The following is a 142637-nucleotide window of genomic DNA, read 5'->3' as shown; positions in this document are numbered from 1 at the left end:
CTGAACAAGGTGAGGCATCACTAGCACAGGCAAGCAGAGGAGAAAACTCCTTGCAGAAGGAATCTTAAAGAAAAGAACATCCAACAGGAGCTGCACATCACTTTCCTCCTTGGAGCTGCTGGGAGATACAGACCACAGAGCCTGGCTGGTGCTTCGGGGACGTTACAACGGCAATCTGGTCCCGCATATTGTCAGCATCCTCCATATAGTGAAAACAACAGGCCCGCCACTGAAAACCTTCACCCCTTTGCCCATTCAGTGAGTTGATCCAATTGGGCCAAGGTGGACTCAAAAGAGAACGTTTCTCCCCAAGTTTTCTCCTCGTCCTACAGCAGGGCTCCATTTCATTCCACGTTTCTAAGCCCATTATTTCAGGGATTAGAGAGTGGGAGAAAGAGCACATGGCTCATCTGTATAGCTTGCAACTCCCAAGAGACCCAAAGATCTCACCAGCACCATTTCCATTTTCTTTATGGCTTCCAACTCCTACCTCAGGTATGAACAAAGCAGGGTAAAAACCAAACAAACATCACGATGTTGACCGGAAAAAAAAAAAAAAAAAAAACTTTACAATCCCTGGGGAAAAAAGGAATCAAACTATGGTATTTTGTGTACTTTTTTTGCTAGGTGGTAGGATTGTTGCACAGTTTGATCAGGAAAACAGATGCAGGCACTAAGAAGACCACAGACTCCTGCTCAATTTTTCTTAGTGAGAAAACGAATTGCTTTGGCAATATACCACCTTTTAAAATAAGGGTTCTGTGAAATACCCTAACATATTAGTGACTCAGTGTAAAAACTAAAACATGTTTAAAAGCCAAGTTTCACAGCCAGCATGTTAATTTAGTTAAAGTACAAAATAGTAAAAATGAAAACAAATCCCTAGGCATCTAGAATATCCACGAAGCAGAGGCTTTGCCCCTGAGAGGCTCTTGGAGATGCTCAGTAAAGGAATCCCAGCAAAAGCAAAGTGACAACTCAACAGAGGGCAACCACAGACAACTACAGGGGAACCAAAGGCCCCTGTCCTGTCGGCTAATCCTGCGAAGTCACACTAGGCTCTATCTTCTCCCAGCAGCTTCCAAAGAACACCTACAAATGGATGACTTGGCAAATGGAAAGTAAATCTGATTCCCGTCTACTGAGCTGAGCCCATTCTCTGAGTCTATTAGCAGAATCTCCAAATGCTACCCCAGGAACAGCAGTACCTGTCAGGTGTGCCTTTCTGTTGAACAGGAATATTTATGCAGGCTGGTGGTCTTCAGAAAGTCTTCATTGAAGTAATGAAGTTGAAGGATGTGTGCTAGCAGAAAAACAGCAGGCAACAGAATCTTAGCGAACAGTGACACCACGTCAAACTGCTCCAGGCCTGCATCACGGAATGTGGAATGGACTACAGGGGAGAGAGCCATGGCTGAGAACCAGGTCTCTGCCTGGGTCCTACCAACAAAGATGCCTGCCTTGACAGGTCCCACAGCCATTTCTTTTGATATCTAAATGGCATTTGGCTGTGAGCAGCTGAGGTGGGGCCCACCCATGGTCCTTTAAGTTCACGTGACCTGAGAAAGTGCAGCATTCTCAGAGAACCATCTAGGACACGTGCTTTTGGTGTAAACTTGGACTCAGCAGCCAAAGTTGGGGGGTGCAAGCTGAGGATGGGCTTTGGTGAGAGTCTGACGAAGCCCCTAGGAGGGAGTCAGAGCGCTGTGGGGCTTCCGTCTGTGGGATCCAGGCCCATATCACAACAGAGCAACGCAGCAGACCCCAGCAGAACAGGAGTACCCAGGCAGCAAGATGCTGATGGGTTCTCACCATGCCCTCCCCACCCTTGACGTTAGAGCTCCAACCTTGAAGCCTTGGAGCTGGAAAATGGAAAATGCACTTCGAAGACCTTGAGCAGCTGGGAGCTTTGCAGAGGCATCCCACATGGACAGAACTAACTAGGAGAGTCCCTCTCTATCACATTCTGTGCTTATGATGGCCCCATGGGGAACCTGTGAAGGCCACGGGGCTGCCATAAGCAGCTCGTTTGGCAGACGCAGGTTCTAGTAAATAACTGCTCTATTTCCTCTACAAGTTTCCACACAGGAAGCTGGGGGGCTGGCTTCAGTCTGCTACTACATCTGCTTCTGATCCCAGAAGCCTGTGAATTCTGGCAGAACTAAGGGTCTTTTAGCAAATTGAACTGCAGGAGCTATGACCCATGAGTTTGAGAAGCCAAATTCTTATCCCTTTTCAGATAGCCCCAGAGTTTGGTTGAAAAATCCACCAAGGCTTTGAAACTGCTAAGTGTAGACAGCCCTAAAGGCCACCATCGAACGAGACACCATGACCATCCAAAAGCACTTCAGGACGCTCCTCCAAGAATTGTGTGTCTGCAATTCAGGCAGAGCCCCTGATAAAACGCACTGCGGATTATTAGAGAAATGAAAAGAGCTGGAGCCAGCAGGGCGGGAGCCGGCTGCAACCTGGAAGGGCCAAGCATGAGTTTGGAAGTACAAACACCCCCGTGCAGAATCATATTTTCCATCGGAAATCTTTGCTGGAGAGAGCCCAAGCTCATTCTCATAGGAGGGTCTGCGCCAGTTTTTATGAGACTCCAAAATGAAGTTGGAGTTTGGGCCTTTAGCTAAGTTGCCTGCAGAAAAAACAAGCTCAGAGCTGGAGGAAGTGAACCACCTGGGAAGCCAGGAAGCCCTGGGGCTGGGAATTTTGTCTGTTTATTGAGCGATTTGGGTGGTATTGGAAATCAATCTCTCCCTCTCTCTGGGCCTCTCGCGCACACACACCCGCTCTCTCTACCTGCGTGTGGGAACTTCAGGGTTATCTGGAGGGAAGGATTGGAGTGTGTGGTATGGATGAGGCCATGTGACCTTATTGATAAATGCACATTGTCTCCCAGTGGTTTCTCCTGGGTCCTCTGCCATGGTCCTATGATGCTGGGAGCTGCCCACCCTGTGTGAGAGCAGGAACCAGAAGTCAGACGGGACAGAGGAGGGCTGGGGCCAGCCCTGCAAGTCCAGTTCCCCAGCCAGCGTGGGGCTATGTTTCCTAAGCCCTGTCCGCTGAGAATGCTGGAATGCCAACACGGAGGTGTTCAGGAAGGACCTGAAGTCACTGGACTTTGGCCTGGATCTCGCCTTCTGTCTGGTCCCTAGGGTCACCCAGATGTGCAGCCTCTGGACGTGGCTCACCTCTTCCCTTTTACAGAGCTGACCCCCACTTCTGCTCCTCTGTGGCTGCAGCCATCAGGAAATGTCTGTCAACCACGCCTAATGGGGGTCCTGTGACTTTTGCTTGAGCTGGGGTCAGATACTTAGCTGAGTGACTGCATGTAGGAGCCATGGGAGCAGCACGGCCTCCCCCCACCCATGAAGACAGCACCAGGCACAGTGCAGGCACCAAGGCTTCCCCACAGTATTTGATCCGCAGGTACTGAGCAGAGCCGGAGTTGGGAGTGCAGGAGACGGGGGCTCCAGGCTCAGCAGAGCGGCACAGCCGGAGCTCGGAGCTGTGTGTTCACCTGTACAAAGTCACTTAGGACAGAAACAGAAAGAGGTGTATGATCCTGTAGAGCACACCTGGCCACTGGAACTGTCAACCAAAGCAGGGCTCCGTGGCTGTGGATCCAGGAGAACCTGGAGGAAGGAGCCCAGAGCAGGACGCTGGTGGGCCTCGCCTGGGTGACGGGGGAGGAAGGCGGAGAGGAGGCTGTCAGGGTCGGCTCTGTTTGGCTGGGCCCCCAGTGTGAAGAGAGCACGCTTTCTCCTACCATCTTCACCCTCTCCCTAACTCCTCTCAGTTGGGTGGTGCGCCCAGGGGTACATTCTTAAAACCCCAGGAGGAAAAGATAAGAACAGACAAGAGAGTCAAAGCTAAGGGGACAGACAGGCCTCTGCCAAAGCCCTCTCATGGTCCCCACCACCCCGAGCAAGGGCTGTCTTCACGATAGGAGACGTGGCTCACATCCTATCTATGACCAGACAATTCCAGACCCAAAGAACAAAGGCCAGCACAGAAGAGCTCTGCCCCTGATGTGGGCATTTCCCTAGACCATGGCGGGCCCTGCCCTGAGCTTCTAGTTGTGTCCTGGGCCACCTAGGACCAACAGCTGTGTGTCCCCTGAGAGCCACCTGAAGAGAGCAAGCAAGAGAGAGACAGACAAAGAAGGAAAGAAAGAGAGGAGGGGAGGGGAGGGGAGGGGAGGGGAGGGGAGAGGGGAGAGAAAGGAGGGAAGGGGGAAGGGGGAGAGAGAGAAGGAAAGAGAGGAGGGAAGGGGAGAAGGGAAGGGAAAGAGAAAGGAGGGAAGGGAAAGAGAGAGAGAGAGGAAGGAAAATAAATTCTCTCTAAGTACTCCATGGCATTTGGTCTTTCAGGAAGTCATTATCAGGTGCCACCTGTATGCCCAGCTCATGCTAGGCATTGCAGAGGCCACTAAAGAGCTGGAGGCATGAGCTCTGTCCTCCAAGGAGTCAAAATGTAGTTGGACATAAATGATCCAAAGAAATTGCTGGAACCCAAAGAAGAGGGCATGTGATGTCGGATGTGTCTCCTGTCTTGTCCCCAGCAGGGATAAGGATGGGGATATGGGAACGTGGACCACCCTCACTTCCTTGGGCCGCTGCATGAAAAAGTCTAGCACAGTGACTCTCAGCCATGGGCAATCTTGCCCCCCTACCCCTCTGGGGACATTTGGCAAGCCTGGAAATATTTCTTTCGGATTGTTGATTACTAGGGATGTGTGGGATGCTACTGGCATCTAATGAGTAGAGAGTCCAGGGACGCTGATGATAAACATTCTACAATGCACAGGACAGGTCCACAACACAGAATTATCTAGTCCCAAATGCCAGTAGTGCTGAGATTGGAAAACCAGCTCTGGCACCACAGCTAAGAGCATGGGTTTGGCCGGGCGTGGTGGCTCACGCCTGTAATCCCAGCACTTTGGGAGGCCGAGGCAGGTGGATCACCTGAGGTCAGGACTTCGAGACCAGCCTGGAGCCTGGCCAACATGGCGAAACCCTGTCTCTACTAAAAAATACAAAAAATTAGCTGGGCATGGTGGCAGGCACCTGTAATCCCAGCTACTCGGGAGGCTGAGGTAGTAGAATTGCTTGAACCTGGGAGGTGGAGGTTGTAGTGAGCCAAGATTGTGCCACTGCACTCCAGCCTGGGCAACAAGAGATTCGGTCTCAAAACAAAACAAAACAAAACAAAAAACAAAGCACGAGTTTAAAGTCAGCCAGACATGATTGCATGTGGGCCCGGTACCTCACTGCTGGGATCTTCTGTCTCCTCATCAGTGAATTGAGGATGATGATAGCACCTGCGTATGAGGCTCATTTCATCTTGTAGGAACGGAATGAGATGGTTCACAGGGAAGGCTTGAGGGCAGCGCCTGGCTCATGCATTTAAAGTGTTTGTTCTCACCGTTATTAAAAACCTGAAAACTGCCAAACTAGGACAGAAACTCGTGAGGTTTTTGCTCCTCAACCCAGATTTTTCTTGCCCATGGAACACTCCCCAAGCAAGTGCAAGGCGTAGCTTGGCCTATCTTGGGATCTGCCTTGGTGCTGCTCCCAAACGTATGCAACCAGCTCTCGGGATCCCCATGACATGGCCAGCCAGCCCCACCTTTGCAGGGTGAGATGTGTGGACAGGGCTCCAAGCTGACTCATCCCCTCCAGAAGACAAGTGTCCATTCCCTCTCACTCCTATTGTTGTCTTAGGGATGAAGAGTTCTCATGTACAAGCCTAGGGTTTGGGACAGGGTGGGGTTTGGAGGCCTTCCTGGGGGTGCCAAGGGGCTCAAACCAGAGATGGTCTTTCTCTGTTCCAGCAGGGAAAAAGGCTGATGAGTCCAGCTCCAAGCTCTGCCCCTGCGGCTCCCTGCAGCGCAGAAGGGAGAGGTCCCACCAACTCCCATTAGGGGACATCGTCACCCGGCAGGGGAGGAGGGCTGCTCAGGGCTGGCCTGGCCAAGTGCTCTCTGCAGTGTCTTCCTTGTGGCATGACCAAGACACGGAGCTGGGACTCGGGGACTTGGACCTGCCAGCTGGAAGCCAGCAGGGAGGGCTGTTGTTGGTTAACTCTCTGGTGACAATTTATACAAATGCCACGAGGCCAGTGGGAGCCTTGCTCTCGTCAGCTGTGGTTCCCTAACAGCCTCTTGCAGATCCAGAGTCCTTTGCACATCTTTTCCTTTCCTTCCTTCCAGGAGCCTGGACTTGACCTCAGCGGCAGGGCTGTGGCGACCTTGGCTGCCCTTGTTGCCTCTCACCCGGCCTTCTGTCTGGCCTTTTCTTTGTTTAACTTTTCGGAGAATCATCCGGGGGCGTTTGCATTCTACTTTGCTTCTCCAACCCCAGCAGCCCCCACCTGCAGCAACAGCAGCCTCCACACTCAGCGGCACTCGGCGGCCTCTGTGGTCCAGACCGCGGTGTTTAAACACCCCAGCCATTTCAAGGTCTCCCACGTCCATCCGCTCAGTAACACGTGATGTATTGTGCATACAACTATGAACAAAACCAACCCCTGTGTACGCATCCACGCTGCGTGCAGCCTGGTAGCTGTATAATACCAGCTATAATAGAGACATTTGAGAATTGTGCACACAAACAAATATAAAATTACAGCTGTGATCAGAACCGTGACAAGAGGTACACAGTGGTGACAGAGCCTGAAACTGGGGGACTAGTCAGAGAGGCCAGGGGAGGCTTCCCAGAGAAGGTGAGGACTGGGCCTTGGGAAGGAATAATGAGGGCCACCTGAGTCAAGAAGGGAGCAAAAATGAGCCTGACATGTGCTTGACTCCCAGAGACAGGGATTGAGGAGGAAGCCAGGGGAGCTGGAGCCCAGAAAGTAAAGATTGTGATATGATTGAAGACAGGAGAAGGAGGCCATAGGGAGCACTGAATGCCATGTTGAGCATATTGGTCTTTATTTTAAGGGCAATAGTGAGCCATTGAAGGTTTTAGGCAGAGGAGGGACAAGGTTAGATTGACTGGAAAGGATGTTTCTAGCTGCAATGTAGAGAATAGACTACAGGGGACAAGCATATTTGGACAGATCGGTTGGGTGGCATTGCAGAGCTCCAGGGAAGATTGGGGACTCATGCACTGGGAGGGTGAGGTGGAGTAGAGAGGAAAATGGGAGATTCCAGAGAAATTTAGGACAATCAAAAGCACCCTTATTGTTGATTAGATAAGACTTGAGGGTGAGGAAGGAAACTTGCTTACAGATTTCAGATGGACGAGACCCCATTCACCAAGGCAGGAAACTGGGAGACTGGACTTGGAGGGAGAAGTCCTGGGCCTGGTTTGGAGCAGGTGAGGTCTGAGGACCTCTAGGCCATCCAGGGCCATTCTCCATGTGAGCCCATGCACCTTTCCAACCGAGAGCTGCTCACTCCACACTACAATGCAAGGGCTTCACCAGGGATAGTTCTCCAGCCAAGCGTGAACTTCCTGCCCCCTCTCCCTAGACCCAACCCTTCATTCAAGGCAAGCTGTTCCTCCAGGAAGTCCTGCCAGATAAACCAGCTTTGGTCCAGCACCCCTCACTGAAGCAGTGATGAAAGACCCAGGTACCCAGTTACCATCTTGCAAGACCACAGCCTGCAAGAAGCACTTCCCCACACAAAAAGAGGTTCCAACTCTGCTTCCCTTTGCCTTTTACCCTAGTTATTCACATGCCCTTCCTGGTGCCCTGCCTGGAGGACAGAAACCCTGGCTTGTAGACTTCGTAGCCTCCACAACCCCATGCCCAGGGTCTTGCATTGAGCCATCACCCAGCACCAGCATTGAACCACAGCCTCCCCTCCAAGCCCTGGTGCTGCACAGCCACATTTACATCCCAGTATATGCATTCCAAATAGGCTGCAGGAGGTGCTTGCTAAAACACCATTCCATCTTGTGCTCAGAGCCGAGGTCGAGCAAATGGATCTGTGCAGAAAACGCTCTTTAAAATGCATTATGCACATGAGTTTAAAGAGATGCCTGCTGCTCAGTGAATTTAAAAAAGGAGCAAGCCGGTGATGAACGACCTCAGGTTGTTACCAGGCTAAGAAACAAGGAGCTCTGTCTGTCTGCCTGTAAATAAAGTATGGACATATATTACCTACAGTGCTTTGCCGGAAGGAGACTCTTAAACCTGTTGGACAGGAAAACACAGTTCCCAGCTCATCAGAATATCATACGATAAGGTTCTTATCTGGATAAAATATGAAAACAGTCACAGCTGTGGGGAGGAGGGCCCCCATACCCGTTATGGAGGACAGGGTCTCAGGGATGGCATGACTCAGGGTCATTGTGCTACTTGGACTTGCTTGGGTGTGAAGATGGCTCCTATGTCGAGAGTAAACACCTGGGAAGTGACTGCAAGGAAGGAACAAACAGGTGTGATTGTTGTTGCGTTTTTTTTTTTTTTTTTAAACTGATCTAGCAGATTTTATTTTTTAACTTTTCTATGCTGGGTGACACTACGAAGACAGGTCCTAGCCTGGCTTAATGGGGGAGGAAATTGGTTGAGGTCATCTATATTAATTACATCCTTCTGTGCCCACTCCTCCTAGAGCTGGCTGTGAAATTAACAGTGGAACAAGCTGTTAGCAAGCCGTGATTAAATATGCCCCATGTCCAGTGCACTGTGGTAGGCACTGGCGGGGGGTGGGGAGGGGGGATTAAAGATCCACAGAAGCCCTTCTGCTGCTCCAGGGCTCTGCATACAGTGGCAAGACAGCTCTGGAGCAATTCTGGAGCTAAGTGCAAAGCAATGACTCCACTCTGAGCAGCTGAACTGGGAAGGTGAAGGCACCCCACTGTGATGGGCTAGAGGCGAGAGGTTTCACAGGTGAGCCATGTTTTCAGTTTACGCTCACTTTGGGGGGCAGAGTCGGCTGTCTGCAGCCTTCCTTTCTCTGTATTACAAATCATCCCAGGGTCCCTCGGGGCCTGGATGTTGGTGTTGTCATGGGGCTGTGCACAGAAACAGATACAAGATGAGGAATGGGCTCCACCCCACCGAGGAGAGCGGGTGTATAATCACTCTGGCGTGAGTGGTTTGGGCAATTACTCATACAGACTGTTTTTTTCCAAGATGGACAGCTTCCCCTCAAGGCTCAGGGAAGCTGGGTTTGTGACCTTAGGCAAATTATTTGCTTCTGGAAACCTCAGTCCCCCTATCTGCAGATGAGTAGTGCCTGCCAACCAGTCCCCAGGGTGCATTTGTGAGCCCGAGCCACCTCCACCACTTCCGCATGACGTTTATTGGGCAAAGCAATGAATGATGCATGGGTGCCAGATGCCCTGCGCTGGGAGGCAGGCTTCTTGCTCAGCTCCTCAGAGCAAGCCTCATTCATTGAGCAAGCATTTACTGAGCACTTGCTGAGTACTAGGAGTGTGCTGGCCACGGCGCAGAACTGTAGGTGCACTGCTGGCTGGCACCACCTTGGCTCGCTGAGCTTGGAATTTCCATGGTGGCTTAACTCAACCTGCACACATTTCACAGCAGGCTCCCCACCCTCCACTTGCTAAGGAGACAATGGAGCAAGTGGTGAAGGCAGAAACTCTGGTGTCGCACTGCCTGAGTTCAAATCCCAGTTTGCCACTGAATGCTGCAATGTGAGCAGGCGACGCTCCCTCGATGGAATGAAGGGCATGATCATGTCAAGCACTGATGCGGAGGACACTCTCAATAAACTGACCTCCTGTTGCTGTTACTATTATTATGCTATTTTTAAAAGTGTGAAACTATTTGTAAAAGAAAGAAACTACTATTACGCTATTTTTAAAAGAAAGGCTGGGCACGGTGGCTCACACCTGTAATCCCAGCACTTTGGGAGGCCAAGGCCGGCAGATCCCAAGGTCAGGAGATTGAGACCATCGTGGCTAACACGGTGAAACCCTGTCTCTACTGAAAATACAAAAAATTAGAGATCACGCCACTGCATTCCAGCCTGGGCGACAGAGAAAGACTCCATCTCAAAAAAAAAAAAAAAGGTGTGTGCTTGCCGTGGCACGTGGCTATGTGGAGCAATGTGAAGATGTCTCAGCTGGCCTTCCTCCCTGCCTGAGGCCCACAGCACAGAAGGCAGCTCGCGTTCTTCACTTTTGCTTTGTGACTTTAGGAGGTGCACCCCCATCTCTCCCTGTTCCTTGAGGACAACACAGATTTCAAATATTCTGCCTTCTCTACAGTCCCCTGTGAGACTGACTGGTATATAAAAAAGCCCTCCACAGAAAGAAGAGACCACAGAGTAGAATATTTTCAACTGAGGCTACTTGGCTCCAGAAGACCCTGCCTCTGGGTCTCTGGGCCATTGAGCAGGAAGTACTTCTCCAAAATCTCAGCTGTGTTCAATGATTCCCAGCAGAGAGGCTCACTGCCATAGAGGCGGGATCCTGAGCCACATTTAAAACATCCAAAACATGATTACTTCAACATGGAGACAAGATAAAAAATACTGCAATATTTACAGTCTTTTTTTTCTATATCATGTTTTCAAAATCTGGTGTGTATTTTGCTCTTACAGCATATCTCAATTCAGACACTGCATTTTCATCAGAAACACTTGATCCATATTTAGATTTCGTAAAACGTAAAGTGGAAGACAGATTCGTACATTCGGGTTGTTCCAAACAAGCATTAAAGTTTCCAATAATTGAATCAAGTGTTACTGTTTGTTTTTTTGTTTTGTTTTCCATTTTAATTAAGTAAAAGGACACGTCTGCCCCTCGGTCACGCTGGCTCCCACCACAGCGGTCCACACTCAAGCCCTGCCGTAAGCCGCCACTGGTAAAACCTCCCAGTGGCTCCTGAATTCATCACAAGACAACCTCCCAGAGAGGCCATCTCAGGCCTTGCAATGGGTCAAACACCCAGGGACCTATGCCTCTGTCAGTGAGCAGCTGTAATTTGTTTTTGCAGTTCTTTCCCATATTAAGCCAAAACCTGCCTTCTTGTAACTTATACCCTCCTACCTTCCTTTTGTTCCCCAGAGCCAAGTGAAGGCAAGTTGGCTGCCTCAGCTGTGCAACAGCTCTTCAAAATTCTAAGGCAACTCTCACACCTCCGTAGTCTTCCCCTCTCCCACTCTAAACCGTCACACACAATCTGTTTAGTACCACGGGAAGAGAAACCCAGTAAGCAAATATCAGTCCTTCACACTTTAGTAGAAATTGGCCCATCAACTTGCTTTCTTCTGTAGGGGTGGGAAGGTGAACAGATGCTCCCAGCTATCTGGGGCCCACTTACTCCAGGTTGTGGGGCCCACAGAGGCAGCAGGGGGACCAGTGTGTAATAGGACAGCAGCAGAATCAAAGGGTTTATCATCTGCGGCCAGCCAGAGCCTGGATGGCAGTGGAGCTTCCAGGAGACTGTGGTTGGTCCTGATGCGTGCGATCATCTCCTGTGTGCAGAAGGCCAACCAGGAAATCACAGATGCCACCATGAACACTTCAGGTCAGGCACCCATTCTGGTGGCAGCAGCATCACTTGAGCCTTCTGTGCCCTAGCCCACCAGTTGCCTGGGGAGGGGAGATGGCCAGGCACAGGGAAGGGGTATGGAGATGGGGCAAGGGCACACTGTGGATCCCCCTGGTTGTCTCAGATCAAAGCCCTCCTCGGATGGCCATTTCCCCCAACACACCCCAGGGCCAGCTTCAGGGGCTGCCCATGTGTGTCTGTGTGGCCTCTGCCCCTTCTCTGCTATGGAACTCATTGCATCATCCAGTTAACTCCTGTCTCCCCATCAGGCTACAAGCCCCGTCTTCTCTTCTCCCCCATCATCAGGCTGCAAGCCTTGTCTGTCCTGGTTATTGCTGCATCCTCAGTGCCTGGCACCCAACTGTTAGTTCCCTTTCCTTCTGAAAGGTGTCAGGTGCCAGCCTGGAGGAGAAAAAGTCCAAACCAAGCTGTGTGTTTCCTGTGCATTCTATGTCCCCAGTCACCTGGGCCTGGGCCTTAAAGACAGACTGTGTAGTGAATCGATGAATGAATGACAACAGGTGGCCAAGCATGGAGGTATATGCTGCCTTCTCTCCTTCTGGCAGAATGTGATGATGGGCACAGACCTGAGGTTTGTATGGGTTGAATTTTATCCCCAAAGCTAACCCTTCCTGAGCTCTCTACACCTTTGTCCTAGCTTTTGAGACATGGGAAGGGGTATACACCAGTCACCCACACCCATCCACTCAGGCGGTCAAGAACTATCAGGAGAAGAGGGCTTGGCCAACCCCTCTGGGGATATCCAATGCAGCCCTGGCCACCTAGTGAGCCGCAGACCACCAGGGGGCCGAGCCCAGCCCTGTCCATGGAGGTGATGACCAAGGGGACTTTGCAGGGCGTCAATGTCACTGCAAGGCACAAGGTCTGGAAAGAAGGGGAGCTGGTAGGGGAACAAGTGCGTCAGGCAGCCGGTGGTGAAGATGGTTATGAAGACCCAGAGCCTGCCAACAGCCACGGTGCTCAGAGACCAACAGCATGTCCACTAGGAGCCCAGGCTGAGGCCACAGAAGGGGAGACCATCGCTGGGGAGACAGCTCCCACCCATGTGACTGGCAGACCTGCCCACTGCGCACCCCGACCATGCATCCTGAGACCCAGCCAGGAAAAGCTGGCTCTGAAAACAGCTTTCATAGACTGGTGACCACGGACACACGCCCAAAAGCACTGCAGCTTTGGGACAGGGCGGACCCTGTAGGTCAGCGTGGGCTTCCTTGGATGGCCTGAGCCACTTCTAGGAGCTCCTTGTCCCTCCATCTGAAGAGCAACAAGACCTAATGGCAGGTGGCACCCCATCTCGGCGACACTCCATCTCAGCAGCACCCCATCATGGCGGCACACCATCTCCGCGCCACTGAGCAGAAGTGCACTCTCCCTCCCCTTCTCCTGTGACTCGGCATCACTGTTGTGCCCGGGGAATGGAGAACTCAGCCTGCAGGCCCTGGCTGGACTCGCTGCAGCTGCGGCCTCTTCCCCCGATGCCTCCCCGCAGTGCCCAGGCCTGCTCCAGCCGCTTGGGTGTCTGTCCCTCCCATCATGTAGCCCAACGCTAGCCCCACCACAGGAACCTTCTTGGCACCTGCCCAGCCCAGGAGAAGGGTCACCAGACCCTTCCCCGCAGTGGGAAGAAAGGCCCTACGATGGTTTCTAAGCCCAAAATGAAGGCAGTGACCTTTAGGACAAAGTTCTTGCCTCCTAGCCTTCTTCGAGGAAGAGCTGGTGACATCATCCTCAGAGTCACTGTCACCAACCTGGGAAAAGTCAGAAGTGAGAAACAGCCAGAAAGCGTCCCCATGCCTTTCCCCTGCCTGAAAAATGGGGGGGTCAGATCATTTTGGAATCTGGAGATGAACCCCGAAGCATCAACATTTCCCTGCTTAATGGGCAGTGAGTGTCTGCCCGGAGCCCGCCCAGCCTCAGCCTTGCAGGGGAGCAGACTGTGGCCCAGAGAGGGGAGCGGCTCGCTGAGGTCACAGAGCACTCTCTCGGCCTCCCTGGTCCTGTGGGCCCAGAGGAGAGTCTATACTTCCAGGGTGCAAATCTCAGCACTTGACAAATCAAACCAGATTGTCATTGTCCCTCTAACCCAGGCCGGGCCTCTGGACACTGTAAAGATACCCAAGGCTGTCGCTAGCATCCTGCCCACCCGTCGCGGCTGTCCTGCAGGAGCCTTCTTCCCCAGGGGCCCCTCCTGGGCCCAGGTAGCCGTCAAAGTGTTCAAGCAGAACCTCCCAGGCTGGGTCAGCTGCTGAGGGTTACAAGATTCTAAACTCAGGACAGCAGGTGACTGTGCAGTGAAACATTCATCTTGCCCAGAGAGAGCTGGCCTCTGCCCTTGGCTCCTGGGAGGTGACCACTAAGCCCTTGGGATGTCCTGCCTGATAAGAGTGTCTTTGTTTAACTGATGTCTTGGGCCATCCCAGATTGCTTATGCTGGAAGTATGCTTTATGGTGGGGGCCTTGGGCTCAACTCCCAGAGGGCTGGAGATGGAGGTCAGCCACGTGGGTGGGCAGCCATGTCTATGTGGCAGAGCCCCAGTGGATACTTCCAGTTCTGGCAGCACTTGTGTGCAGTCACACATCATGTGGTAAGTGGTGTTCGCGCCACTTCCCTGAGAGAGGAGAGCTGGAACTCACACCCAGAGCCCTCCTGGGCCTTGCCCCACGGGCCCTTACCCGGGCTGACTTCACTCTGCGTCCTTCGCTGGAGGAACTGCAGCTGTGAGCACAGCGGTGCTGCTGAGTTCTGAGAGGACTCCAGCAAAGTGCCGAACCAGAGGGAGGACTTGGGAACTCTGGAAAGATCTATCCTCTAGCTGGATCTCTATTTCCACCTCAAACTAAGGAAGACCAACAAAAATCTCCCCGGTCTTTTTATGGGTCTCTGCATTTAAATGGCCTATGTGCAGACGCATGTACGTTTCGGCTGAAGGTCTGCATCTCAACATGGAGCCTCAGGCACTGGTGTATGGAGAGTTTTGGGTGCCTCGGCAGCACAGGAACAGTCCCTTCCCTTGACCCTGGCTCTCAGGACTGTCGCCCAGTGCGTGGGCATGGCCAGCTGTGGCAGAGTCCCTGGAGCTCAATCCTCACCATGTACTGGAGAGCTGTATCCACACACTGGCCAGATTTTCTTTCTGTTACACATATCGAGTAGCTCCTACAGACCTGGCATGGCTCAGGTGCCCAGGACACAAACAGAAATAGACAAAACCACCACCTGCAGGGCAACATTCCCCTGCTGGCAGGGGGTGGAGGGAGTCTCATTGCCCGTCAACCCTGCAAAGGCACTGACAAGGCCTGCAAGAGAACTCTTAACTTTGAAGAACTTGACATTTCTCTCTCTCCCTTTTTTTTTCCACCTACAAACACCTCCCAGCACTCCGTGGAGTATGTAGTGCCCACACACCTCAGCAAACAAAGGCGGTCCCGCCACCCCACCTACCTGTGGCATCTCCACCTCTCCATCCACCTCTTGCTCCTCATGGCCCATGATGTTGGAAGAGAAAGACTCTGTGTTCCCAGAAGAACACAGTTTATGGCTCAGCCCGGAGATGATGAGGCCCACAAGAGCCATCCCAGGGCCTGGAGGCCGCAGGTGCACAGCGTTCCCTGCATCCACGCGGCTGAGCCTGATGGGACAGAGGCACACACCTGTGGGCTTCCTGAGAGAGGCTGCCTGCCTGTGTGGGGACTATGCAGCCTGGTGCTCTCCCTCCCACAATGGTTCGTTCTCTTTCCTCTTCTCTCCTCTCTCTCTTCCTGTCTCCTTCCCTCCTCTTCCCTCCTGTTCTCTCCTCTTCTCTTCTCTCTCTTCCTCTCTCCTCCTCTCTCACTCCCTCCCTCCTGTGGGTATGGTGAGAATTCTGTAGATAAATTAGCATTATCAATACTATTATTGTCAACGTGCCTATTATTATTTTCTCCTAATGACAGCAGAGCCACATGGTGTGCGGTTAGAAGAACATGGGTCCTGGAGCCCCCTGGCATGTTTGACTCCCAGCTCTGCTACTTACAAGCTGTGAGAGCACGGCCAGACATCTGCCCCTTCCTCGCCTCATGCTCCACATCAGGAGCACAGGCGTGAGATTAAGTGGGTAGATCTGTGAGGGCTGTGTGGCAGGCCACGGAGGATGCTGACTGTGTTTTCTGCATCATGGCGGTCACTTGCTGAGCCCCTTCTTGGCTTTTCTGTGACTCCTCTGGCACTTCCATGACACGGGCTGCGGCGCTGACCTGGTCTTTCCCATGTGGGTCCTGCGTCTTCACCCAGGTGTCAGGTTCCCTGCGGAAAGACCAGGTCTTGTTCTGCTCACTTGGGACTGGGCAACCCGGAGCTTCTCAAAAAATAGGAGCTGGGTGGGTCTGAATGCACCCAACACCCACCCACAGTAACCTGTCCGGGGCCCACCCTCATTCCCGAGGCTCCCTGCTTACCTAATGATTCCAAGATGTCCTAGAACCTTCTCCCAAACAGCACCTGCAGAAAAGATGGCGGCCTGGGCTCCAGCCTCACAGGTGTTTTCTGGGCCGTAGGGCGAGGCTGTGGGCAGGGTCTTTCTTGTCCCAGCCCCCAGCACTGTGCCTGGCTCTCAGCAGACACTGGCGGAATTATTTGAGCAAATTCAGGTTTTCCCAAGCAAGAGAAGCTGCACTATGTTTTCAGGTCTGTTCGGTCCACATTGAGAGGGGCAGAGGCCCACGGCTCTCTGCAGGAGGTGGGAAGGGCCTCTGTCCACCTGGCTGGCCATCTCCGACCTGGCAGGTCAGAGAGCCCCTGTGTCCGCACTCCGGGCTGCCCACTTGCCTTCCTCCTCAGCCTCCTTGGACACTCACTGAGGGCAGAGGCAGCCCCCACCCTCTGCAAGGATGGCCAGCCAAGAATAAGCCCTGCAGCAGCGCGAGTGTGACAGGGGCCTGGAAAGGGAGCCCCTGACGCGGGGGAGACCAGAGAGCAGCCTCTCAGCTGAGTCCCAAGGACAGCGGAGGACACGAGCTTCAGAGGGAAGCTCTTCGTGGGGTCTAAGGGGTCAAACGCCTCATTGCCAGGTAAGGAGCTCAGTGCAGAATGTCTGGGATGGATAAATCGAGGGACAGCCACCGAAGCACTTTCTTAGAAACACACTGGCAAATGACACAGGCGGCAGCTGGGAAGGCAGTGAGGAGGAGCCGCTGGAGACGGTGGGGCTGAGGACTGGATTTGTCATCCTCAACCTACAGAGGTCTTTGGCTTTTAAATTATGTACATGTCTTACTTGGATAAAAATAATGCAATACTAGATTGTCTTAATTCCTCTGATCAGAGTAAGAGGACCAGAGCCTCAATGATACGGAGATGAATCGTATCAAGTTCAGCTGCAGGTCAGCGATGGTGCGGCCGTCTATTGAGTAGGACACAGCAGTTAAGAATGAGGAGGAGCTCATGCTCTGCTCTGGAGAGAGGTCTACAATAAATCATTACACAGAGAAGACAATGAAGCCAGCGTGCTCAGAAAGACATCCCGTGCTGGGGAGACACGGGAGAGCCCATCCCCATCCCAAACAGGCTACGGCCATCAGGTGGCAGCCGGCAGCTCCTTCATGGAGTACTTTCCCTTCCTTAATTGTCCCTTTCGGCCAGAATTTCCATTTTCAGAATAAGCATGGATTTCAATTGCAATCAGAAAAGTGCTTATGCCATAAAAATATATAAAAATAAGTTTAGAGGAAATAAGTGTAACTTCATGTTCCTTACTAGACCACCAAATGGTTCAAGAAACATCGGAGGGAGCGGCCCAGTGAACCAGGAGGTTGGGGTCCTGAATTTGTATTTGCTCAGTCTAGCAGCCCTGTGCTTTAGGGGCTGGGGACCCTCTGAGAGCTTGATGGAAACTGTGGACTTTCTTCTGGAAAAGGCCCACTTTGTAAACAGTCCCAGAGAATTCAAGGAGCCGTCTGAAAGTGCATCAGTGAGTTTAGACCAGGACTTGGAAAACTTGTTCTGTAAAGCACCTGATAGTACACACTTGTTGTTGTTTTTGTTGTTGTTTGAGACAGAGTCTTGCTCTGTTGCCCAGGCTGGAGTGCAATGGCATGATCTCGGCTCACTGCAATCTCCACCTCCTAGGTTCAAACAATTCTCCTGCCTCAACCTCTCAAGTAGCTGGGATTACAAGTGCCTACCACCACGCCAGACTAATTTTTTTGTATTTTAGTAGAGATGGGGTTTCACCATGCTGGCCAGACTGGTCTGGAACTCCTGACCTTGGGTGATCCACCTGCCTCAGACTCCCAAAGTGTTGGGATTACAGGCATGAGCCACTGCACCCAGCTGATAGTACATATTTTCAGCAAAAGCAGCCGTAGATGAAAACCACACAAGTAGACATGGCTGGGTCCCAAGAAAATATTATGAGAAGGTCAAATCTGGGCTCCCAGAGTCATTTCTGTGTACTAAGAAATAGATTCTTGGCTGAGCGTGGTGGCTCACACCAATGCTTTGGGAGGCCAAGGAGGGAGGATGGCTTGAGGCCAGGAGTTAGGGACCAGTCTGGGTAACATAGAAAGATCCCATCTCTACAGAAAATTATAAAATTAGCCAGTCATGGTGGCACACACCATATAGTCCCAGCTACTCAAGGGGCTGAGGCAGGAGGATTGCTTGAGTCCAAACGCTTGAGGTTAAGGTGAGCTATGATTGCACCCCTGCAGTCCAGCCTGAGTGATGCAATGAGACCTCGTCTCAAAATATATATGTGTGTGTGTATGAAAAAGTATATATGGGGCGGGGCACAGTGGCTCAAGCCTGTAATCCCAGCACTTTGGGAGGCCGAGACGGGCGGATCACAAGGTCAGGAGATCGAGACCATCCTGGCTAACACGGTGAAACCCCGTCTCTACTACAAAATACAAAAAACTAACCAGGTGAGGTGGCGGGCGCCTGTAGTCCCAGCTACTCGGGAGGCTGAGGCCGGAGAATGGCATAAACCCGGGGGGCGGAGCTTGCAGTGAGCTGAGATCCGGGCACTGCACTCCAGCCCGGGTGACAGAGCTAGACTCCATCTCAAAAAAAAAAAAAAAAGAAAGAAAAAGTATATATGTATATTCTATATACACACATATATATGAGTATAAATATAAGAAAAAGAAATTATGAGAAAAGGCACATGTATTTTTTTTTCTTTCTTAGCAGACAGGCCAGATTTGTCCAGAAGCCTGAGTTTACCCCTCCCTGATCTAGAACATCTTTCTACAAAATCCTCGCTTCATGAATCCCTCTGCACCAGCCCAGAGACGTCCTTTCAAGTGAGTTTGTGTAAGCGCCTGAGGAATCCCTTAGGTCGGTGGTGGGGGTGGGGTGCTGTTTTTTAAGAAGACATTTTTCCTGGAAGGCACAGGGCTGGTGCTGGCACGGTCCCTTTCTGATGATTTAGTCAGATGAGCCCTCCGGCTCACCGGAGGTGCACCAAAGCTGTGGGAGAGGGCAGTGCAAGTGGTCATTGTGGACAAGGGCTCGGAGCCAAAGGCCCTCTGGGGAAGAGGATGCCAGGACGGCTTGCAGGAGGTGCTTGGTGCTTCCTGGAAAAAGAGGGGGAGTGAACGATCAGGAGATCCATGCAGCTTGAGAGGGGTTTCAGAGGCCAGGCCCTGCTGTGGGCACCAACTGGGTCATTGGGTCAGGATTTCCAGCTGGGTGGTGACTTTCTTGGGGTGCTTAGGAAGAAAAGTGGGCCTGGTTTTGCTTCCCATCACTCCCCTCTCCGTCCACTGTCTGCTCATTCGCCGCTCGTTTGCTGTGGTGGAACTCACTGCCTATTCACTGTCAGGTTCCGTGGTGGAAGTTGTGCACGGTCACGTCATTGCCCAGAGAATATGTGTGACTTCCTGACACAGGGAGGAACATGCACTTGGTTGCCAAAGCGCTATCAAGCAGAGCAAGACCTCCCCAGGCTAGGGCCCCCACGCCGGCGCAGGACAGGATTGGCCCTGGTCACTCATTCCACAGGGAAACCAGCCAAGTGGTAAGCAGAGAGCAAGCCTACTACAAGGCTACACTCAGTAGAAAGGCTGTCCCCTGGCAGGACCTTGCGCACCCACACACCTGGGATGCCACGGGCACAGGGAGGCACCCAGAAAACACTGGTGGAATAAATACGTTAGTTAATCACTCCTGAGATTCGTTCCTTCTTGCTTGTGTTGCTCTTAGGGAATTCAAATGCTCTTATTTTTATGATATGTGGTTGCTTTTTTATGCCCTTTCTTGATAAAAGGCAGCATCTGGGCGCAGTGGCTCATGCCTGTAATTCAGCACTTTGGGAGGCCAAGGCGGGTGGATCACCTGAGACCAGCCTGGCAAACATGGCAAAACCCCATCTCTACTAAAAATACAAAAATTAGCCGGGCATGGTGGCACATGCCTGTGCACCTACTCCAGAGGCTGAGGCAGGAGAATTTCTTGAACCCGGGAGGCAGAGGTTGCAGTGAGCCGAGATCATGTCACTGGAGTCTAGTCAGGGCAACAGAGTAAGACTCTGTCTCAAAAAAAAAGAGGCAATCTTCTGTTCTTTTTACTGGTCTACAAAATCCCAAGTCTGAGGCCCATTTCTATAAATGAATAGATTAGAACAATAGGTCAGGGTGTTCACTGAATGGAAAGGAATATCCCTGAAGTGCCCTCAAATCGTTCACGTTTATCCTCTTTCCTATTTACTACAAAGCGTTTTTTGTTTTTTTGTTTATTTTTTGTTTATTTAAATACAGAATGTTTCCATTCTCCTCCACAAGCTTTGTAAAACCAGACATTACCAAGTATTTACTACTGATCTCTGGGAAGATACTGAGGAAACTCTTACTGGCTCAAGCCAGCGACATAAAAAGGCTCTTTTGTAAAATCACTAGATAATGGAACCTAGACCGATTCCTTGTATGATTCTGTTCACCTGCAAGAGCCTTTCCACGTGGGGTTGGCCTGCGTGTCATGGAACTGGCCAAAGGTCTGGGGAGCAGAGGATTCAGAAGCAGAAAAGCCAGGTAGACAACTGATCATCCACCGTACCTGCATGAAACAGCTAAAGGAGTAAAAGAAAGGGCACTGAGTCTACGAGCCCATAGACAGCCCTGCAGTCCATGAACGAGGAACAGATATGCTGAGATTTCATTAAGATGGCCTTGAAAAATGAACCTGCAAGGATTAGATGCTTGTTATTTCCAAGTGGTTTTTGAATTTTCAGGGTTTTTTTGTTTTTGTTTTTGTTTTTGTTTTAACGAAAGAAGTAATTCTGTAGATTCTTTTCCCCAATCAGTTGCCTGCCTTTGAAATTAACCATTTCCCTGGCTTTCTCCCTGATTGGGACCGTGCCCCTCCTCAGTCTTTCTGAAGTGCTATTGTGTTGGGTGTTATTCGCTTAGCCACACATAATGTAACTTTGAAATGTGATGGGAAAAAAATTAGCATTTCCAGTGAACTGGAAAGAGTGCCTCTGATTTCAAAATGTGTACTTAAAAAAGGTGCACCCAAATTGATTGTACCAACTACAGGGCTCATTCTGCCAAGCCAAATCTGAAATGCATTTTTTGCAAAAGGACAACTTTATTATGATTTTTTAGAGGAAAGAAATATGTAGATCCAGGCACAGAGGAAAAACAAAAGCATCTTGAGGATTTAATACAGCTTGGATTAATCAAAGCGTCTGCTTTTAAGCTGTGTGCCTCCACAGAGGAGTGAATTAATGAGCAATTTATGCAATGAATATATTTTTTTCTTTCATTATCTAGGTATTTCAGAGGAACGTGCTTCTTCTGACTTGAATTCTCCAGATACTTCTCTGAAATGTTAGCTTCATTTTGCATGTATAATTACAGCCTCAAGTCGTTTGGAGAGCAAGTCTCAAGGTAGTCGAAAACTTCTCACCCCCCACCCTCATGCAAATCAACTCGGTTGCTCACCATTCAACCTCAAATCTCCCCTGAACCCTTTTGAATGAAGAATCCATTTGGGAATTATCCTTAAGCCAGCATTTCCAAGGCTGGTTTGGAGGAGGGAGAGTTTTAGCAAGAATACAGATGCCAGAACCCCATTCCTGGAGGCTCAAAACCAGCAAGTCTGGGACAGAGCCTGGCACCCTGTATTGTTCAAGTTCATGTAGCAGAGTGGCCATGCTTACACTCCCCGCTCTCCACCCTCCAACGAGAAGAAAATGCTAAATTAGGCATGTTAACTTAACTGCTGCCTTACAGGGGGCAATTTGTAGACCCAAGGCTGAACCTGAAGGCCGGAGCTAACAGTGAACAAGAAGATGGGTTTTCCTCTCTGGCAGCACAAATTCAGTTGCAATTTAGATCCCCGAGAAATGTACCTGGGGTCTTTGGAAATGACCTGAATTTGCAATCTGTGTTACTCCACCAGCCCTTAGAAATGCTGGGAGCGTCACCAGGGTATAGTTCTTCTATCCCATAATTGTCCTGGCTTCCAGGAAATGGGAAGGGGGCTGGGAGGGGGCGGGCCTATAGCCTTATCTTCCCCTGCAGCCTTATCAAAATGAACGAGAAACAATAGATGAACCCGCCAAGAAGGCTTGAGCTATTGAAATCTCTGGGCATAGATGGTGGTTTGGTTGACGGAATGTCCCTTTCTCTCGGAAAACAATCGAGTGGGAGCATGGCGGCAGGGCTCGTAAGAGGAACCCAGACGTCACCTTCAAGGCCATGGCCCCGGCTGCCTCCTGCCCGTCCTCCTCGGGCAATCTCCCTGACCAAGCCCTTTTCAGATTTTGAGAGCAGGGGGTTTCAACCTGATCCTAAAGTGCCTGGACAGTGGAAAGAATGGATCCCCCACGGGCCCTTCTCCCCTCTTTGTCCCCTTCAGCCCCTCTTTGTCCACTGAGTTCAGGAGGCACCAGTGTCGACCCCCAGGTTAACTTCTTTCCATTGGCTCCACTTAGTAGTAAAGGGAGTGGGGCTGGGGATGGGCCAGGCTAGGGTGAATTCCCGTGGCTGGCCCTCTACTCTCCGCCACTGGGGAACTTTCTGGGACCAGAAACTTCAAGTTCAGGGAAGCACAAGTGGCCGCTCCTTTTAGTCACTGCTCTCCTTGCCACATTTCCATTAGCACCAAAATCACAACATCCAGAGCCTTGATGGCTTCCCGGCTTGGATAATTATTTTCTCATTAGTTCCATTCACATTCACCTGCAACCTTCATTAGACACTGATGTATAAAACAGTCATCTTTGGGTTCAGGCAGCCAACTGGGCCCCTGCGCCACTGGCATCTGCCCCCAGCCCTTCACTCCACACCCACTCCCTCCAGCGTGGGCGGTGGGCAGGGGTTCCAGGCTCCCGCGCAGGTGCAAGAGGAAGCGTCCTGGGGGGCTGGGGCAGATGGCCTCGCACTCTTCCTAGGCTTCCGCCTCTGCTACCTGGACACCCACCATTAGCAGGGCAGTGAGAAGGCCTGACAATCGTCCCTTCCTGTGCCTGGGACTGTGTGTGGGTGGATCATGAGGAACCCTGCAGGACAGCTGGAGTACCTTAGAGTCTGCAGGCTTCCTGTCTTCCCAGAGTCATCTAGAATAGGTTCTGCCTCTGGGGCTGACAGCCCAGGAAGGTGACATTCCAAGCCCCCAAATGGCCAGTTGTATCCACTCGTCCCACAGCTTTTCTTGAAGGCCCACTCTGGGGCAGGCGCTGTGTGTGTCAGACTTCAGCAGGGCACCAAGGAGAGCCCCATCCTCGCAGAATGAAATACGGAAGAACACACACAATCACCAGTATGTGGCTGTCTTTGACCTGCAAGAGCAGCAGTTTCATTTAGTTCTACTTAACCCACTGCAGACAAAGAAAGAGATGATAAGCAAAGGCCAGGAATGTGTTATGGACTAAGTGCTGCCGTGGCAGGAGAGCAGGGCCAGGGACTTCTGCGCAGAGAAGCGGGAGAGGGCAGGAGTGTGTGGTGGATCCCAGCCACCTGCAGGAACAGGTGCTGGCCCAGCTGAGGAGGAAAAACCACAGCACCAGAAGACGAGCAGATTGCCTTTTCCAGAACACCTCCCTGGGAGACTCTGTCTGCACCTAGGAAAGCTTGGAGAAGTTCCCTGAATGGAGTCCAGCCCCTCCCTGGATGGATGCTTTTGTTTGCTTTGCAGTGGCTGTGTGCAGGCTTGGGCCAGAACTGAGTCGCTGGACAACAGAGGCAGGGCTCTATCTCCATGAGCCTCCTCTCCAGCTTCCTCCCACCACACTGCCCTCTCCTCTGATGAGACGTAAAATGACCCCCAGTTTGTACATGGCCAGGCCCCTCTCCAATGTGGCTGTGCATTCTGAACAAGCTGTCATGGGCAGTGTCTTCTGGAATCAGCTGTAGACAGTCCTCGCCCCCTCCTCAGGCACCCAGGGGCTGGTTCTGGCCCCTCTAGAGTTCCTCATGCCTCTCAGGGTGGCACCCTGCCTCTGGAGTCAGACCTGGGGCTGAGTCCCTATCTGCAACATCCCATGTCTGTGGAGCTGTGGGTGGGTTGCCCAAGCTCTCAGAGCCTCTCTCTGCCCACCTGTGAATGGGGATCACGCCAGCACTTGCCTCGTATGATCCAATGAGATGAGGTGTGCACAGTTATAGCATTCAAACCATGTCAAATAGTTTGAGTTTTTTTGTCTTCCATAGGATAGCTGCGGGTGGTTCCCTGAAGCAAAGTCTGCTCACATCTGTTCCACCTCTAGCAGTCTCCAGCACTATTTTCAGGATTGTCTTAAACCCTCAAAAAGATGGCCCACTCCTGACCTTCCAGAAACATCTCTACAGACAGAAACTCTGGTTCCCCAGGAGCTTGCCTTTCCCCAGCTCCAGGTTCACAGCCTCCATGAAAGTAGAAAGGAAAGACTAACAAGTTTTCTAGCAGAGGAAAATTAACAAATGGGAAGATGTCTTTCAAAGAGTGCATGCAAGGAGGGCCACGCTGTAGCCAGCTCCAAATAAACAGGCACTTTGGGTATTTCCAAGGGAGATGGGAGAGCTGGGGCCTTCTGAGATGCTGCTTCTCGGTGACAGTGACTCTGCAAATATCACCCTCAGCCCACGCGGCTGGAATTCTCTTTGCCCCAGTTAGGAGAAGCCATTATGTCCCGCTCCACTGGAACCCCTCCTGTGTTTTTCTGCAATGTAATTTGGAGATCACTTGCATTTACGTATCCCATAAAGCAACATCACCATCTCATCTATTAGCCAGTTCTCAGACCACAGCTCTTCAGAGGGAGAGCTTTCTCCCCTAACTCATCCATGGCACTGTTCACAATGTCTCTAAGAAAGGGCTGCAGGCAAGTGTTGATCCAGCCAAGCCCAGGACTCATTAGGGCTTCTCTTACCAGCTTAGGATTTGCAGCACTTAAGCCATAATAGACATCAGAGAATGGACAGAAAGTGGAATGGAAAATATGTTCTCAAATGCAGTAGAAAGTGAAGGTCGTCATTGCTATTCAGAGATGGACAGACTGAGCAAAAAGCGCCCTGTTCTTTGCGGAGACCATCTCCCCACTCCGCAGCTGAGGACTGGACACCTGGATCTGCTGCTCTGCAGAGTAATTGAAAGCTCGCGGCAAATGCTTAGTTCTTCTCTTCTCTTCATCATACTGATTCAGGGAATCCAAAAGCCTTGGTCGTTGAAAGTCAAGTAGATTTTCTGGGGAGATGGGGTGGTGTGTGCAGAGCCATGGACCCCAAATTTCAGCTAGCAGGGTCTCAGCTCTCTGAGTTTTTGCATCTGCAGGCCTAGCTGTGCTATGATTTGCTTAGTATCGTCTGAGATTTTGCATCTGCAGGCCTAGCTGTGCTATGATTTGCTTAGTATCGTCTGAGTTTTTGCATCTGCAGGCCTAGCTGTGCTATGATTTGCTTAGTATCGTCTGAGATTTTGCATCTGCAGGCCTAGCTGTGCTATGATTTGCTTAGTATCGTCTGAGTTTTTGCATCTGCAGGCCTAGCTGTGCTATGATTTGCTTAGTATCGTCTGAGTTTTTGCATCTGCAGGCCTAGCTGTGCTATGATTTGCTTAGTATCGTCTGAGTTTTTGCATCTGCAGGCCTAGCTGTGCTATGATTTGCTTAGTATCGTCTGAGTTTTTGCATCTGCAGGCCTAGCTGTGCTATGATTTGCTTAGTATCGTCTGAGTTTTTGCATCTGCAGGCCTAGCTGTGCTATGATTTGCTTAGTATCGTCTGAGTTTTTGCATCTGCAGGCCTAGCTGTGCTATGATTTGCTTAGTATCGTCTGAGTTTTTGCATCTGCAGGCCTAGCTGTGCTATGATTTGCTTAGTATCGTCTGAGTTTTTGCATCTGCAGGCCTAGCTGTGCTATGATTTGCTTAGTATCGTCTGAGTTTTTGCATCTGCAGGCCTAGCTGTGCTATGATTTGCTTAGTATCGTCTGAGATTTTGCATCTGCAGGCCTAGCTGTGCTATGATTTGCTTAGTATCGTCTGAGTTTTTGCATCTGCAGGCCTAGCTGTGCTATGATTTGCTTAGTATCGTCTGAGTTTTTGCATCTGCAGGCCTAGCTGTGCTATGATTTGCTTAGTATCGTCTGAGTTTTTGCATCTGCAGGCCTAGCTGTGCTATGATTTGCTTAGTATCGTCTGAGATTTTGCATCTGCAGGCCTAGCTGTGCTATGATTTGCTTAGTATCGTCTGAGATTTTGCATCTGCAGGCCTAGCTGTGCTATGATTTGCTTAGTATCGTCTGAGTTTTTGCATCTGCAGGCCTAGCTGTGCTATGATTTGCTTAGTATCGTCTGAGTTTTTGCATCTGCAGGCCTAGCTGTGCTATGATTTGCTTAGTATCGTCTGAGTTTTTGCATCTGCAGGCCTAGCTGTGCTATGATTTGCTTAGTATCGTCTGAGATTTTGCATCTGCAGGCCTAGCTGTGCTATGATTTGCTTAGTATCGTCTGAGTTTTTGCATCTGCAGGCCTAGCTGTGCTATGATTTGCTTAGTATCGTCTGAGTTTTTGCATCTGCAGGCCTAGCTGTGCTATGATTTGCTTAGTATCGTCTGAGTTTTTGCATCTGCAGGCCTAGCTGTGCTATGATTTGCTTAGTATCGTCTGAGTTTTTGCATCTGCAGGCCTAGCTGTGCTATGATTTGCTTAGTATCGTCTGAGTTTTTGCATCTGCAGGCCTAGCTGTGCTATGATTTGCTTAGTATCGTCTGAGTTTTTGCATCTGCAGGCCTAGCTGTGCTATGATTTTCTTAGTATCGTCTGAGTTTTTGCATCTGCAGGCCTAGCTGTGCTATGATTTGCTTAGTATCGTCTGAGTTTTTGCATCTGCAGGCCTAGCTGTGCTATGATTTGCTTAGTATCGTCTGAGTTTTTGCATCTGCAGGCCTAGCTGTGCTATGATTTGCTTAGTATCGTCTGAGTTTTTGCATCTGCAGGCCTAGCTGTGCTATGATTTGCTTAGTATCGTCTGAGTTTTTGCATCTGCAGGCCTAGCTGTGCTATGATTTGCTTAGTATCGTCTGAGTTTTTGCATCTGCAGGCCTAGCTGTGCTATGATTTGCTTAGTATCGTCTGAGTTTTTGCATCTGCAGGCCTAGCTGTGCTATGATTTGCTTAGTATCGTCTGAGTTTTTGCATCTGCAGGCCTAGCTGTGCTATGATTTGCTTAGTATCGTCTGAGTTTTTGCATCTGCAGGCCTAGCTGTGCTATGATTTGCTTAGTATCGTCTGAGTTTTTGCATCTGCAGGCCTAGCTGTGCTATGATTTGCTTAGTATCGTCTGAGTTTTTGCATCTGCAGGCCTAGCTGTGCTATGATTTGCTTAGTATCGTCTGAGTTTTTGCATCTGCAGGCCTAGCTGTGCTATGATTTGCTTAGTATCGTCTGAGATTTTGCATCTGCAGGCCTAGCTGTGCTATGATTTGCTTAGTATCGTCTGAGTTTTTGCATCTGCAGGCCTAGCTGTGCTATGATTTGCTTAGTATCGTCTGAGTTTTTGCATCTGCAGGCCTAGCTGTGCTATGATTTGCTTAGTATCGTCTGAGTTTTTGCATCTGCAGGCCTAGCTGTGCTATGATTTGCTTAGTATCGTCTGAGATTTTGCATCTGCAGGCCTAGCTGTGCTATGATTTGCTTAGTATCGTCTGAGTTTTTGCATCTGCAGGCCTAGCTGTGCTATGATTTGCTTAGTATCGTCTGAGTTTTTGCATCTGCAGGCCTAGCTGTGCTATGATTTGCTTAGTATCGTCTGAGTTTTTGCATCTGCAGGCCTAGCTGTGCTATGATTTGCTTAGTATCGTCTGAGATTTTGCATCTGCAGGCCTAGCTGTGCTATGATTTGCTTAGTATCGTCTGAGATTTTGCATCTGCAGGCCTAGCTGTGCTATGATTTGCTTAGTATCGTCTGAGATTTTGCATCTGCAGGTCTAGCTGTGCTATGATTTGCTTAGTATCGTCTGAGATTTTGCATCTGTAGGCCTAGCTGTGCTATGATTTGCTTAGTATCGTTTTGCTTTGTCATTATTTAAATGCATGATTTGACAAGGAAATTTTACTCTACCATAGTGAATGGAAAAATCTCTATCACTTGCCACAAATAGGAAATATCCATCATAATGAGCACAGGCATATTAGCATAATAATTGTCCATGTATCAACCAAAACCAGCTCTACTTTGCTTTGGGAAATGAAGGTTAAAGGGACAAGAGCTTTGGAAAAAGTTCTGGCCCATGACTAGAGGACGTGGATGGCTGTGTTGTTATTTGTGGAGGGGGGGTGGTTTGTGTTTTTTTGGGGGGTTTGTTTTTGAGACAGAGTCTCGCTCTGTCACCCAGGCTGGAGTGCAGTGATGTGATCTCAGCTCACTGCAACCTCCACCTCCTGGGTTCAAGCAATTCTCCTGCCTCAGCCTCCCGAGCAGCTGGGACTACAGGTGCGCATCACCACGCCCGGCTAATTTTTGTATTTTTAGTAGAGACAGGGTTTCAACATGTTAGCCATCTGGTCTCGAACTCCTGACCTTGTGACCTGCCCACCTTGGCCTCCCAAAGTGCTGGGATTACAGATGTGGGCCACTGTGCCTGGCCCCATGTGGTTATTTGGAAGACACCAAAGCGTCACAAAATACTAGAAAAGCAGGGGATCCTGAGAAAACGACTGCTGCATGGAGAATGTCAAGGTCCAGAGCACAGACCGGGTTTCCCTAAGGCAACACACTCAGGTTTGTTTCATAGGAATTCACTTTCCCTCCTCTACGATGTTGTTTTTTTACAACAAATTATCACAGTATGTTTTTGGTTTTGTTTTTACTTTTAAGGAAGTTTAATGTTATACATTGATTTCTGAGCACTTATTTCTGGTTCAAAAAGCAAAACCTACGAAAGTGTGGGGTGGGAAGTGTCTTTGTAGCCTCTCTCTTGCCACCCACTCCTCCTGGGAACCAGCTAGCCTGGGGATGCACAGAATATACACATGCCAGTGCACATGTGTATTTTTTTCGCCTTTTTAAAATAAACACAGATGGTAGCATACGACATTGTTCTGTACCTTGCTTCACTAATGCAATGACGTTTCTCTGATCACTATACAATGAGTCTCCTGCTTCTTTTCTTAGCACTACGTGGTAATTCCATCACAAGGGAGGAATGGGGTTTATTTAACCAATCCTGTGATGGTACCTACGTTGTTTCTAGTCTGTTGCTATTACCAACGGCTCCGCAGTGAATAAACCAATATATTCATCCTTTGGGCCCGTGTGAGGACAGCAGCAGGATAAATTGCTAGCTGTGTCATCAGCATGTGTTTTAGAATGTCATTTAGCATGTGTTTATAATGTTCCCATCCCTGTGGAATGAAGGTTCTGTAGCAAGGAAGTCAAGATCAGGGGACACGGGCTCAAAAGAGTTGCTTTTTATTTTCTCCATGTCAAGAAAATGTCTCTCTCAGCCTTAGCCTTTAGAAAAAAGGATAATTCAGTTTGGGCTGCACACCCCTGACTGGGTTCTCTATGAATTATGGATTTTTTAAAAGACAGGAAGTGAGGTGAGATATTGCATTCCCCAAACTGGTTTTATCTTGCTCAATTTGAAGTTCATCTTCTCATTCTGATGTCAGGCGCTGGTGCGCAGGGTGGCCGCAGAAGCCTCTCTGTGGGCCTTCTCACAATCAGTCCTTGGCTTTATGCAATCCCAGGAAGCGAGGGATTTGCTGTTTCAGTGTTCGTGGTCTCATTTCTGTGGTTCCTGTCGCCCCGGCTGCTGGAACACAGACTACCTGTCATGTCATTATGTGTAGGAAAACTGGAGCCCTAGTCCCACACCTCACACAGCCTCGTGAGACTTGTCCGGGGGACTTGGGGTGTCCAGACCACTGGGGGTCCTGTCTGGTCAGTGGGCTGTTTTGGAGGGGGGTGGACACAAATGGAAACTTTTTGAAGATGGAAAACATGAGCAGTGACTCAGAAATGCAGCAAACCAGTATCCTGATGCAGGAGCCTGTGTTATCGCAACAAAGTCCACTTGTCGGAACACCCAGGAGGCTGGAGCCAAGGGGTCTGTACCCGTGTGACTTTGTCACTCCCGCACTAGCACGTGCTCTCTTGTCTGTAGACACATTCAGTTGTTTGGATTTGGTGGTGGAGGTGCTCTGATCCCTATACAATGAGCCTTCTGCTTCTTTTTTAGCACTACACGGTAATTCCATTGCAAGGGAGGTATTGCATCTCACAGGCAGAGGCCAGGGATGCTGCTAAACATCCTACAATGTCCAGTCCACGGCCCTCACAGTACAGAATGATCCTGCCCCAAATGACAGTTATACCCTGGCTGGAAAAGCCAGACCTTACCCACCCTCAAGACAAAATTGAAATCACCCCAGGACTAAATGCTATCTTTGAAAGGTAGGAGTGCCCGTTCCACGCACCCTCAGCACAGGAGGTTCACCGGGCCTATCCGTGCTCCTCCTTTTCGGGCCAGGTACCTGGCAAATAGGCAGCCCTCACCGAAGCTGGGTCTCCTAAATCACTATGCTGCAAAAACCTACACAGCATCTTGGAGGGGAAATATATGAGAGAAGTAATATCTCAGGATTCTCAACGATTTTTCTCCTCTGAGCTCAGAGAGCTTTTCCAGGACAATGTTACTTTATATTCCCATAATATAATGCAAGAAGGATTGCTCTTCTCACTTCCAGATAGACATATTTCCCGGAGAGCTGCTCCTGACAGCTAGTTAGTGAGGGGGCTGGATCCGAATCGATAAGTTCTGAAGCCCTTTTTTGTTTTTACAAAATGAAAACAGCTTTTTTTTCCTGATTATAAAAATGATACATGCACATTGTTTCTTAAAAAATTCAAACAGTACAGAAAAACATAAGAAGGAAAAATAAAAAATCACCCAAATCCTTTCACCAAGAGATAAACAAATGTAGACATTTGGGTACATATCTTTCTAGCTCTTTCTCTGCGTGCGGGCATACACGTATTTTACTAACACCGTTTTACCTAAGTCAGGGTTCCAGGACCACTATTGACATTTGCAGCTGGATTGTTCTCTGTGGTGGGGGCCTTCTTGTGCATTGTGGGATGTTGCAGTACCCCAGCCTCTACCCACTAGACGCCGGTAGTAATCCCCCACCCCAGTCATGACAACTATAAATGCAGACATTGCCAAATGCTCCCCTGGGGGGCAAAATTGCCCCAGTTGAGAACCACCGAGATAAATGGAATCAGGTACCTACTGTTCTGTATAAACCCAATGTCTGCAGGAAGAAAAGAGGAAGGCTTTCTCTTAGGACTTTCGTGTCCTTTGGTTTTTGTTTGTTTGTTTGTTTTTGTTTTTGTTTTTGTTTTGCAGCAGAGTCCAGGGTCAAGGTCCACTGTGATATTTACAAGGGAAGAACTTTAGGTAAATGACCACCCTGAGCCTCAGTTTCCACATCTGCAAACAGGGACAGTGACAGGACAACGTCTGTGCCACAGGTCATTGAACCGCGTCCCAGAAACAATGTGTGAGAGGGGATTCCTGTGGGGCCCATCGAAAGCCTGCCTGGTGGATCCCACTGTGCCCCTGGCTTCCGGGGAAGGGCGCCCCAGGCTGAGCAATTCCAGGCACCCTGGCTGAGCAGCAGTGGTGGGGCTGGTGCAGGCGAAAGTCGTGTCGTTCTGTTTGTGGGCTTTGTTTTTTAATTGAATTATTTTGGAAAGCAGATAAGCACGAGTCTGCTTCAATCTAGTATGCTAGGTTTTTGGGGTGTTTTTTTTTTTCCATGTAAACTTTAGTTTCTTTTGAGTTTCAGATATTAAAAAAAAAAAAAGACAAATGTACAAGATCAGTGGGAGGCTTAAGTAAACTGGTTTATTCCACTGGGGTGGGGGGGCGTCGGGGTTGATGAGTCACAATCCTGGTTTTGTCGGAGTTTTACAAAGTGGCCTGTGGTTTTAAAACTGGTGAAAAGAAAGAAGATAGCAGCCTCTCTTGCTGCTGTCCCCTCTCCCAAGCCCTGCCTCCATTTCTGCGACACGCCCTCCGTGGCTGAGTCAGGCCCCCAGGCCCACCGTGGGCCAGGTCCTCATGTGGAAGGGACATCTGCAGAATGATGATGGTGCCCTGTTCCTCCTCAAGGATGACATCAGAGCCTCCTCGTGTTTCCCTCGTTTTTCCAACAAAGGAGCACAGTTCTGGGGCAGGAGCTGGCCCCACCCATGCTCCGTGCTTACCCCTCTCTCTTGGGCACCTGGTGTCCCCAGGTCCTCTCCCCATGGCCTTTGCACACTCTGTTCCCCACTGGCGCACGCTGCCCGCCCCTCAGCCTTGCGGCCACAGCAGGCGCCACTTCCTCTGGGAAAGGCCCAGCTCTTTCTACACACCTTGCTGTGTGCCGGCTTCAGAGATGACCTGATCAACCTGTCTCATCCCAAGCCTGAGAGCACTCTGGGGTTGGGACCTGACTCACTTTGCCCAGGACTGTGTGGATTCTGAGAATAGGCCATGATATTTGAAGGAAACAGGTAGGGAAGAAAGGAGATTCTTCCATTTTTAAAAGCGTGATTTTGTTGTTTTTTGCCTTCCACATCACCATCTTCCATATTCAGGTGGTTCAGGAAAACAGGAGTTCTCACTGCCTGCTCCCCTCTTCCTCTGCTGGGGGCCAAGGTGAGCCACTCCCATTAGCGGACTCGGGAGATGCATCCATTAGGCCACCTGCCCATGGCCCGGGTGGCCGCCTCTGCTGCCAGCCAGTGCGTGGGAGAAGCGGTGACTCAGCGCTTCCCCAGCATGAGTGACCAAATAGCCGCTCCAGCCTTTCCCAAGGAGCTGTCCTCTGTCCATAATGGAGAAATTATGTGAGGCGTAATTTATAGTAAAAATCAAATGAACATTAATTCTGGTGAGTCATCCATGCAGAAAGGGCATACGCTATGGACGTGGGCTGCCGTTGAGGACAGCTGAATGTTTAATCAAGGCAAGCCAAGACTGCGCCACAGGTTGTGGTTCCTGAAATTTGGAGCCCTCCCCATGGCTGCAGGATACACCTATGCCACCTTGGAGGGGTCCTGAGCTAGGAGGGGACTTGGCGAATAGTCCATCCACCTCCCATATTTTACAAAGGGGCACTGGAAGACCAGTGCGGAGACACCAAACTCATCAGCAAGCCTCTGCCTCCAGCTCCCCCATTCTTGTTCACATGGCGGCCCAGCCCACATCCTCCACCACTCTCCCTGCTCCTCACAGCTGCAGGCAGCCACCTTCCAGGCTGCTTAGACCCTGTTCCTCTTCTGTGTGCCCTTGGTCACCTCCTCCCTGGTTCAGGTACTGTGACCTTGTCCCAGGAAGACTCCAGTAGCACCCATTTCCATGTCTCCTGACTTCCACTCTGGCCTCCAATGGCATTCTAGAAGGAACTTTACAAAATGCAAAGTGGGGTGTGTCACTGTCTATGTGAAACAATGGCTCGCACCCCCAGGGAAAATCCAAGCTGGAGGGCAAGAAGAGGTCAAGGCCTTCTCATGCGCTGGTCATCCCCACATGGGCACCTTTCCCTTTTGCTTGGCTGTCTGGCTGCCTCCTTCTACTCCACTTACATGCCACTTCCTCCAGGAAGCCCTCCCTGTACCTCCCTGCTAAGCTCCTGCTGTTCACTTGGCCAGGGTCTGTCTCAGGCATGGGCTTTAAGCTCCACGAGGACAGGCTCATGTCCATCTTGCCCTCCTCTGTGTCCTTGGGCCCACATAAGGGTCTGGCATACAGTAGGTGTGCATTCTTCTTGTGGACTGTCTGCTTGGAGGCGTGGGTGATGACTTGCCACGGGGAGCTGGTGATGGTGCTAGGGACCCCTCTTTTCTTCCTCTTCCCCTGGTCTTTCTAGGACTGTCCAGAAGGAAGCTGTTCCTTGGGAAAGCTGAGGAGGGGGCACCCTCATTCCCACCCCCATCCCTGCCTTGGACTAGACACTGCAGCAGGGCTAGGTGTGTCCTTCCACCTGGCCTGGACTTGGGCGTCCCAATTTGGTGTGAAACAGCAGGTCACAGATGGCTGCATTCAAAGGGAGGTGCAAATGCCTGGTGCATGGGCACATTTTCTTTTTGAGAGGGTGGCATCAGCCCAGATTCACCTCTAATGACGAGAACATCTTGCCTTTTGAGAAAGTGAAGAATTTCAGGGGAGCGTAGGAAGATGTCTGCGGGCAGGCAGGCCTCCCCAGCTCTCCTTCTGCCAGGAGTGCACTCTGGGTTTCTCAGACTTGTGGAAACCACTGCCAACAGCCAGGAAGGCGGGGCTGACAGAGCCTCAGGCCCCAGGACATCTCTGCCAGGTGGCCCCAGCTGGCCAGTGAGTCTCTTGACCGTGGCCTTCATTTTGGAGGAGGCTTGGGTCTTCCCTAGCAGCATGTCCAACACTGTAAACAGGAGCACGCAGCGGCTTCCAGGCACCCCACCATGCTCTGCCTGTACCACCACTCAAACCCAGCACCCACCCCCTCCATCTCACCCACTGCACATCTGTGGCTCCAGCCAAAGCCCCAGGTGCTCCTGGACACTGACCCTTCCCTCACGCCTGCACTGCCCACCCACCTTCCCCACCTTCCTCATGTTGCCCGCCCCCCCACCGCCCCTGTAATTCTCTCTCACCTAAGCTGCCACAGCTGCCGGGAAAAGGAGTTTCTGCTCACCCATCACAGGCGTGGTCGTGTCACTCCCACATGCACACACACACACAGAGCACGAGTTCAGATGCCACAAGTGTACACACACACTATGTTATGTGCACTCGCACAAATACATGTGCACACAGATGCTGCACACGTGTGCATACACTCCACATGCAGCTATGTCCCCCCACATGCCTTCATCCCAGAATGTCCCCACCATGTGCGTGGACGGGCGTTATCTCTGTGTGCTTCCCATGGCCCACAGGGGACCTGCCCTCTCTGACCTTGCCTGCTGCTCTCCTCTTCCCCTGGCTCACACGTGAGAGATCAGGGCATCAGGTGTGTGGGTGTTGGGGGCAGGTTGCAATTTCACAGCCCTCTTTTTTCTGTAGCACTGACCTCTCCCAGAAGGTGTGATACCTCCGTTTCTCTGTTTATAGTCTGCCTGCACCACTCCTAGCTCATGTGCTGGGTCACAACTGTTTATCTCACACACACACACACACGCACACACACACACACTTTAAATAAACTTTTTATTTTAAACTTTGAGATTTACAGACAAGTTGAAAAGCTAGTGCGGAGCTTCTGTGTCCCCAACACCCAGGTTCTACCGCTTATATGCCATGTGATTTGTCACCACGAATGAATAGTATTGCCTGAACCCTGTGCGGTGTGCAGACGTCACTGGCTTCTCCCTAATGCCCTCTCTGTGCTCCAGGACTCCATCCAGAAGCCCACGTGACATTTCATCATCACATCTCCTGAGGCTCCTCCAGACTCCTCAGCTGAATGTCTCAGCTTTTCCTTGATTTCGATAACCTTGACCATTTGGGGAGTGCTAGTAGGGTATTTTGTAGATTGTGCCACAATTTGGGTGATCTGATGTTTGGTTCATGGGTACACTGGAGTGATGGGGTTGGGGAAGGAAGACCACGTGAAGTACCCCCTCATCCCGTGGTGTCCAGGGTATGTATTAGGTACAGGATGATCCCTGATGACACAGGCCTCCTGCTGGCTAAGGCACAGCTGCCCAGGTTTCTCCACAGTGAAGCCCGTTTCCCACCTTCGATACGTACTCTTTGGAAGCAAGTCACTAAGCACTGTGCATACTTCAGGGGTGGGAGCTATGTTCTATCTCCTTGAGCGGGAGTATCTACCGGAATTATTTGGAATTATTCTGTGCAAGAGATTTGTCTCTTCCATCTACTTATTGAATGATTTCTATCAGTCTGGACCCATGGATATTCTAAGAATTGGGTCACAGTCCAGCACTGCTTTGCTAGTCCCCTGTCCCAGCTGTGACCCTTGGGAGCTCCTTCTGTCAGCTCCTGTGTCCCTGGAACCTGCCGCCATTGCTGGGGCACTTCCTTCCTGACACCACATGATGCTTCGGGCTCACCTCGCAGCCCTTGCACCAGCCAAAGAATAAGCCTTTTTTTTTTTTTTTTTTTTTTTTGACACAGGGTCTCTGTCACCCCAGGTTGGAGTGCAGTGGTGCGATCCCAGCTCACTGCAACCTCCACCTCCTGGGTTCAAGCAATTCTTACGCCTCAGTCTCCCGAGTAGCTGGGACCACAGGCGTGCACTACCACACCCAGCTAACTTTTGAATTTTTAGTAGAGATGGGGGTTTCACCATGTTGGCCAGGCTGGTCTTGAACTCCTGGCTTCAAGTGATCTGCCCGTCTCAGCCTCCCTACGTGCTGGGATTACAGGCGTGAGCCACCACGCTTAGCCAGAATAAGCTATTTTCACCAAAAGTCTGGTTCCCTTTATGGGAGAATGGCGCCACCAACTAAGGCCTGGGTGGCGTCACTGCTTCAAGGTCCTCTTGGAGCCCCTGGAAAGAGCCAGGAAATAAACATGCATATACTAACCCCCTCTGCACACCCATGGGGAGCAGGCTTCCTCCCTCTCTCCACCAGACTCTGTATTAAGCTACACATCCTCACATCACCAGGACCCTCAGAAAGTCAGACTTTCTCTATGTCAACCATCCTGGGCCAGCAGTTTAGATCACATTTACAGAGAGCAACCAGCCAGGTGGCAAATGCATCTATCTTTTTTTGGCATTGGTGGTGGTGGCTCCTAGCATCTAGCTCAGGGAAGCTGCTGAACACCCTACAATCCCCAGGACGGCCCCCACCAGGGCTGGAACCAGCCCCGAAGGTCAGCAGTGCTGGGGTGAAGGCCAGGGGTACACAGATGCCGCAGGAGGGGAGCCTGGGAGAGCCCCTGCCGCTCCCCTGTCCCACTTCATTTCCCGGCGTGCCACTTTTCCACACGACACAGCCCACCCACTTCCTGTTGGTGATACTTCTCTCCCCTGCAGAAGCTCCATGCAGAAAGTGCTCTCCCCTCTTCTGTGACTGCGGTTCCACCCCCACGCGGCTGGGCCCTCGGCTGGGCTCGGTATCTCATGATCCCATGGGGAAAGGGCAGCTGGAACGGGGCAGAAGCCACCAGAAGGAGGGTCAGCCTTCGAAGGGAATCACAGTGGCTTTTCCTGAGACAGAGGGGCGAGTGGCAGGTGCGGTGACAGAAGGGAGGCCAACCCTGCAGCCGGGCTGGGGGCAGTGAGGGCTGCAGGGCCTGAGGGCGGGGCTTCACCTTCCCCTCCTGGGCACCCATGAACTGTACTACTGCACAGCCCAGGCATGGCGGATACCCAGAAGAGAGGGCTGGGGTGCCAGCCTTGGTGGGAACAAGCAGGGCCCCCCCCCCCACCCGTGTCTCAAGGCCTGTGCCCCGGGGCGTGCGCTTGCATGTGAGCGAAGGCCTCTCTGCTCTCTTCCTGGCCTTCCCCAGCACCCCTGGCCTCTTGCCCCATTCACCCAAGGCCTTTTCCGCCTGGTACCTCAGCTGTGGGGCCTGGCTGGTGTAACTCATGGGGCCCCAGTGGGGGGCGGAGGGGCCACTGGTTTCCTGGCCTGCTGTCTCCACCAGGGCCTGGATCCTGGCACCTCTGCTGACAGCGCCCAGCACGGAGCCACCGTGTGCCCGGCGGCCTCCTGCAGAGGCCCCTGGGGAAGCTCCCTTCTGGCCCCCTTTCCCCTGCCTGAGGGGAGGCCACAGCCACTGGAAGGGCTCAAGAATGGACTTCAGGGGTCCCTGAGCCCCCAGAACTTTCAACTCTGAGTGGCATTCTTGCACTGGGAAGGGCCACTGCTCCTGCGGGTCCAGGTTCTATTTTGGAGACTCCGCTGGCTCTAGCAGAAAGGAGGCTCACCCTTGCTTCTGCCTTCAGGACAGCCGTGGGGACACCTTGCACCCCAAGTCTTCCCAGCCATGCCCAGCACCTCCCATCAAGCCTTGTCCACACAGGGAGGGTCAGGCCACCCCGCCTGTGACACCCCAGTTGCCTTCCCGTCTTCATCTTTTTGCTTGGTCCATCCACTCATCCACTGGTCCATCCAGCAAGAACCTGAGACCTGCTCTGTCCTAAGTGTATGAGAGAGTTCTGCCCTTCGGGGTTTAGTCTGGTGAGGGAGACAGGCCCTAAGACAGTGAGCCCACAACTCCCCGCTGCAGTAAAGCCAAGAAGGCAGGGCCAGCTGCAGCCAGAGTAATCACAATGGGGACAACTGGTTCCATGCAGGAGTTGGGGTGCCACGTTTCCAGCATGACCCCCAAACAGCCACCATGAGTCAGAAGCAACCCAGGCCCGTCAGACACTGCGCACTTGCTTCGAGGACTCCAGCAAGCAGAGCTGGGCTCTGTGGAGAATAAATGAAAGAGAAACATCCACCACTCTTTCTACACAAGTTTATTAGGCACCTGCTGGGTATCACGTGTGGAGACAAGCTGGACAACGTAACAATCCGCAAGGCAGCTACGGCCTTGCCCTGGAGCTCCCAGTCTAGCAGGGGTGGAAAACAGATAAGTCCCCCAGCAGAAGTCCCAGACCCAGCATGCTGTGAGGTTGGGGAAGGGGGAGGCCTTCCCAAGGAGGCAGCAGTGAGGGTGGAGAGAGCGTCCGGAAGGGGAGCGGGCACCGGGGTGGGTAGCACCGCATCCTGCAGGTGCTTGTGGCTGAGGCTGGGAGGTAGGTGAAAATCCCGACAGTGGGGACCCATGGGAGACTGTGGCAGAGGTGTGGCACGGCGAGGTTACCATTCCCCAGTGCCCGGCTGCTCCAGGGGACCCAGCAGGTGACATGACAGGGGCCCCTCTTGTATCGGCTGTCCTGTCTCCACTCCTGGCACACCGCTGTGGCTGCAGCACTCTTCAGAGCCCTTCAGGAGAGCCTCCACCCAACCCTCTGAATTAGGCACAACAGGATTGAGGGGGGGCCCTCCGGAAGGGTCCTTTCTCCTCACCTCCCACATGAGGCTGGGCCCAATTTCACCATTTTACTCAGGATCTCCCCTCCTCAACCCTCCCAGCCCTGCCCCATCTCAGTGGCCTGTGGTGGACCCCAGACCCACAGACACAGGTTCTCTCTGCATAAGGGCTCACGTGGTCCCCAGCCAAGGTCCCTATAGCACTTTCCATGGAGCCCTCTTCCCAAACATGCACATCAAACTCGCCTCTCAGCCACCCCGCCTCCATCTCAGCTTCAAGGCAGCCTTAGCAGCAGGCTTGGGGCGCCATGGAACAGTTCACCACGTTTCTGCCCTGGCCCCACGTGCTGCCGGCTAGCCTTGCCATTCATCTTCTGAAGGCTATTCTCTGATGGCTCTGTTGGCCACCTTGATCTGAGTGGCAGGTCTGTGCTAACAGTGTTTTGTGTGGGGCCCCGGGAGAAGAGTCCATGAACCACTGCCTAACTCAGGTGGTGCTGCGGTGAAGCACCCCTGCCTGGTTCTGAACAGACGCAGCACATCAAAGGGGAGCCGCAGCTCACTCCTGAGCAAAGCAGCAGGCTAGTTCCTCACAGTCAAGGAAAACCACTGGGAGAACCACCCTGCTTCTGCTGAAGACCTGAGCTGCTTCTCCGGGGTCCCCCAGTGCTCACAGGCCTCTAGCATCAGGTCCATGTAGCTGATTCTGGAGATCTTTAGGAGGATGGAACTGGCTGATGAGAACTGTCAGTATGAGTCTGTCTGGCCACTCTCCTGGGAACATTCACTGAGACATAAAGAAGATATGAAATAGCTGGAAAATTAGGAACCCAGCTAGGGCTGGAAGGATAGTCTTTGAGGATCATTCTGTGAGTGCGGTGGGAGAAGGAACAATGGTGAGGGCTCAGGCTGGCTCTCCCTAGGGGCCTCCTCAGGAGGAAGAAGACCACAAATCTAACCAGCCTAGCAGCCCCAGATACACAGAGCACATGTGGATAAAGCTGTGGCTGCCTGCATTCCACGGGATCATCTTGTATGCAGCAGTAAGAAGGGTCTGTTCTATGGCTGCTCTGCTGCCTTTTTTTTTTTTAACAGCAGCTGGTTTGGAGTCTCCCATGTATTGCCTGAGGTGGTTTGGTTGTAACCAGCTACCAAAAATCCTTTCATTTGAGGTGCCTGTTGGGTGGTGCGGTGGCCACCAAGAATGAATTAAGCCACTTTTAAAGAAGCCCAGTGGTGAATCCACAGTATGCTCTGTCTGACAGGGTGCATCTGAGAGGGCCTGCAGGGCCTTTGTTCAAAACTAGATACGCCCCAACTCCGATTCTAATGGACATATGCAGAAAATGTGATACAGAAACCTGCAGAGCAGCCAGGTCCCAGTGGACGTCAGAGATCAGCTCTTACTTCCACAAGGATCTTGTTCACCAAACTCTCTGCTTATCAAACCTTTTTCCTGCAGAGGGTAAAGGTTAATTCCCATCTAGAAGAGGTTGAAGTACCATGGTTTTCAACCCAGGAACGTGGCACTGATGAGGCGGAGTTCTGGAGAGGCACAAATGCAGAAGGTTCCAGGGACCCTTGGAAGCAGACAGGGACCCTTGGGAGCAGACAGGTTTGGGATAAAAAGAAAGAGAAAAACAGGGCAAAGGATTAATAATAGAAACGAAACCAGGTGCACACACACTCACCTGCGGCGTGATATCCCATGGCCACACTCCAACTTGATATCTTGCTTCCAACAGCCAGAACAGCCATCAGTGGAACTTACTTTTATGGGCAATCTTTAGGCTGTTGTTTATTGTTGATTTAAGAGAGAAGCAGTTATGGTTTTGAAAACATGGCCCTTTTTCTGATGGGGAAGAGCAGGTTTCAATGAAATGGGTGTGGAGTCCCAATCTCCAAGGCCTTTGTGATCTGAGACAAGACATCTGCCAGAGTCGACTTCTTCAGGGCCCTCAAGAACAGAGTGCTTAGATAAGCCTTTTCTGAAGCCCTCTGGCTGGCCAGAGAAAGGAGGCAGGGCTATGGTGCTCCACTAATCCTGTAGGGCCAGGGCAAGGAATGGGAACCCAAGCAGAAACCAGGCAACCAACCAGCATTGTTTCCATCATGAAACAATAGAACAGGTGAACCCATCTACCTCTGGTCCCAACCTTTGTCAAAAACAAAACACCGGGACCCACACTGGTGACCACAACCTCAGTGTGAGGCAGAACAGCTGGGACCCAGACTGTTGTCCAACAGGTGCCCAGGGCAAAGGGGTCCTCGCACCCCCACCCCAGGTGACCCGTCCGGAAAAGGGGTGCTGAAGGCTTGTCCGTACCTGTCACTGCAGCTGTGTCATCTAGTGGGGAGGGCTTTGGCATCTGTGCCCCACCAGAGCCCCCAGGTTCTCAATCACCAGAGTTCAGATGCCTGCTCCAATGGGGGCACCAGGAATGGCAAAGAGATGTCTTCATGGTGTTGCCACGGTGAGTGCCAGCCACCCATGCACCTGACCTGGTGTTTTTGTCATGGAACTAGAGATGTGACCTTGGGTGCTCACCACTGAGCCAGACAGGTGAGGCTCATTTTTCACCTATAAAGAAATATAAATGGGAAAACCCACAAAGCCCAGCCTCCTGGCCCAGCTGCCAAGATGACGCTGCACCAAGCCCTCCAGAAGCACTAGGTAGATGAAGGGAGGGAGGCACCAGAGGCACCAGAGCCGTACATGACACCTGGACACCTACCCCAGGGAGCTCTCCAAGGGTGCCCCACCTAAAGCCTAAGGAACCAGCTCTGACTATAGGCTGAGTCCCAAAGGGCCAAGGAAGATTCCAGAAGCACTAGGGAACGTCCTCTACACTGCCAAGCAAGAGGCCTCAGAGAAAGGCAGCCTCTCCCAGATAGACCCTGTATTAATCCGTTTTCACGCTGCTGATAAAAACATACCTGAGACTGGGCAATTTACAAAAGAAAGAGGTTTAATGGACTTACAGTTCCGCATGGCTGGGGAAGCCCCACAATCACGGCAGAAGGCAAGGAGGAGCAAGTCACATCTTACATGGATGGCAGCAGGCAGAGCGAGCTTGTGCAGGCAAACTCCCGTTTTTTCAAACCATCAGATCTCATGAGACTCGCTATCACGAGAACAGCATAGGAAAGACCCACCCCCATACTTCAATCACCTCCCACCAGGTTCCTCCTACGACACGTGGGAATTGTGGGAGTTACAATTCAAGATGAAATTTGGGTGGGGACACAGAGCCAAACCATATCAGATACCCTTCAGTGAACAGACCCCAGCTACCCAGTGTGGGGCAGCTCAGCTCCTGCTCTCCCGGCTCTCCTCTTGCCACGAGAATCCCATCTCCTAGTCGGGGAGACCTTCAGGCCAGCAGGGTCCTGGTCAGAAGCCTCAGGGCCTCCCACTGCACTTGGAATCAGACCCCAGTGCCACGGCCACAGGCTGCCCTTACGGTGCTGCCTCCTCAGCTACCCCAGCTCCTTCCCCTGCCCCTGCTCACTTCCTGCAGCCAGACTGGAAGGAATGCTTCCCTACAGCTCATGGCCAGCTCTTTCCCACCTCAGGGCCTTTCCACTGGCTGTCCCCTCTGTCCAGTGGGCTCTTTCCCCAGCTCCTGTGACTTGGCAGGCTCCCGACTCACCAGAGCATCACCTCGGACCCCGCCATCAGCTCCATCATTTTCCAGGCAGCATTTGAGGACAGTGGTTTGAAAGGCAACCTCTGGAGCCTGACTAACCACTGGAGTTCAAATCCAGACTCCACGACTTTCCTGCTGTGTGGCCTTGGGCAAACCATTTGACCAGTGTGTGCCTCAGTTTCCCCACAAGCTTGCTAGGAAGAGTAAATTAATGCATTTCTCTAATGCCTAGAACATGGTAGGCACCATAAATCAGGAAGGGCTTCTCTGTGCCAAGAAGCCTGAGCATGGGGCAGGCTGTGCGAGCATGGCTAACCACAGTGTCCCTTGGAAGCCCACAGGAGGAGACTCTCACTTCTTCAGAAGATGAGGGGATCTTCTGAGCCTTCATGTACATGGCCCTGAAGGAGTTAAGGCCTAGCTGTGGTCACAACTGCCATGGATTCTTCTCTCAGGCCTGGATGAGCAAGAGAGAACTCTGACCCACCAAGGAAAAGGAGGGAATTCTGAATACGAATAGGGATTAACTCAGGGGCCACATGAGGCCCACAAGAGCCCCAGTAGAAACTCCCCTCCTCCCTTACCTCCTCCTCTCTTGAATCCCTTGGGCTGAAAAGCAAGGCCCAGGTTTCAGAGCAGCCTGGGCCTCCTCCAGCTTTCCTAAGTCATCCCTATCCTGACAAGAATGAGGGAGGCCAAGGGACGCACAGATGTTAGGTGGCCACGGTAACTGCCCTAGCCATGTTGTGTTTCTGCTCAGCTCACTACGGGGCCCACCAAGAGGAAAGCAGGCAGCCATGATGGCTCCCCAGGTCTGGCCACTCAGTGCTCATCCATCAGCCCAGGTCGCCCAGACCAATGTCACAGCAAAGGCAAGGAGGCCCCGGCCAGAACTCAGTTGCTGGGTCCCTGCCCAATTCTGATGATGACCCTTGTTTCTTATAAGATAATAATAGCTCCACTTTACTGCAGGGAGAGCAAGTGCAAATGCCTACGGAGGCCAGGCCCCACTCATAGATGAGTGACAGGCACAGGTGGTGGCAGGCACGGGGGTGTGTGTGCTGCTGGCCGACAGGGGGCGGTCGCCCCCCAGCTACGGTTGTCCATGGACAGGAAGAGGCAGGCCCCAGAAAACTAGAGGCCAGGAGAAGTCAAATGGCCAAAGGCTTCTGTAAAATCTGCTGACACCTAACTGTTGGTGATTATCATCATTTACCCTTAGAAGAACTCCTATGTGGCTGAAACGCACCGTGTCTCTGGGAGAGAGCAGGCCTGGAGAGCAGCTTCCGGCTTCATCACACAATGGAGGCTGGCCACCCATTAATTTGTACTATTAATAATGGTGGCGATCATTTAGGGACACTTTTCTGAGTGTCAGGTGCTGCTTGTTCTTACTTAATCCTCTCCTGGCCCCTTCCCTGAAGTCAGGAAACTGCCTTGGCAGATAAATAAGTAGCCCCAAGGCCCCAGGGTGGAAAGTGGGGTGCTAAGGTTAGCGCTCACATCTCTCTGATGCCAGAACAGGGCCCTGACCCACCAGCTCTGCTCCCTATGCATTCCCCTGAGCTAGGGCTGGGCTCTGACCTGGCTCCTCTGGCCCTGTCCTTGGTGCTTTCACACAGTTCTGTCCGCCCCTGGCTCCAGCACCTGCACTCTTGCCTGCCTGCCACCCCGGCGCCTACCGCTTTCTCATATGATCCTTCCTGCTCCCTCTTCATGGGCACTTCCCAGGCTGGCTTCTTCCCAGGCCCTAATCCTACTCAGCTCTCCTGGCCATATCTAGCCACGGCAATGCAGTGGCCTCCAAATCCCCCTGCCCCTCCATCCTGTTGCCAACTGAGCTTCCATTTGGCCTGTGACATTTAAAAATATCTGTCCAGCCTTGGCATATAGAACCCAATACCCCCAGCTGTTTAAATACCACTGCCTCATTTTCGGCCCCCATGCCCATGTGCGTCCAATAAAAGCGTAAACTGACCCTGAACATGGGGCCACTGGAACCCTCTATTCCAATCATGCCATTCTTAATTTGGCTCCTCTGTCAAATGGGTCGTCAGTGCGAGCCAATTCCTGCCCCTACAAGGAGAAGGCTGGCAGGGGCTTGGGGGGCTCTGGAGCAGCAGGTCAAGGTGTGGCCATCTGTATGCCTGTGACGGGTGCACATGTCTGGAGCATGGGGTGATGTCTGCCACAGCTGTCCTCCTTCCCTCTCTGTCTCCCGACCTCAGTGGGCCCCACGGCCTTGCTATTAATACAGTGCAAAGAGGCCCAGCAGCTGGCCGGGGCCAGGTCTTTCCACATGGATGGTGACAACTGCCATCACCCTGGATGTGGGCTCTGCATGTTCCCAATGTGCCTTCTGTCAGGAGGGCAGAGCTGCAGTCCACTGGGGCACCGTCTGAGGAAAATGTCCACTCTGACTTGGCAATGGGGGAAATCACCAACAATCAACTTGGGAGTCTTGAAAGGGGGCTCAAAAGATGGGTGGTCGCTTCAGAACACTCCTAGCACTCACAGGAACCAGGCTCTGCTCCCCTAACCATGCCATCAGCCTGCATTTGCATGGAGGCCCTAGGCCACGGCTTCTTCTCTCATCATTGATATGTGGGTCCAGCAAAATGCCCAGGACAAATGTGCAGCCAAGTACACACCTATGCAGTGAGGAAATCCCCCACAGGGAGATACAAAGAAAGGCTTCATTTTCCTGACACGCTGTCTTTGGGGAGGAAGAGGTCGGCTTCAACATATCCTAAAAGAACCCAGGAAGAACGAACTGTTAGGATCAGAGCCACAAATCCAGAACAGAAGAACCCACTCTACTGTCCAAAACTGCCAGGGGTGAAACACTATGATTTCTGGGATTTGCTGTGAAGGGCTCCAGAAGAAAAAGTGTGGTGACAGAGGAAACCAGAGCAGCAGAAGCTGACGGGCAGCGCAGCTGCGCTGGCCTCCTCTCTGCTTTGGTGTGCTTGAAAATTTCCGTAACAACAAGGTTAAAAATACACAAGTGAAAAATTGTTCAACAAATATTTACTAAGGGTCTAATATGTGCTAAGAACTCTTCTTAATTTGTATAGAAAGAAGAAAGGTGAGCAAAGTCCCACCACGCTGGTCAGCAACAGCTCAGCCTCAAAACAATCGCCTTTTACCACAGCACAGCAGGCCCACCATTCCCCAAATGCTCTGGGCTGGTTTCAGCTGTCCATGCCGCTGACCCGTGGAGGCAGTCCGAATATGCACTTTTAAAAGTTAGTATTTAAAAATATTGTCATTCAACCCTGTAACCCTATGCAGCCCAACCTAAGAAAGAACACAGCCAGGAACTTCACCTAGCAGAATGTCCTGCTCCCACTCCTTGTGGTAGCCCCTGCCAGAAGAAACCAAATGCAGAAGCTGAGTTTATCATCTGCTCGCTGTAAACATTCTATCACATATGCATTACTTGGTTTTGCCTGCTTTTGAACTTAACGAAGAGAGCATTGTACTTTCTGGCATTCTATCAAGAACAGAGAGCACAATGGGAGAACAGACCCAGCTCCCCACACCCAATCCCCAGAAAAGCCGGGAGTGAGAACAGAGGTGAGTGGATGGGTTCTGTGAGAGGCCTTCTGGCTGGAACGCTGCTTCAGCGCATGCCAGCAGGAAGTGAGAAGCACCCGGGCTCATCTCACTGGGGTTTGGGACACAGTTCTACCGACTGTTTCTTGGCTGCATCTGCAAACATAAACATGTGAAGTGGGAGCAAATGTCATGGTAAAGGCAGATCAAGACAACTCCATCTGTTGACTTAGATGACAAATGTCATGGGAAGAAAATGTGCCCCAAGTAATTTAGCCCTGTTGAAACTCAACAGGCTTCCACTGGAAGGAATAAGAACTCTTCCTACCACTTCTCAGCTAAGAGGCACCTGACCAGATACTGGGAGCAAAAAATCATTTGTCCCCTTTAGTGGGAAATCTTTGTGTCATACAAGACCATCCCTCACCATCTCTCCTACAGTCCAGACGAGCGTTTCTCAGGTCAATGAAGAGACTGGGTGGATGGGGGACAGGATCAAGGAGGTGCTCAGGGCTGTGCCTGGAGGGGCATCGGCCATGCTGCCATTTTCAGAGCATGCACTTGTCTTCATGAGTGTTTTTAAAATACTTAACCAGAAGCCAGTGAGACTGGTAATCTTTCAATAGCAGTTGCATAATTTTCCTTTAAAAACAAATGTATTTACATAAAGAAATAGCTGACTTAGAGAGAACGGTGAAGTGCAGTTTCAGTATAGGAATATGGCAAAAACTGAAGGTGGTGTGAAAATAATTGAAGTCTGAGCAAAAATGACCTTGATATTCCTAAGGGACTGTACTTTTTGTTCTAATTTCTAAGGTACTTTGGCACTTAGATGGGTTTAACTGTAGTCTCTGCCAACAAAAGCCACTCATAACCCTAGGCCAGCAACTCCCAGTCTGAATGGACCCCTACCCTGTTCAAGGCCCAGAGCTGTGGGGCATCCTAGCCCTGCTAGAAGAGGCTGCATTGCTCCCGGCATGGGCGAGAGGGGAGTGTGGAAGCCCAGAGTCCCTGCCACTGCTGCTGCTGCATAAAGCCACGACAACTGGTGGCCACAGGCCTCGTTCCTCCCAATCCGCAGCCCCTGGAAAGGTCTCTGAGAGTGCTCCATTTTCTTTCTCCTGAGCTTGTCCTTTTGCTTACCTTTAGACGATAACTTCAGCAAGAAAGACAGATGAGCAAATGTCACTTTCATGTAGATAGTTACCCAACTGCATAAGTGCTCTCAATGGGAGAACTTTCAGCACACTGAAGTCTACTGAAAAATAGTGGGAGAAGGGAAGTTACTTCTCTTTTAAAAGTGCTAATAATAATAACATTAATAGTAATTATTTTTATAGTTATGTGAATGAGCATGTACATTTTTTTTTGCAGTGTTGTCATACTACTATTAACAACATGGATGCTGGCATGACGGGAGTGCTGGGGGGCCCAGTCAGCCTGCTCTGCCCCTGTCATCCCAGCATCCCCTTGGTTAGCACTGCCTTTCATGCTTAAAAATGTCCCAGTTGTACGACAAATTTTATGGTAACCCTAGTTATACACCATGACTAACTCATCTATGCCTACAATGAGTGGGCAGGGGGAGGGTTCGGGGGCCAAGGGGAACGGGACCTGAATTTCAAAGGCTGGAGAGCATTCTTTAAATTGTGGCCATTCCCGGCTTAAACTGTTTAGATCCTGGATTAGCAGAAGGGATCTGGGTTTAAAATGATCAGATGGTGAGGGAGAGATGCATGGTTTATAATCAATCAGGGAGAGATGCATGGTTTATAATCAGGGAGAGATGCATGGTTTATAATCGGGGCACCATTAAGAGTTCTCCAATGGCGGTTTGAACTGTTACTTCTTTCTTTTCTTTCTTTTTTGAGACAGAGTCTCACTCTGCCGCCCAGGCTGGAGTGTAGTGGCATGATCCTGGCTCCTGGATTCAAGCAATTCTCCTGCCTCAGCCTCCTGAGTAGCTGGGATTATAGGCGCGTGCCACCATGCCTGGCTTGTTTTTTTTTTTTTTTTTGTATTTGTAGTACAGATGGGGTTTCATTATGTTGCCAGGCTGGTCTTGAACTTCTGACCTCAAGTGATCTGCCCACCTCGGCCTCCCAAAGTGCTGGGATTACAGGCGTGAGCCACCGCACCTGGCTGAACTATGTTATTTCTAAAACAGCTCAGTCGCCTTCCTGAAAGACTAAACAAAACTGGACACATACCCTGGGATACACTTGGCCTCTCTTTTCTAACATCTTTTAGTTAGGTTTTCCCTAGTCCTTTCCTTGTGGCAAATTTCTGAGATATATTTCTCTGAAGTTCAACTTCTTTTCTTGACAGTCTAGAGAAAATATTGATGAAGCCAAGGTCTTGGGCCTCAGAAACCCAGTCCCACAAGCAGAGCAGGAAAACAGCTCCAAGACCTCTCTCCTAACTCACAGAGGGCCTGGGGATGCTACAGGTCTTACTGTTTCCTCTACCAGAAAGAAGAGGGCATGGGAGACAAATACTCAGGCACTGCTGGTGGGGACACACTGGTGGCCTCGTAGAGAAGTGCCATGTAGCCAAGGCTCTGTGTTGGCCTGTGAGCAGCAACTCCACTGCTTGATATCATCTCCAGAGAAACACTTGTGACATTTACATGGAGGTGTGTACCACGACATGGTCGGCAGTACAATTTCTAATAGGGACAAAGTGGCAATAGTTGAATGCACGTCGACAGGCACGTGACTGCTGACTGTCTTTATTCAGCCCAGACAATGAGGTGACGGTGAAACAGAACAAGGCAGATCCTACAGGAACCAACAGGAAAGGGTCTCCAAGATATACAGATACATGAAAAGGCTGCAACGTGAAGCCCAATGAAACACATGAAAAACTGTGTTTGAAAACACAGTTATGTTTGTGTTTTTAAATATGACATCCTGTATGGAAACCCATCATTTGTGAGGTTAGTAACCTCTGGGGGATTTGAGAGGTGGTGTATGAAAACTGTGACTGGTACAGGGTCATCAAAGTAGACATTAGCCTTAGCTTTATCTAATATTTTAAAACGATTAGATAATACATGTAATTCATATAATTGCATGTGCAGTTAAACATTAAAGTTAAGAAGTCATGGCTGGGAGAAGCTGCTGATATGTTATCAGTTTCACAGTGTAGACATCTTGAAAAAGGATCTTGAGAAAAACGAACTTGCCTTTCTTGTACCTTAATGCTCCTATTTTAGGGGCCAGTTTTAAGTAATAACTGGTGCTTTTGGAACAACCAACAGAAAAAGAGAGTGCCACCAAGTCATACTGGCTTTAGCCTTGGCCAAACTTCCTGGCTGCCATGTGACTGTGCCAGGCTGATCATTAAAGACATGGTATAGTCTATTTCTACCTTCCAAACGACTTCTAGCCAGCTCTTGCTTTGCTCTTTCTTTAATAAGGAGCTGGAGGAATGTCAGTTCTAAAGTGATCAAGAAAAGAATGTGAAGCTGTTCATTTGGTTGTTGACAAAAAATAGATCTGATATCAAGGGGGCTGACATCTGAGCCCTTGGCTCATGTTCCACCTCCACAAGAAGATTCTCTGCCTGGTGTAGTAAACAATTGAGAGACAGAACTAGGACTAGAAAAATTCAGTCTAAGAGTGGTTTTACCACTAACCAGCAGGTCCCACCTCCCTCTCTAAGCCTCAGTTTCCTTACTTGTGAAATAAAAGGGCTGAGACTCGATCTCTCCAGTGCCTTCCAGCTCCAGGATGACTCCTGTTGATAATGACTTTGGTTGGAAACTCAATTTGGAGTGTTCCTCTCTTGTCTCCCACTTAGCACTAGACTTTTTCTGCTATGACAGCCTCTCCACTGTGCCCAAGACCTAGAACATCTTTCTACCTGTCTGATACCTTGTCACGTGCAGCCCAAAGGCAACTTGCTCTCAACAGACGAAAGGCAGAACTCCTGGCCCCACCACCCCACTCAACATGGCGGAACTCCTGGCCCCACCACCCTACTCAACGTGGTGGAACTCCTGGCCCTACCACCCCACTCAACATAGAGTAACTCCTGGCCCCACCACCCACTCAACTTGGCAGAACTCCTGGCCCCAACACCCCACTCAACGTGGCGGAACTCCTGGCCCCACCACTCCACTCAACTTGGCAGAACTCTTGGCCCCACCACCCCACTTAACATGGCAGAACTCATGACCTCCTGCCACCTCACACCTGGGCCTCTTTTCCTGCTTCTCTAGCTTGGTGAAAAGCACTAGCTTCCATCTAGTTCCACCTGGGTGTCATCCTGACACAGCCAATTCCCCACATCCATGTTATCACCAAGCCTTATAAGTCCCTCTCCTAAATAACTCTAAAAGCCACTCTCACTATCCTCAGCTTTATGTATTTCTAAAAGCAGCCACCTCCCTAGACCCAGCTACTATCAACTCTAGCTTCCTCTCAAATTCCATCCCACTACTCTGTGGCCAGAGAGGTCTTTAAAATAGACTTGATTTCAGTCCCTCATGGCCATCAGGACAAAGGCTTCCCATTGTTTATGGCTGTTCAAGACAACAGAAAGACTGCAGTTTGACCTGCTGGGCCCAGAGACCCCTGCCCACCCCTCCAGATTCATCTCTGTCCTCCAGCTCTGCTGACCTGTGAGTTTCCCTAACAGGCTTAGCTTCTTTCCGCCAGAGGGCTGGCAAATACACTATTCCTCAGCTTGGAACTGCACCACCCTCTGGCTACTCCTCAACTTGGAACCGCACCACTCCCCTGCTGCCACATGCTCACCCTTCAGTTCTCAGCTCAAATGTGCACGTATCACTTTTTCAGTAAAGTATTCCCTGCTTTGCCCAAATCCAGGGCGGCTTCTTCTGCTGCATACTTGGGGGAAAAAAAACACCAAAAGAACATGTTTCTTTTCCAGTGTCCTTAGCTCAGATTGTAATGAGACCCTCCTTAGCACGATGACTCATTATTTCCAGATCCCCCTCACTGCATGCATTCACCATCGTATTCCCGGTGCCTCGCAGAGTACAGGACCTAGAGTGGGCACTCAGTGCAGTTGTGCAGACCAAACTCTACAGCTTCTAAGGCTTTCCATTAAGAAGCCACTAAAAGAGAACTGGAAAGTGAAATTTAAAAAAATCCAACTTGACTGCCAACTCCAACTTTATTTTAGGCTCTTTCTGCATGGCTAGGCTCCTCAAAATCCTGCCCCCTCATTCTCTCACTTCTTGGCCATTACCACCACTATACCACCACCAGCACCGCTACACTACCATCATAACCACCATCACCACTAGCATCACCACCACCACCACCACAGCCACATCATCACCACCACCACCACCATTACACCACCATCATAACCACCACCACCACCACCACTATCACCACTACCATCACCACCACTGCTACACCACCATCACCACTACCATCACCACCACCACTATACCACCATCACCACCACCACCACCATCATCACCACCATCATCACCACCACCACCATAATCACCACTACACCACCATCATAACCACCACCACCATCACCACTACCATCACCACCACTGCTATACCACCATCACCACTATACCACCATCACCACCACCATCACCATCATCACCACCACCATCATCACCACAGCCACATCATCATCACCATCACCACCACTACACCACCATCAAAACCACCACCACCACCACCATCACCACTACCATCACCACCACCATAACCAGCACCATCACCACCATCAGCCATAGTCACTGGTCAACTAGCAAGCAGAAGGAGGCAAGATTTATATCCAGGCCTGTGTGGTCCCAAATTTGGCTTTGGTTTCTCACCTCCAAACTTTCTGTTGAGCCCTCTCATAAGATACCATCTATTTTCCCTTTGAAGCCCACCTAAATACTGTCAGAGAAAAGACAGAGAAAAATCCCTTTAAAAACAGATATAAAATGAGGGTGCCCCCATTTCACCCTTCTCTCTCCTACACACTTTCAGAGGACACTGCAAGGCATAGACGAAGGATGAAGAAGTCAGAGAAAGCCGAAATAAGTAATAAAAACATCCATCTAACTGGCACTACTAACTAGAAGAACCCAAAAGAATAAACTAAAAATGATTTTAAAATATAAAAAGAAGTCCAGATTTACCAAATATCACAACTGTAAAACCCAAACGACACCGCATTGGAGGTTCCGAGATTTTGAGATTTTAGACCAAAATCTCCGCCACTGTGCCCGGCCAGACCACGCTAATATTTCAACAGAAATGTGTGACACTCACATCAGGTTGCCAGCTGTTTTGCTTTTTTTTTTTAATCTGCTAGATAAAGTCACTGAAAACTAAATAAAAGCAAAATCTAAAAAACAACATCAGCGGGCACGGTGGCTCACACCTGTTAGCCCAGCACTTTGGGAGGCCGAGGAGGGCAGAACATGAGATTAGGAAATGGAAACCATCCTGGCTAACACGGTGAAACCCCATCTCTACTAAAAATACAAAAACAAAATCAGCCAGGTGCGGTGGTGGGCGCCCATAGTCCCAGTTACTCGGGAGGTTGAGGCAGGAGAACGGCTAGAACCTGGGAGGCGGAGCTTGCAGTGAGCCGAGACTGCGCCACTGCACTCCAGCCTGGGCGACAGAGTGAGACTCTGTCTCAAAAAAAAAAAAAAAAAAAAATCTAATATCTTTTGGGGAGGGTACAATTCAAGCAGCTTTATGTATTCATTCATTCATTTACTATAAGCATTTCTGATTTATTTATTTTCAAAGATTCTAAAATCTTAAAGCAAAACAAAACCCCTAATTACCATCTACAATCCTTCTAGAAAGAAATGACATCAAAATTCTAAAAGGCAGGAGCTTATGTAGCCTCAAAATCAAGAATCAAAATCAAAAGTCCCTGCTCAGGATAAATTTGGCTTGATGGAAGCTCCACTATAACATCTCTCATTTTCTCATCTCACTGCAGACTGGCATTTGGGAACCGCTGACTTAGTTCAACTCTTTCCCTGATGAGGGAGTCTCTTCTACCAAATCCTTCGGGAACCTTCTCTGAGTGTTTGCTTGAGTAGGCTGCTGGTTGCCTCATAAACCAACCAATTCTGAAAGTGGCAGAAGATGAGAAAAACATACAAAAATCAATACCATTTCTATAAATACACAATAAGCAGCCTGAAAATATAATGAAAAAAAGCCCACTCACAATGAAACAAACACATCAAATACTTGGGAAATATATGATATATATTAACATATTAAACTCACATAGGACATATTAAAATCACATGAAGAAAATACAAATCCTTAACGAGAGAAATAGTGACCTGAACAGATTGAGAGGCCATACTTCCAGCTTAAGACTAAATGCAGAAAAGATGACAATATTTCCCAACTTAATTTATAAATTGAATGCAATTCCAGTCAAAATATCACCAAGGTCATTTATAAAACTTGATAAAAATGGTTCTTAAATTCATATAGAAAAATAAATGGACAAAACATCAGAGAATGCTGAGATACTATGCAGTAAGAAGGCACTTGCCCCTTAAAACAATGATTGTTAAAGCTATAGAGCAGTCACGCTAAGACACTGGGAAGATGCCACAATTTCACTAACTGAGCAGGAATGAAACCGCTAGCAATTGAAACTGCAGAACCCACAGAAGGCCACAACACTCCAAGGATAGAGAGATGTCTTGCAAAACTCTCTTATCTCACTTGTGGACAGAAAGCTTTTGTTTTTGGTTTTGTAACTAACTGAGCAAGGTCAGAAATTTACAAAGTGACAAGATGAAGATTTCCTGACAGCCTAAAACAAGCCTCTCCCTAAGTATTTTCCAAGGTTCATCTCAAACCCCACACAGCACCTCATTCCTAGAATGCTTATGGTCAAAAGCACACTCTGGCAGTTAATTAAATTCCCGTTGTGCTCTAATTGCGAGTGTGAGTGTGTGAGACAGGCTGGTGGCTACAACTCCTGTCCCAGAGGCTCTTTTGCCAGGGTCCCTGCACCATCTCCACCAGGTGCCCAGGCACTCAGGAGGCACTGCTGGACTTCTTGCTGGGTCATTGTCTTCCTAAATACACAGATTATTGCTTAAGGGCAAGGATCTCCTCCACTTAAGTCAAATCTCACATGCCTCAATGCCTTTTCTTTTTATATGTGGCTCCTTACATGCCAGAAACCAAATCTGCCATTTGGAAAACCGAAAAGTCTTCTCTTGCTCCTCTTCCCTCCCCCATCTGTGAAGAGCTGGGAGAGAAGTGATGGCTGCTTCCTGAGGGAACTTCTAGACCAATAAAGGGAAGGACTCCCAATTTATGATAACTTTTAGCCAAAACAATGGATGGGGAAGAGGGGGTCCAGAAGTAATCACCAGCCTCCAGTGCGTTCTCATTTCTGACGCTGAGAGGCCCTTCTTTCAGTCTCCTGGCTCCCCACATTTTATCATGCACAATGTATGTCAGTCAAGGGCCCTATTAGGAATCCTATCATCCTAGCAGTGGAGGTGACCTTGTAGACCAACCCATCCAACACCTCCAGGTTCTCATACACAAGGAAGGAAGAAGTAGAAAGAAAACCCTGAAGTGGAAACCAAGTACCCACCGCAAGGAAGCCAAGGATGCACCCTGCTAGGGCACTGATCTGATGATCAATCCATCCAGATCAACCACACACACCTGACTGAGACCTAAGGGGACCACACATCCTAACACCAGCAAGAGGCAGGACCTGACCTTCACTGGACTGTCTTTTGGAAAAATGAAGCCAAGCGAATATAACAAACAAATATCTTAGAATTCTCTTTAACGCAAAGCAGTGCTACAGTGAATGACGCCAACTTCTCCCCAGTTATCAGGATGGACTGATTACAATGCTCAGATTCATTTGCCCGAAGATAATTGCCTCAATTCTCCACTTCACTTTGCACATATAGAAATAGTCCCAATCTACTGAAGCCTCAGTGACTAGACATGTAAAATTGGTCTAATCATATTTTGAAGAGCTCGAGCTGCAAGGATTTCTATGAGCGTGTACCTAAACCGTGACACCACTAAGGGTTTCTCCCCTCTGGGCTCGAGGCATGCTGGCTCCCTCCCTCCCAAAAGTCTGATGGGGTGAGTCAGATCCTCAGCAGATGAGATGAAAACAGCTTTGAGGCTCTCTGTCAGGGCTAGGGGCTGGGGGAAAGACAGGATGTCCAGGAGAGCTGGACAAAAGACAAAGCCATGAGCCGAGAGCTTTCCTGACAGTTGAGTGGGCCTTTGCAATCAGCAGTGTTTTCATCCACAGCTCACTGGCTGCATGGCTGCTGGTGGGCAGGGCAGAGGTAGACATCTGGGGCCAGAACCATGTGGACTGGGGGTATCCTGGGACAATGATGTTTCAGCTGGCTGCAGGAAAGAACCAGACAAGCTCAGTGTAAGTCCGGCTGGGCAGACAGTCGGAGCTCAGGATGAAGCAAGGCAGGGTGTCAGAGTCCAGGGGCTGACCCGGGGTACACGAGAATGCCAAGCTCCAGGGCCACGGCAGAGAAATGAGACACCATATCCAAGAAGGCCTGTACCCCTCTTGGGTACTGATGCTTTGCCTGAGCAAGGGGGCTTCTAGATGTTTCCTGTTGGATCAGGAGTCTAGAAATTGCTCCTCCTGTGGCAGAGGGAGAGAGAGGGAGATAGGCATTGTATCAGTAGGAGAAGCTCAACAGAGCACGAAGTGAAGAGAAAGTAAGGGAGCTCCTGGGAAGACAGCTCCAAGCAATCTCTATGCAGAAAACGAAGGCTCCATTCTGATCCTATTCCCTTTAAAAATGAATAGCACAGGCTGGGCGCGGTGGCTCAAGCCTGTAATCCCAGCACTTTGGGAGGCCGAGATGGGCGGATCACGAGGTCAGGAGATCGAGACCATCCTGGCTAACACGGTGAAACCCCGTCTCTACTAAAAAATACAAAAAACTAGCCGGGCGAGGTGGCGGACGCCTGTAGTCCCAGCTACCTGGGAGGCTGAGGCAGGAGAATGGCGTGAACCCGGGAGGCGGAGCTTGCAGTGAGCTGAGATCCGGCCATAGCACTCTAGCCTGGGTGACAGAGCGAGACTCCGTCTTAAAAAAAAAAAAAAAAAAAAAAAAAAAAAAAAAAAAAAAAAAAAATGAATAGCACAAATACAGTATTGTAATCCCAACAATGGCCTGGACAGAAACCAGCCATGTCAAAAAGGTGATTATTTCCCTCTATTGTTTGCTTTTAGCTCTAGATGGCATTAACCCCAAATCTCAAAATCAGGAGCTTGAGGTTTTCACCATTTCTACTGGTGAGAGCCAATTGATATCAGTGCAGTCTGAATAACAGCAAAATAGCACCCTAGAGAACTGAGACAAATGCTTTGGCATTGTACCTTAGACCCCTATGTGGAACAGGCGGGAGGGGCCAATACCAAATTCTCAGTGGGTTTGAGCCTTACTGGCTGATTGCCACAGTGAGGGGTGGGGAGCACTTCAAACTCCCTGAATTCATTTCTATCCAAAGGAAAGTGTGAAAAGCTCTTCATCTCCAAAAATAGTCCTTTGCAATGATTGTCCAAAAAATATCTTCAAGAGTGATTATACCCGCTCACCAGGCAGAGCAGAACTGATCCATTATCTTGAGTTTTATCTTGGAAAATGCGTTGATGTCTGTGGGACCCCTGACAATAGCCTGCAAGCCTTCTGAGAACCCATGATTCATCTCTCTCCCCCAGGGCCACTAGCACATGGCTTTGCACATGACAGACACATGGTTAGAAACAGGTGGATTGAAAACAATTCTCATGGGCTTTTAAACATCAAAAGAAAATCTCAAAGTCAGACTAGGTAAAGACTCATCTCTTTCTGAAAACCACCAGATGAACTGTACCTCTGATTCTACCCAGTTACTCAACTTCCCTCCCTGTCTATCTGAGCTGGAATGTATTACTCTGTACCTGTCAGCAATCTGGTTTTAATATTTGGAGGCACTTCACACCAATGTGTGTGTTGTTGGATGGCAGGAATTGCTCATCCTCAATTACTTCGATCTCCCCACAATGCCCGGAATAGTGTCTGGATCATAGAAGTGGCTCAATTCATGATTGCTAAATAGCGAATTTCATTTGTAATTTCCGAGACAGCTCCAGGAGAGGAGGCAAAGAGGACCAATGTAATCAACAGATGGACTTGACTAATTTCTTTGCTTCAACAAGTGGTGAGTTGTGGAGCAAAGAGCCTCCACGCCCTGCCTTGGTGAGGAAAGCTCCTCCACAGGCCGCTGGGTCCATCACACACATCTGTTTGCCCTGTCCTAAAACTGCCACCCCAACATTCCTTCCTGTCACTGAGCCACTTGCACTTTCAATGCTTCCAAAATAGTAAAAAGTAGGGGGGAAGGATCGTGTGCATCGGTAGAGCCCCCAAACCCTTCTCCCATAACCTACAGAGGCCTTCAATGGAATCAGAGGCTAACCTGATAAGACTGTGGTGGGCACCAAGTTCCAACCCCACTCCCTCACGCACACCATGGAAAAACATCTCCAGTGTGTGGTCACCTGTCCTTTGACTTCACATTGCTTCTGACAAAGCGCCAGCTTTCTGACAGCCCACTCCACATCAGATTCTTCTTTGGGTTACGCTGAAGGCTTTCTGCTACAACTACCACCAATAGGTTCTAATTTTGCCCTCCACAGCCACATACAATAAATCTTAAGGTCTCTTCCACATGAAAATCCTTTAAGGAGCTAAAGGCAGTATTCTTCACAATTTATCCAAATTAGAAGCTTACTGTATGATACTGTAGTGAGCTGGGAACAGGGCTTTCCTGTCCAACTGGTTTAGGAGCCTCCCTCCAGCAGAGTCCCGGAAGTGATATATGCCGACACTTTACTGGCAGAGAGAGCCCCTTGTTCCTTAGCCCGGTAACAACGGAGGTCGTTCATCACCCACTTGCTCCTTTTTGAAATTCACTCTGCAGCAAGCACTTTTTAAAGTCATGCACGTAATGCATTTTAAAGAGCATCTTCTGTACAGCTCCATTTGCTCAACCTCGGCACTAAGTGTGAGATGGAATGGCATTTCAGTGCAGTCCCCCGCTCCTTCCTCCCAGAGCCTGTAGTGAATGTACACTGAGATGTATTTGTAACTAAACAGGACTGGGGCTCAAAAATGCAGTGTTTTGTTAAATGTTTGTTTGCTGATTAAAATGTATCTTGCAAAGAAAGTGCATTGCTAATGCAGAATCTAGTCCAAAAGTATGTATTATGTAATGCACATTTTTTAATAATGCAGGCAATCTCGGTGTATCTATATTAGTGAATCAGCTCTGGGCTGCTATCTCCTTTATAGGCATAAAGCACTCCATCTGAAGAATGAAGTACTTTCTTATGTACACTGAAGAATCATAATCCACCTTGTTGCTGACAGCTGACATTAGTTTCCATTCAAAGGACATTTACTAGCACCCATATATTCCTGATTTTTCCTCCAATGTGCCCTGAAATCAGCTTGAATAATATCTTTCTGTTTCATATGCTGTCAGTGGAGCTGTGCTAATTAGAAGAAATAAAGTAGGTGGGTCAGTGTAGGCAGACCCTCTAGAAATGTGCCCCATTAGTCAGGACTGAGAGGCAGAGATCAGGATTTGACATACACAGCTCTAAATGCCCCTGTAGAGTGTCCCATGATAATATCCACACAGCCATGCAGGCACCTGTGATAATAAAACCCTTGCAGTTCCTCAGGAAAAGTGGTAGAGCAGGGCACAACTGGAACATAGACATTTGTCCTTTTGTGGGGTTTGACAAATCAATCCCACGTTATTAGACCAACCTCCCAGGTTCAAGCAATTCTTGTGGCTCAGCCACCCGAGTAGCTGGAACTACAGGCGTGCACCAACACGCCTGGCTAATTTTTGCATTTTTAGTAGAGACAGGGTTTCACCATGTTGGTCAGGCTGCTCTCGAATTCCTGGCCTCAAGTGATCCAACTGCCTCAGGCTCGCAAAGTGCTGGGATTATAGGTGAGAGCCACCAGGCCCAGCCCAATCACTATTTTAAGGCTACAAACTAACACAGAGTGCAAGATGCAAGCTATAGACACAGCCAAGATGCGGAAAGGAAAACCTCAACACATCCAAAGCAGTTGCTGGTCTCTCACTGGGGTATGAACTCTGCACTTGGTGGCTTTAATGCGGGTGTGGTGTTGAAGGTGTGAGGTTAAGTTCCATCATGGTGAGAATGGCTGTGGGTACCTGACTGACTCTTCACACACCAGGCAGAAGTACCAGTACCAGGAGGGCCTGGTGGGCCACCCAGTGGTGGAGCCTCTTTTTTGAAGATTCCCCATACTGACTCAAGGAGGAGGAAAGGACTACAACCTGTGACATGTGTCCTAAGTGAAACAACCTTCCTGATACTCCCATGGACTCCAGGACGATGGCTTTGCTCGCTTCGCCTTTGGACTTGTCACTATGGCCAAAAGGGCACTCCATAATCATCATGGAGGGCCAGACTGAGGACATGCACACCCCAAAAGCAGCAGCCAGGTTAGCTCCCACTGCAGGGATTTCCTCCTGTAGGCTGTCATTTGATTTTCTAGGGCCAAGAAACAGCAGCACTATTGACTCCAAGTCTACAGCCTTGCAGAGTTCAACAACACGATCTAGTGGTGTCTGGCCGCCCCCTAGCCCTGAGCCAATCATTTTCTCACGTGGAATTCAAACTGGATTAAACAATGTTGGTGGGTACAGAGGGATTTGGACTGATTCAATCTCCTGATTAACAGCAAATTAATCCCAAATATCCTTTCCTTAATACAATACTTTTGTTGTTGTTGTTCACTACTCTACCTTCAGCATCTAAAACACAGCTTGGCACATGCAAGGCACCCAATGAGTATTGCTCAAAGAGATACTTTTGTTAAAAGCCTATCTAGGAAACAGCTGTAAGGGGCCTCCGGTGAGGATTCCGTGTCACCCTGAACTGCCCCGCTGGAGAGAAGTGGTTGTGTGTACTGAGAACGCAGGAAACGCTTCCCTTTACCCATGCTCTCAGCTCCAGTCTGAGTTCCAGCACCACCTTCTCAGCTCAGTCGAGCTCAGGGCAGTCCTCAGATGGGCTTGCAGACTTGCAAACTACTACCTCAACCATGGGGGCCCTTGTTGAAGAAGATGAGGTAATTAGCCAATTCAGACTGTTTGAGCACGTATTTTTTGGAAACTTCTCTAATTACAGTCACTATAACAGATCTGCTAAAGGTAGTTTCATGATTAATGACTACCTGAAGTTACCATCCTCAAACTATTAAGTCATTGGAAAATACTGGGGGCTTAATACTCGTGTACAGACCCTCTTTCTCCTGAATATTTGCTATTTGGGGTTCTGGGTTTTTAGCTGCACCCAGGCTGTGTTTATTTCACCAATAACTGGGGAAACTGGGGAGGGGCACGATCCCACAGAAACCTGTGCCCACCTGCCCAAGTACTGGACCTGGGCTAGCTTGCCGCTTGCTCCTTGCCACCCGCCAGGCCCCCCGCCCATTGCTTCGCCCAAATCCTTTCAAACAAGGTTCCCTCCTGCCACCTGCCGGCCCACTAGGGTCTGCGCCACAGGCTCGGCGCCACCGCGCAGCTCGCGGGGAGGTGGCCCCCACCTCCTTACTGCACATGCCCGGCAGAAGTCCGGGCGCGCAACTTCGCAGAACCTCACTGCCCGTCCCTCCTCGCCTCAGTCTCCTCTGTCCTCTCCCAGGCAAGAGGACCGGCGGAAGCACCTCTCTCGAGTCTTAGGCTGCGGAATCTAAGACTCAGCGAGAGGAGCCCAGGAGGAGACAGACCTTTCCCCTCTTTTCCCATCCCTTCTTCTTGCTCAGAGAGGCAAGCAAGGCGCAGAGCTGTAGAAAGTTCTGAAGTGGTCAGGAAGGTAGGTGCTTCCCTTTTTCTCCTCACAAGGAGGTGAGGCTGGGACCTCTGGGCCAGCTTCTCACCTCATAGGGTGTACCTTTCCCGGTTCCAGCAGCCAATGCGCTTTGGAGCCGCTCTCTGCAGAGCCAGAGGGCAGGTCGGCTTCTTGGTGTGCGCCTAAGAGGATGGATCGGAGGTCCCGGGCTCAGCAGTGGCGCCGAGCTCGCCATAATTACAACGACCTGTGCCCGCCCATAGGCCGCCGCGCAGCCACCGCGCTCCTCTGGCTCTCCTGCTCCATCGCGCTCCTCCGCGCCCTTGCCACCTCCAACGCCCGTGCCACCTCCAACGCCCGTGCCCAGCAGCGCCGGAGCTTCCTGAACGCCCACCACCGCTCCAGCGCTCAGGTATTCCCTGAGCCCCCCGAATCGGAATCTGACCACGAGCACGAGGAGGCAGACCTTGAGCTGTCCCTTCCCGAGTGCCTAGAGTACGAGGAAGAGTTCGACTACGAGACCGAGAGCGAGACCGAGTCCGAAATCGAGTCCGAGACCGACTTCGAGACCGAGCCTGAGACCGCCCCCACCACTGAGCCCGAGACCGAGCCAGAAGACGAGCGCGGCCCTGTGGTGCCCAAGCACTCCACCTTCGGCCAGTCCCTCACCGACAGCCAGTCTCTCACCCAGCGTCTGCACGCTCTCAAGTTGCGAAGCCCCGACGCCTCCCCAAGTCGCGCGCCACCCAGCACTCAGGAGCCCCAGAGCCCCAGGGAGGGGGAGGAGCTCAAGCCCGAAGACAAAGATCCAAGGGACCCCGAAGAGTCTGAGGAGCCCAAGGAGAAGAAGCAGCGGCGTCGCTGCAAGCCTAAGAAGCCCACCCGCCGTGACGCGTCCCCGGAGTCCCCTTCCAAAAAGGGACCCATCCCCATCCGGCGTCACTAATGGAGGACGCCGTCCAGATTCTCCTCGTTTTCATGGATTCAGGTTAGTTGCCCACTGCTAGACGGGGAAGCCTGAGGGCGGTGTGGGAGCGGCGGGCGGAAAGGAGGTGAGAAGGAAAGGCAGGTCAGGGGTGAGTCGGAAGAGAGGAGGCTCAGTTGGCCAGCCCAGGGCCGGGGATCAGGGTGAGGCAGCGAGGGCTCCCCCAAACTTTCCAGGATGCCAGGGGCGCCCTGGTGGCCAAAGGTTTGTTGGACGGCGGGGCGCACACCGTGCGTCCCGCTGGAGACAACCTGAGGTCTCTCGGAGCTGGTGCCCCGGCTGCGCGACTGAATCCCGAACGCACCCCAGATTTGGAGCTGCACACCCAAACGGCATTGGTAAGTCACTTGTTTTGCGCGCCTCTCTTCCTCCTAGAAAGACTAGTCTCAAACAAGTTGGCCTTCTCAGGTGCCCAAAATGTGGTTCGGAGGTGCGCGCCAACTTTCACGATGTGAGAGCTGCCGCGCTGTAGAGACACTGCTGCAATGTGTGGAAAGTAATCAGAATGGGATTGGGCGAGAACTCTGGAGACTGACCACCGGGAGGGAAGTCACGCGCGCGCGGCGCCTAAGCAGCTCAGAGCCGGGAGCCCAGGTCCCAGAGCTGCTAGTGAAGCCGCGGGACCTCCGCGCCAGTGCCCCCCGCTGCCGCGCGCCAGTCTTGGCCGCCACAGCCCGCCTCCCGGCGCTTGCCGGGACAGAGACCGCCTCAAAGAGCGTGCGCACCTGCCCGCGCGCGCCGGAGCTGACCTCTCCCGGCGGCGGGCAGTTGGGGGGAAGTACTTGGGGGAAAGGTAGGGGAGGTAAGGGGACCCCTGGGGGTGCCCCTACGGGCTACCAGGGTTGGACGCACAGGCATGGTCACGTCGGGGTATTGCCAGGCTTTTGGCGCAGCTGGTTAGGTGGCCAGGCTGCATGCAGCTTAGCAGGAGACGTCCTGGGCTGTTTGCGCAGGACCTCTGGAGGCCCTCGAGATGGTCGCAAGAGGAAAGGTAAAGCGGAACAAGGGACAGGCTGGAGAGGGGGGTCGCGTCTAACATCAGGATAACTTACAATTCGTTCCCAAAGAGCGCGGCACCCGCAGAGCTGGGGAAAGGTGTTCGATCCGGCGCCAGTCCTTGGACGATCAGTCGAAGAGGCAGGGGCCGGCGGCTTCGGCAGCCTTGGGGAGGGGAGGCGGCGTGCTCCGGCCATTTTCAGCTCGGGTAGAGTTAAGTTTAGAATCTGTAACCTGGAGGGGAATCTGCTCTGGTGACCCGGCACAAAAACGGCCGCAATCTGGTAACGCACTTTCGGAAGGGAAGGCGTGCTCTCCTCGCCAGTCCTGGGGGGAAGACTGATAAGTGAAATGTCTTTAAAAAATCTCATCCGACTTGGAAATTTTTTTTTCTGGTGTGCGTGTCTCATTTTGCGCCGGCTTGAATTACTCGGATGACAATGATTTAGAGGAAAAGTAAAGCGTTTTGAGGGCTTGAAATGAATGACGGTCAGGTTTTGAACTCCTAAGAAAAGGATGATGACAGAAGGAAAATACCTTAAATGGTCTTCCTTCCAGGACCTATTCCGTAGGAAAGGCGTCGCGGCGCCCAAGACTTAGTTCTGCTGGGCTGCAGCGCAAACTGTGGTTAGATGCCTTTGTGGTCTTCCGTAACAAATACGGAGAAGCCAGTTTATTTGCAAGTGGTTTTCTGCGGCAGCATTGTTAGTCTCGGAAGTTTGGAGGCTGCAGAAGGACTAGGCGTGCCCTGCTTTTGGCTTGCCCATAAATCGAAATTCCTACTTAATGTAAACAATGATGGTGTGTTGCTTTCTGTGACATTAAGTGTTCAGTTTTTCCTCTGGTAATGTCTCAGCCTGAGTTCAGCAAGCAAAAGGTCTCTAGGGACAAGCAGGAGAAACCAGGGGTTGTGTTGAATTTTTTGGTGTGCCTTTCAAGTGTGGGCGCTCTCTTCAGACTGGGTAGTCTGGGAGACCTGTTTTCCCACAGAGCTAGGTTTATTCATTAGAGAAATGAGCGTGTAGCCTTGTTGCAGGATGAATAAACAAGTTTTTTAAAAGCCCTCCGTGTCGAGCCCACACCTCACACCCATCTTGCTGTTTTTTAAACAGAAGCCTAACACAGGGAGGTTTCCTGAACTGTAAGCAACGTACCATGTTCACATGTAGCAAGGAGGGCCAATCTAGGAACACACACTGTCTTTCAGACAGCCTTCCACAAACTGCCTCGCCATCTGCATTACAGCCCAATTGTGAAAACCTGTTACCTACCGGCACACACTCTCCCCCGCTCAATTCCCCTCCCCCAGCTTCCCTCTCTACACCCTGATTCAAGGGTGGAAAAGCCACTGCAGACCATACAAAGTAACAGAGATATACCAACCCCCCAGGAGAGCACGCATGACCCTCCCTGAGAAGACAGGATTTTGCTACATAGACTTAGCAAACCTTCTTTCTGCCCGAGAAACTGGTATTCAGCTGCCTTCCTTTTCCAGAGCCATTTCTAGCAAGTTCCCCAAGCATTCCCAACTCACTAGTCTCCCAGCTGGCCCTTTGTCTACCCAGCTCAACTGGGGTTAGCATTTGAATAGGCCCACTTGCCCCTTTTACATAGGTAAGGTCTGTGGGGTGAGGATATGCTCTCAAGAAAAAGCAGATCTTACCATTAACCACATAGGTGAATTACCAGCCAGTTTTAATATTTCAAATGGAGGGTGAGGGAGGAGGAGGAGCAGGAGAATAAAGCTAGTTAAACATGATGATATGCCCTCAATATTGAAGTTATTTCCTTTACTACATTAATCATTTGCTTAATGGAAATTTGCTTTTTGGGGGGAGGGGAGGACGACCCAAAGGTGCTCTTGTAATTGAACTTATTTGAGCTGGGAAATTATGCTGCAATGTTCCAACATTGTGTGGGGTCAACCTGATGTAGGTTTAAAGTTTTGCAAACAGAACTCTTTATGTTCATCAGAATTCAAGCATTAGAAATGTTACAGTTTGGGATTGTTTTGAGATGTTTCTTTAACGCACTGCAAGCCTTTCTCACTCTGCAGCTGCTTACAGCCTTTGACTCTTCAGCCTTCATTTTCTGCAGCTGTGTAGGTTAAGGAGGAAGAAAGCTGAAACTTCAGTGTTGGTAAGAATGAGGTTTTTTGCTTTTTAAATAATCGACATGGATTTACCTCAATTATCAGTTATTATTATACTGCTCTTCAAGAAGAGGGAAGCTGTTGAGAGGAAACTGAGCAGAATCCATGGTGTTAGTAAAGCATGTCTCTTAACTGGAAGGTGATCTATTCACAAAAACCAAATCACTAAAATAAAATTAAGCCTCCAGGCCAGTGACGTCATGTGCTGGCTCAAGCACTGCTCTTCTCTAAAAAATCGCCCAGCAGAGGGATGAGATGCTCAAATGACATCTTTAATCCCCATGTTCAACAATGAGAGATGGAATTTCTTGTTCTGTTGGGGGGTTTTGACACTAATGACTCTATTTCCTGTAACCATGTCCCAAACTGGAGCAGTGGGATCTAAGACAAAATGCCTGGGGCTAGCAGCCCAGGTTGCTTCTAGCCATGGTCTTGTCAAGTGGCCTTAGGTCAGACCCTACACCTCTGCCTCAGTTTCTTCTAAAATGAGGTCGCTGAATGAGATGATCCTATTTATCCCTTTCTGCTCCAAATGTCTAGATTGATTAGTTTAAGAAGGCTGGGGTTGTCCAATTTGACTCTATACTAGTGATTTTAACCCTAATGGAACTCCAAAAAAACTTCAAAAGTTGATCAAATAGAAAGCACCAGCTAGAGATTACGCCATTGCACTCCAGCCCGGTCTACAGTGTGAGATTCTGTCTCCAAAAAAAAAAAAAAAAACAAAACCAAAAACCCAAAAAGCAAAAAAAGCACCAGCTATGAAGAAATCTGTTTTGTGTTGGTTTCATGTAAATTTTGTCAAATCTGCTTTACAGTTGGTTGCAAAATGGTCTAAAAAAGCAGTTTAGAGAATGCAGAATTCCACTTGTCCTTTCCCTAAACTGGAAAAATTTAGCCATCCTGAGAGTCATATTGAGTGTGTGTTTTATGTGTGCATATGTTCCCCACCTTCTCTCCCTGACCTTGGTGTCTAAGAACAAGCTTTTCAGAGCAGGAGCAGGCAGCATGGCTGCAAGTACTGACCTAGTACTGCGGCTTGGAGAGGCTAACCACTGTGGGAGACGGCAGACTGATGGGAACATTGGTTAAGTGACCACAAGTGTTGTTGAAAGATTTTTGGTAACAGTTTTAAGTGTTCTGGTTAAGTTAGACCTGAAAAAAAAAAATGGGATAGAAGCTACAGTTTTCTCAACCTTTGTTTTTTTCATGATCACTTCCCTCTTAGCTTCTTCAGACATATATTCCTTATTTGCCCCTCCCCATGACATTTTAATACCATGGACATATAGCTATACCCCATTATCTGTTTATGTACTGCAGGGCCTTGTCACAACTAAGACTTTTTTGCACACCGCATCCCCCAAAACCAATTTTGCCTCCATCACAGATGCACGAGATAAACAAAGCAAATATTTCAAAAACAAACAACAACAACAAAAATCTGATTCTGTCAAATTAAGTGATTTAGCACCCATTTTTGTTTTATAATTTCTTTCTTACATATCAAAAGGCCGTACGTGGTGGGGAGGTAAATTTTTTACTGGTATTTGTTTTTTTCCCTTGTTTAAAAATCTCATGAGTTTTTCCAAACGCCTCCAATAGCTACTCTGGTCCAAGCACTAGTGGCCATTAATTCACAGGGCAGAGAAGCCAGAATAAGCAGCCTAGTGACTTAGTTCTTCCAAGGCCAAGAGCCTGCAATGCAGGGCCACCATCACCTGTTGACAATGCTCAGCCAGCAGAGGCAGGACTCTGCAACTATTCCCGGGTAGAAATGGGGAGGCTGCCTTCCCAGCTCCCACTGGGCATAGCCTGTGTGTTTATTTTGTGGGTTGATTTTAGGGTAAGTATGTTACAAATTAGCAGGGCACATGACTGTGAGAAAGCCCAACATAAACCCAGGCTGCACGGACAGAGGGTAGGTGGTGGCCGTAAAGTGGGGAGAGATTTAAGGAAGACAAAAGGAAAAGAAGAATTTGAGGGATCACAGAAAAAAGGAAGATGTGGGCAGACAAGACAACCCCTGGGAAGGAGCAGAAAAGAAGATTTAGAAATGGGGAAGCGGGTCACAAAGCCAGGAAATTTGGGGGTTATAAAGTTGTTTGAAGGAATAAAGAGAGTCTTGAAGAGAGAAAGGTTGAGGGCAGCTTCAAGTATCTGGTGGCTGAGGGGGTTAGAACAAAGTGTACCAAGGGACAGACTTTAGCTCAGCATTAGGAAGGGCATTTTTAAAAGCCAGATATGGCATTGGAGGGCTACTAATGAGGCTCACAGATGCAACACCGTTAACATCACTGTCCCCCTGAGAGTTTCTTTTCTTTCTTTCTTTCTTTTTGAGACAGAGTCTCACTCTGTCGCCCAGGCTGGGGTGCAGTGGCACGATCTCGGCTCACGGCAAGCTCTGCCTCCTGGGTTCACGCCATTCTCCTGCCTCAGCCTCCTGAGTAGCTGGAGCTACAGGCGCCCGCCACCACGCTGGGCTAGTTTTTTGTATTTTTAGTAGAGACGGGATTTCACCGTGTTAGCCAGGATGGTCTCGATCTCCCAATCTCGTGATCCGCCCGTCTCCGCCTCCCAAAGTGCTGGGATTACAGGCGCGAGCCACCGGGCCCGGCCTTCCCCTGAGAGTTTCTTACAGACCTGGTCCAAAAATTCCAATTTCACAGGTGTGGAGTTTTCACACAAGTACTTCAATTGCTACGCTCAAAGAGAAAGATTTAACACCTAGAAATCTAGCCGTCTAGAGCCTTGGGTTTTGGTTCACAGCAAGGTTGGTCTTCAAGGTCCCCACTCTCAAACTTGAGGGGTCCAAGGGGCACACGCCAAAGACTGGCAGCCAGCAGAAGACCACGTTTCTTCTCCCCCCAACCCCATGTGAGAGCTGGTTTCTGAGTGTCCTGGCTTATGTCGCTGTCTCAACTAGATTTCATTAGGAAAATTTGCTCTGGGTAATTGAGGTTGTTCGAGAAGGTGAAATATACCATTCCCCTTAAACAATGATGCCCAGAAGCCCCCAGGGTGGCTGGAATTTCCACCATGAATTGCAGAAATTTTAAGCAGAGCTTCCACTAAAGCCAAATTTACCTTCCGGGATTCCCTCTTTCCCCTTGTCCAACCCCTACTTTTGCCTCTCTCTTAGTTTCTTTCCCATGGTGCTGTTCATCTTTTTTGGAATGGCCTCTTCTCCCCTGAAATTCTTTGCTGCATCATCAGCTAGTCTGGAGAAGGAATCCACAGCCCAGCTCAGGCAACCACAGAAAAAACGTCTGGACCCACTGTTGAAGCACAGGTGGTGAGAGGACAGTGGCATGCCTTGGCTCAAACAGAATTTGGTGTACCTTTTGAGAAGGTTGCTGAGCTACAGCTAATTAGCTGAGTGAAGGGGTCTAAATTCATGATGCAGGCTTTTTAATCTGAGCATATCAAGTATTTTCATAAAGACTATTTCCACTACCTCTAATATCAGCCTTGTATCTGCCTCTAACCTGGTATCTTGCCTCATCCATTTGAGGCCTTTTTCCTTTAGCTGGCATTTGCTTCAAACAGCCTGGCCACACAGACCCCTCTGCAGACAGCTGTATGCTGCTGCCTCCACCGGCCAAGGCGGGCAGAGAAGAGGCTGAAGGGAAAAGGATGGCAGCAGCAAGTCTTGATTGAAAAGTAATGAATTGTACAGCTTCAAAGTCTATTACTACTCAGTCAGCACTCAGAAAACATTTGTCACTGGGAGGCTGAGAAACATCATAGTTGCCTAAATTCTTTTCTACCTTCTCTTTCTGCTTTTACTTTTTTCTCAGTTGAAAGAAACTCACTCACAACTAATGACATGAATGGGCTATAGAGAAGGCACTTCTGCAAACTTCACCACCCACCTCCCTGCAAAGCTACAGACCAAAAGGAAAATGACTACCAAAAAAAAATACTGTTGTTCATGGTTCCTGTTCCCTTCCCTTTCGCTCACCTCCCCTCCCTCTCTCTACTTTGCTTTATCTTTGTTGCCTACAGGGATAAACCCAGAAAGCTGACAGGTAGCTACCAAAACTTGAGATATGCCTTGTGCTTTTGGTAATGAGTAAGAATCCCAGAATGTAAGTAGAAACACAATCACTTGTTGAATACATGTGCCATGAAAGCGTCAATAGAGAGGTGAGAGACTAAGTTTGGGAAGCCCAGGGCATCACCTGGGGCTACCAAGGAATGGGGCTGTAATGGTGCTGTTCAGAGAGTCAACGGTAAAGAAATACATACATTCTTTCCATTTGGGGTTCCATATTTTCAAAAAGCCACTGTTTGCCACCTGTGGCACCTGGGCCATTTGGCTTTCCTCAGAAATGCAGAGTTTAATGGAAGCATGAGAAATTTTTCCCATCCCTTTCTTAGTACATCAAGTGCAGAGGCTATTATTTTTAAGTAGCCAAGTATACACAATTTTCAAGTAACCCATCCCTGGGTTTTGACAGCCAATCCTGTCCTCCCAAACTTGACACATCATCTCACTGCAGCCCTGCACTCCAGCACACAGCCCCTCAGGACAGGGGTCAGGACCCTGGCATACAGCTTCTATCCATCCCAACTCAGCCTTTTTTTCAGGCATCAGCCTCTCCTGACTTCCTCTTCCTTAGCTGCATAAACACATTAATTGACTTTCCTTCCTCAGTCCTATCACATATTCATCTTCTCCCATGATGGCAATCCATCCAGCATTGGAAAGCTATGTTTAAGGTACTTTGCTATTATACAATTATAATGGCAGATCCTAAAAATGTCCCTGGCAAGGTTAGGCCCCAGATGACGCTGCCCACTAACATCCAGCACTGGCCATCTCCATCCAGATCAAGGCCACGTTTCTATCTTGAGTTAGCAAAATTATCAGCCCTCAGGAGGATCACCAGACAAGCCAACCAATCAGGCCAATCAAGGTGGACCCCAGTAAACCCACTAGCTGATCACCCCCAGCTCTTACTATACCGGATTCCTCAGGTCCCTGTGGCCTTTCAGGTGCCACAGGTGGGTCAACTCCTTGAACATCTGGCCACACTTCTGCGGTCCCTGACCCCACTACTGATGTTTCAGCTCTTAGCTCCACTCACCTATAGGACTTAGGTTTTTCAGAGACTGGTAGCCAGTCACTACAGAGAAATAACAAGAGTGGGAAAATGGGGGAATATCAGGGTTAAATACTGGGATTTATCCTTCCTGGTCTTAATTTACCTTTAGATTAAGGCAATTCCTATTCAAATCTAAGGGTCCTTTCTCAGCTCATAGTGGTGATTTTCAACTGGGGGAGATTTTGCCCCCCAGAGGACATTTGGCAAAGTCTGGAGACATTTTTGGTTGTTAAAACTAAGGGGATGCTACTGGCATCTAGTGGGTAGAGGCTAGGGATGCTGCTCAACATCCTACAATGCACAGGGCAGTCACCACAACAAAGAATTGCCTGGCCCCAAATACCACTAGTGCAGAGGCTAAAACACCAAATCTAGATAAAATGTAATGAGTGGTTCTGAAACCCCTTCCTCTGGTGTGCTCCCATCTCTCCCTTCTGAGTCCTCCCTGCTCACTCCTGGACTGTATCCCTTTTTCCTATCCAGTGCGCCAATTGTTCAAGATTCTGTTACCAAATGTATTTCTCCCCTAAACAGTTTTCTCTGACTCCATAAATTCATCTTTGTAAGGACGATTGCCAATTTGAATGTGTGGTCTTCATCTTTTTCTAAATTTCAGACCTTCCCTCCCTAAATTTCAGATTTCCCTGCAAAAATCTCTATCCCAGCTGCTCAAAGTTCCTTTAACTCTGCCATGTCTAAAACCAAATCAGCACTGCCACCTTGCCAGTCCCTCCCACTGACTTCCCTGTCCAACTCCCAGTGTTTCATCCATCTGGGTGCCACACTTTGGCTCCTCCATTTTTTGTATCTTTCTAGCAATAAGAGGTGCTCCAGGAGGATTCTTTGGGACCCCTCTTGAGTGTCATCCTTCAGCATTCCTGCTTCCTTCACCGTGCTAGGTCTCTCCTTTAAACATCTCCTTTGTGCATAACCCCTTTCCTTTGTTCTCTCTCCATCAGGATCATCTTCCGTGCTGCTTCTGCCTTTCCTAAAAGTAGGCTCAAATCCTCACTTGCAGAACAAAAAACTTTCAACATCCTTTCTGTTTCCTGCCAAAATAGCCTCAAAGTGCTTGCCCTCATACTCCATGCCATCCTCAGAGAGATTCTATCTAATTTCTCCTGACTTTTCTCCCCCTGCTCCCGAAGAGCCACCCAAGGTGGCCAGTTGTGTTTACCCAGCCACGCCCCATGTTTCTTACCATTATTTCCTTTGTTCGTGGTGGGCAAACCGTCTCCCATCCCCCACTACCACCTTCTATTCATAGCCAAGGCGTCTATCCTTCCTTGGAGGCCCATATAAAAAGCCATTTTCTCCACCAAGACTTTCAAGGTCTCCCCAAGTGGAGGTCTTTTCTTTCATTTTTATGCTGCTCTACTCCCTAGGATGAGGAATTGGTATTTGCCTAACTTTTTTTAATCACCTCGATGCATGTGCTCCCCTGGCAAAGAATCATGATACCAGAAAGAATGATCAAAGGGGTCCCACAGACCCATGAGGGTGTCCAACAGAGACCCTGAACCCGTTCCTCGACAAATGGTGCTTTGGGGGTGAGCGCGAGGCCTGACGAGAGCAAACCACCCCTTCGGAGCACCCATCGCATTCTCCCTGGGGCTCCAACCCCAGTGTCTACTGACCTTCCACTTGTGCAGGCTCAGCATCCCTGGAGCCTCAACTCCTTAGCCATCCTGGGCTGCTCCTCGCAGTAAGCCCTCTCCTCGTAGTCCCGGCCCTCTACCTCCCAGCCCTGGAAATCTTCTTGCTCCTCGCCTCTCCCAGCAGCGGCACCCCGTTGGCTAGGTTAGCCTGCCGCCATCAATACACCCAAGGGTTGGACCCTGGGACCCCACCTCTCCCCCGAGGCTTGGCAACCTGTGGCATGAGGAAGGGTGACCCCACGGCGCTAGCGGTCCTCGAGGTCTTCCAGGCCTAGCCGCCATACACCCGTCCCCCAACGACTTCCAACCACCCCAGCAGCACAACCTCTTCGGGCGTTCCAACGCGGCGCCCCCTATTGGACCTCCCACCCATATCCGGTTTCCGGTCTGACGCCCCCTGCTCATTCGCCAGGCAGCTATGATTGGCATGACCCCAGCCCAATGGCTGACCCGGCGCTGGGGTCTTAGGGGAGTGAGTTGGTGCTGGGACCCAGTTGAGCGGCCGTTCAGTGGATGCCCAAGTGGCTAAGCCATTTTGTGTGGAGTTAGTTGGCCAAAGTTTGAACCAAAGTTCAGTGTTGACAGCTGGAAGTGTGTAGACCCATAGAGCTAAAGCGACATATCTTTGGGGGATCCCACACGTTTACCGGGGTCCTGCTGTATTCGCCTCTTTCCCTGCTGCCTGGCCACGTGGATGGTGGACGCAGGGGGGCAAGGATGCGCGGTGCCTGTGGTACCCTGGCTCTAAGAGGGATGCATTAGACTAGGCGGTATCGCACCGTGCAGTGATTCGCCCGCCTGCAGCTCGCATACAGCGGCCGGCGCTGTGCGCCCTGCTTGCTGCAGCCCGCCCTGTGTAACACTCACCCAGCCTCTCCTCTCACAGGACTCTGCAGGTCAGGTGACCCCCTGCCTCCTGCCCAGCTGCTCTGTGCCTAGACGTGGCTCGCCAATCTATCTTATTGATGAGACCGACCTGATGCGCACCTGCCGGGTTTTACGTGACCCCCTAACAGTAGCTTTTCTCCCGGGCTCAAATCCCTCAGCAGACCCCAGACCAGAGCATAGCATGTGCACACACCAAGGTCACCAGGTGGTTTGGGTATTTACCTTTGGCTAGCTCTGAGCCCACCGCAGCATGGTAGTGGGAGTGCAGCTGCGAGGGCAACCGCTGGGTTTGTGGCCGGTTGGCGGGCTCAGTGCCGCCTCAGTAGGCTCTAGCAGTGGAAAACTAAAGCGACTACCCTAAGATACCCATAGCGAGAGGAGAGGGCCTGGAAGGGTGCTGGAGACAGGCTGTAGTGGGGCTAAAGGAGCGGACTGACCGGCGCTGCGGCCGGCGCCGGAAGCAGCGAGCAGCGCACCTCAGCTGCGGTTGCCGCGCGGCATGGTGTTTATCTGTGGGCTCAGTGCCCACAGCGTTGTCTACTCTCGAAATCACCCTAAACCAGCCATAAACGCCAACCAAAATCCCCTTTAACCCTTCCCTAGAACAGCAGGACCTGCGAAACTCTGAGGCCGCTTTGTGGGGTCCCCCTCTGCGCAGCACGCTCCCCACCCCTCCATCGGTGCCACCGCAGCTACTGCCTAGGGGGCTTTGCTCTTGGTGGTACGCACCCGAGACCTTCTTATTCCCCTGCGTCACCATCCACATAAACAAGGGAGCGCCCTGCTTGCGCCGCTGTGGACCACTGCGGAGACCCCTAGAGTATGATGAGTGTGGGGGCTGTTAAAGTGCTTTACCGGAGCCAACCTCAGCAAGCGACAAACAAAAGCAGCAAAAAGTACATCCAAGGCATTTAAAAAACAAATTGTGTGCTCGCATACTCGGCATCCCCTCTCCCTCGTCTCTCTCTGCTTCTCTGGTGGTCTCACGACCACCTGTCGCATCCCCACGTGTGCCTGCGCCCCTTCCCAGGCACCAAAAGCCTTGCGCTCTGGACTGGGGGCTTGAGATCCGGGGCTGCCTGGAGGCTGGGGGCTATGACTCAGGGTTTCAGGGGTATCCTGGGGTGATGAAACCCTTCTTCAGTCCCCCCTCCCCCGAGGAGTCGGTTGGGTTGGGGAGGGAGGGTTTCAGCTCCTGTACTCCAGCGTCCCGAGGCCCACGTCTTGCGTCACGTGTTCTGCAACGCAGGAGAGCTTTCTCTGGCCAGGGGAGAAGCGAGGAGAAAGATTCCAAATCAGTCAGGGAGAGGAGTGGAAGGAGCCAAAACGTCCCTGCGAGGCCTGCGCTCGTCAGCCCCCTTACCCAAAGTCCCGGGTCGCTGGCGCCAGGAGCAGGATCCTGGAGCTGGAGCCAGCTCGGCACTGGAACCGGCGTCCTCTGGTGGCAGAGAGAGAGCGCTACTGGCGATTTTCGGACCGAATCGGCACGCTCGTCAGATCCAAGCAGGCGGGACTGGCCTGGAGGAAAAAGAAAGAGAGAGGAGGGCATAAGGACAGACGAAGGAAGAGGGGCTGGGGGGCATACTGAGGGGATAAAAAGTGGCCAGAAAGGAGCCAAGACTCCACCAGCAACAATTGAGTTGCTTCAGCCTCGGTCTAGGGTTCCAGGCCTTGAACCCCCCAACCTCACAAGGGTTGGAAAGTGAGGCTGGTGAACTTTCCAGCTGGTACTTTGATTTAATAATAATAATAATTTTTTCACCCTAGTTCGGTTGGGTGCTCCGTCTTACGGAGCCCCAAACTTATTTTGAGAGGCCGCCACCGTGTTATGGGCATGCGCAACTGCCTCGACGGCAATAATATGTCAGGACAACGCGATATCCCCCCTGAAATCGGGGAACAACCCGATCAACCATCTTTGGAGGCCCCAGGGGCAGCTGCCCCCGGTGCTGGGCCTAGCCCAGCCGAAGAGATGGAGACCGAACCGCCTCACAACGAGCCCATCCCCATCAAGAATGACAGCGAGGCCTGTGGACCCCCAGAGGTCTCCAGGCCCAACTTTCAGGTCCTCAACCTGGCATTCAGGGAAGCTGGAGCCAATGGAAGCTACAGCCCACCTCCTGAGGAAGCAATGCCCTTCGAGGTGGAACAGTCCAGCTTGGGAGGCTTCTGGCCTACACTGGAGCAGCCTGGATCCCCCAGTGGGGCCCATGCAGGCCTTGAGGCCTCCGGCCCAGCATTCATGGAACCTGGAGCCTTCAGTGGTGCCAGACCAGGCCTGGGAGGATACAGCCCTCCACCAGAAGAAGCTATGCCCTTTGAGTTTGACCAGCCTGCCAAGAGAGGCTGCAGTCAACCTCTCTTACAGGTCCCAGACCTTGCTCCAGGAGGCCCAGGTGCTGCAGGGGTCCCCGGAGCTCCTCCCGAGGAGCCCCAAGCCCTCAGGCCTGCAAAGACTGGCTCCAGAGGAGGCTACAGCCCTCCCCCTGAGGAGACTATGCCATTTGAGCTTGACGGAGAAGGATTTGGGGACGACAGCCCACCCCCGGGGCTTTCCCGAGTTATCGCACAAGTTGACGGCGGCGGCCAGTTCGCGGCAGTCGCGGCCTCGAGTGCGGTCCGCCTCACTCCCGCCGCGAACGCGCCTCCCCTCTGGGTCCCAGGCGCCATCGGCAGCCCATCCCGAGAGGCTGTCAGACCTCCTCCTAACTTCACGGGCAGTAGCCCCCCGATGGAGATCTCCGGACCCCCACTCGAGATGGGCAGCGCCCCCGCTGGGGTCGACGACGCTCCCGTCAACATGGACAGCCCCCCAATCGCGCTTGACGGCCCGCCCATCAAGGTCTCCGGAGCCCCAGATAAGAGAGAGCGAGCAGAGAGACCCCCAGTTGAGGAGGAAGCAGCAGAGATGGAAGGAAGCACAGCCGCTGATGCCGCGGAGGGAGGAAAAGTCCCCTCTCCGGGGTACGGATCCCCTGCCGCCGGGGCAGCCTCAGCGGATACCGCCACCGGGGCAGCCCGTGCAGCCCCAGCAGATCCCGACTCCAGGGCAGCCCCAGAAGATCCCGACTCTGGGGCAGCCCCAGAAGATCCCGACTCCGGGGCAGCCCCTGCCGCCCCGGCCGATCCCGACTCCGGGGCGGCCCCTGACGCCCCGGCCGATCCCGACTCCGGGGCGGCCCCTGACGCCCCGGCGGATCCCGACTCCGGGGCTGCCCCTGACGCCCCGGCCGATCCAGACGCCGGGGCAGCCCCTGACGCCCCAGCGGTTCCAGATGCCGGGGCAGCCCCTGACGCCCCAGCCGATCCAGATGCCGGGGCAGCCCCTGAGGTTCCCGCCGCCCCTGCGGCTGCTGAGACCCGGGCAGCCCATGTCGCCCCAGCTGCGCCTGACGCCGGGGCTCCCACTGCCCCAGCCGCTTCTGCCACCCGGGCAGCCCAAGCCGCCCGGGCGGCCTCTGCAGCCCCTGCCTCCGGGGCCAGACGCAAGCTCCATCTCCTTAGACCCCCCAGCCCCGAGATCCAGGCTGCCGATCCGCCTACTCCGCGGCCTACTCGCGCGTCTGCTTGGCGGGGCAAGTCCGAGCGCAGCCGCCGCGGTTACTACGATGAAGGGGCGGCCAGCAGCGACGATGACTCCAGCGGAGACGAGTCCGACGATGGGACCTTCGGATGCATCCGCTGGTTTCAGCATCGGCGAAATCGCCGCCGCCGAAAGCCCAGGCGCAACTTACTCCGCAACTTTCTCATGCAAGCCTTCGGGGGCTGCTTCGGTCGATCTGAGAGTCCCCAGCCCAAAGTCTCGCGCTCCCCCAAGGTCAAGAAGGTACCCCTGGCAGAGAAGCGCAGACAGATGCGCAAAGAAGCCCTGGAGAAGCGGGCCCAGAAGCGCGCAGAGAAGAAACGCAGCAAGCTCATCGACAAACAACTCCAGGACGAAAAGATGGGCTACATGTGTACGCACCGCCTGCTGCTTCTAGGTAATGCGGCGGACTCTGCCTGCGGGCAGCAGGGCCGCCGGGGAACTGGGTAGGGGGTGGCAGGGCTGCCTGGTGGGGCTCGGGGCTCGGCAGTGGGAGGAGGGGATCCAGCCAAAGGCGGGAAGAGCTTGCTAGAAAGTTCCAGGGAGGGACCCTAACTATGCCCTGGGAGCGGGAGGGGATCTTGGGTGGATTCGGGTGGCCGAAGTATATGCCCTCCAGGGAGAAAAGTGGTGCCGAGCGACACTGAGGGTCGTTTCCGGCTGGACAGGCCAGCGCCAGCAACCGTAAGCTGGACAGGCAGGGGCTTCAGGTGAGCCAGGAACTGCCGGGGAGGGGCCCCAGGGCTCCCCTGGCTAGGCTGGTGGGGTCCATGGTGGGCTGGGGTCGTTGGGAAAGGCGCGCCCCCGCCTCGCCTGGCACGGCTGCTTGGACTCAGACAGCTTGTCGTTGGTGTGTGTTGGTGTCCATATTCTGTGTTCGCCTGTGCATGATACGCTCAAGTGTCTCCCGTTCCTATCCCGGCACCCCCAAATTACCCGGCGACTGTGTACTTGTACTTGGGAACGGGCTGTCTTGTGGTTTGCGCCATGGCGCGGGCAAAAAACTTTCAGTGTTCGCACACTCTGGTGGTACCTGCGCCCGGGAGCTCTGCGGTGAGCCGTGCGGAGTAAGCGCGGGGAAGGTGGCGGGGCCTCCCGGGAAATAAGCGGAGCACCTGGCCTGGGGGAGCGGGGGATCGCTTTTTGCCGGCCTCCGTAACCTTGTTCCTGTATGTCTTTCTCTCTTTTTCCTTTTGCGCTAAGCGTTTCCTCACTTCTCATTCGTTCGCCAAACCCTCCCGCCTTTACAGTTGAAAAACCAGACACACAGGTATCTGGGGCGCCCGGGGCTGCACACATCAGTTCGGTATTCTGCACACACTCAGCTCTCCTGGTCGGGGGATGGGGGAAAGGGGAAACAACCTGCTGTAGGCAAGTCTGAATCCCAAACCACGTGGGGGCTGGTTCCAAGGGGGTGGGCGTGGCTGTGTTTAAAAAATATGAAATAATTTTTTTTCCTAGCAAAGAGCCTGAGGTAAGCCAATCATTTTTACAAAGAGTACAGTAGGAGGGGCTTGGTTTAAAAAGATGGGGGTATGTGTTGGGAGTGGAATGTCACCTTTGTGTTTGAAATGCAACTAAAATAAAAATTTTCAAAAAATGCGCTGAGTGTATTTGAAGTGTGTGGACAAAGTATGGCAAAACTGTGAATATGACTTGTGAAACACGTAAATGTTTGCATGTGAATTTTTTCAAGCAGCTTTAGCTGGGGGCAAAGAGGCTTGTCAAAGGTAAGGTCTTCTGCAAATTGGCTCTGTATACAAAAAATATATAAAGGTCTTTTGATTACAGAAGTTAAAAATCATGATATTCTCATCAGGAGGGTATTCTGGTGGCCCTTCTACCTTCCTCCCCTCCTCTGCTCACATTTCCCCACCTCTTGGTGCCCTCCTCTCTCCAGGATCCCCCTCCGCAACCCACAGCAAGACTCTCTCCTGTATTTCCCAGTCTTTCCGCGGCCATTCCCAGTTCCCCACCCCCCAGCCCCCCAAGACTTCTTAACTTAAATCTGGGGCATTAACTATTTTTGCCACATTTAATCAAATCAGCAATTAGCAATGGTCTTAATATGTGGTTTAAATGAAAACTTTCAAACGAACTTCACAAGCTTAATTTTTACATTTTATTCTCTAAGACCTTTCAAGGGATTTCAAGATCACAGTTTTTAAGACTGCGCTACATTTGTTAAATGTGTTAGAACTTGTGATGGTTTTTTATTAATGGCATTACTGGCATATAACTATGCTACTGTGATGTGGCTCTCACAAATCACAATTTTAGATGTGAGGATCATTTTGTGTATGCCCATCCAGGTAGATCATAACATTATCATTTACCCAAAAACATATAATATGGTAGTTGTTTTAAATTTCAAATGTCTCAGCTAGACTAAAGCTACCAAACATTAAATGACAATGCACTGGTTTCCCTGCAGACATCTGATTTCGCCATAACAGACCCATTTCAATATTCCAAGCACAGCTCAGATTAGTGTTTAAAATTTACTCACATTATTTACCATGGAAGACTGGTTGTAAGCAAAAAGAATTGGGGGTCATCCCCTTTCTGTATATATCCTGGGAAGCAAACCTGTAAATTTGGGGTAGGAGGACACAAATGGGTACAGACAGGAGACCCAAGTGACAGTGTGCACCTGACCCCTAATTGTCAAATTGGTAATGTGCCTTACATGCAGGGCCTCAGTTGCCTCCTTTGTGAAATGAAGCTTTCCTAGCAGATCTCCACTAAGGAATGCTTTGCCATGATCCGAGTCTTCTATTCTTCCTGTGGGTGGGGGTGGAGGAGACACAGTCCACTTACATCAGGACTGGAGACTTATACCATAGATTGTGCAGCCATCAATCCTGCAGCAAACTGTCCATGTTTGGGACCAGTCTTAAGAATATTAGAAGTTCCCTTTGTCTCCCCTTATTTTGTCACCAGGAGTAAAAATTAACTTTAACAAAAGGCATATTTGCTAGGGTTACCTTGCACCTTGTCCTGGCTTTGTTCTTGGGTGCTGGTGGCCAAACACCTTTGGATGCAGCATAGTCCAGAAGATGGGCTGGTAAACCATGGGCCATGTCTAGCATAAGCCTGAAATATGATAGCCAGTGTTAGCTGCTAGCTGAAACTGTACCACTGCAGTTTGTCAAAGCAGGCTACAGTTTTTGACCAGGCTTCCTTTTGCAGAGGTGACGTACCTCTTCTGGACCTGAATTATTGATTGGGGACAGGGAGAGGAGGAAGGATGAGGACTTACTCACATGTAGGACAAGACTTTTTACTAACTTTCTAGTCCCAACATATAAAACAAGACATCCATCTATACATCCCTACCACTGAAAATGTAGATCAAATGGCTGTCTTTTGATATGGTTGCTAATTTGTGACATGCAGATTCATCTGTTGCTTGAAAAATGTTTATGTGGTTATCCTTTCTGTTTGTATTGCCTGGACTATTTAATCTCATTACAGGGAATCTTAAGAAATAAAAGAGAGAGAGAGAGAGAGAGAGAGAGAGAGAGAGAGAGAGAGAGAGAGAGAAAGATAGATAGAAATCAATAATACGATTAAAATTCTAAAATATTTAAAGAGTTCTTTTTAAAGAAGCCCTTTTCTTCTTGCTCAACACTATCCACCAATAGACCATTTCCATGTTTCTGTTACATTTTAAAATAATTTTGGTGGCTGAAACATTTTTTAAGACTTCATTTAGGTGTGATTTCCTCCTTGTTTAAGAACTGAAGGGGGCTAATAGATCAGAGTTTCTTAGTATCTGCCACATTTATTAAAATTGTGTAGGCAAATGCTATATATAAGAAAGGTTATTCTGCTATGATGCTTTATTTATACAGCGAATCACAATTAATTGTATGATTATTTATTTATGCCACCAAGTGCAACAGTGATGCATTGTATCCCATCTTGCAGTAGCGCCTTTTTATTTTTATTTTCTCTGTCTCTCTCTCTCTCTCTTTTTTTTTTTTTTTAAACATACAGCCATTTTCCTGTATTCTAAATGCCTCCACTGAGCTTTTGGTGTGGTGGGAACGATATAGCCTATCAGGCCACAAAATTTTGGAGTCCAGATAGGTTTATTATTTTCTCTTCTCAGTCTCCTAGTAAGATTCATGCTTCTCAAAGCCTGAAATTCTACCTTGGTTTTAATTCTTATAGATTTTTCTCAAAAAAAAAAAAATTTCCCATATAGGTAGATTAATGTTTAAAATTTACCCACATTATTTACCATGGAAAACTGGTTGTAAGCAAAAAGAATTGGGGGTCATCCCCTTTCTGTATGTATCCTCCTAACTTGAAAAGGAAAATCTCACTGTTCTCAGTATTATTAGTAACCAGTAATAATAATAATAATAATAATAATATAATAACACATTCTGATAACATTTTTGTTTGGTTTGAAACAAAGTCTCGCTCTGTCGCCCAGGCTGGAGTGCAATGGCAGGATTTCTGCTCACTGCAACCTCTGCCTCCCAGGTTCAAGCGATTCACCTGCCTCAGTCTCCAGAGTAGCTGGGATTACAAGCGTGTGCCACCATGCCTGGCTAATTGTTTGTATTTTTAGTAGAGATGGGGTTTTACCATGTTGGTCAAGCTAGTCTCGAACTCCTGACCTCAAGTGATCCACCCAGCCTCCCAAGTGCTGGGATTACAGAGGTGAGCCACCGCGCCTGGCCACCTTTTACATTTTTTAAAGCCTTTCATCTAGTTATATTTGTCTCTTGAAACAGTCCTGGGCAATAAAAACTTGATAGGGCCCCATTTCATAGGCAAATAAACCAAAAGCTCAGAAATTAAATATCGGGCACTTTTTTTTTTTTTTTGAGTAGGAGTCTCGCTCTGTTGTCCAGGCTGGAGTGCAATGTCATGATTTTGGCTCACTGCAACCTCTGCCTCCTAGGTTCAAATGATTCTCCTGCCTCAGCCTCTGAGTAGCTGGGATTACAGGCGCCCGCCACCACACCTGGCTAATTTTTGTATTTTTTTGTAGAGACGGGGTTTCACCATGTTGGTCAGGCTGGTCTCAAACTCCTGACCTTGTGATCCACCCGCCTCAGCCTCCCAAAGTTTTGGGATTACAGGCGCAAGGCATCGTGCCCAGCCTTCAGGCACTTTTACTCAAAGACTGCTAAGTAGGTAAAGGATCTCAAATTTCAAATTCAGATAAGATAATGCTTACCAGAAATGTGATGGTAAGCTATAAAGCATTATTTAAATGTAAAGCATGATTATTTTAAGTATACTATGTGCTCTTAAAATCCCTTGCCAAAGGACATGTGTCGAGTAGTCTGCTACTTTCTGAATTATAGCCAAACTCACAGATCCCTGCTTATAAATGTCCATTAAGTGTACATGAAACGTGAGCTCCCCCATTTCTGAGATGGTTGTCATTGCTATGGTGATAGTTCATTCCACATTTGCTTTAACTCATCTGCCAGCACTGCAACATTGCAGCCTTAGCTTGTTGGGCCACTGTTTCCTTTTTTTTTTTAATGCAGTTTTTTTTTTTGTTTGTTTGTTTTTTATGCAGGTTTTCTTGAAATTTTATTTTGTTTTGTTTTTTGTTCGTTTTTTAGCAGGGTCTAAAGCTTTTCTTCTTATTTAGGTTTCCACTAAGTAATAATTAATCATTATAATAATAAAATGCAGTTACTTTTCTGCATAGCTCTATTGTAAGTATAGTGTTAGAATGTTTAGAATCCTGGTCTGGATCTCATGATCTTATTAAAATAACTCTGCTCCATATTCTTCCTAGTGATTTTTTTTTTTTTTTTATGTCTTACCTCTAGTCCAGGCTAATTTCCATTTAGCAAGAGTCAGTGTATGGTCTTAGAAATCACCTTGGACTTTTATGCAGGAAAGTTAGTTGTTGTTGTTGTTGTTAAGATGGAGTCTCACTCTGTCACCCAGGCTGGAGTGCAGTGGCACTATCTTGGCTCACTGCAACTTCTGCCTCCCAGGTTCAAGCTATTCTCCTGCCTCAGCCTCTCGAATAGCTGGGATTACAGACATGCGCCACCACACGTGGATAATTTTTTGTATTTTTAGTATAGACGGGGTTTCACCGTGTTGGCCAGGCTGGTCTGGAAATCCTGACCTCAGGTGATTGGCCCACCTTTGCCTCCCAAAGTGCTGGGATTACAGGCATGAGCCACTGCGCCTGGCCAGGAAGGTTAGTATTAAGCAAAAAATAAATTTATTTTTAGAGAAGGTAACCTAGATTTGAAATTCCCAATGCCAGCCATGCTCCTTCTTCTTTTTAGAGTTAATTTTTCCTCCAAATAAAACTTACTCCCAACCCCCAGCAGAAGTGTGGCTCTTCAAATGCCTCTAAATAAAGTAACTCTCAGGAGACACATCAGTAGTGAACAACAATTCGTTTCTACACTTCTTGGTTTCTTTTACCTACAGTAGCAAATGTGAGGTTCCTCTCAAACCCACTCATGCCATTTGCCCATTTAAAAATCAAATTTCTCAGGACGAGTAGCAATTTTCAAGAGAGAAGGAACAGGGCCAATTGATGTCACAAGGTCCCCACCATCAATTAAAACAAATCATTGGAGGGAACTAAGAGTATTGGTCAGCCTGATTGACCATCTCTGACCCCTTAGAATAGGGACTAGGAGACTCTGGCCCTAACACACACCTTCACAGATTTCATTAAATTAGACTGAATGGAGCTTTTTTTCCCATCAGATTCGTGTTCTGGCCTGTGGTCACCCTAAGCATAAGATCATGTTCTCTTTAGGAAGGAAGAAGAGAATGGACCTGAGCCTCTCTTTGGGAGTTCTGCTGAAGAGTCTGCAAGTCCTAAGTGGCCTTTACGCAATTTAGAGACCGGAAGGAAGGCACGAATACAAATTGGCCATGGAGGTCTCAGGGGGAAAGAAGCCCCTGAACAAAGGAGAGGAGAGGTATTTCAAAAAGAGGCTATATCCTCTTTTTTTGTTTGTTTGTTTGAGATGGAGTTTTGCTCTTGTTGCCCAGGCTGGAGTGCAATGGCGCCATGTTGGCTCACTGCAACCTCCGCCTCCCGGCTTCAAGCAATTCTCCTGCCTCAGCCTCCCGAGTAGCTGGGATTACAGGCATGTGCCACCACACCCCACTAATTTTGTATTTTTAGTAGAGACAGGGTTTAGACAGGGTTTCACTGTGTTTGTCAGGCTGGTCTCAAACTCCTGACCTTAGGTTATCTGCCAGCCTCGGCTTTCCAAAGTGCTGGGATTACAGGTGTGAGCCACCGCACCTGGACTTTTTTTCTTAATTCCCCCCAAAAGAGGGCCAGCTACTAGAAGCAAAGTTACATTTGAGAAATCTAGAGTCTTTTTTAAAGGGTAACATGCTCAACCCAGTGCTTGGCACATATCAGTACCCCAAAAATGTTTTGGGTTTCTTGGGGTTTTTTTGTTGTTGTTTTTTGTTTTTTGAGACATGGTCCCACTCTGTCGCCCAAGTTGGAATACAGTGGCATGATCTTGGTGCACTGCAACCTCCGCCTCCTGGGTTCAAGTGATTCTCCTGTCTCAGCCTCCCCAGTAGCTGGGATTACAGGTGCCTGCCACCATGCCCAGCTAACTTTTGTATTTTTTAGTAGAGATGGGATTTCACCACGTTGGCCAGGCTGGTCTTGAACTCCTGACCTCAGGTGATCTACCCGCCTTGGCCTCCCAAAGTGCTGAGATTACAGGTGTGAGCCACCATACCAAGCCTCAACTTTTAATTTTAGAAATTTACTTTTCCTCCTAGATTTTTTTTCCCCTGCTCCAAGTGAGGTTTGGGGTTTGGTTAGCTTTCTTTTAAATAGATACCTTTTTAAAAATCTATGGCTATGTAACATCCCTGTCCGGGGGATTTAAGCAGAAAGCCCTGTGTTGTTGCTGGGTTTTTGTTTGTTTTTCTGTTTTTTGCATTTCCCATTAGACTATTAACGTGTAAGTTCTAAAAGTGCCGGCCATCTCATTCTGTCTTTCTGTCTCTACCTGTCAGAGTACATTCTTTGTTTACATTCTGTAAATAAAGATTAATCCAAGCAGTAGATGAATGCCACCTTGCCACATTTATAATTGTGTGAAGTCACTCTCAGGTGAATGATGTGCCAGAGAGAGATGAGATAACGTACTTTTTGACTTATCCTGTAAAAGTGTCACCTGTCTCCCCTGCCTATCCAGCTCCCCCTTCTGTTTTGATTAGCTCCTAACTACAAATCAACTCAATACCGAGGCTGAGCTCAAGGACCTGAGCTTGGATTGTTCTACGGTTATTACACATCAAAAAAAGAAAAGAAAAGAAGAAAAGAAAATGTGTTTAGTTTCCTTTCCAACAGCCAGATGGTGAACCAGGCCAGCCCATGGGAATTGAAGATGAAGAGACCTCCAAGAAAGAGGTAGGGAGCAACACAACAAAACAATGTTTGATTTTTCATTATGTCGATTGTCACATGCTCTCTGAGCACACGAGGCACACACCTTTCAAGTTAGAATCAGTGGAGTGCTTTTCTACATACAACAACTGGGAGCTACGCTAAGGGAAGAATGTTAGGCAACTGATCTGTGACGGAGCAATGGAAATTAAGGGAGTGTGCCTCTGTTGTACTTCCTTAGAGTAAAATCCCAAATTGCATTGCAGAGTAATTTGTTAAACCTCAGGAGTATTTAAATTCAGGAATATTTTGACTTGTGGAGTTCTGCCCACAGAACTGCACATTCGATCTTACTAAATGTTTTTTAATGATTCAATTTGGGGCGAGGAGAGACGTATAAAGGTAGTATAAATTGTTATCCAATCTCAAATTTATTATGAGTCAGTCAATGTTTCCGACATTGTCACACACACACTGTGTGTGGGACAGAGTAAGTACTTTTAACTTCCTTTAATGAGTTGATAATGGGAAGGAAAAAAATCCCTGTACTACTTTCTAAGGAGTGTCACAGTTGAGCTTTCACATGCTCAGTGTCACCACTGAGTGAGCATCAATTCTTACAAGGAAATTAAGGCTTGGGGTGCAAGAGCCTCTCTCTTCTGATTTATCTGGCTCTTGCCTCTCCCCTTCCATCAAAAGACCACACTATCTCTCTCCTCTTTCCCATTTGAACAATTTTGCCGTTCATCAAACTGATTGCTAACGTGCAAATTACATGATGGTATTTTTACAGGGAACCTGCATTCAGGTAAGTTTGAAGCTGTGGGATATTTGAAGGGGAAGAAAAGAGTAATGCTTATCATGATCCACAGAAACCAAAGTCAGACACTGTAAGACAGTCCAGAACCCAAGAAGGGCCACAACAGCACCCTTCCCAACAAAAGAGAATCTCATGTCCCGTGTTTTAGCAAGTATCCATTCCAGCTCCTGCAGGGCTCTGGGACCCATATATCTGTGCCTCCACTTTTCTAGAGTTGTAGTAGCTGGTGGTCCAACTGAAAAAAAAAAAGAAAACAGGAAACCTGTCAAGAATAGATAGTGTTATTTAGGAAGTATATAGGCACTTACATTACTGAGACCACTTGAACACATCCTTTTAAATAGATACCGTTTTTAAAATCTATGGTTATGTAACATCTGTGTCTGGGGGACTTAAGTAGAAAGCCCTGTGGGTTTCTCTTTTCAAAAGACAGGCCTTATTTATAATCAGTCCCTTGATTTTTTTTGGCCTTCATGGGCTTTTGAAATCTTAGGAAATGTCCATCCTAATTCCTTATAGCTGCTCTTTCTGTGGCTCTGCTAGGCCTTCAAGATGCTGAACTAACTTATTAATTAAATCGTTGATGTCATTCAGGGGGTTCCTTTTGCCCACTGGCCCCCAACATGGGAATTTTTAAATGACTGGCTCTAGAAGGGCCCAAAGATGGTGAAGGTGAATTGATATTTCAGGTGACCACTAGATGGTGAGACAGTATAAGGCAGAAAACAGGTGGCATGTCTATGTGAAAGTGAGAGCGATGGCCAGGGCCAGCAAAGGCGAAGAAGGGTCCCTTTGACTTTTACTGCCACCCCCTACCTCAGGACAGAGCTTAGACTCAAATAGGCCCCAAAGCTTTAGCCAGACCAGCTTTTTACTTTTATGCTGTGAATTCTCCTAGTTAGCTATATGCCAGGATTTTAGAAGCATTTTCGGGGGCTCAGTCTAACAGAGGGGTCCTCCAAGTGGCTTCATTGACATTTTGTCATGGGGGGGCTGTCCTCTGCACTGTGGGATGTGTAGCAGCATCCCTGACCACTACCTACCAGACACACACACACACACACACACACACTCTCTCTCTCTCTCTCTCTCACAACCAAAACTGTTTCTAGTCATTGCAAAATGTCACCCCTCATTGATAACTACTGCCCTAACATCATCAGTTTCAAATTCTGGAGAAAGTTCAAGATCATACATACTGTAATTTGCGTATCTTAAAAATATATATATCGGGGCCAGGTGCAGTGGCTCATGCCTGTAATCCTAGCACTTTGGGAGGCCAACGTGGGCAGATCACCTGAGGTCAAGAGTTCAAGACCAGCCTGGCCAACATGGTGAAACCTCATCTCTACTAAGAATACAAAAAATTAGCTGGGCGTGGTGGCGGGCGCCTATAATCCCAGCTACTCGGGAGGCTGAGGCAGGAGAACTGCTTGAACTCGGGAGGCAGAGGTTGCAGTGAGCCGAGATGGCACCATTGCACTCCAGTCTGGGCAACAAGAACAAAACTCCATCTCAAAAAATGTATATATATAAATATATATATCACATATATGATTATATATTATATGATTATATATAGATATATAATATATATAATTGCCTTGGGTAATTTCTAGGATTCTTCACTAAGGAGGTTGATTATATATGATTACATATTATATCATATATATAATATATATCATTATATATACATGAGTATATATGATTACATATATATCATACATGTGATATGTCATATATATCATATATATTACATATAATATAAAATACATTTTTTTTCCAGAGAAAAGTTTGTCCACTGCAGTTACTGTTTTTTTTTGAGATGGAGTTTCACTCTTGTTGCCCAGGCAGAAGTGCAATGGCATGATCTCGGATGACTGCAATCTCTGCCTCCTGAGTTCAAGCAACTCTCCTGCCTCAGCCTCCCTAGTAGCTAGGATTACAGGCATGAGCCACTGCATCCAACCCTGCAGAAGTAATTTCTAGAAATCTCAGAGAAGAAAGTGACCCAGATGACCCTAACTAGAATAGAAAAGGAAATTATTTCAGGGAAGTAAACAATGAGTGGACTTTGATTAACCAAGTCAGTCCCATAGCTAGGCTAAATCAGTGCTTAAATAGCCTTTACCCTGAAATGATCACATCTTCCACTCAGGGGTTCTTCAGGATGCCTTTTCCTGTAGCAGGCTAGGAACTCTCTCTCTGACTGGTGCACACTCAATTAATTCACTCTGCATGGTAGAGAAGGATGCCAAGACATGAAGGACCCATCTGTCAGATGGCTGCTGACAATGTATCAGCTCTAGGGTGGCAGGAGCCTCACTTTATGTGTTCCCCAAAACAGCAGCAGAGTCTTTAACTGATAATGTGTACCCACCAGCAAGCAGTGTGTGGGCCCCAGTTGCTGAGTCTGCCTAGTCCCAGGCCCATAGGGAACCAGCCTACTGGATGGAGGTAACCTATAACCTTTAGCAACTGGTCTTTCAAGGCACAAAGTTTGATTGCAGGAGAAAGGGGCAGTGGAAGGAACGGCTCTGAATGACTGGACTGAGAAAGAGCATAAGATCTCTCAGGAATGAAACATAGCTATGCCAATAACAGTAACAATCCAAGCACATTTCCCGGTCAAGAGTCTTGTGCTTGGTCTTTGATAAAGTGGACACCCCCTTCTCCATCCTGGGGCAGACTCTGTAACCATTATTTCTTGAAATAATCATAACAGGACTAAATTGTGATCTTAATTTTAAACAGTGGTCTAAGTCCCTAACTGGCATCTGACCAGCCTCTCTCAAGTAACCATTATGAAAGGGGACTTTAACTTCTTTGTTATATTTTGACATAACACATTTATATTTTTGCCCCCATTTGGTCTTTATATAGAGTTTTCAGATTGTAACATCTGAATTCATCTCATCAAGTTTTTGAATTGAAACATCTGATTGTAACAACTGAAACAGAATCATTAGGGATCTAATGTTTACAAAGGAGATTTTTTCTTTTTTCTTTTTTTTTTCCCCCCCTTAGGGAGTTTCGAATTTGTGACCTCTGAGTTCATTGCAAAGGCCAGAAAAGTAAATAAATAGATAGACAATGACCACTCTCCCCTCCAGACATGTACGTGTATTTCAACACTTTAGCTTTTACCATTAGGGTTTCTTTAGGGGAAGGTGTAGAAATATATTGGTAGTTTGATAAATTATATATCAAACATGTAAAATTTAAAATATCATTTGAAATCAAAACTTGTCTGAAAACTAGCTTTTCGTCACAAGTTCAGCGAAGCAAAGTGCCCCCTAACTATAAAACCTCCTTAGTGCAGAATCCTAGAAATTACTCAAGGCAAGCTTTTTGAATGTTGATTTTGACATTTTGCCTGGGAAAGTGCAACAGCTTTCCAAGCAAATGCTTAGAAGACTCAGGGCAGAACCCAAAAACAAATGCCAGACGTTAGGGGAAAATTTTGTAAAGTTGGATTGCCAGAAAACTTCTAGCTATTTATAATTAAGCAGTTTTAGCTGCTAAAGGGAAAGCACATTAGATCATTTTGTTTTGCAAAACAAATGGCCAGGGTGGGGTTTAGGAGGGTTCTCCTTTCTGAGTGGGAGTCCTTGGAAATGTTCCTGATGGGATCCAGGCATTCTGGAGCGCTCTTACGAAATCGTTCATCCTAGGGCAGTTTGGTGTTTGTGAGCTTACAGTGTTTACTCCTTGCTGTCTTCTACTGTAGGTCTGATCTGATGGGGGAGGCTGTGGGCAGAGGAGCTCCAGCTCTTTGGGAGGATCCTAGAATAGTACAAACAGCACTGGGTTAGAAGTTGGGAGTTCTCATTCCTGGGACCTTGGTTGATTCTAGAACTTTATTCTAGGATTCCATGAATTTGCTAAGTTGACATCGGGAAAAGGCTAAAGTCTGATTCTTGAAAGTATTGACAAGGCCCCATTTGGGAATGATTCTGCCAAGTATTCCTGGGGTCCTGCCATGGTCAGGAGAGCACCTTAAATTTGATGGGTTGTCAGGGAAGAAGCAGAGGATATCTCTGTGTTCAGCTTTATGTATGAGGAAGTCAAGACCCAAGATGGGAGCAGGACAGGGACAGCCTGAGAAAGGAGGATTGAGATTGAGACTTGGACTCAGGTGCCAGGGATGAATCCAAAACGCTTGCAGGCATCTCAGCCTCAGACTTAAGCTAACAGATAGCACACAGTGGATGCCTCTCTGTTTCTTTTCTTTTCTTTTTTTGAGATGGAATCTTGCTGTGTCACCCACGCTGGAGTGAAGTGGCATGATCTTGGCTCACTGCAAACTCCACCTCCCAGGTTCAAGCAATTCTCCTGCCTCAACTTCCTGAGTAGCTGGGACCACAGGCACATGCTACCACACATAGCTAATTTTGTATTTTTAGTAGAGATGGGGGTCTCCATGTTGGTCAGGCTGGTCTCGAATTCCTCATCTCAGGTGATCCGCCTGCCTTGGCCTCCTCCCAAAGTGCTGGGATTACAGGCGTGAGCCACTGTGCCTGGTCTAATATTTTTCTTTTTAGTAGAGACCGGGTTTCGCCATGTTGGCCAGGCTGGTCTAGAACTCCTAACTTCAGGTGATCTGCCTGCCTTGGCCTCCCAAAGTTCTGGGATTACAGGCAGGAACCACTGTGGCTGGCCTTTTTTGTTGCTGTTGTTTTTCTTCTGGCCCTACCTACAATCTTGATTCCCCAGAGTTAGGGTCTGATCAGATGTTAAGGCAGGCTCAAAGTGGGGCATCTGCTCTGCCAGGAGAAGGTGGGAGGTCAGAAGGAAGAAGGAAGATCATTAGAGCTGCCTTAGTTGGAGAAAGGGGGCTCATCTCTCATTTTCTCACAAGTCTCACAACCCAGAAAGGGGAGAGCGGAAAGCAGCCTCCTAAGGAATTCTCGAATTTCTTTCTCACTTTTCCTTTTTCTTTCTCACTCTCTCGCTCTCTTCTGACATTTATTTTTAAATAGGGTTCTTATTTTGGGGGGGCTTTCTGAGCAGGAACCACCTTTTTTTGGAGGGAAATACATGAGAACACGAATTATGCAGGGCTGGGAAGTGGAAACAATGGAAGAAAGCAAGGCTGCTCAGAACCGGCTGGCAGAGGGCGCTCGGCTTTTACTATTGACAGCCTGGCTTTCAAAAATTCACTCTTGTGCTGGCGCCTGAGGCAGAACCCGCATCCCCCTCCCTAAATCCTCCTTCTCAGGGACACAGTCCCTGCCCCTAAGGCTGAGGAATGTTTTTAAAAGTTTACAGTTGAGCAATTGACATCTAAGGACAAATCCCGGCCACTTTTAACTAGTGGATCTGAAGATCTTAGCCAGGGCAGGAAAGAACAGGATCAGGTAACCTCCAGATTCATAGCCCTGGTGCCCTGGTTCTCCTAGGAACCCGTCCTGAGATCCTGGACAAATCGCTGGTTCTAGTTTTTCTCAACTGAAAAAACAGGAGGGATGTCTTTCTCACTTTAAAACTTATTTAATTATCTGATATAGTTTAAATAGATGAGGTATGCCAACACCCTATCCAACACACACTTTTTTAAATGTCTGTTCCAATATGGAAGATTGTATAGGAAATCAAATGGTAGGGCCCTCTGTTGTCCTTTGGTAAATAATTAATAGTTTCTGGGTCCCCATCGCCAGGAGAATCTTTGCAGGAGCAGAATTTGCTGGTAAACTCTTTCACACCTCAACCAAGAGCTAGGAAAGAGGTTCACAGATGAGCAGAGCTCGTTTCCACCAGGGAAATCCAAGGGGCCTACCTGGAGAAGTGAGCATTTAAGACAATATGGGGAGATGGAGTAGAATTTGAGGTGCATGGTCAATGATTGTTCACAGAGAAGGGACTTGCTAGGGATAAATCGTTGCTTTTCCATTCATGCAAGCATCATTGAGTTTTTTCGGATCTCTGAGACCTCAGGGCTAGTTTTAAGTTCTTCCCCTCCTCAACCCCTCTCCACTTCTCAGTGCTTCACGGTACAGCAGGGCATTCTCACTAGCAAAGGCATCCTCTCTAAGGATGGGGCCCCTACTGTCCATCTCAGGCTCAGCACTGCCTTGGGGCAGCCCACTTCTGGCTTCTTCAGGCCTCGTTTCCACTGAAGGGCAAGCTGGGTCTGATGGTGTCTGGGCCAAATTCCTTGGTTCCAAGAACAGGTGCGGTTTCCATTCCCTACCGTTTCCACCCCCCACCACCCCACCCAGCAGCTGGAAAATGATGAGGTCATCTATTTGAGAAGGGCCACACAGGCCTCCCACACAAGGGCCTACAGAGTCCTCCAATGGGAACTTCTTTCTTTCCGATCAAATTTACCCTCCATATCCCATTCATATACACATTCTCTCTCCCCTTACTCTTAAAACTGTAAAGTTAAGGAAACTGAATACAAACAGTTGATTGAAGGTAAACGTCCCTCCCACCCACCTATTTAAACACTTTTCTTTTAGTTGATAACTTTCCTACAATATTATTCTCTTATGCCCATATTCTTCTGAGAATTCTTTAAAGCTTTTCTTGCACTTTCTTCTCCTCACAGTTCCTGACTTCTAGCCCCGAGTGGTGGCTGAAGGCAGGTGACCCTGTAGACCATGGGAGCAGGGGAGGCCAGGGCAGGTGACTGCCTCTTTCCAACCTTTCCTGGGCCACTAGAGCTCCTCCCCACCAGAGGTCAGCAGAGAGCTCAGAATGGCTTTCTGAGAGGTCTGCTCTCAGAAAGTGGGATCTTGGAATTCTCTAGATGAAATGTAGGATGCCCAAATGGAAAAAAAGCCCCGTGTTTCCGGGGTGTTTTGGTTGGGGCTCTCATCCTGTCTTGGGTCCCGGAGACCTTACTTTTAACACCAATACAGGCATTCTGTGCTTTTCTCAGGGGAGGGGTGGTTGGGGGTTTGGTCTGTTTATTTGGTGGCTTTCTTGGTCAGTCTTCTTCCCGCGCCAGATGCACAAATCCCTCCCTTAGAGGGAACCACACCCTCTTAGAACTCTCCCTACTGGGGCCCAGCTGCCCACTTTCGCTTCCCACAGGACATGGAACCCACATCCCACACTTGGTCTGGCGCCTTTTCTTCTAGTTGTATTTATTGTTAAAATGACATCATAATATTACAGGAAATCCCCCCAGCCTGCCCTCACCCTGCTGTGATTTTCTTGATCATTATCTCCCCCTGTTCTTTCCTCAGGTGTATGGATAGTTTTGAGACGACATGAATCGTGGTGTGCAGTTTCATATTAATCCCCCTGCTCCACAAACACACACTACAGGGCAGTTTCCTTAGAGCTCTTCCATGTTCGCCATCGTCCTTCCACAGTTCTTTCACTTGTTTAGTCCTTTTACTAGTGGGGAAGAGCAGAGAAAGAATTGAGGTTCCCTCCCTTTGTTTTTCCTTCTCTGATCTTTTGAAATCCCGGGGTCCTTGTGAACAACTCAGAAATTAAAACCAATTCCCTTTGGCCAGTTGTTTATTGTTGAAAGAGAGAGACAAAGAGAAGGTACAAACAGAAGGAAGGAGGTAAATAGAGATTAAATTTAAAAATTTGAAAGGGAACAGTGGTTCACGCCTGTAGTCCCAGCACTTTGGGAGGCCAAGGTGGGCAGATCACCTGAGGTCAGGAGTTCGAGACCAGCCTGACCAACATGGAGAACCCTCGTCTCTACTAAAAATACAAAATTAGCCGGGCAGGGTGGCACATGCCTGTAATCCCAGCTACTTGGGAGGCTGAGACAGGAGAATTGCTTGAACCTGGGAGGCAGAGGTTGCGGTGAGCTGAGATTGTGCCATTGCACTCCGGCCTGGGCAGAAAGAATGACACTCTGTCTAAAAAAAGAAAAGAAAAATTGAAAGGGAGAGAGAGGAGGAAAAAAGAGGGAAAGGAAAAAAGGAAGGAAGAAGGGAGGGAGGAGGGAGGGGGAGAAAAGAAAAGAGAGGAAAAGAAAAAAAAGAGTGCCTTTGCCAGGTTTAGCTCTAAGCACCAAATGGGGTCCTTGTCCTCTAGGAACTCCTAGTCCAGAACAGAGGAGAGGATCAGGTTGCAAGTGATTATCCTTCTACCAGGCAGGGGGTAGAGCGCTGCCAAGGAGGGTGTGGCTGGCACAGCTGAGGGGTAAGGCTGGCTGGACGGGACAGGAGTACAGGGAGGAGAGGCAGGCTCACAATCCAGGCTGGGGCATCCTCTCCTCCCCATCTCACTGCCCCATGAGGTCCTTTGTTGGTTCAAGTGCCAACCAGAAGAGCTGGGACAGAGGCCTCTCCTGTGTGCCAAGACGGGGGCCACCACCGCCCTCCGAGCTCTGACCACTGCCCTCTCCCCTCTTATTGCTTTCCCAAATGTTTATCTCCTGATTCTAAAATGATGGTCCAATTTTTGTTTTATTTTAAATTTAGGAACACACTGCATGTAGCACAACTTCATTTTCCAAGTATTTTCACATGCCTTATCCCACTAAGTGGTTTTGTTTTGTTTTAGGAAGTCTGGCACACAGAGAACCTTCCAGTTCTTTAAAAAAAAAAAAAAAAAAAAAAAAAAAAAAAAAAAAAAACATAAATTTTAAATTTTGATAATTATCCAGAACAAAACAAAGCAACCCCTCAGGTTAAAAGTGAGCGTCCTATATGTTAAGTCTACATCTCTGATGTTGGGGGAACCTTTGAATTTACAAATCGATGTCCTTGAGAACTGGGTTCCAGCCAGACCCGTTATAGGGGTTGTTTTCTTTTTTCTTTTTCCTTCCTTCCTCCCTTCCTTCCTTTCTTCCTCCCATCCCCCCTCCCCACTTTGAAAAACAAGTTTTATTCTCTTGGGGGTATGTTCAGTAGAGAGGGAAGACAATCTGTTCAGCAAGGAAAGGTGAGGGGAAGAGAAAAGGGGGGAATTCAGCAGGAGGAGAACAGGGACAAGGTTGATTGCTCTGTGCTGGGGTGAGGGTGGGGGGCAGAGAGAGAACATCACAGCCAGATGCAAATCACAAGAGCAGACCTTCAGCTTCCTGGCATTGGTGGGGAAAATATTCCGTCAGCTGCTTTTCTATGTCCTGGGCTTCATTCATCAGCTCAAGAGAAAAAAATAAAATCAAAATTTCATCCTAATTTGTTGTGGTTGGGCCCCATTCTCCCACGTTTTGGCCTTCTTGTAAAGCACAACCACAAAGGCTTCCTGGGCTGACCTGCCTCTCAGTTCATTCTCAAGGCGTTAGCTTCATCCCATCAGGAGTAGTTCAGACTCTCCCCAAGTGCCAAGAGTTAGAAATGTGTTGCTAATTGATTTGAGCTAAATTTGTGTTGCTTTGAGACTTAGCAAAATGGCTGATTAGGGGCCAGTGTTGGGGAAAATAATTGCTGATCTAATAGCTAAGAAAAGGAACTCATTCACAAATATGTTTATAAAATGGGCCTTCTGTGACATTTTGGAGTTGTCAGGGAGTTAGGGGTCATGGTGGTTCTTCAGGAAGAAAGAAATGTTGGGAAATGTTTAATGGAAATTTAGCATAAAATGACACGCCTCATTTAAGAAAATAGTTAAATCCATCATGGTTCCAAGTGAAAACAGTTGTCACAAATTAATTTTTCAAATGTTTGACTATTGGCAGGTCTGAGGTTTACTCATATGTAGATTATGTCCAACTTGGCAAAAGCATGGAATCCTGCCCAGTCCTTGGTACACAGGGACTGGCACATGTACCCATTTTTTCTCACTGATAAGTTATTTCCTAATTTTTTGGTTAACTTGTAGGTCGAAATAGCCTTACTCCTTTTTGTCTGTCTAGTAGCGTCTCTAAGCTTGCAGTAGCTGCTCACGTGTCTGCCACGTCCCTTAGAAGGATGAATCCTTGCCGGGTCGGTGAGTTTGCCTCAATTCGGGCATTTTCATTTGTTAATTCATTCATTCGATATACATGTATTGAGTGCCAAATATGTGCCCTTCCCTGTGGGGAAGACAAAGGTATGAGACATTGCGACTCCCTTGATGGAATCAAAACAAACCCAGGAAGTTAAGAAGAGTGGGCAGTCTCTGCTAAGTGATTACATAGGGAATAAATAAGGAAAGGTGAAAAGACTGTCAACCAAAAGACTTCAACAGCCTGCTAAGAGTCTTCCAGCCCAGTTGAGCACACCAAATCAGAGATTACCTAAAGGTGTCATGAGTGCTGATAATTAAACTGCAGAAAACCTAGAAGGATCTGCTGGGATCAAAACAAACAACATTTGACAGGCACAGCCATTCAGATTTTCATGCCACTCTAAGGCTGAAAATTTCTGCACAAACAGCAGCAACTGAACCTTTTCTAGTCACAGGGTAGACCTCCCTGTTGATAGGGTAGACCTCCCTGTTGATAGGGTAGACCTCCCTGTTGATAACTTGTCAGTCATGGGACTGAATGAGGCCTTTCTCCAGGAGGCATAGCCCAGAGGGTTACTGGTCATGCTGAGGAGGCAGTCTTGCTTCCAGGAGGGGCTGCAGAGGCCTGGCCCAAGAGTGGTGCTGAGAACTGCCTTTTGCCAACTTCTTTCTTTCATTGTGCGCTCTCTGGAGCCAAACTATGCCTTCCAGGATCTTTCAAGACTAAAATTCTTTTAGGAGGATGGGCCCAATATTTCCCACCTAACCTTAGAAATCTTCTATGTCTAGAATTAGTGTTTTGAGAGTTAGATGGGAAAGTGTAGTTTGCAGTCAGGTCCTGATGTACTACAAAGTGCTTTCACCTTAGTGCTTTCATCCTCCATGTTAGCTCCAACCCTCCATCTTAGCTCTTGGGCTGGCCCCCTTCTTAGCTCTAGTCTTACATCTTAGCTCCTCCCCTGCCTTCTATCTTAGTTCCTGGCCTACCCTCCATCTTAGCTCCTGGCCTACCCTCCATCTTAGCTCCTGGTCTGCCCTCCAACTTAGCTCCTGGCCTGCCCTCCATCTTAGCTCCTGGCCTGCCCTCCATCTTTGCTCCTGGCCTGCCCTCCATCTTTGCTCCTGGCCTGCCTTCCTTCTTAGTTCCTGGTCTGCCCTCTATCTTAGTTCCAGTCCTCCATCTTAGATCCTGAGCTTTGGGTCTCTTTTGTTCCCTAATGCAGATAGAGATAGTCTATATTCAAATACTATAATTAATGCCCAGTCATCGTGGAAAGAAAAACACATTTTAATTTCCAGAATTTTATTTCCAACTTTCCTTTCACAAATACTCTTAAATTATCTATTTATTACCCTTGAAATAATGTCTTATTGATAGGTCTCTAACTATCACAGCACATGATAGTGACCTGCATGGTGTTTTTGAAAATATGAGTGTGTAATACAGATTGCCAGCTATTTTTTACGTTAAAAATAAGACAAGGGAAGGTTTTTTGTGTGGATGACTGAACTGAAAGAACTCTTAGGTAAACTTTACTCCATAGTGAATATGATTGAGATTTATAGAATTATTAAGTTGTGGCATCTTAAAAATTGCCACTGAAACAGGAATGCCTGAATTTTGTGTTCTAGGTGATCATGGATGAGCACACGGCAAATCTGAAAAGTTGATTTGGCCCCAGGCCTCCTTACCTGCCTGCAGGTGGCTGTGTTCTCTTCAGTGAATCCCACTAGCGGGCAAAGGCTTATGGGGCTACTTTTAAGGGACATTTGCATTTTCATAAAGAGCTTTAGAGGCCCAAAAGCCCAGAGAGTCACATTTTTAATAGTGGGGTTCTTAAGAGTAGCATTCTAACAAGAGGCATTGGGGGAATAGGGGAGGGCATTTGGGCAGTCACCCCCTCCCCACTTCTAGTTCCAGCCCCATACCCTGTTATTCCCAACCCAAGTCTATGGCTGCCTAGCAGCCCTCAAAGCAATGAGTTGACTTTCTTCCCCTGTGACCCCAGGACACGCAGACCCCTCACCCCAGATCTCCAAGTAGCAGCATACTGCTTAGTGCTATTCTGCCTGGCAGCGGGGTACCCCCCCCCACCCCATTCAGTGGCAGTAAGGTTCAGACCGCAGCCTTCAGGGTGCCTGACTCATTCCAGCTCCGGTCGATAATGATAAGCCCCATGTTTTTCTCCAGCGTCCATGGCTATGACACATAAAACAGTCAGGAAATAAAAGAGGCTTGAGTACTATACGGTTGCTTTGCTTTCTTTAAAAAATAAATATAATGTGAAGGGCATAGGGGGAGGAGCAAGGAGGCAGGAGGCCAGGCCAGCAAATAAGCCAGCAGCAAAACAACCTTGTTGTTTGTTACATAAACAGCTGCCCCCCCCCCCCCCCCCCCCCCCCCCCCCCAACTGTACTGCGGTTATATCCTTAGGAAAAACTGGGGCTTAGTGGAGCCTGGGTTGATTTCACACCTTAGCTTAGAGTTACTCAGAGGTGTATTAACAGCTAATGATTCCATTGAGGGCGGCCCAGATTGCCATCTTGACTTGCCAGATATTAGCAGTACCCTTACAGAAACCCAAAAGCCTGCCAATTAAGTTCCCCAGTGTAAGTTAAAAGGGGCCTTTCTGAGATGTGTGATCTTTAGGAAAAGGAAATGAAGCTAATTTTGAAAGCTCCTGACACTCGAGTTTCCTTATAATGTAAGTAGGTGACAGCTGGGATGAATATCATAGTCCCTCCCATAATGTGTATGTGAATAGATGTCATGGATTCTAATGGCAGAGTTCAAAGTCACTGAGAGGGAGGGTTTTTGTTTTTTAATGTCAGCCACCTGAAATATTTTCAGAAAGTTCTGTGATGGCTAACAGGATTAGAATGACATTGTCACAAAATGATATGAGGTGTTAAAAAGACCCCTACACGATGCGTGTCCACAGCACACAAGAAGTACCCCCCACACACACCAAGTATGACTCAGTAACACTCAGTGAGGAGGAGAACATCGAATTATATAAGTTACAGTTTTATTTCAAACACACAAGCATGTAGGCCAGCAGTGATAGTAAACATGCAGGCACACTTTCCCTCTGAGCATGAGAGGCGTTTGGATTTTATCTTCACAGATGCAGAACCTCTGTACTTACTTCTAAATAGCTTCCTCCTGACCCTCAGCTAAGTCAACGGGGAGAAATCAGCCGTCAAATTTTGCTAAATTGTGTACCATGACAGTGACTTGTATTTAGGAGACCTTGCGTGCATCTAAAGCCCAGAGATAGCCACTGCCACTGTTCCTCCTGATGAAAATGGCCTCACCAGCACCTTGCTGCAAACAGAGGCCAGCTCAAAACATTGATTTTCTCCCCACCCTCGCAAGGTTAGGATTCTGCTTAGAACTCTCTGCTTTAAGCTAAAATTTCCATCACCAAAGAGCCTGATTTCAGGCAGAGAAAGAACCACTTTAGCAAATGAGAGAAGCCAAGAGGAGTGGAGAAGGAGAAGGAGGGTCATTTCAACAGCAGCAAAACTCAGCCATTTTCCCTGACAGCACTTTAATTATGATGAAAGAACAAGATTTCTTTTTGTTTGTTTTGTTTTTGTTTTTTTGGGGGGGTTTTTACAGAGGAGGCTCTTGGTGGGGGGAAAGGAGGGAGCCTCTGAAAGAGATGTGAGCTGCCAAGGTACAGAGTGCAAAGCGGCTGTCACTGCCAAATGACAGATGCACTTGGAGAGGGTGAGAGAAGCCCTTCCCTGAGCCTGTGCACCAGTGGCCCATTCTGTGGGGGCCCAGGACTAGTCAGCCAGAGGCAAATGGTGAATAGGATAGCCCAAAGGAGCCACCTGCTACTGCCAGCTTTCCCCTTTCCTTCTGTGAGATTTTAACCCCCGGGGGTGGTTCTCCTCTGCTGTTATGCTCTGCTCCACCGGCTTTGAAAGCCTTGGAGGGGTTTCAAGTGGTCACATACCTTATTGGTGAAAAGGATGTTTTTCTTTAAAGTCAGGTGCTAAGTCAGGTGTGAGGTTGAAATGGACACTCAACGGCTTCAGAGCTGGATAAAGGGACAGAGCCCAGGAAGCCCAGGACTGATGTTCTGATGGGCAGAGGCCGGCTATATGGTTTAGGAATGGGGAAAGAGTTGGTGCACCAGATGTTAAGAAGCTACAGTCAGCTCAAGCAAGAACGAGAGAATGGCGCTGTCACTGACTTCCCACCTCTCGGCCTTGCCCGTAATCCCTGCTCTGATCCAAGGCATGGGGTCCACAGGAGGTACCTATTGTGTTGCTTATAATGCCCAAAAGTGGTCTGAGGATTCTGGGCTGGTAGTGTTTAGAAAGAGATAAAAATGAATCCTAGACTCTCACAGCCAGAAAAAGCCTTTTTCCCTGAGAATGAGAAGTAACAAAATGCGTCCAGGTTAGCTGTGGATTCTTTAGAGATGAAGGGAGCAGAAAGGGACGAAAAAAAAAAAACACAAAACAAAAAACAAAAAAACCAAAAACATAGAAGGTGCATTATTTTGTACTTCCTTTCACCTCCCTCCTTGGTTTTAGGGCTCTTTCGTGGCATGCAACAGGAAGTGCAGGCTGTGTTGAGAGCCTCTGGTGCAGACTTACGCAGAGCACAAGAGATGATGTGAGCCTGCTTGTCTGGGCTGCGTTTGTGTAACTGAATTACACAGTATCTATGTTAGAAGTGATGTCACCCAAGAGAGCCCCGTGGCCTTGAACTAAACACCAAGGGGCATCAAGCCCCGGCCCCAGGAGGCCTGCTATGCGGCAACTTCTCTGAACAATTTGTGATTTTCTGTTCTTATTCCCCTCACTAAATTGTCATGCTGCTAGAGACACTTCTAATTTGATGGTTATTAACAGGCAGCTGGTAATGAAACAGCAAGGACTTAGGGCTTTGCAGTAGGTGAATTACGGACATTTACAAGTAAAACTACTTTATTTCTTACATTTAGCAAGAGGTTTAACAAGCAAAGTGTAACATCTGCAGAATCTCATGGGAGGAGGCAGTGGTCTTGAAATTGTGAGGCAGTACTGCAGGGATAGAGATATCGCCTTTCCCTAGAACAACTGCAATCTCCCCATCAGAGCCAACTGGAAATACAAATTTGCTCCTATCTCCATGCGTGGTGATTCTGCCTGCTACCGAGATGGAGGAACAGTGATCTTGCTGATTTTAATGGACCCATTTAGGGAAAAACACTTAAAAAATATGTGAAAATGCATTTTCCCCCTATTTCTCCTGGAAAGCATTAGGGTCCAGCAGTTCCGTCTGGGAGCAGGGAGATGCAGGAGCAGCATCTTGGCTTATGACCGTTTGGCTGCTTAGTGGTTTTATTTTAGAAAAAGTTTTAATTCAGAGGCAGTGGGGGGCGGGGGGCACCGGGGGAGGGGAGAACAAGACAAATCAGATGTAGAGGTTTGCAGAGCCTGGAGGCCAAAGGAAGCCCACTTTAGGAGACCACATTTTCAGCATCAGAATAAGTAAAGTATTTGAGGATTTTTGTCTCCTCTTAAAAATAGGCAGTTTGGAAAAGGAAAATATTCAGGCTCTTTTGAGAAACATAGTGAGGTGATCAGTTAATGTGAGGTGGTGGTGACTGTAATGTCGGAAGAATTGGTCTCATTTTTCATGTCACAATTAATATTGTTTGAGATTAAATAGCTTCTTAACTTAGACCATTTACATTTTACAGAGCACTAAAAAGCAAGCCTCCAAGCCACTTTCTGGCAGCACAAAGCCAAATAAATGGGAACAATATAACCTTAAAAAGATCCATTCTTTCACTTGTATCTTTGCTCTGGCCAGTATCGAGTCATTCAGCACAATCTAAAAACTCACATTTTTCATTGCTAGGAATATGTAATTCTTCCTACTATTCATTGCCTGCAAATTTCCTATTCTGGTGACCTTTCTGACTTGGATTTTTGTCTTCTTGACACCAAAGCATCCAATCAATTTGATCAAAAGTTCAATCGTGAAAAAGCATCTGGATGTTTTGTCTACAAACAACCAGTTTGCCTGAATATTTGAGAGGATCAGCTCAGCCAACCACCTGTCCCGATGTCACCCCAACACAGCCCAAATGCACTCAGAGGGGCGTGGAAGGAAGGGTACACACAAACAAGGTGTGGGGGGTCTCACTTTCTCTGCTGCAGCCATCTGAAATTGGCTGCAGAGGAGGGGGAAAATGAAGCAGCAGACTAGTCCTTCTAGGCAGATGTGGAGGGAGAACCGTGTGGAAAGAAATCTTTATGGCTAGACTCTCAGCAACATCACTGTCAGAGTCTGGTGCCTGCAGCCATCTTAGAATTTAGAGGAAGCCGAAGGCACCTGCCCGCATTTTGTCTTAGGTTACAACCAGCTCAATCCAGCCAGCAAAAAATAAGGGTGAGAAGTGTTTTGCTTTTACAGAAAAAGAAGAAATTTCCACGATTCTGTTCCTTGAAAAAAAAGCTGACCCTCCCCAACCCAAACCTTTTATTTCAAAGTCACCAAAACTGAGACTAGAAAATCTCTCTCTCTCTTTCTTGTGTGCATAGTCAATTTAGACTCTCTTGGCTGGACTTTTTCCCTATCTCTCAGTGCAGCAAAAAGTCAGGCAGATGAGGGAGGAAGAGGACAAGGAGAGGCAGGGGAAGGGGCAATGGCTCCTTGGCACATCTCCCTTTTTAGTTCAGTCTTACATAGTCCATTTCTATTTGCAAACAGCTCAGCCCAAAAGAGGGTATTGATATGACCCCCAGATGCTGTTCCTAATCCATCTTGCTTATTTTCCCTCTGGGGCACAGGCAGGGCAGAACCCAGATATGATCAGACCTTCAAAGCGCAGCCTTGATCCTTTATTTTTCATGTTACAGTCACAGACCTTGAAAATGTGTTTTCAGCAGTTTACCACATACCGAGAATTTCAGGAAACAAAAGGTCAAGAATTGATGACTTAGATTTATTAGTAGTCCCATTAGGCAGACCTCAGAATTCTAATGATGGGTCTTTGCTAGACAAATCAATGTCATGTTTCTAAAAGGACAAGAGTGACAGCTGGGTGATTTCACAGAATTATCAGGTATTGGGAGGAAGATTAAGTTGAAAGTAATTACTTTCAATTACAATGATGTTCTTGTTTGTTTCCCTGGGGTTTTCATGCTGCTAGTAGTGTTTTTTTTTTCTTGCATTTGCATATTTGTTGTTTACTTTACATATTTTAGAAATTATCCATCTATTTTTTTTCTCTCAAAATCTCTTCTACCTTTGGCATCAATTGTAGAAACTAAATGTTTGCTGTAGAGTTCTATCCTTTAGTCATAGCTTTTTTTTTCTTTTTTTTCTTTTAAAACAAAGTTCTCTTCTCTGCCTCCCCACCCAGTAAACCTAGTGGATGTGTAGTTATGCCAAGTTGTGGAAAACACATTTAACACATTTAAGAATGTGCAAGGTAAATGAAATATAAAAGTATGTTATACCTAAGATTAAAATATTAATTCGATTTGGGGATTATACTAGTCAACATTTTGGTTTTATATGCATTCATTCAACTAACTCATGGTATCTTGTTGAAATGATGCATTTAAAATAATTACTGATTAAAAGAAAACTAAGGAACTTTTCAGGCTGAGAATGACATTAAATTATCCTGTTCTTGAGCGCTTCCCAGAGGCATGGGTTAAATAACACCAGAATCTGAATTTAGGGTCATTTAGGCTTTTCTAGGCTTTGGTATGCCTCCAACGGCTATGAGTAAAAGGAGTAGTCCTTTAACTTGGAGATTAGATGTCTCTGGGTCCCAATTAAGTTTGATACCAATTCCCTTTGTATGTTTCGGCTATTTGGCACCATCTTGGTAGAAGATAGGGATCCAGGGCCTTTGCTATCAGTGGAATGGATTGAGGGAAGCTTCCTCATTTATAAGTCTTGGCTTGGCAAACATAGCCTAGCCTTCTTCCTTCCCTTTCCAGACCAAGGCACCACGTGGAGATAGCGCCGTTTGCTTGGGCTGGCCTTGGACATTTCAGAGTTCCCCTCTTACTACATGCTGACATTATTCCACAACTCCCCATGTGCCACCCCTCACTGCTGCCAAGTGCTCTTGAAAGTCAACCACCTTCCTGGGTGACTGCTGCTTTCTTACCTCAGGTTAAATCCATGGACCCAGTGAAAGTTTTCCCAGGGGCTCCCATACCCAAGGGTAATCATACCTTCTATATGTGAAGGGCTAGTTTTCCAGAGTTTTTATTTCTTGATGTTAGGTCACTGCAACCCTGGGATAAAAATAGATGTAATTAGCATGTTACAAATCAGACTCTGCACTTGTAGCTTTGTGCCACTTTCTCTAATAATACCAATTTTGGTGACACATTTCCTAGAATCCTGGACTTGCTTCAATCCCTAAAATCCTCCAAGAGCTGAACTGTAGGACAGACCTGTTTGCTTTAGAACCTAGAAGGGTTTGGTCTCAATTAGATTGTCTCTTTTCCCTACCTTTCTGGACATTGCAGGTCCATCTCCATTTTCTTGTTTTTATGATCAGGGAGCAACGGCTCCATTCTCCCCTAAGGCTGACATTTTTGTTGAAGGCTGAGCACACATGTCTTCCGTCCTTGTGGCAAAAGGCCCTTTCCTAGCTGGCTCCAGAATCCTCACCAGTTAATTGGGAAAACATTTGAGTTAGGCATCACAATTTCAGCCGAGCTGGGCAAACAACGAGTACACCTGTCACTCGAGCCAGTGTCCAAAACTCAGCCCCACAGATCACAGCTGTAGCGTTATTTCAGCATGAGCAATTCAGTATTTAATGTTCCTTAGAAAAAAATAAATCATTCCAAGCTGCTACTGTTCACCTGTTAACTCTTTCGGGATTTCATGGTGGTGGGGGTGGAAGTGGGGAGTAATCTATAATTTGCTTGGCTAGCAGAGATAATACCCCCTTCCCAAGTCTGTCTTTTAAAAGGCCATTTCTTACATAATGGAGAACAGGGGCTGCAAACACAATATCCTCTTGATCTGTGTCAGCCACTGCCTTCCAGAATGAGAAGTTAGATTTTCTTCTTTTGTTTCATTTATATTTTTACCTGCGCAGTACAGGTACTGCTCCCTACAGTCGGCAGCTTCCATTTCTTTCCTCTTTCCATGGTAGCTTAAATTAGCCCGTCATCATCAGCAAATCTTAATTTACAATTAAGTGCTGGGAAAAAAAAGTTCGTCATTAATCAGACCTTCTCATTTTATGTAAATGGCCCCCAAAAGCAACACACATTTTTAATCTGTCCTGCCGATAGCTGAGCCCTTCTGTCATTTGGGTCCTAATAAATGAATTGGCCATCTGCAATTAATCTGCATAGTACAAATCATTGGAAGGCCGAGTCTGTCTGCCTTCTGAAAGAAACTGGCTATATTTAGTTTTTAAAGCAAGTCTGCTTTGTGTTCTTCGTAAAGTCAGCGACATTCTTTCAATTTTTTCAGTGTAATTAGCACAAAAGGAGCCGTAATCTGAGAAGGTAGTAGAGACTAAGGCAACCAAAAAACAGGAATGTTCAAGAAAGCGGGCAGAGGCAGCCTTCCCAGTATCGGGCGGCGGGCAGAGACCCTGGGACGTGGCTGCGGGTTAGAGCTGAGGTCTGTAGCTCATAAAAAATCTCCTATTCATCTGATCCCCAGACTGGTTGCAAATGCTTGCCGCTTGGGCTGAATAATTTTCCCCTTCTCATAACTTCCAGTGGTCGGCAAGGACCTTAGAAAGACACAGTGCCATCTGGGCTCTGCTGTTGAGTGGGCTCCTGACAGGCCAGTGAGAGTTCTGTGCACACTGCCAAGCCCTCAATAAACTGCTGAGTGGGAGAGCAGAGGGCGCAGCCCTGAGCTCCCCAGCAAACGCCTAATTTTGACCAACTGGAGGCTAAATGGAAATCAAGCAGAGGAAGGCTGCGGTGGCCGTGGGGAAGACAGTTGGAGCCCGTATGAAAAGAGGGGGCAGCCTTCCACTTTGGGAGCTGTGCAGCCTGTGCCCCAACGGTTAGTTCCCTCCTCAAAATAAAAGCCAGGGAAATAGGTGGGGCTAAGCGATAATTACACATTTTTCAATTTCAACTAAAATATGTGTGGACGAACACAAAACGATGAAAAGGTATCTACATTTCTAGATGAATTAAATGTGTGACTAATTATGTCACGTTAATTGCTTAATTCCTGGTTTACCAACAGCAGATGGAAGTGGGACTGGAGAGGGGGTTTTAGCGCTGAAGGCGAATGACACTTGAGGCCCAGTCTGAATCTCAGTTTTCCCAAACTGAGGCTAGGTCCTAATGGCAAGGCTGTTTGAAAATGATCACCTACATTTGGTTGGCAGGTAGATAAAATCCAAAGATGTAAAACTTCTATTTAGCAGTTGTTTCATTTGTGTATGTCCACAAAGCAGCATTTAACTAAATGAAATGAATTGCCTGATTAATCCAATGTTTTTAACTGTCTAAACTCCAATTCTATGGAGCTAAATTTGAAGAAGTGAATACTATGAAAAAACTCCTAAAGTCTTTAAAATAAGAAGAATTAAAGGGTTTCTTTTATCTAAGGAAATTTTATTAGTACCTCAGAACTCCTGACTGGTCGCAACATCCCATCTCCAGGTGCACCAACTGCCTCTTATTTTTTCCTGTTGTCATTAGTTTTATAAGATGTTGGATCAAAGTGTCATTTAAATAAGGCACCTTGTAAATAAGTGTGAGAGTGAACTGGTCCCTGTCTATTTTTAACTAGTCTCCCTACATTATTCTCCATCCTGGATGAATTTCCATCTTCAAGGCCAAGTTAAAAGTTCTAAGCAACAGGTTTTCCCATTACCTTAGTCCTCATGAAAACTTTTCCCCAAGGGAAGTGAAGGATATTTCAGTTTAGGAAAATTAACTTTCCTGCCGTAGAGTGGTAAAACTCTTAAATATTTTTTTGTACCCAATTAAGAACTCCATTAAGTGGGTCCATTGATCTGTTATTGATGTTGATGTACCTCAAAGAAAATGGAGCTTCCTGTCTTCTCCTGGATTTGACTTTCAGTTTTGGAATTAATTGTTGAAGCTGCCGCCTGTGTTCTGCTGATGGGTCTGCCTTTTGGTCCTGCTAGTGGGTTTTCTGCTCCCTGTTGATATCCAAGTTGTTTGTCCACCTAGAATCTTCAATGAAGGGTAACATGCGCATCATATCATTTAGGCTTCTAAAAGGAACAAAGTAATACATGTCATCTCTTTTTGTTAGCTTCCCGCTTCTTAAGGTAGATGGTGGCTTTGTTAGAAGTCCATTCCTGCCCACTCTGGGGCTCATGGGGATGTGGTGAGAAAGGCATCGATGGCCTGGGGAATTGGGCATCTGTCCACAGAGACCAGGAAGCCTCTCTCACAGATGGTGCCTCCCCATCAGAGAGTCAGGAAAGATCAAGAAGGGCTGCAAAACGTCCTCGTTGCCCTCATATTGTGTGCCATGCTTTTAAGTAGATGTTTGAACAACATCTCAAATCCACTGACTCAAGAGATTGGGTCCAAACACACTGGCGAACGTACATCCACATTCTGTTTGAATTAGAGTATCTTCTGAATTACAAACAGATCATTTTAAAATTAGTGGATGGATAATCAATAGGAAAATGTCATATGGCCATGTAGTTAATTCTTCAGTAATTGACTTCAAGTCTTCTGAAATGAAGTTTTACATCATGTTTAGTTTTGAATATAAGTGTAGGGTTACTTTGTGGTTGGAGTTACTAACTAGTGAATATGACAAGAAAAAAAGGTCCTAGATAATGACTACATTCGATTTCTAAGAACTTTTATGGTCTAAAGTAATAGAGCCTTCTTACAAGGATTAACTGGGACTAGGAAATGCTTTTTACAATTCCTGCTTTCATCATCTACATGACATAGACTTTGACATTCATTTGCAATAGCAGTTTCAGTCATTCTAGCTAATTAAAGTGCAGAATGTGCTTTGAAGGCAGGAAACACTGTGGAAGTGCTAAATACTATTATTAAAACCTTACAGCTGAAGTTTCTGTTTCAGTGGAAACCTATTTATTGTTTCCTAGGCTATTAAAATAATATTATAATTATATTTGCTCTGGGCTCTTGGAAAACAACTTTAAATGACCCCAACTAATGAAGGACCAAGGATAACATTCTTGTCCAAAAACTGAGTGACAACATTAAGCAGAACACTATTTTCAAGATTCTAAGCTGTAGCAAGTCCGCTGCTTCGAAAGGCAGACAAGGCCTTCTTACTCAGAAAGGAGGATACCCAGGGGCCAAGGAACACAAACTGCCTTTATCACCACGAAGCTGACAAGACCACAGAATTCAAACCCTGATGTGGGACGCTGTTCCTTGTTGTCAATATGGAATGTTGGAAAGAAATGTTTTGAGGCCGTATCTCTGTGTAGTGTGTGACACCATCTGTTTAACCAAGTTTTTTCGTTAGGTGACCTAGTGTTTTAGGTTAGGGATGTGTTGTGATCTCAACTGGCTGGCTTGGGCTTGAAGCAAGTCTCCTGAGCCACAGATCTGTGCTCTCTTCGGGCATTTTATACCCAAGATATTCTGCCCTTTGTCTCTCCCTGAAATCTCCATAACTCCCTTCTCTTCCTGAGCCAGATGAGGGGCCCCTTCCATTGGAAAGCCCTTTCATCTGGACTGTTCCAAGAATTATGCTAATAGATTGCCCCACTTTCAAAGCATAAACTAGGTACTTAAAACAGTAATGATCAATTAAAATAAATGACTAACCCGTATGAAAAGGTCACACATGGTAGCCTCCAAATCTGAAAGACTTAAAAAAAAAAATCACAATTTTTAGGGCCTTGAGAGGTCATATTTGAGGCCAAAAGCTCAATAAAATCTCTTCTTTCACTTTGTGTGGAGTGAAAACAGAGAGCCTAGCTGACCGCAAACCAGCTTGTGTTTCAGCACTCTGGGTGTAATTTGCTTACCTGTAAACCCATGATTCCACCTGCTGTCATTTATTTACAAAGTAAATGCTTTATTTGTTTATCAGTAGTCATAATAAAATATAGGTGAAACCTGTACTTAAATTTTTGTTTTCAAGAATGGCCTCATAGATTGAGAGCTGAAAGGAGTAAAGCCTGATTTTTCGTTACACATTTCTAGGACAATAGTCCCAATTGTGCCTTGCCTAGAACGCATGTTAGTATATGACATGGGGCAGTTTCATCCCTTTTAAAGTTCAGGTGTGATACTTATCTAAAAGGGGAAGGTGGTAATGGAGCTCAGAGATTTCCAAATAAGGAGGCTCTTCATTATATTCATTGTATAACTTTGTAGCTCCTGGCATAAGTATCTAGGTTGTATTTGTTACTATTTACCTTACCTCTTAAAGACAATGTATCTGTGCTTTGCCACATTAGAAGCAGGAAGGAAGATGCTTTTGAACAAATGGAGCATAACAAAAATTTCTGGCCTATTCTTCCCTCTTACAAGTCTTTAACAATTTTTAAAAGTGACAATCAATCAAATTCAGCCAGGAATTTTTAATTTACTATCTAAAGCTATAGAACCTGTGCCATGTCATCAAGCGATTCTTTCCAATTTAGGTGGTGGATGACAGTGAGCCTTACTATCACTGTTACAGGCAGCCTAGGAATCACCAGTCCTGAGGCCTTACTGCTGAGTTTTCCCGGGAGCACATTCAGGTGTATCTGCACAATATTTTTATGCATCTTTGGTTAGGTGAAAAGCATCAACCTAGGGTAGTTCCTTTGAGCATTTTCACAAGAAGGTGTATTTTTGTGTGGAAGAGAGGCCATGATCAGGAGTGTGACAAAAACCTGGCAGCAACTTTTCAGCCGAGTTCAAGAAAGTCAGGGGTCTGCAGCAACCTAGGGCAGGACGGCATCTAGGCTGCGCTTCCTGTTCTTAATTCCAAGTGTTGTTTGGTGACTTTGAATGGCCCTCTGTGGTCCTTTCAGGTTCATAAAAAAGAGGCCTTGTACAATGGGGGCAGCGGTGTACCTGAAGGGGCCAAGAAAAATAATATGTGGCATCTTCATCTGTCACACCTTTTCTTACTCGAAGTGGAGCAAACGGGGGGAAAGGGGGGAATTTCAGTCATCCTGTTGAATGGCTAACAGCGTCTTTTTATTTTCAAAGCTAACTTAAAATGATACAACAGTTTGCTCAAGGCCTCTGGTGGTATCAGCCGCCCCATACCCCTGGGGACTGTTAAATGTGTTTCCATTTATAAGTAGACTTTTCTTTTTTTCTCCTTCTCCATCCAAACATCTTAAGTTTCATGGACTCTGTTAAGAAGTCAAAGAAAAATTTGGAAGACAGTTTGTGGACTTTGCATATCTGGGTTTTCCGGGATGTAGGCCTGTGTCCCATCAAAGACACTGCTCATGTCTTAGCTTGATTACCTGGCCGCCTCGGCTCACCTGGGCACATGGTGGGCCGCGGAACCCGCAGGCACCAAACATTTATTGAATGAATAAACTGTATCCCAGCAGACACCACGGTGGCAGCAGATGATCCAACCAAGGTCCCAGGAAAGGCGGGCTGGGTTCAACTGGTTGAAACTTTGGTATCCCTGCTCCTAATCCCGTGCACTGCTAGATCCTAGTGTGGGGCCGGACACTTGAAAGTTTTGAAAGAACCCTCAAACAACTTCACGTTCCGTAAACTACTTTTCCCTCTGTTCCAGAGCCCCCAGGGCGCCCAGGCCAGGCCGCCACTTCTCCCACCTGGGAGGACGCCTCGAGCACCGACTCCACAGCCACGGCCACCGCTCCTCGGCTCCCGTGACACCGGCGCGCCTGCTGCTTCGAGCAGAGCTACCTTTGCACTCCCATCGCACTTTTCTCGTCCGAAGATACGAAACTCCGTCGGGCGTCGCAAATAATTCGAAGTCGGCTCTCTGACACCTACCTCGGCGGGCGCGCGCCGCTGGGAGGGCGGGGTGGGTGGCTGGAGGTAAGGAGGCGCACAGCAGGGGTAAGCGCCGCCGTCGCACACTTTGCACGCCGCCCAGGGCTACACCACTCACCGAAAATTGGGAGGCAGGTCTGGGAGGCGGGGTTGAGCGCCCACCGTCTTGGGCGCGCCCGCGCCCCCCGCCATCGCGGCCCGCGCGCCCCTGGCCCACACCCGCGCGGTCCCCGCACCGGCCCGCACCCCCAGGGTGCGCGGCGGCCCATTTGGGTGCGTCCCCGGTGGGCCGATTTTTCGCGCTTCCCCTTCGGTTTATAGGGGCCGCTGCTATGGGTCGGTCCTCTGAAGAGGCTGGGGCGTCATCGGGGCCGGTTAGAACCGCTGCTCCCCGGCGGGGACACTCAGTCGCGTCGGCACCGCGGAGCGGGCTGCGTCAGGTGGCTGGCCGGCGCGGCGCTCCCCTGCTCTCTGGCTCCGGGCTGCGGCGCCGCGGCTGGAGCGAGCCCCTGTCCCGGCGCGGGGCGGCGGCGGGCGGCCGGCAGGCGCTGCCTTGCGTGTGAGTGCACCTCACTCACATGTAAGTCGGGGAGCGCCGGGGCTTCCCGCGGAAGTGCGAGTCGCCCGGCGCGGGCAAGAGCCGCCGGGTCCGGGACAAGGCAGGGGCGCCCGGGCGCCGCTGCCCTGCCCCGCGCCTCCGGGCACCCCCCAATTCTCTCTCTTTTCTTTTCTCCATTGGCGTGCCCAAGAGCCAAACCAAGGAGCGCCTGAGGGTAACAGCAGACTCGTGCCATCCGCGCCTTTGCACTTTTCTTTTTGAGTTGACATTTCTTGGTGCTTTTTGGTTTCTCGCTGTTGTTGGGTGCTTTTTGGTTTGTTCTTGTCCCTTTTTCGTTTGCTCATCCTTTTTGGCGCTAACTCTTAGGCAGCCAGCCCAGCAGCCCGAAGCCCGGGCAGCCGCGCTCCGCGGCCCCGGGGCAGCGCGGCGGGGACCGCAGCCGAGCCCCCCGACACGGGGCGCACGGGGGCCGGGCAGCCCGAGGCCGGGGGCAAGCAGGGCGCCAGGGCCAGGCGCGAGCCGAGCTCCCCGAGGTGGCCGGGCCACCATGCTGAAGATGGCCATGAAGCTCAAAGCCCGGGCGGCGGAGAGCCACAAGAAGACGGCCGTGGCGGCTGCCGAGGTGGCTGCCGAAGCTGCGGCGGCGGCTGCGGCGTTGGCCGATCCGAGAGAGCCGCTCGCCCCGCGGAAGAGCGGGGACCCCGAGAAGTCCGCGAAGAACCCCAAGAACCCGGCGCGGGAGGCGCCCCCCGAGAAGTTCCTAACAGACAAGGAGCGCAAGAAGCTCGAGAAGAAGCTGCTGGAGCAGAGGCGAAAGGAGGAGAAGAAGAAGGAGAAGGAGAGGAAGAAGGTGGAGAAGATGCTGAAGAAGAAGAAGAAGGTGCCAGAAGCCCAGGAGGAGGCCCGATGCCCCGAGGCCGCCGCCGCCGCGGCCGCCGCCGCCGACGACGAGGGCGCCGAGGAGGGCGCCGTCGGGGGCGCCGAGGAGGGCGCCGCCGCCGGGGGCACGAGTAGGGCCTGGGCCGAGTGGGACACGGACTCGGGCGACGAGGACGACGCCTACTACGCGGCGCCGCGCGTGGGGGGCGTCGTGTGGCGGCCTGGGCCGCTCAAGGCTGGCGCGCTGAGCGCCCACCTGCCCCTCGTGGTGTTCCTGGTCTTCTCGGTGCGCAGCCCCTCGTGGGTGCTCAACTTCCTGCTGCAGAAGCGCACGGAGCAGGGCCGCGGCTGCGGCTTCGTGTTCGGGGCGACCTGCTGCTTCCGAGTGTTCCTGGGCTGCGCCTTCTTCTCCTACTTGGGCGGCCGCGCCAAGCGCAGAGGCCGCGGGCGCTCCGGGGCCAGCGGCGCCTTCGGCTCGGGCCATGGCGCCCGGCGCCGGGGGCGCGAGGAGCGGCTCATCTAGTCAGACCCCCCACCCCGCCACCAGACACCACCATCGCTGTGTAGTGTGGGTTTTTATTCGTGTTCGTGTATGTGTGTGGACACATTTTCCTTTTCGGTTGCTCTGTCCTTTGGTTCGTGCTCGCCTCGCTTTTTCCACACTCCTGCTCTCTGGCTCTGTGTCTCTCTCTCTTTCGAAAATTTTCCTAAGTCCGGGCGCGCGCTCCCTCCCCTTCCGCCCACCCCGGCCCCTCGGCGGCGCCCGCGGGAGGGGGAGGAGGCCTCGGGGGCGCCGGGCGACGCGGTCCGGGGGGTGGAGCGTTGGCGTCGTGCGAGGGGTCGTCACTGGCGCGGAGACGCCCCCTCTCCCCCCTCGGCCCGGCCCGGCTGCGGCTCGAGCCCGGGGGGTGGGGGGCGTCTCCCCGGCCCGTCCCGTCCCCGGCCGGGCGCGGGCGGAGGGACCCCCTCCCCGGGCTCCCGGGGGGCCGCCTCCCTCCGCCGGCTCCCGCCCTCCCAGCCGCCGCCGCGGCCGCTCCTCGGCCCTCCTCCTCCTCCTCCTCCTTCCACCCCCCTCGCCGCCGCCGCCTCCTCCTCCCCCCGCCTCCCCCCGCCCGCCGCGGCGCTTTTGGCTCGGGGCGGCGGCGGGGGCCCGGCCGAGGCAATAAGAGCGGCGGCGGCGGCAGCGGCGGCAGCAGCTCCCGCAGCTCCTGCTCTGGTCCGCCTCGGCCCGGCGGCGGCCATCAGCCCCCTCGGCCTCGGCTCGAGGGGCGGGGAGCTGCGCGCGCCCCTCGGTCCGACCGACACCACCCTCCCCTTCGCGCCCGTCCGCGCGCCCCGCGGCCCGCAGTCCGCCCCGCGCGCTCCTTGCCGAGGAGCCGAGCCCGCGCCCGGCCCGCCCGCCCGGCGCTGCCCCGGCCCTCCCGGCCCGCGTGAGGCCGCCCGCGCCCGCCGCCGCCGCAGCCCGGCCGCGCCCCGCCGCCGCCGCCGCCGCCATGGGCTGCCTCGGGAACAGTAAGACCGAGGACCAGCGCAACGAGGAGAAGGCGCAGCGTGAGGCCAACAAAAAGATCGAGAAGCAGCTGCAGAAGGACAAGCAGGTCTACCGGGCCACGCACCGCCTGCTGCTGCTGGGTAAGGGCGGGCGGGGGGCGCCGGCCCCGGCCCGGGGGCCCCAGAGGGGCGCCCCGCAGGCCGCGCGCGCCGAGCCCGCCCCCCGCCCCGGGCGCGCGCTCCCGGGCCCCCCGCCCGTTCGCGGGCTCTGTCTGTGGGGGGCGAGGCCGGAAGGGGGACCCCGGGGCGCGGATTCGGCCGGGCGGGGGCTCAAAAACGGGGCGGGGGGCCGTGGCGACGCGGGCGCGGGTCCCCCTCCCCCGGCCCGCCCGTTCTGTGTGTCTCTTGCTCTCGCTCTCTCCCTCCCTCTCTTTCTCTCTCTCTTTTTCCGCGAGGCCTACACGACGCCAGGGGTTTGGGTGCGTGTTGGGGAGGGGGAGGGGGAGGCCCATGGGGCTCCGGAGACTGCGACAAAAAGAGGGTTTCGGGGACAGGAAATCGGGTGGCGGGTAGCGGGAGGGGGACCCGCCTCCGTGGGGTGTGAGATTTGTTGGGAGAGGGAAAGGGGGAAGAAAGGGGCGAGGAGAGGAGGGGGTGACGCTGGGGGGCGCCGTGGTGGCGGAGGGGGCCTCGCCAAAGGGAGGCTTTGGCGGGGAGAAGTGGCCGAGGAGAGTGGGGGGGCTGGTGACATCAGCCCCTCGGAAAGGATCGGAGCGGTAAAGGTGGTGCAGTGGGGGGGAGGGGGCGCAAGGGAGTCGTGGCGCCGGAGTCGGTGGGGGGGGGGGCGGCGAGGGGAGGAGGGAGGGCGGTTGCCGCTGGGCGCGACTTGGTGCGTTTCGGGCAGGACCGATTGTGTGTGCGCGGAGCAGACGTGTCCCGGGCCAGGCCGGGCGGTGGAAGGAGGAGAAGGAGAGTCAAATAAAATAAGACCACCCCCCACCACCAAAAAATGGATAGAGTTAGTACGAGAAGTGTCCAGTGAAGCCAAATGACACGTCATTTTACAGTATGACCTTTTTTTCCCCTTCCAGACTTGCAGGCTTTTTCAAAAGCAGAGCGGAGAATTAATTGTAGCAGCTGCCCCCCCCCCCCGCACCAGCGCCCCCCAAACACTATTTTAATAAACCATTAAAAAACACATTTTTCTGCTGGCTGGCCACATTGAGAGTGCTTTGTGAAAAGAAAAAACAAAGACATTCACAAATCAGATAAAACGAGAATGACATTTGTCTGTAAATGGCTTCTTGGTCTGGAAATGGCGTGTTTTTTTGTTTTTTTTTTTTTGTCCTTTTCAAGGTGGGAGGGGGGATTGAGAGTGCTGTAAGGAGACGACTTTTCCTCCAGGTGGGAAGAGATAAAAAGACATTAATTAGTTGTTTATCAAGTGACAGTTGTTTGGTTTTGGGTTTTTTTTTCGATTGCGATTTTTCCTCTGGCAAAAAAAATAATACTAATAAAATTTAAAAAGGTTATAAGGAGATGGCCTTTCCTCCTTTTTTTTTCCTTAAGGTGCTGTTTTGGGGGGAAAAAAAATTTAAATGACCAAAAGAATTACACAGCATTAATTAATAAATGGAAGTTTTCCACTTCCTTGATAATTTGGCTATCTGAATAAATTTGTGAATTTGCTAGGTTAAGACCTAGTTCGTGGTCACATTTCAACAAAACAGCTTGAGTAGAAAGAAGAAAATATAAAAGGCCGTTTTTTGTTGTTTTTTTCCTTTGGTGGCTTTTGCTTTGCTCTTTTTGGATAGGTCATGACTTTGTTCTCCTGGGTCCAGATTTATAAAAGAAGAAAATTATTAATTAAGTGAAAATAAGTGTCTTTGATGTTTATGCATTTGCAATTTCAGTAATTAAATGGTACATGTGTTGCTGTCTTGTCTAAAACTTTTAAAGGCAGAATTATGCTGTTGGGATATTAATATGTGTATAACTTGATTTCAAAGTATAAATCTGGAAAAGTCGAGAATCTTTTCTGTGAATGCTATCTGAATACTAATTTAAGTCAAGTGTGATGCTAATGGTATCTTAAATTTGCAACACCTTTTGTGCTGTGATCACAAAGTCTCCACTTAATTTGAGACTGTTACTCAGAACACACCTTGCGTCACAGGGGCTAATCTAAATGTCCTAGTCTATATGACTACATTACATCATGATATATTGATTGCCTCTGGCCTAGGAATCTGCAGCTTAAGCCAGTGACACAACATTTTGCATTTTTCAGTGGTGATTCTCACCAAATAATGCCTCCCCCCAAAAGAGGAAACCTAATAATGCCCCAAATCCTCTTTTTACTCTATCTTAATGACATAAAAATTAAGTGAATTAGAGAACTTCCAATTATCTTAAAATAATTTTTCAGCCACATTTCATAAATGTGGAAACTGAGGCACGGATCTGTTTTTGCCTATAAAAGATACGTCCTGTAACTGTTAACACAGTTTAGCACTTCTGAAATTAGAATATTAGAGATCCTGCTAAATATTACGTATTCTCTTCATGGCCTCTCTCAATAGTGCCATTTATATTTTTAATTTACCAAAGTTAGGCGCATTAAGATAGTGTTTGCTTTGAAATCAATGTTTCTGTAGAAACTAATTTTAACTTTTACAGATATTGATTATGGGCTTGTGAGAAGGCAAGTGAAGGAGGAATGCTTTGCTATCTGGGCATTAAAACAAAACAATACAATTAAAAGTTAAAAAGAAAAAGGGATGAAAACAAACAGATTTGTGTGGAAGTAGGGCAAAATATTCACACGCAGATGATCTGTTGGAGAATGTGCATCGCAAAAAAGAAGATGCAAAATAGCCATCCTCCCTCTAGCTTGATGGAAATGTGTTTTTCCATGAAACATATATGTATTTTACAAATGAAAGATGATGGAAAATGGAGGCATGTGATTCTACTCTTGGAGTTGGGAAGGGCTTGGAATCTTTCATATTCAGCAGTTCCCAGGGATAGTTTTCCTTTTGATTCAAGTTTTGTTCTTGTATTACTTTTTACTGTTACAGTTTACCTAATGCTAATAGGGTCTCAAGAACTGTATTTGATATTAAAGTGTGGTTTTTCCAGAAGATGACAGATAATTGATGGTCTCCCCTTTTCCTCAGCAACATAGTTGTACCCAGAGGGAATTTATCTTTAGAAAGATATAGTTTGTGAGGAAAGAGTATGGCTAAGTGGATAAAATGTAATGCAGTTTTAGGGGTGGATTTTTAAGTAGCCCAAGGGGTAGGAAACCTGCACAGAAAGAAGCTGCGTTGTGAAAATGTTTAGAAGGAAAGTGCTGCATCGCTACGTGATGTGGAAGAGACTGCAGCGTCTGGGCATTGTTGGGAATCCCGGGTATTTTAACCATGAAACATCTGACAATGAATTGTGTGTCTAGATACGTTTATGTGTGAATGTTCATGTATCAGGGATTCAGTTTCACAGTTTTAACTTCAATTTTCTTGTTTACCCCGCAAATGACAAAATTGCGTCATTCCTTCTCTTTGCCCCTTTCCATCACCACCCCACAATTTTTTAAACAATCAAAAGAAAAAAACTAAAACCAGCAAACCCTGAATTCTTGTTTGTTATTTTGGTGGTGAAATACTGCAGGTAGACACTGAGTTGGACATTGATTTCCTTTTCTCTGCGTCGAAATGTCAAGGAAAGTTGCAAGTCTATGATTTTGTGTTTGGTGTTTTGTGTGTTGCTTCTATGGAAAAACAAAACAACAGCAGTCCTCCCTGCCCAAAGTGTTAAAATGCCTCCTTCATAACCTGAGACTTACTTTCGTTTTCTAGGTGCTGGAGAATCTGGTAAAAGCACCATTGTGAAGCAGATGAGGATCCTGCATGTTAATGGGTTTAATGGAGAGTAAGTGTCAAATCTGTGCAGGGACACCAAGTAAGAGGAACAGACTTTATACTAACCTTTAGGAAGTATAGGTAGGCTTTGGGGGCTGGGCAGCCAGTTTTCACTTAATTTTTCTGGATTTACATATTAGAAAATTCTGGGAAGGGCTCTTTAGGGTCCCCCCCACCCCCTTGGATCTTTGGTGCAGCAAATACTACTGATGAAAGCACCAGTGTTTGTGACAAACATCTCCCTATCCCAAGAAAATCATGCCTGGTTGCGGGGGATGCTTGACAGCACTTGGCCCCGTGACAGCCCCTCTCTGGGCCAGGTCCCTGCCACAGCCTCCAGACATCACTGCAGTGTCTTCAATGTGGCTTTGGCCGCCCCCTTGTCCTGCCCATGCTGGTCACTGCAGATTCACCCCACCCCACCCCACACAGATTTCAATGTAATGAACCAACACAGGATGTTTTAAACTATTAGGGAAACATCGTTTCCATAATATTCTCACCAGAAACAGATTTGGAAGTGGCAGCCCGTGTTTATAGTTTATAATTTTTTTGCCCCCCTTTAAATTACCATGATGAGCAAATCATTGTTTCTCTTTAAAACAAAAAGCAAATCAGTACCCCTGCCTAAGGAAAAGAAAAGGGAACATTTATGTAAAGGATGGAAACACTGGGAGTTAGGCACTCCCAGCCTCACTGAAGGGCATTTTTGCCTTTGAAAAGTCCTCCCAGGTATCCTGGTATAGTGCAGTGTGGCAATCCGGTAGTGGGAATGAAGATTAAACAGGAGAGACTTTATATTAGACCTGCGAGACAAGTTAGGAAGCCCTGCCTGGCATGAGGAATGCAAACAGGGAACATTCAATAAATCGGGGAACTTGCTTTTCTCCCCAAGACCCCAGATTGGGGCCTACCCATCGTTCTCATGTGACAAAGTGTGTAAAAAACAGAAAAAACTAAGTTGACCAGTCTATTTTCACTGGTGTGAGAGCGTTAACCTCACTAGATTTCGAGCACCTGAAGGCACTAATTTGTAATTACTAGCTGGTTAGCCCAGTCCTGTTCCCTTTCTTAAACTTGGATTCAATTGAAAATTTAACCTTGAGTTGCTTTGGCTTCCATTTCAAAAGGGGAGATGGAGACAAGGAGGTAGCATTTAATTATACCAATGCCTGCCCACCCCCCCCCCCCCCCCGAAAAAAAAAAAAAACACACTCACCTTTACTAGTCACTAAGCATCCAGGAAACGAACGTGAACTTTTTCACCTTTCAGACCAAGGCAGGCAGCTCCTTATGGTGAATTCTAGAATTTGTTAGATCAAATAATTGTTTAGAGAAGGATGACATCACCCATACAAATAGTCATGTTAGTTTAGGATGCTTTTTCTACTTTAACCCTGAATTCAGAAGGATTGGTTGGGATGCAGAGGGATGGGCTTCTTTACTCATCTGATTATGACTCTCAGTGGCTTATCAACATGCACATATGTGCTATTGAGTAAGTCAGCAACACTTGTCACCAACCAATTCTGAAATTCTTAATTCTTGACACACCCCTCGATAAAGCCCTGCCAACGGAGACTGCCATCCTGACAATAAATAAAAACCCGGAGACAGACTTCCAACCATGAATTTGTCATTTGAAGAAAAATCTTGCATAAATTTCCCCCTGCAGCTTGCAGGAGTACTTCTTCACGAGAGTAGTTAAGCAAAAATAATTTGACCATGTATCCTCTAGATAAATATTTTCATTAAAACTGGACATGGCTAGCATTTCTCAAAGATGCAGCAGCCACTATTTACCTTATTTTGAGTGGAGTGGAAGCTAAGTCACCTTTGAAATAAATTACAGCTTCATTACTCTACAGATTGCCCTAAAATTTAAAAATTTTTATAGAAAGGATTCTCCTGCCTAAGTGAGCCAGCCTATAACACCAGGCAAGGGTTTTAAACCAGAACTTCTCTTTTCTGTTTTCTTTTTGGAAAGAGGAAGCAACATTCCCAGTTTGCCTTCTCTACAGACAAGGGCATAGATATGTTAAATTTAGCCTGTGAAAGCGTTTGCAGGGGTATTCCTCATGGGAGCCTAGATACCTTATTTTTATCTCATCCAACTGCCTCCTTTTTTCTTTTTCCTCACTGCAGTATTGCAACAAAAGCTATTTCCTTCTTAACTCGGAATTCCCTGTGACACAGTGAGATCTGTCCCTAAAGGGTGGTCTGTGTGGTACAGGGTTTTTCCTCCCTGATCTTGCGTTTTGTTAGGGCTCTGCTGAGCTATTAAATTTGCCTTCACTCTGCGGGCTGCCATACCGATTAAATTTTTAAGAGTAAGATAATATTGATTTGACCTTCAGAAATACAGAGTTTGGATGTGGATTTTCTAACCCAAAGCTAACTCATTTTCTTACATTTAGTGCCAGGAACAAAACAAAACCAAAATGTAAACACCATTAACATTGGTTGAACTAAGCTGATCAATTACCAAACTGTAGAAGGCTGCCCTTCGGCCTTCAAGGAGGAATTCCTGCTGTTTATGAAGATTGGGTTTGAGGTTTTTTTTTTTCTATGATGGTAGTGGGTGGGCTTTTGTTGTTTTAATTTTTTTTTTTTTTTTCTGTATCACAGTCCAGACATAGTTTAATGACAATTTATGGGGAACAATTATTTATAAATAAAACCATTTTATAGGTAGTTTCCTTCCACTGCAAGAAGTGAGGTCATTAGTTTTGCAGGAAATCCTGGGCAGAAATCTCCCCCGTCTATGCTTTTGTGCCTTAAGTTACAACATTGGGAAGATTCTGACCTGGGAGAATTAGGAGCCTTATGCGCTGCCACATTCTCAGAAGAATTGTGAGATAAATCACTGCTTTAGCTCCCTAATGCATGTACGTTTAGTGAAAGCACAAGAAAATAATTATCCATCCCTCCTGTGTCCGACCATAGTCTCCAGAGAGCTCTGTTAATACTGCAACAAACGTGTAGGATTCTTCCCCCATGGCCTGCAGTCTCAGTGGACGTTCCAATTTAGCCAGAAAGGCGACCTAAGAATTAACGGGAGGATGGATGGCGCGCGAATTGTTGCTTTTGCTCTTGGCTGATTGTTTAGGAATGTAGAGAGACTGTGTGGGGTTTGTGTGAAATTGCGGTGCCTTGCAGATTAGGTGAGCTTTCAATCTCTCTTTAAAAGGGGCGGCGAAGAGGACCCGCAGGCTGCAAGGAGCAACAGCGATGGGTAGGCACATTCAAAAACAGAAAAATTTTTTAACAAACAAAACAAACATGAAGATCATACTGGGAAACTGAGGCCAGAGACCCGGGAAGAAAATAAAAATCATTTAAAGGACCATCAGCCATATTGGCATACATTTGCAAATAACACACAATTTCCTGACATTTTGGAGCAAGTAAAGTGCGTAACATAATTTTTTTGGCCATGCTTAAAGTAGAATGAGATCCAGCTGGGGGAAAGTTATAGATTTCAGCTTTAGACGATCAATTTAGGATTTTGAGAATTGATGTTTTTCCATATGGTTTCTGTTTTCCCCCAGCTCTCCATTCCAACCAGCTACTTGTTTTTAAAACTATCTACTAAATTCCATCTACCCACTGGTTGGTCTGATTTTAAAATTTCAGACCTCTTTGAAACAAAATTTTTTTCCTTTATTAAAATATGCAATGCTGCACCGTCTTTAATTTTGAAAAATGCCTTGGTACCTTGCAGCAGGTCGTTAAGAATCATCTTGAAAAGCCTCTGGCCTTTTAAAAATGATCAAATTTATTTGAATCCAAGGCACTTTACGTTAGCTAGTGCATAAGGAAATTCATGATGGCATCTTTTATTTTTCCATTCATTATCAAATTATTTTTTCTTTGCTTCCTGCATCCCCACACCCATCACACATACACGCACACACATGCACATGCATACACAGACACGCACACACATGCACACGCACACACAGCCACACGCGCCGCGCGCGCACACACGCATGCCAGGTAACCACTCCAGCTCTGCTGTGTGGTTAGCATGCAGCGGTGGAGTGGCTCTTTTTCATGAGAACATCCACAACCATTGACTTAGTTTAGGGCATCTCAAAGAAACAGCTTCTGTGGCCGGGGAGGGGAGGGGCAAAAATCTTGGGGTCTGGGGACAAAGTAACTGACACGTGTTTGTTCATCTGTTTCTTTTAGAATATATTATCCCTAGATGATGGCTACAGTTTCTCATCTTCCCGGCTATGTCCTATCACAATTTGCATGCTGGAATTGCTCGGTCTTAGGAACTTCTAATAAGAATACTATTCTGTTGTCTGAGGGGGGAGGGGGGATGGGGCCCCTACTACCTTACCTTAAACGATGATTGAAAAAACAAAAAATGGACTGAAATCCTTAATTGGCAGAAATGTAGTGTGACAACTATCCAAAAAGGCATCTCTATAAGAAATGACTAATTGACAATCTACTGTACCAAAAGTTGGCATTTGAGCAAAATATGACAAGTCCTTAGTGAGCAACCTACTGTGTACTAGATATCGTGCTAAACCCTTAAACCCTACTAATACCTTGGCCTGCACATCTCTCTGACTCTGTTCTGCAAGTCAATATAAGTATTAACATTCGTGAGAAATAAAAATTCTCTGCATGTTTCAGCAATCCCTGTATCTCGCGTCTGTCTTCTGTCTTCCTTCCTTTGTCTGTCTTTTCCTACCAAAGCACAAGGATAAGGTGGAGACCTGAATAGCCTCCCCCACCACTTAGTTAGCTGAAGCGGGGGAGGGGAGGAGCTCTTAAAAACTGAACGCAGCCCATCTGCTTTATACATAGAAGGGGGAGGAGGAGGCACCAAGACCCTAAAAGTACTTCCAGCCTTAGTCCCAATTTTGTAGCGAATCAGAATTCTAGCTAATGGCATATGTTTTGCCTTTGTTGAGTAGTTTAAAGACATCTAAGGAGTTTTCTCTGAATTTCACAATCAACGTTAAATTCATTAAGCAATAGTAAAAGTGATGATAAACCCGCCAACCCCCAGTATAATATCTCCATCTACATAGTAATTGCTTCAATGGAAGAATTTTAGGTTTTAGTATTACACACCCGAATTAGATTTTAGATTTCTATTTTAGCTGTTTTATACTTGATATACTCCCACACCTATTCACATACGTAGATGAATACTGAACACGTTCTCAAAATATCCGTATTTTAAGACGGGAAGTTTTCCAATTATCATACTACTGCTTAGACCAAAATATCAAACTGAATGAAAGAAACTTGTTTCTGGAAATACTTTTCTCTTGCTGTATGCAGATTTGGATATTTAGTACCCGAATGTATCTAATTTTACTATTGTGGAACCTCAAAACCAAAGGTTCATAGATCTCATTACCTATGAAATGGAGCCTGCTTTTAATGAATGGGAATAGAGTTGTCCTAGGGGGTTTTCAGTAAATTCTGAATTCAAAAGTGAACATTGGGGACCCTCAAACACATGTCCTTTTAATTTCTAACATCTGAATAATTGATGTTAGACTAATACCAAGGCTGGAAATTCTTAATTTCAGACATGAGCTTTGATTCTGCACATACAAAGCAGACAGTCCCACGAACGGTCAGGACTCACTCCCTTCCACTCGAAGGTGGTTGCTTTAGGAGTCTGGGGGCCAGAATCAGATGTCAGGTTTGTGCACAAGACCTGAAGCTCACCTCCCTGTCATCTGTGTTTCTGAGGTTCTCCGGACCTGCAGCACTTCTACTCAAATGGCCATGAGGGGATTCCTGGCAACATCTGTCCCCCATCCCAACCCCAGACACCCCCCACCACTAATGAGCATGACCCTTCTGAACTTCATCAGCTCTTCAATGTAGAAGAGCAGTGGTGCAGAGACCTGAGAAAGAGGCTTCACGTAGGAAAGGGGCGAGATGGGATCCTTCAGCAGGTGAAGGCCCAGAAGTACATAGACGTTTATTCAGAAAGAATAAATTCGCAAGTACAATTCTTTGAGAAAGGAAAGACCAAATGATTTGTGGAAGGCCTGTCGACAGGCGTGCACTTGGCCCCACCGTCTGTCCCCGTCCCCCCACCCCCGGCCCGCCCCTGCTGCTCCACTGACCACCCTGTCTGCTCTTGCTAATTAACCTCCCTTCGCCTTTCCTCTGCCTTAACTTTGTCATGTTCTAGTCTGGAGGGATTATATGTTTAATTTGTACCTCCATTCTATGAATTGGTGAATCAGCCAAGTGAATGCTTCAAAAACTGGGAATCTCAAAAGATAAATACGTGTATGTATATGTATGTGTGTGTGTATATATACACACATACACAAACCATGAAAAAGATAAACTCTGTCCCCTCCATATCCCACCCCCATTGGTTTCTGCCTCCGTGACTCAAGACTTCCCCCTCTCAGCCTCAGTTTCCCCGTCAGAGGAGCAGGACCGTAGCACCTTTTTTCCGCATGACGATGCCCTCACCTCCCAGGGCCTAACAGGTACAGCAGGTGTGCTGTGTGTGCTTGTTCCATTTTTGGGCTATAGACCTGATGAGATACATACTCCACACAAGAGGCCTTTTCTGGCCGGGCTCAGTGGCTCAAGCCTGTAATCCCAGCACTTTGGGAGGCCGAGACGGGCGGATCACGAGGTCAGGAGATCGCGACCATCCTGGCTAACAAGGTGAAACCCCGTCTCTACTAAAAATACAAAAAATTAGTCGGGCAAGGTGGCGGGCGCCTGTAGTCCCAGCTACTCGGGAGGCTGAGGCAGGAGAATGGCGCGAACCCGGGAGGCGGAGCTTGCAGTGAGCTGAGATCCGGCCACTGCACTCCATCCTGGGCGACAGAGCGAGACTCCGTCTCAGGAAAAAAAAAAAAAAAAAGGCCTTTTCTTGCCCCCTGAAAACATCAACTCGAGAACCTTCCCTGGCTGTGCTTCTAATGAAGGCTAGTTTCTGAAAAACATAGAGCATTTGGATCAGTGTAATCTGGTACAAAAATTAACATTCTCTTGTGGTCCCCGGAAGTCAAAGGGTGCGGCCTTTACCTGTGGGACCAGTAACCCTGAATATAGATAATTCCGTAAAGACCACACAGGCCGTCCCATGTGGCTGAGTTAAAGTCAAGGAAAAGCTACAAAACCTTCGACTTCTACTTACCAGTGGGATCTGACCCCCTTCCCCTTAGATTATTAGGCCTTCTAGGGGGTGGAATCTTATTTGATTCCTATTGCACATGGACCAACATGTACTAACATCATGAACTAGAAATTTCATTGCTGCTAGCCGCAGTGCCTGGAGCATCGCACATATGACCTTTTTTTTTTTTTTTTTTTTTTTTTTTTTTTTTTTTTATGGAGTCTCACTCTCACCCTGGCTGGAGTTCAGTGGCGCCATCCCGGCTCACTGCAACCTCTGCCTCCTGAGTAGCTGGGATTACAGACATATGCCACCACGCCCAGCTAATTTTTTTATGTTTTTAGTAGAGATGAGGTTTCACCATGTTGGCCAGACTGGTCTCGAACTCCTGACCTCAGGCAGTCTGCCCACCTCAGGCTCCCAAAGTGCTGGGATTATAGGCATGAGCCATCGCTCCCAGACTCCTGTAATGAACTGTTAGAACCACCACCACCTGTGCTCACTGGTTCTCTCACTATGCCCATCTAGCAACTGAGTGAATTCCAAGTCAAACCACGGGACTGTTTTGCTCCACCCCAACCTCAGAGTGACCTATCACTCCAGCCTCACCCCTACCCAGATGCTGATAAGACCAGGAGAAGCCTTTAGGAAGTGTTAGTATGTAGTGTGGGGGGTTTCCAACCCATGAAAGACTAAATGAGCTGCATGCAACTTCTGGTACAGTCAAGATTGTTAAGGCAATTTGCTAATCTGCCCGATTGGCATGTCCTCAGGACACATTTGGGAGGTTATAATTTGCAACCACGTTTATTCAGCTACCTCCAATCTTTGTACAGATCTGAGCCCACAGCTCCTTGAAGAACAGAATACTATGCTTTTTAGTCGGGATATCTTTATGAAAGCAGCACTCTTAACTGATGTGGTGCAATATGATTTTCTTTTCTTTTCAATCCCACTGCAGTGAGAAGGCAACCAAAGTGCAGGACATCAAAAACAACCTGAAAGAGGCGATCGAAGTACGTTCTGGCCCCTTGTGCTTCCTGTCTTGTAGCCCCTCCCATCCAGTGCTGCTCCCTGACCGCTCTGCTAAATCATTTGCAGACCATCGTGGCCGCCATGAGCAACCTGGTGCCCCCCGTGGAGCTGGCCAACCCCGAGAACCAGTTCAGAGTGGACTACATTCTGAGTGTGATGAACGTGCCTGACTTTGACTTCCCTCCCGTAAGCTACACCCCAACTTGTGTGGCCTCAGCCCTGCCCACCTGAGCACAGTGTTCCTATAGGAACGTCAGTGACAGCCCTGCACGTGGGCAAGAGCATCCAAACCACACTTCAGGCAAAAACACATCTCAGTGATGTCCATCCTTAGGAAAAAGTTAGTTTCATGTGTAACCTTAATAATAATCATCATTAGGGCTTTGTTCAAGATGGATGAGCAAAATTCCGTCACCCCTTGTACATCTTAGCTCACCTGTCCTCACAAATAAACATCACTCTTTAATACTACAATCTCACTTTATTAGATTGTAAATTTTTATGAGGAAAAAAGTTCTGAGCTACGGCAGGCTTAATTATTCCCTCATTCACTTCTTAGGACAAACAAAACTATTTTAAATATGGCACACAAATACTAATTGTCCATTTACTCCACTGGAAGTGCCCTGAGGTGTACCTTGGGATGCCTCAGTGAAGTGCCAAATGGAAGACATTCTCATTTTAAACAGGTGACCTTTTAACATGGATTAAGAGTTTTTCTAAAGTCAGTCCTTGTCTCGGGGCAAATGAAATCTTTTCTCATTATTTAAAAAAATGAAATATATCTAAATTATACCTCAAAAATAATCATGAAATAGAACATATGGAAAAGATTTTCCTCTGGATGCACAACACTGTTGGCTCCCTAAAGAACTACTTTTAGGGAACAAAAAACCATTCAAGCCCAAGCATATATGTGTAGGCCCCTTCGTGGGGAGAATGGCTTATAAGCGGGGAATGGGAAATGAGATGGAAAGATGTATGCGTTTGTAAGGCCCACAAGGAAGAGACTTGTCTACAGCTAAAACAATGAGTTATTGTTGCCTTTTGTCAGGCTTTCGTGGGAATTTGTGTTTGTATATTTTAGATGGATTTGGCTGCAAACTTACATTAGCAGAGAAATTAGTAGTATTTAGTTAGTATGGATAGCTAAATTATTTTAAATAGCATCATTTTGAAAAAATTAAAGCAGTAAACACAGTATGTATAATATAACCCATTGACTTTCTTGAAATATGATTCCATATTTAATAGGAAAAACAGCAGCCTATTAAAAATGTATCCGAACAATAACCTTTTATTAGTCCTACTAACATCTGAACTTTTATGTTCCTACCTACAAGTCCCCTGTCATACTTTTTTTTTTTTTTGTTAAGATTCACATTTTCCCAGAAGGAAGATTTAGTCCCGGCACATCCTACAAATGAAGTTTCTTCTTTTCACAACACTGAACCATTTATTGGCATATTCGCCTAACACAGATTAGTGGATATTCTTCCTAAACAATTCTGTAAAGAAACTAAACTACTCAGTAGCTCACCCCATTCCCCCCGACACACACACAAAGAAACGACCCAAAACCAGTAATTCACAATAAGACCAGCAGCTAATTGCATGAACTTTTGAATATGTTTAGCGTGTTGAATTAAAGTTCTTTGTGAGCATTAATTCATTAATTGGGCTCAAAATTCAGAATCACACCAAGTGTCGGTCACACAGGGAACTCTGGTCTCGGGGTTCGAATGACAGTGTCCTTGATTAGTTCAAGCTCTTGTCTTTCTCTAAACTTTCTTGTGTTCACTTGCAGGAATTCTACGAGCATGCCAAGGCTCTGTGGGAGGATGAAGGAGTGCGTGCCTGCTATGAACGCTCCAACGAGTACCAGCTGATTGACTGCGCCCAGTAGTAAGTAACCCCACCCGACCCACCGGCACATAAAACAGGCAGAAACAAGAAAACATGCAAACCTGTGATCCTGCTTGGAAAGCTCCCTGGCGATGATTCCTTTCGTAGAAGCCAACCAGTTACCCCACTGGCAGAAAGTTCGAATCTGATTGAATTGTTTTATAAAGTCCTTAATTGCATTTTTTTTTTAAGTGCGGTGACATTATTTTATATAAACATTGAACACCTGTTAGAGCAAGATGATGATGAATTTCATAGTATTCCTAATTACTGGGAAGTAATTAATTGAATTGACCTGAAGCATTTACGGAAATAGGGCAGTTCTCACATTTTGTATAATGTAAAAATACTACATTTTATTGCTGTAATTTTAAAACGTAACAAAGAGGAACAGTGAAGACAGCTACGCCTTCTCTCTCGTTGGTAGTTGTTGATTGCTCTATTTCTGCTCTCAGGTAAGTGACTCTAGTAGCTGCCTAGTGTTACTAGATCTTAGTGACTCTAGGTAGAGTTTGCTTTTGTGTTGTCTTGACTTTTGAACTCTTATTTCATGACCTTATTTATTCCTTCCCCCCGGGTCTTGATTTCAAGGATGGTAAGTGGTCAGTGTATTTTAAATCCTAAACTGTACACCTAAGCAGTACAGTACCGTGGTGGGGTCATTTTCAAATAAAACAAATTACTACCTGCAAGGAGGATGAGTTAAGGCCTGCAGTAGCAATGGGAAAGGCATCTTTCTCCAAAGTCACTCATAAAGGTGGGCTCACCTGATTAGTGCATTGGTAAATGAAGAAGGGGGAATCTTATGAAACAGATTTTATTGCACAACTCCACCTGATGCCCAAGCTGCTACCCTTGTTGCCTAACACCTGACTTACTGTTCCCTCAGGGATTGCCCTCTGTCCCTGTCACCCACCATGGTCTCTCCCAGAGGACATCATACCCCATAGCTAGAAAGTTGCCTTTTAAATAGTTCATGGCCTCTCTCATCTTGCACATAATATAGCAAGCATATGGTGGTCAGGGTTATTTTTAAAATATATAAAGATTATTATTATTATTTAGATGGAGTCTCACTCTGTTGCCCAGGCTGGAGTGCAGTGGTGTGATCTTGGCTCACTGCAACCTCTGCCTCCCGGGTTCAAGTGATTCTCCTGCCTCAGCTTCCTGAGTAGCTGGGACTTACAGGTGCCCACCACCACACCCAACTAATTTTTGTATTTTTAGTAGAGATGGGGTTTCACCATATTGGCCAGGCTGGTCTCGAACTCCTGACCTTGTGATCTGCCTGCCTTGGCCTCCCAAAGTGCTGGAATTAGAGGCGTGAGCCACCATGCCCGGCCAAAAATGTAAAGATATCTTTTGTTTGTCGATGCTGCACACATGCACAAAGCAGTCTCAGTTAATACTATGAAGTAGGAGTGTCTTGTGACTCGGGACAGGGGAGTCTAGTAGAGGTTTGATGTTTTAGCTGTCCTTATTACAAGTAGCTGAAACTCGGAACTGATTTTGCTATAGGAAGTATTAACTAATCAGAACCAAGGTGCCAGGCTGACTCACCAAGGGCTAAGATTGCTTTACTTAGTAGCCTCAAGCCCAAGGAACTGATTGTGAAAACCACCTGAATAAACAAGCGGGAGGAAGAGGTAATACTGTTTATCTATAAATCATATAAGCCTATGTTAGGCTCTGTGCAATCTACCAACCCCAGCTCTGCCTTCCCATAGGAAATTCCTTTGATTATTTTCAGTTGCCACATACATAGATAGTCCACGGTTTAATATACAAGCAAATTTGTGTATTTTTTCAAGGAACAGAAAAACAGTCCATCTTGGCTGGTCCCTATAGCCCCCAGCCCCCACTCCTTCAACAAAGTCCCTGATTTTCTCAAAAGTTCGAACTAAAAGCTGGAAGCGCTAATTATAGTAACGCAAAACAAATGGAAATCCTGGAATTGTTTGCATTTTGTATTTTGGATCCAAGTCAGAAGTGAAGTACAGGTACAAGATGAGGAGAGTTGAACCATCCCAGTTTTGAGTGCTGGGGGGCAGGGAGTCACAGCTGCATTAATGAACAGTAGCTTAGCCAGGTTGTTGAAGTTTGTTGGGTTTCGTTTTCTCAAATCATTTAGAAGTTTTTGGGGTTTTTTAATGCAACACTCAATTACTCCTGAAACTTTGTCTGAAAACTGCACCATGTGTATAGATCATGAAAAGTTGAAACTCAGAGAAAAAGAGAACAACGCAGCTTAAAACCTTTAAAATGTCCTCCCTCACCGCTGGCTGCAACAGTCCTGCATCTGCCGTGGCCAGCACGTTTCTGTTGAACTGCCTTTATGTTAAAGTTGGGATACTGGTACCGTGCCCATTTCTTAAGCTGCCTATTTTTATTTGTTGAGCTGGGGTTTGGCTGGCTCCACTCCAGATGTCTCTCTCACAAGATTTGGTGCTGATGATCTATTTATAGAACTGTGGTTCTGTTGCCATGGTAACATGCTGGAGGCCAGGGCGGCTGGGGAGCTATTTCTGGACTGGTGCTGTAATGTAAGATTGATTGGGCAAGTTAGTATATCCTCTAAGCCAGACTAACTCTGAACTAGTAAAAAGGAAGAGGGGGAACACAAAACTTAGACAGTTTCTTGAAATAGACTTTTCTCTCTTTATGATTTTATTTTCTCATTAGCCCACTTTAAAACAATTCCAATCTCTACATGCCCCTGCCCCCCAAAAATAAACTGGTTTTAACATTAATTTTCTGTATTAATTAAATTACCCCAGTCTTTCAAAAGTAAATTTTCCTGTGTGTCTAGTCAAGCAACACAAGATGCTTTTTAAATGAAAAGCTTAATATCTGGAGTGTTCCATTTCATGGACCAAACAGAACGGAAGAGAACTTTGTGTGTGTTTCCTGTTCAGGATGGCTAGGGCGAGAAGGGCCCCTTTGTGCCAACCTCTTTTGTTCCCTTTAATCAATGAGATTCTTAAAAAGTGAAAAGGAAGGGATACAGATTCTCAGTAACTAAAACAATCTCATGTGCCCTTGAGGAGAAAGTCCTTGATGTTTTTAAGAATGTCACTTTATTTTTTTTAACTGAATGATAATAGAGGTATACAGTTTTCAAACTGTTTGCCATTTTAGTCAGGCAATTTGAAAATTAAAATGTTTTTGTCTAGCATTACCAAATGGCACAGAATGTGATAGGTCAGACTGGTTTTGGGGTCCTTTCTCTACTGGTTGATATGCATAAAACCTTTTAAAAATCAAGAATATTACCAGAGAGCAACAGGAATAAACAAGCTAAGTAAATAATAAAAAAGAAAAACAAATAAACATGAAGAACAAAGCCCCACCACTGTCCTGTGCTGTTTGTGTGGCCCCACTGCACTGAGGCCACAGGCTAGCTGCTAGACGCATCTAGAGTTCCCTGATTCCTAAAATTCTTTATCTTAAATCCCATTTGGCCTAACTTTAAGGCATCAGCTTTGAGTTATAAATGTAACCAACACACAAAGCAAATGTGCCATTGACTTAGTGCTGCATAACTGTGGGACGGTCACTTCCGTTGAGCCTGACCTTGTAGAGAGACACAAATAGTTGGCAAATTAATGTGAATGCTGTGAACACCCCATGTGCCTTTCTTTTTCTCCCAGCTTCCTGGACAAGATCGATGTGATCAAGCAGGCTGACTATGTGCCGAGCGACCAGGTGTGCAAAACCCCTCACCACCAGAGGACTCTGAGCCCTCTTTCCAAACTACTCCAGACTTTTGCTTTAGATTGGAAATTATTACTATTTCGATTGGCTTTGCTGAGATCCATTGACCTCAATTTTGTTCTAGGACCTGCTTCGCTGCCGCGTCCTGACTTCTGGAATCTTCGAGACCAAGTTCCAGGTGGACAAAGTCAACTTCCAGTAAGCCCACTGTTACCTTTTTATATAACAGAGATCATGGTTTCTTGACATTTACCCCAGCCCCTCTGGAATAACCAGCTGTCCTCCTCTCCGCCAGCATGTTTGACGTGGGTGGCCAGCGTGATGAACGCCGCAAGTGGATCCAGTGCTTCAACGGTAGGACGCTGTGGGCTTGGCTGTTCGTGAAGAACGCTTTGCTTCTGTGTTGTTAGGGATCAGTGTCGCTGCTCACGCTCTTGGCTTTGCTTTCTTTGGTTAAGATGTGACTGCCATCATCTTCGTGGTGGCCAGCAGCAGCTACAACATGGTCATCCGGGAGGACAACCAGACCAACCGCCTGCAGGAGGCTCTGAACCTCTTCAAGAGCATCTGGAACAACAGGTTTGTGGAGTGACCGCCCACCCCCTGCGCTTGCCCAGGAGGCCCTGGTCTGCACTGTTTGTAGAAAAGAACCCTGTGCAAGCATTCCAGACCCCTGGCCGAAAGCGCACTTCTCCCGGGCATTCACACGGCCTCCCTTCTTGTAGATGGCTGCGCACCATCTCTGTGATTCTGTTCCTCAACAAGCAAGATCTGCTCGCTGAGAAAGTCCTTGCTGGGAAATCGAAGATTGAGGACTACTTTCCAGAATTTGCTCGCTACACTACTCCTGAGGATGGTGCGTATGGCTTCCACTCTTTTGCTGGCTGTTCGTTGCAGTGGTTCTTTTTCAAACAGTCGGGCTGAAAACCACCATCCTCCTCCCACCACCAAACCATGAAGGATCTATAAGAGAAGCAAGAAAAACACACTTCCATTAATTCTCATATGGAAAAATCAGGGTTTTGAAGACTTCAGGAGCTACAATGATGCTAGCACCCCAGCTCTGCTTGAATTTTTGATTACATTAATATATATTCCCTTTTTTTATAGCCACTCCCGAGCCCGGAGAGGACCCACGTGTGACCCGGGCCAAGTACTTCATTCGAGATGAGTTTCTGGTGAGTTGAGCCTGTCTTTAATTTCCTCTCTTGCTCCTCCTCTTTTTCTCATGGATGTAAATTTACCTCAGGGGTTCAGCTACCCAGGTCCATGGTTTTAGTTCACGCACATCCAGTGTGGATTTGAGTTCTTTGCACCCCTCCTTTTGCTCTGGTTTTCATATGACATCAGAGACTGGCCAACAGCCGTCCCTGGTAGGTGTCCCCATCGGTGATAGGGTGGTTCCTGGCGAGGGTGTCACTGACGAGTCCCTGCGTTTGTACCCGCAGAGGATCAGCACTGCCAGTGGAGATGGGCGTCACTACTGCTACCCTCACTTCACCTGCGCTGTGGACACTGAGAACATCCGCCGTGTGTTCAACGACTGCCGTGACATCATTCAGCGCATGCACCTTCGTCAGTACGAGCTGCTCTAAGAAGGGAACCCCCAAATTTAATTAAAGCCTTAAGCACAATTAATTAAAAGTAAAACGTAATTGTACAAGCAGTTAATCACCCACCATAGGGCATGATTAACAAAGCAACCTTTCCCTTCCCCCGAGTGATTTTGCGAAACCCCCTTTTCCCTTCGGCTTGCTTAGATGTTCCAAATTTAGAAAGCTTAAGGCGGCCTACAGAAAAAGGAGAAAAGGCCACAGAAGTTCCCTCTGACTTTCAATAAAAATAAAACAACAGCAGCAAACAGAAATAAAATGAAATAAAAGAAACAAATGAAATAAATATTGTGTTGTGCAGCATTAAAAAAATCAAAATAAAAATTAAATGTGAGCAAAGAATGATGGGACTCCCGTGAGTTACTTGTGGTTCTGAGCAGATTCCCGTCGTTCATGGTTTTGACTTGGCCCTTACATCAAAAGTTGGGAGGCCCCAAGGTGGAGTGGGTATAAAGTCTCACCACTGTATGTTTTCTGGTGACCGTAATCTGTAGGTGTCTTGAAATAATTTTCAGACAATAGGGAAAGTCCACTCCTGTTGATCTCCCAAACTTTTACCCCATAGTGAACCACTCTACATTTTGATCACTGCCATCTTATCCAAAGATTCTACCAACTTACACCATTACATCATCACACAGTTTGCCTGCTGACCCAGGCTTCCTAAGAAAAGTAGTGTATTTTTTGCTGTAAGATAGGGACTAAATGATGTGGAGAAATATAGGAGCGCAGTGTTTCAAATCAATGGGGTTATTCAAGAAATGGTGTAGCCATTTGGGGAAAATTTAGACTGGATCCCTACCTCACTGCACACACCAAAATGAATTTGACATAAGTTGATCACATACATCTAAATAAAAGGTACTTTTTAAAGTGGCTATTTTACAGTTAAACTCTTAGGTTTATAAAGGGCCTCTCTGCAGCATAACCTGAGACCTAAAGGCCTTAAGGGGGTTGGGGATGACTACAAAAATGAAAATCACACTTCAAATTTGAATGGGGGAAGGGCCTGGGTCGGATAAAAATTTAACAAAGGGTTTACTTCCTTAATAAGCAGAGTTTTTATGAATTAATAAGCAATATCATCAGAAAAATGGGCACAGTATATAAGCATGCAACTTAAATACAAATAACCTCAGGATATGTGGAACATCACTCACAATATTCACTATAATTGGGAGTGGGGATGGGGGTCCATACTCAATGGGTTGGAGTATGGCTTATTTCTGAGGTCCTGTGGGTTCCCTAGACTTTCACCCCTAGGCTTATCCCCCAAGGTGTGATCACTTATGTGGTAACTTCCTGGGTGGCTCCCAGGAAGGGTGGGAGGAAGTGACCAGCATCAACGATGGTGCCCTCTGAAGCTGGTCAAATGGGACTTCAAGTTCATTCTGTAGTCCAGGCCCCAAATCCACTTCCTATTCTAGTTTCCAGATCAAATTACTCTCACCCAAATTAATCATACAGTATAGCTAACCAGAGGTGAGCAATGAGCCCCAAGGGGGACAGAAAAGTAGCAAATACCTGCATTTCCATCCAATTTTTCACACAACATTCAGTCCACATGTGCTTGCTATGCAGTTTTTAGTACAAAGCCCTCAAAACCCCCCAAATAAATACACAATCCAAGTAAAAATCGGGGCTTGCTATGCAAATATAACCAAAAGACTAGCCCACAAGTTCCCATAATCCTCCAAAGCACCCCAAATAAACACCTAAAACCTGGACAGTGGCTATCAAGTGTAACCACAAGACCAGCCCCTAGCTCCTCTTCCAAGATGGCCACCCGTATGCCCCTTTTGCACAGAAATTCTGCAACCGTCTAAGCATAATCCACATGAGATTGTCACAGCTCTAGCCACATATCCATCAAAATTAGAAAACACAAAATTCCCGGGCCATAGAGATGCCCAGGAAAATGATACCACAGAACCCCACCTTGTTGGTCATAACTGACAGAGACTTCATGGGATCTTCTAGAAGAAGGGCCACGAAAGTCACAGTTATCAGGTATCTACCAGTGCTAGCCATTACCCAATGGGATAGGTTCAGCTGCTATTTTGACGGCGAGTAAAAGAGGCCCAGAGAGGCCCCGAGAGAGGTCTCTAGTGAGAAGGGAAGATGGGCTTCAAACTCAAATAGCCAAAGCCCACTGCTTGGTCCCTACAAGATACTGTTGTCCTGGAAGATGCAGGAGAAAAGAGAAAGAGGTCTCCTGGTGTTCTTCCCATGATGTCAATTATCAGGAGTCCATGACCTGTGACCCCCCATCGAAAATCCTGCAGGTCACCATGGGATTCCACACCCAGGTGGGTGGGTGGGGCCTCTTCCCACAGACCGTGGCACTGGCCATACTCCTGCCTCCCTACCAGGTCAGGGCTCTGTCCCTACCAGTCACCCTGATGTGTTTGCGACTTGCTTCCCTGTGTTAGGGCTCATCACTGCTATTTAAAACATTTTTGTTTTCCTTTTCCCTTTGACCCTGGGACCAAGCAGAACTTCTACAGCTATTTTAAAATCTAAATTTTAGGATCTTCAAAAAACAAAGCATAATAATTTCATCTAAATCTTTGATTACAAGAAGCCATTTAAAAAAAAAAATTTAATCGGAATGCCTGTAATTCCAGCACTTTGGGAGGCCAAGGCGGGCGGATCACGAGGTCAGGAGATCGAGACCATCCTGGCTAAAATGGTGAAACCCCGTCTCTACTAAAAATACAAAAAATTGGCCGAGCCTGGTGGCGGGCACCTGTAGTCCAAGCTACTTGGGAGGCTGAGGCAGGAGAATCGGGAGGCAAGGAGAATCTGCCTCCAGGAGGTGGAGGTTGCAGTGAGCTGAGATCGTGCCACTGCACTCTAGCCTGGTTACAGAGCAAGATTCTGTCTCAAAAGTAATAATAATAATAGTAACAAACATTTATGGAGGACTTTATGTGCCAGGTACTGTTCTAGACTCTGCATATGGATGATCTCATTTAATCTTTTCAAAGCCCTATTAAAATGCATCCCATCATTTGTACGACAGGTCCTATCTCATTGTGCTGTAGTTAGCTCACACGTGAAAAAGGTAAATGATATCTAAAGCATTGTGAAGAATTTAAGCAAATTATGCTTTTAATAAAGGTTACACTAAAAAGGCCATTGCAATAAGGACTTAATTTAAGTAATTGCTACACAGGTTCTTATTTCAGAGTTGGAGGACTTTGCATCTCTAGGATAATTTTCCCACATTAAAAAACACATATGCTATGAACAACAAATCTTCTCATTTTGCCTATTTTATTTACTGTATCCGTTAAGAATGCATTCAGCTGCAAGTAACAGAATCCTGACCCACAGTGGCACAGACAAACAGTTTACATCCACTTACCAAGAATTCTAGAGGTAGGTGATTCCTGTTATTTCAGCAGTTCATCAATGGCAGGACTAATGCGTCCTCAATTCTCTTGGCTTCTCTCTCATGGTTGCAAGATGGTATCACAGCACAGCCGAAGGCAGAAGAGAGAGGGAAGAGACAACCCAACCAAATCGCTTTTGTCCTCTTTTTGTCAGTCTTTCATAGAGGCCTCTTTATTCACTCTTCACCATGTGAAATACACATAGATACCCAGCTATGTATGTGCACTTAGAAAAGTAAAAGTAACAGAAAAGTATCCCTCCCTCCTTCCCTCCTTTCCCTCTCTGCCTCCCTCCCTCCCTCCCTCCCTTCCTTCCTTCCTTCCTTTTCTCTTTTTTTAGACAGAGTCTTACTCTGTCAGCCAGGCTGGAGTGCAGTGGCGTGATCTTAGCACATTGCAACCTCCGCCTCCCTGGTTCAAGCAATTCTTCTGCCTCAGCCTCCAGGGTAGCTGGCATGACAGAAGCCCACCACCATGCCCAGCTACTTTTTTGTATTTTTAGTAGAGATGGGGTTTTACCATGTTGGCCAGGACGGTCTCAAATTCCTGACCTCAAGTGATCCACCCACCTCAGCCTCCCAAAGGACTGGGATTCCAGGCGTGAGTCACTGCACCTGGCTGTATCTTTTCAATAACACTATTACGCACACACACATAGGAGGGATTTATTTTATTTTTCATTTTTATTTTTGAGATGGAGTTTCGTCTTGTTGCCCAGGCTGGAGTGCAATGGCACCATCTTCACTCACTGCAACCTCCACCTCCCGAATTTAAGCGATTCTTCTGCCTCAGCCTCCCACGGAGCTGGAATTACAGGCATACGCCACCACGCCCAGCTAATTTTTTATTTTTAGTAGAGATGAGGTTTCACTATATTGGTCAGTCTGGTCTCAAACTCCTGACCTCAGGTGATCCACCCACCTCGGCCTCCCAAAGTGCTGGGATTACAGGTGTGAGCCACTGTGCCCGACTGAGAGGGATTTATAATTTCATGTAGTATGCAACTTGATGGAACATCTGAGAAAAACATATCCAATGCCTATAGTTTTAAGGCTTAGGGAAGGTATTAGGGGGGAATAAACCTTTTCAAATCATAAGAGAACAATTTGCATAATTCTATGTAAATAAATTAGAAAGCCTAGATGAAATAGATAATCATCGAAAAAAGTACTTTTCACCAAAATTGACCCCAGCAGAGACATCATAAATCTAAGCCGACCAGTTACCATAGAAAAACACAAAGCACAGTGAGAGGCCTCCACGATGGAAAGGCTCCAGACTCTCGCTGGGATGAGAAGCTAATGACAAGAAGGAAACATGAGGGAAACTTCTGGGGTGCTAGCAAGTTTCTATTCTTGATCTAAATGCTTGTTAAACAAATGTATTCCATTTGAGAAAATTCACTGGGCTGTACACTTAGTATGTGGAACTTTTTAGTGCATGTATTACATTTTCTTTTTTTTTTTTTTTTTAATGAGGAAAAGGAAAAAGGCACCAGGCCCAGATGGTTGCACAGGGGAATTCTATTAAACCTCTAAAAGTCAAATAATCCCAATGCTACTTATGTGATTCCAGACCATAACATAATAAAAGGAAAACCTCAAAATTATTTTTATAAAGTGTACCATTGATTCCAAAACATGCCAAAGACTGCACCCAAAAATAAAATTACAGATTAATTTCACTTATATCAATGTAAATATTTTAAAATATAAGCAAACATAATTCCATATTATCTTTTTAAAAATACATTATGCCTGGTAAGATTTATTCTAGGAATTCAAGGTTTGTTCAATATGAATAAATACAGTAATATTTGCCAAAATTTAATACTGATTCATATTTTAGAAATCCAATAAAATAGTAATGGATGCTTTTCTGATATAAAGATTCTCTCTATATATCCCACATATCTATATGTAATATACTTAGTACAGTATATATCATGTATATAAACAAAATCTCCAAAAGTCAACATTTTAATTAATGAGGAACTTCTAAAAGCTTTTCCACTAATGTGAGGAATAAGAAACAAGAAAATCAAGGATGCCTCACATCATCACGCTCTTTATCATCATATTAGGTGAATAAGCCAATTAGACAAAAGAAAGCAATGAGAGACCTAGAATTGGAAGGGGAGAGGCAAAACTATCTTTTTGCCAGGTGCAGTGGCTCATACCTGTAATCCCAACACGTTGGGAGGCAGAGGCAGGAGGATTGCTTGAGGCCAGGAGTTCAAGACCAGCCTGGGGAAAAAAGCAAGACCTTGTCTCTAATAAAAATTTAAAAAATTAGCCAGGTGTGGTGGCACATGCCTATAGTTCCAGCTACTTGGAAGGCTGAGGTGGGCAGATGACTTGAGTCTGGGAAGTCGAGGCTGCAGTGAGCCATGTTCATGCCACTGCACTCCAGCCTCAGTGACAGAGTAAGACCCTGCTGAAAAAAAAAAAAATTACAGGTGATTATTAACCATTATAACACTCCCCTCCAAAAATCCACAGAGAAATAATTACTAAAAAGTGAGAGGATTTAGTAAAGTACAAAGTACAGATTTATGAGATTAACTTGTAAAAATCAATACCAGCCTAGGCATGGTGTACATGCCTACAGTCCTAGCTACTTGGGAGGCTGAGGCAGGAGGATCACTTGAGCCTAGAAGTTTGAGGCTGCAGTGAGGTATGATTGTGCCACTGTACTCCAGCCTATGCAACAACAGCAAGACCCCATCCCTAAAATAATATTTTTAAAAATCAATAGCAGGCTGGCCACAGGGGCTTATGACTATAATCCCAGCACTTTGGGAGGCGAAGGTGGGAGGATTGCCTGAGTCAAGGAGTTAGAGACCAGCCTGGGCAACATGGCAAGACCCTGTCTCTTAAAAAGAAAAAAAAAAATTTTTTAATCAATAGCATGTGAAAGGTAAAACAATAAAGCTTTAAGGAGAAAATACAGGCTGGGTGCAGTGACTTACACCTGTAATCCCAGCACTTTTGGAGGCCGAGGAGGGTGGATCATGAGTCAGGAGTTCGAGACCAGTCTGGCCAACATGGTAAAAGCCTGTCTCTACTAAAAATACAAAAATTAACCGGGTGTGGTGGCATGTGCCTGTAATCCCAGCTACTCAGGAGCCTGAGGTAGGAGAATCCCTTGAACCCAAGAGGCAGAGGTTGCAGTGAGCCAAGATCGTGCCACTGCACTCCATCCAGCCTGGGCGACAGAGCGACACTCCATCTCACAAAAAAAAAAAAAAAAAAAAAGAAAAGAAAAGAAAAGAAAAGAAGAAGAAAATGCAAGAGACTACTACTTGCGTAGGGTCCCCATGTTACATTTGGTTGATTCATCTCCTAAATCCCGTGTAATCTGTGGGTTACCTCTTCTCTTTTTCTTGCCCCTTATACGATTCCATTGTTGTAGAAACTGAATTGTTTGTCCTCTAGAGTTTTCCATATTCCAGATTTTGCTGATTGCATCCCTATATTATAAACCTTCCGATTTGAACAAACCAACTATTTTTTAGAAAGTATGAAATCATCAGATAAATTTAAACAATGGCTGGATATTTGACAATACTAAGAAAACCAGTGTTAACTTCTTCACGTGTGATAGGAGTATCATGATTTTCAAGAGTTCTTATCTTTCAGACATACCCACTGAAACAAAATAATATGATGTTCCAAAATCATGCAGTGGAGTGAAGGCAGGAGTTGGAGCCGTGCTGGAAATTGTTTTGCCAGAGGCTCTCCTGTGGCAAATGGGGGACCATGGGGAGACTTGATGTTAGTGTTTGCCAATTCCCATGGTGTAAATCCCCCACTATGATTGATTTCAAACTCCCAGCAGTATGCCATTGGATATGGAGTTGGGAAGAGATGTGCACAGTCAGCTCTGAGCAGACAGTGCCAGTCGACTCCAGCACATCACTGATAGGAGGGTGGAGGTAAAACAAGATTGGCCACCAGGTGATGCTTGTTAAAACAGAGTGCTCAGTACGTGGGGGTCCATTGCACTATTCTAATTTTCTATGTGTTGGTTATTTTAAGCAAAAGCTTACAAACAAGGGGCCAGGCGCAGTGGCTTATACCTGTAATCCCAGTACTTAGAAGGCAAAGGTGGTTGAATACCTTGAAGCCAGGAGTTCAAGGCTGCAGTGAGCTACCATTGCACCACTATACTCCAGCCTGGGCAACAGAGCAAGACCCTATCTCGAAAATAAAATAAAACAAAGCAAAATAAAGAAAAAGAGAAGGAAAAATCTTACATTTTCAGATGAAAGTCTTTAAAACTTCCAATGTTAATGATGATAGTAGGCCAGGCACAGTGGCTCATGCCTGTAATCCCAGCATTTTGGGAGGCCAAGGCAGGTGGATCACTTGAGGCCAGGAGTTCGACATCAGCCTGGGTAACATGGCAAAACCCCATCTTTCTACAAAAAATAAAAATAAAAAATTAGCTGGGCATGGTGGCATGCATCTGTAGTCCCAGATACTTAGGAGGCTGAGGCAGGAGGATCACCTGAATTCAGGAAGTGGAGGTTGCAGTGAGCCAAGATGGAGCCAGTGTACTCCAGCTTGGGCAATGGAGTGAGACCCTGTCTAAAAAAAAAAAAAAAAAAAATGATGATAATAGTAAGAGTAACTATGTTGTTGAGAGCCTACTACCTACCTGTCCCTAATTTAAGTACTTTACAGGGAATAACTCAAGATGTTTTTATCCTTGCTTTACAGATGAGGAAACCAAGGAGTAGAAAGTTGAACCAGCCAGGCGTGGTGACTCATGCCTGTAATCCCAGCACAAGACCAGCATGGCCAACATGGCAAAACCCTGTCTCTACTAAAAATACAAAAATTAGCTGGGCATGGTGGCATGTAATCCCAGCTACTAGGGAGGCTGAGGCAGAAGAATTGCTCCAACCGGGATGCAGAGGTTGCAGTGAGCCAAGATCATGCCACTGCACTCCAGCCTGGGTGACAGAGTGAGACTCTGTCTCGAAAAAAAGAAAAAGAAAAAAAGAAAGTTGAATAACCTCCTTGGTTCTAGATCACACAGCTAATAAGTAGTAGAGTCCAGATTAAAACCCAGGTAGCCAGCAACTTTAAATTCCAACCCAAGAACCCTTTTTTTTTTTGTTTTGTTTTGTTTTGTTTTGTTTTAAGGAGCGTAAAGTTTAATAGGCAAGAAAGGAGGAACAAGAAAACAGCTCCCCTGTATAGAGACAGAAGGAGGAGGGATTAGGACAAAGAGAAAACCCCCAACCCAAGACGCTTGATTAAAAAAAAAAACACCCAAGATTGTAAGATTGGAAAGAAATGCAGTGGTGTTGCTGAATGATAGATAATACGCTGTTTAGGAGATCTTTTTCCCAACCACAACTTTGTTGAGTGCCTCCTTAGGGCTAAAGCTGAACAAGGTGATGGTGCCCAGGACAGGCTGGTTCTGTTCAAATGGGGCACTCCCTGTACTGTAAGGCAAATCACATTTCCAAAGTGGGGTTTCACTTATATGGGGCTTGGTAAGGCAGAGGAGAGGGGGATTATTGATATAAATTTCTGGGTTAGTCTTTCATCACCATGATGGTCTGTTAATTTCTCGGCATAAATTTACTAGGAGTAATTTTTTCATATTTTAAGAACAAATGTTTTCATCCTTTGTCATAGCACAGACTTTTCAACCAGTATTTATTAGAGACTCAACAATCCACCAAGCCCTGTACTAGGTGGTCAGGTGACAGCAGCCAATGGGGTAGAAAACCATTATCATGCTAGAGGGAGAAGTGAGACAATACAAAGATAACCAAATAAATAATTAAGATAATTCAGACAGTCACAAAGCTTATCTACAGCAAGCTCATGTGATATGGTGGTTTTGGGGGTATCATTTTAAAAGGTGTGGCTAGGGAAGAAGTCTCTGAGGGGGGTAATCTTTGAACTGAGACTCAAAGGGTGGGAAGAGGGCAAAGGCTATAGAAAGGAGCTTGAGGTGGCGGATGCCCCCGCAAGGAAAGCCCTGGGGCACACCACATATTTCCAGCACACATTTAGAGACACAACTGTGTTTTTGTAATTAATGACTTTCATGTCTTCCTGCGTAGAGAGGCGTACATCTCTAAGGATCTTCGGTTTCCAAATTGGTGACACACAGTTTCCTGGAAGGAGGTGGGATTTGGGGTTCCATGCAGAGAAGAGTGAAGGGTAGGGCTCAGATGTCAGAATCTGGGATAAAAGGCGCTGCCGTATCCGTGGAGCCCAAAGCAGTGCCTGGCACAAAGCCAACAGTCCTTGAAGAGATGTGAAATGAACCAACTGGGGAAATAGGAGGGCATTTCCATCACTTTTCTCTGGAAATTGACGGCCTTGTCAAGGTGGCTTTTGCAATAATAGGAAGGGAAGTCTAGGAACCCCGTCTACCTGCAGTCCTCCTCGCATACACACTTCACTGCTTCAGAGACGAAGGTCAAGTTTGAGAAAAATTGCCATCAGCCAATAGAAATAAGGATTCAGGAACCAGAGATAAGAATTGGTTCTTCTCTTTTTCCAAAAGGAGAGAAATAAAGAAAAAATATTGTGACCCTGTTCCCCAAGGTCAGGTTGCCTCAAAGGAAACAGAATGTCCCCATCAAATTGAGTTTGAGGGGAGAAAGACGTTGAGAAATGGAA

General features: G+C 48.0%; 2 protein-coding genes and 2 long non-coding RNA genes across 14 annotated transcripts; 2 read left to right on the top strand and 2 right to left on the bottom strand.

Annotated features, from left to right (window-relative positions):
• Window positions 1–42071: 42071 nt before the first annotated feature.
• Window positions 42072–72162, bottom strand: LOC115892704. Its single transcript, XR_004052599.1, has 3 exons — window positions 71867–72162; window positions 47249–47360; window positions 42072–45296 (listed from the first exon to the last, which is right to left on the bottom strand). It is a non-coding gene; the product is annotated as an uncharacterized LOC115892704 (long non-coding RNA).
• On the top strand, window positions 60770–61969 carry LOC104663799 (neuroendocrine secretory protein 55). Its single transcript, XM_030914329.1, has 2 exons — window positions 60770–61009; window positions 61103–61969. Exon 2 carries the CDS (start codon window positions 61176–61178, stop codon window positions 61929–61931), a length of 756 nt encoding a protein of 251 aa, XP_030770189.1. The 5' UTR covers window positions 60770–61009; window positions 61103–61175; the 3' UTR covers window positions 61932–61969.
• A 2441-nt stretch (window positions 72163–74603) lies between the features above and the next one.
• GNAS (GNAS complex locus) lies at window positions 74604–132928 on the top strand. 11 transcript variants are annotated; one of them, XM_030914319.1, is made up of 14 exons: window positions 74604–75760; window positions 75887–76755; window positions 117125–117197; window positions 120378–120422; window positions 125281–125335; window positions 125421–125540; window positions 127162–127259; window positions 130910–130964; window positions 131098–131171; window positions 131269–131327; window positions 131432–131552; window positions 131699–131829; window positions 132084–132151; window positions 132422–132928. In XM_030914319.1, exons 1-14 carry the CDS (start codon window positions 74604–74606, stop codon window positions 132566–132568), a joined length of 3072 nt encoding a protein of 1023 aa, XP_030770179.1. In that variant the 3' UTR covers window positions 132569–132928. The 11 variants fall into 11 exon arrangements, with proteins under 11 accessions (XP_030770179.1, XP_030770178.1, XP_030770185.1 ...); XM_030914318.1 differs by having other exon boundaries at window positions 74604–76034; window positions 76107–76755; XM_030914325.1 differs by lacking the exons at window positions 74604–75760; window positions 75887–76755 and adding an exon at window positions 110668–110915.
• Window positions 84616–108168, bottom strand: LOC104663798. The gene is made up of 6 exons (XR_004052598.1): window positions 106420–108168; window positions 104492–104604; window positions 103619–103681; window positions 94550–95495; window positions 89258–89344; window positions 84616–85793 (listed from the first exon to the last, which is right to left on the bottom strand). It is a non-coding gene; the product is annotated as an uncharacterized LOC104663798 (long non-coding RNA).
• Window positions 132929–142637: the final 9709 nt, after the last annotated feature.

The sequence above is a fragment of the Rhinopithecus roxellana genome, chromosome 13, assembly GCF_007565055.1.
Source record: "Rhinopithecus roxellana isolate Shanxi Qingling chromosome 13, ASM756505v1, whole genome shotgun sequence".
Taxonomy (NCBI): Eukaryota; Metazoa; Chordata; class Mammalia; order Primates; family Cercopithecidae; genus Rhinopithecus; species Rhinopithecus roxellana.
Note: the sequence above shows the minus strand (reverse complement) of the source record. Positions and strands in the feature narration are given on the sequence as shown.

Excerpts from the sequence above, each read along its gene's own strand:
- LOC104663799 (XM_030914329.1), top strand. The coding sequence starts at position 61,176 with ATGGATCGGAGGTCCCGGGCTCAGCAGTGGCGCCGAGCTCGCCATAAT.
- GNAS (XM_030914318.1), top strand. The coding sequence starts at position 74,604 with ATGGGCATGCGCAACTGCCTCGACGGCAATAATATGTCAGGACAACGC. Across the intron at positions 76,756-117,124 it reads GCACCGCCTGCTGCTTCTAG|GTGCTGGAGAATCTGGTAAA; the intron begins GTAATGCGGCGG and ends TTCGTTTTCTAG. Across the intron at positions 131,172-131,268 it reads GTGGACAAAGTCAACTTCCA|CATGTTTGACGTGGGTGGCC; the intron begins GTAAGCCCACTG and ends CCTCTCCGCCAG.